Raw genomic sequence first — 132,076 nt, forward strand, 5'->3', positions numbered from 1 at the left:
CATTGCAGCTCAGTCCCTCAGCTGATGTGCAGTCCCTGGTCTGGCCACTACACACAGAATAGCGCTGTCTGCTCCATTCTTTAGGTGTCAGCTGACCAGTGGGTGATGTGAACCTGATTGATTTGGTATCCCTGGCCTGTGCTTAGGATAAAACCCTGATGGTAGGGTCCTCTATAGTGCAGACCCTGAGGAGCTGACAATCTAATGTGTGTGACATCTACACTGCTGTCTGCTATTAAAGGGGCACTCCGGGGCCTCTATACTTATTGCAGATATTACTCGGGTTTACAGTCTGGTAAACCTCTCCCATGTTCACTGCTGATAAACTATGAGGACTGCCTAATTATAATAGTAACTCCATGGGAGCTGAGGGGAGAGGCCAGCCGGGAAACACATGTACAAGTCGAGGGAAATATAGAAATCTTCTCCGAAGAACCCCTTAGAAATGGGGATACCTCTAGTCGTTGCAGTGTGCTCTGTCATACATGGTCTCCAGTGGGGGCAGTGCTTGATACATATTACTGATGAGGTCAGGACGTCCTGTGATGTCACACATGATCTCCTCCAGCATAGCACAGTGCTGGGTACATATTACTTATGAGGCACTCACCAGAGCATACTAAAAAGGCAGTCTTTTGTTGCAAAGATGTCCATAAAAACATTCATATAGACATGAGAGAGAGGAAAATGCATATAAGGCATGCTACGAGTCGTTTCACACTATGCGCTTTTTCTTTCGTCTTAAGATGTTACCAATAAACAAGGAAAAGTCGGTATTACTGTATGTACTCGAGTATAAGCCGAATTTTTCAGCACAGTTTTTGTGCTGAAAAAGCCCCCCTCGGCTTATACTCGAGTCAAGCAAAAAAAAAAAAAAAAAAAATTTTTTTTTTTTTGGGGAGGGGGGGGGGGGGTCTATGACCAGCCGCAATAGTAATGTATAGAATCTCCCATAAAATTGGAAAAAAAGAAGCTTTAAAAAAAATATAATAAAAAAATTAAGTAAATAAAAGTTGTAAATCCCTCCTTTCCCTAGAATACATATAAAAGTAGAAAATGAATGTGAAACAAATACACATTAGGTATCCCTGTGTCTGACAGTGCCCAGTCTACTGAATATAGGGGATCTGCAGTGCTCCTGTTCCATCGTGAAGGGGTTAATAGGAGCACTGCAGATCCCCTATATTCAGCCAGGCTGAATTCCAAGTGGGGAAAAAAAGACAACCAAAACACCCCCTCCCCTTCCCCAGCAACTACTGCGCCCAAAAGCTCTGACCATTTTAATTTTTGAAATTTTCCAATAGCTGCTGCATTTCCCCCCCTAGGCTTATACTCGAGTCAATATGTTTTCCCAGTTTTTTGTGGTAAAATTAGGGGCCTCGGCTTATACTCGAGTATATACAGTATATACAAAATTCCCTCCCAAACTTTCTCCAATCAGGTATCTAGCCTCAAAATTGCTGAGAAGGCACCGGGTAGAGCGACCAATCAAATCTTGGCACTCTCACCAAAAACAGAACCCACCCCCAAAGTTGGAACTGAAAGAGAAATACTTCAACAAGTTCAAAATATTGGGCCATTGTCTGACATGTGCAGAAAGAAGTGGACCAGAAAGAGGACCGCTGTATACTCCTAAGGGCTTGTTCACACGGTGCAAGTTGGCAGCGGATTTTGACTCAAAATCTGCTGCCAAAAATGGCTCCCATTGCCATTTCGCTAGCTTGTAGCGGAAAAAAGAAGCGAGCTGCCCTATCTTGCCATGAATTTCGCAGCTGAATCAGCCGCGGTTCGAGGCTCCGTCTCATTCATTTGGGCCTAATCCATCGCGGAATGCCGCGACCGAATGTGTACACACGGAACTCCGTGTGAACTAGCCCTAATGCACAAGCTCGAACCAGAGGCGTTGCTAGGGGTTGAGCACAGGGCGGACAAATGTGTCCAAGTTAGTTTCCAACTTAAGTATACTGATATTATCACTATACGAGGACTGCATAGAGGTATATATCGGCTCTACACGATTTAGGTGAATACAAGGCAGTAACATTTAGTGACTTATAGGTGACGTCTCGTCTAATCGTTCGCCTTTCCCTTCCATTTCTCTTCCATCTGCACCACCATGGCCACTTCTTCCAGTCTCTGTAAAATTTGCAGCACAGACATCTTTGGCTCCTTACTTTTCCAGGCACCTGACCTACATTGTCCTCAACTGCACCCCATCCTGCTGCTACCCCAATTATAAAATATATAATGAATAATACCCCCAAATGCATCTTTAAATTAATAACTTCCCTGTGTACCCCCTTTAAATACTGCCCCATGTTAATAATGCCCCATGTGTTTCCTAATTATAAAGAAAAAAAAATGATTGGGGTTCTAATATCCGGGTAATATATGTGTAAGCGCCCTGACCACGTCTCTGTTTATACAGTGTCATTCATCTCCTAGCGGCCATGTAAAACCTCTGCAGACTTTCTGTGAAAAGTGCTGCAGGAAAAACTGAGATTCCTTTCCGCTGCGGGTTTTCCTGCTGTGTTTTTTCCTGCAGCCGCTGTGTGGGGCCTTAACCTTTATAAAGTCCAAGTATCACCTTAATTAAATGAATTGCACCCTTATATTATGCCCCTGATTTCCCTTTGACATAAATACTGCACCCCTAATGATTCCTTATATAAATGATCTCTCTGCTCTTGTAATGGCCCTTATATAAATGACCCCCCCCATATTCCTAATACCCCCAAGGGTAAGTTCACACGTAGTTTTTTGGATCGGAACCGATCCAAAAGCCAGGTTGCAGCATCCAGCCGCGCGCTCTGCTCCGGATTAGGCCCAATGAATGGGCCTAGTCCGAAGGAGGGAGTTTCTTCAGGCCGAATCACGAGGCGACTCGGCCTGAAGAATGAGCATCTTCTTCTTTTTTCCAGCAGCCGGAAGAAACGGCTCCCAGAAAAAGCTCCTGAGTGGCTCCCATTGATTTCAATGGGAGCTGTCTTTTTGGTCAGGGTTTTGAGGCGATTACAGCCTCAAAACCCTGACCAAAAAAACTACGTGTGAACTTACCCTCATGAATCCTCCTAAAACACCCACAACTGTGCTAAAAAAAAAAAAAATTATACTCACCTACCTGTGATCTTTTGCTGACTGGAGCCGCCGCCTCCTCTTCTGCTTTATGTGCAGGGTCCACGTATAGGACATCAGCGTCATCGCGCGGGCCTGTGCCAAGGGTAGACGTGTTTTGTCTGTTCGCAGTGTCTTTTAAATTGCAGACGTGTATTGGCTTGTGGTTTACAAGACAAGGATGGATTTTAACTAGATCGGTGTCTGCAGACACCGATCTAGTTAAAAGTAAAACGTTAATGGTGGGCCCCAGGCAGCTGCCGCCCCGCTAGCTACACCTCTGGGATGAACTGAAAAGGAGACTTATACCATACTAGTTTCTGCCCGCGACTTTGTCTGCATGTTGGCGATGAAACGCTTATATTTAGTGAAATGCAGTTGGTGTTGTTCCGCCTGCATCCGCGCCTCGGCTCTGCTACATCTGTGCATATGCACAGAAGAGCCAGCTGTATGTACATCCCTATGGAGAGCAGACCAAGTGGTGTTACATCGCTGCCTCAGCTCTGCTACATCTGGCAATGTGGATTACAGGGGTTGTCTTGTGTGAGTGTCCAAGCAGCTTCTGTGTTAGAAACGGCTGCTGCTGAAATGTGGCACAGTTCTGCACACTCCCCCATGACAGCCCGAACACCACATTCCCCCATGTCCTACGCACACAAACTGTAGACCCGATATACTTGTCTTGCACACACACAGCCTGGATGTTCTGTACACGCCTGACCTTCCATTAGACTCCATTTTCAGTGCCTTGCACACTGTCCCGTTCAATCCTATTTAGCCCCGCCCACACAATAGCGTGATTCTATCAGATAATGGCTCAAGGACCTGTGATGATGTCATTAAAGGTCCTTTAGCAAAGTGTGAACATAAATTTGTGCTTGGCACCCATGAAGCCATGTAATTTACCGGCCTAAAAAGTAGCCTATGTTCTAATTCAGGTTACAAACTGTGGCAAATTTCAAGCAAATCCGTTCAGCCGGTTTGGTGTGATTGAGGAACAAACATCCACACTTTCACATTTATAATATAAGTAGTGTGGTAACCAGGAGAAACACTGTTTAGGCTGGCTGGGTATGTAAGGTGACGTGGCAAAGTATATGCAGCCCTAGTGTGTCTGGTGTCCCACAACCCTAAATTCCTCTGGAATCCCCGGGTGCAATGTGCAGGCAACTGACTTTTGGACACAAGGTTGGAGTAAACCAAGTAACAGTTCTTTACTGAAGGATTGTGCATAAAACAACTGTAATCCAGACAGATGTACAGAGGAAAAGTCACTTCAGATGTAAGTACAGTCGGTGGTGCAGCAATGGAAGATACGTGCAATAGTCTGTTCACACTCTGCTATGGTAACTTCTGCTAGGAGCAGGCAATATACTTGGTTGCTGGGGGTGATGATTTTGAAAGCATACACGGTCCAAGTAACAAGGCTTTTGCCTAGAAAGAGCCTTCACGCCTTGGCCCAGCGTGGAAATGTAGCTACACACATGGATATAGACTGTATATAGTGTCCAGGCTGGCAGAAACATTAAAGGCCCGGAGCAGGCAAAGGGCCCTGGACTTAGGATTATCCCCTCTGGCTGAGAAATAGCTGTAGGAAGATGCTCTTCTGGCCTGGATGACAGGAGAGAAGCTTGTCCAAGTCTTACAAGGAATTACAAAGGACTTCTGTACACAGCAGCAATCCAGCACAGGTTGTCCTGTGATCAGGGGTTAGCAGATTTGGCTAGGCTTGACCTTTGGAAACAACTAGGGTTGAGCTGATCTTGAGATTTCAGGACCGATTTTAAAATCCGATTTCTGATCATCTTCCAGCCGATCGCGATCGTGAAATTTGCTTGATCGCCGATCAGGATCCAATTTATCCCGATCGCTCAACCCTAGTCAATGCTTCTCTATGGGAAAAGTCACTTTTAGGGTTGAGCCAATCTTGGGATTTCAAAATCCGATTTCCGATCATTTTCCAGCCGATCGCTATCGTGACATTTGCTCAATCGTGATCCGATCTTTTCCGAACCCAATCGCTCAACCCTAGATACAACCTCTTTATAAAACACCTCAGCCGGGGCTACTGGAGAAGACTTGGCAGCTGAGCAATGCAGTGGATGTGCAGAGTAGTAGTCTGAGGGGCTCATCTCCTGAGGGGAGACATGATGAGGTGATGAAGTTCTCTCTTAGCACAGGCCCCAACTCACTACTGAAGGGATCGCACACTCTCCTAGGAGGGAGGGTGCAAATCTAGCAGATTCTAGAACCTGCAGAGGCATCAGCAGATGCCATTGGCTGGAAGGATCATGTGACAGACTTTTGGCACGTACCATTACAAGCAAGGAATAAACCAATATTTATGCAGACAGATCAATGTGTCATTTTGGTCATTAGGTGGCAGCAAAACAATAAACCTAATGTGGTATAATGTAATGAGAATAGGAAGCCATTGCACACTATTATATAAGGTGACAGCACTGATTAATATCCCTATGCAGAGCATTGGCCAGTGACACACAAAGGCCCAATGTACACAGAAATAATGGCCATTATGGGACATTACAGTAGGATTTAGAATAAGATGCGCATGCACACCATCAATAAGCAGTAAATGACGAACCTGAAAAGGAATTTAGAAGGTGGGGCTGTTCAAGACAATAGGCCACACCCGTTGTTCCTGATTGGTTTATATAAAAATGTCTTCCTAGACCAAATTCTTTAATAAATTCAAAATAAGGAGTATCTACATTAACTCCTAGATAGTATAGACATGTCATCTATAATAGTGGTACATATATATATATATATATATATATAGCAGTTTTTATTTGTTTTGCCAAGGGACTGAATTTAACCCCTTAGCGACCCTTGACGTAACTGTACGTCATGGGTCGCATGGGGATGTATGGAGCGAGCTCACACGCTGAGCTCGCTCCATACACGGCAGATGCCGGCTGTATAATACAGCCAGGACCTGCCACTAACAGCAGCGGTCGGTGCCCGAGCCGATCGCTGCTGTTAACCCTTTACACACTGCGGTCAAACATGACCGCAGTGTGTAAACGGCGCCGGCGGCATGGGCGCCGCCATGTTTTGCCGATCGCCGCCCTCCTGAACGTCACATGAGGGCGGTGATCGGTTGCTATGACAGCCGGAAGCCTATTGAAGGCTTCCAGGCTTGTCTCTGCACTAGATCTATTAGACGATGCCAGAGGCAGCCTCTAATAGAAGTGCTGGGATTCTGCTATTCACTGCAGTACTGTAGTATTGCAGTGAATAGTATGAGCGATCAGACTTCCTAGGTTTCAAGGTACCTAAGGGGTCTGATCATAAATGTAACAGAAGAAAAAAAAAAGTTTTTAAAAGTATTAAAAAAATAAAAAAAATATAAAAGTTCAAATCACCCCCCTTTCCCTAGATTAGCTATAAAAGTAATTAAAGAACATTAAACATAAACATATTAGGTATCCCTGCGCTCCAAAATGCCTGAACTATTAGAATATTAAAACATTTATCCCGTACTGCGAACGGCGTAGCGGCAAAAAAAATAAAAACAGCCAAAAAGCGTTTTTTTCAACACTTTGCCTCCTATAAAAAATTGAATAAAAAGTGATCAAACCATCGGATCTTTCCCCAAATGGTATCAATAGAAACGTCATCTTGTCCCGCATAAAAAGACACCACAACCAGCTCCATACATGGAAATATGAAAAAGTTACAGGTGTTAGAACATGATGACACAAATTTTTTTTTCTATTTTGCAAAGTTTATCATTTTTTTAAAAGTATCAAAAAATTTCAAATACTATATAAATTTGGTATCACCGCGTTCGTACTGACACGTAGAACACAGGTAACATGTCATTTGTACCAAACAGTGAATGCTGTAAAAATTAAACCCATAAGAAAATGGCGCAAATGCATTTTTTCTCCAATTGCACCTCATTCTGAATTTTTTTCCAGCTTCCCAGTACATTGCACAGCATATTGAATGATGCCATTACAAAGTACAATTTGTCCCGCAAACAATAAGCTATCATGTGACTCTGTGAACTGAAAAATGAAAAAGTTATGGCTCTTGAAATGTGAGGAGGGAAAAACAAAAATGCGAAACCAAAAAATGGCCTGGTCCTTAAGGGGTTAAAAGAAAAATTAAACCTTCCCATGTTTTTTTTGTTTTTCTTCTTTTTCTATTTTGAAGGCCACTGTGCTATATTTTGGAATGTGAGCACCACTAGTTTCCATCATTTCTTCTCTCCTAGTGCCCGACAACATTATTGGCAAGTATATGTCAGAATAAGTTAAGTGTCAAAGCAGTGCCTCCTGTCTTTTTTTGCTTATTACTGATGAGGTCAGGACGTCTTGTGATGTCATACATGGTCTCCTCCAGTAGAGGGCAGTGCTGGGTACATATTACTGAAGAGGTCAAGGTGTCCAGTGGTGGGCAGTGCTGGGTACATGTTATTGATGATGTCATACATGGTCTCCTCCAGTGGGGGGCAGTACTTGGTATATGTTGCTGATGATGTCATACATGGTCTCCAGTGGGGGGCAGTGCTAGGTATATGTTACAGATGATGTCATAGGTCTCTCATATTTTATATTGGGTATCTTCCCCTCAGCTCTGCACATGGGAGGTGTCATGGCGGCCACTCACTGTGGCCGCTCGTATGTGCTGTTATTATTGATTCTCTCTTTGTACATGATGTTGTTCTTACCACTTCCTCTGGGTGTCGCTGTTCACCCCTTCATAATAATCTCATGGAGGTCTTTTATATTACATTTGTCTGAAGAGCTTACACTCTGCATATTCTTATTTGCACGCCACAGGAAATGCTGAAAGGGTTAAACCCATCTTAGAGACCTGCGCAAATTCTACATCCCCATGATCATCCAACATGGCCGCCAGCGAACGGCAGAGAAAGCGCTTGTGATGTGTGGTCCTGAGGAGGGCCGCAGCTGTGAGATGCAGCCTGGGGTCACGGTGAGACCTTGTTTATATGGTAGAGACCTCCCCAGATATTAGTGAGGGTGGGGGGGTAGGTCTCAGCTGTGGAACGAGGCGGCGGGGGGGGGAAGGATTATTAGCCTCGGTTGTACCAGGCTGGGGGCACCTCCACATCATCGCACATCTGTGGGTTTGTCCTAAAAGTAGTGACAGATGTCACAAGCACTTAGGATCCTCGCGGCCCTGCCGTACTGTCCAGTGGTGACTTCCCATTAAAGGGGCTTTTAAGTGTTCCAGACAGAGCCGGTCCCTCCCCATACTTTCATCATCTCTCTCTCTTCTCTTTCCATCTCTGCCCAGCACATCTGAGATCGGTGGTACCCAGGGGACAAGGGCTCATCTGCTGCCTGCGTCCCTCCCCCTCCTCCTCGCTCTCTGTCACTGTCACCACCAGCTCCAAAGCGACCCTTCCTATCTCCATGTCATCTCCCTGCCCCGGACAGCAGGTCACACGCACCGCTCCCCTGGGTCGTGGAGGTCCGAGCCAGCCGTCCGCCCCCCAGCATCACCTCCTCCTCCCTCACTCCCAGGTGAGGCGTCTTCTGTCTGGGGTGACATCCTGCGTCCATCTCTGGATCATGTCTACAAACCTTGAATGACTCTTCTCCAGCTCAGCACCCCAGAATCGGCACCGCGGCTGCCCTGACGCCATCACATTTTCCCTGGAGGTGAGTGAGAGGCGACACTTTACAACCTGTGACCCGCAAGACAATTCTACACACCAGGGTGGGGGAAGATGGGAGGGTACGAGGCCATTACCACACCGAGCAGATGAGTCTAGAGCTGAGAGTGGCAGCAAAGTCAATAATCCATAAAATGTATTGATGGATCTACAGCCAGGAGGCGCCGCCCGTCTGTACCGTGCTCAGGGGCCGTAGCTTATGTCAGGGGAGCAGCACAGCATGGGGTTAAGTGTGTCCAGTGAGGTAGGTTCAGTCAGTGACTAGTGTTTGGAGGAGGTCGGTCGTCAGGTGAGATAATGAGGAGGGCGAAAGACAAAGTTAGTCAGCACCTCAGAACAACTTGGCATCAATGGGCACGTGCAGTGCAAAGACAAACCCAAAAAATCAGCAGTGCCTGCAAGGCTGAGAGGTGTGCGGGCATACACGTATCTGACAGTATGTTTAGTACATGTAGAATGGTGACGTTTACGCCCCATTATGTGCTTATGCAGTCTATGGTCTCCCCGAGAAATGTTGTCATGTTTGTGTCACATCTGACATGAGAGGCAGGACACCACAAGACAAGACCTATGCCAAGAGTCAGGTGGAGGGGTGTAAAGTACAATGCCAAGAGTCAGATGGAGGGCTGTAAAGTAGAATGCCAAGCGTCAGGTGGAGGGGTGTAACGTACAATGCCAAGCGTCAGGTGGAGGGGTGTAACGTACAATGCCAAGCGTCAGGTGGAGGGGTGTAACGTAGAATGCCAAGCGTCAGGTGGAGGGGTGTAAAGTAGAATGCCAAGCATCAGGTGGAGGGGTGTAAAGTACAATGCCAAGAGTCAGGTGGAGGGGTGTAAAGTAGAATGCCAAGCGTCAGGTGGAGGGGTGTAAAGTACAATGCCAAGAGTCAGCTGGAGGGGTGTAAAGTACAATGCCAAGAGTCAGGTGGAGGGGTGTAAAGTAGAATGCCAAGCGTCAGGTGGAGGGGTGTAAAGTAGAATGCCAAGCGTCAGATGGAGGGTTGTAAAGTACAATGCCAAGCGTCAGCTGGAGGGGTGTAAAGTAGAATGCCAAGCGTCAGGTGGAGGGGTGTAAAGTAGAATGCCAAGCGTCAGGTGGAGGGGTGTAAAGTAGAATGCCAAGCATCAGGTGGAGGGGTGTAAAGTACAATGCCAAGCGTCAGATGGAGGGTTGTAAAGTACAATGCCAAGAGTCAGGTGGAGGGGTGTAAAGTAGAATGCCAAGCGTCAGGTGGAGGGGTGTAAAGTACAATGCCAAGAGTCAGCTGGAGGGGTGTAAAGTAGAATGCCAAGCGTCAGGTGGAGGGGTGTAAAGTAGAATGCCAAGCATCAGGTGGAGGGGTGTAAAGTACAATGCCAAGCGTCAGATGGAGGGTTGTAAAGTACAATGCCAAGAGTCAGGTGGAGGGGTGTAAAGTACAATGCCAAGCGTCAGGTGGAGGGGTGTAAAGTACAATGCCAAGTGTCAGGTGGAGGGGGTTAATGAAGAGACAGTAGGTGTAATGAACAGACGGGAGGGTGTTTAGAAGGCGACTGCTGTGCCTGGATGGTAGACAAGGAAACTGCTTGTGCTTGTTGGTGGAAAGTCTGTCAGCTAGGCATGTCTAATAGAGATGAGCGAATATACTCGATCGAATACCTCGGCTGCATAGCTCCCGGTGCAAAAACACTTCTGGGGCATCAAATTTTTACTGCTGCTCCCACCTTCCCTGGTGTCGGGAGATATGCAGTATTCGATTGAGTATATTTGCTCATCTCTAATGTCTAGCAGACACCGAAATCTCTCCAAGAGGCACTCTACCCAAAAGTAACCTTTGGGAGCCTTTGTTATAAGGCAGCGTGGGAAAGCTCTTATAGACCCTCTTTTGGCAAGACCCAGTGTCTGATCAGAGTATACCAGTAATCATTTATATATCTGCCAGACGTGTGAGGCCAGTTTTACAGCAATCCATCATTTCCGTCTTTTGTCAATCAGTGTACTAAACACCATGAGAGAGCATGACAAACAAAAGTTCTTAAGACCTTCACCTCAGGCCGATGGGCATTTTTCCATCAAGTTTCCTAGAGGGTTAATATTAGAGCTAGTGTTTTGTCAAGTACACTAAGAAGGTTGGGACAGAGATGTCCTCGTCATTGTGGAGTTTGGGCTCCGGATGTAGCAGACGCCCCGCTCTATGAGTTTATACTCCATCACTAAGTACATGAGCTCCATAGGAATACATAGCAGCTCCTGCAATATCTACAGATGTTCTCCAACCTCAGTTTGCCACAAAAATTCGACATTGAGGACATGGAGGTCTGACAGAACGAAAGTCAACATTGAGTCTGTTCATTCCTCCACACCATCAAGAAGGTCGTCCATCTCCTTGGAGAAGCTGGGAACGTCATCTGACTAGAGCGTCAGACTTGTGCTGAATATAACGGATCCACCTGGCATGGTCATAACATACCTGAGATTCATGGAAGACTCCCTACAAGAAGGCCCATCCATTGTGACGATGGGACCTAGACCTGTCCTGTGTTTTGTACTGGGCCTTTACAATGTTCTAACCCAGTGTGTAGACCAGACAATCGGTCCTGGTCTAGTCAGGAGCTTCATCCAAGGATATCCTACTGGCTACAGATTCACAGACAGTCACAAACATACGGGGCTCGTGCTTGAAAAAAGATGTTGCTGAAGCCGTGATCAGGGATGTCGAATGCTCTCACCCTCCGCTCATGGTCAGGCACGTTGTGGAGTTATTTATTAATGGGCCAAATAGCACAGACCTGTAAGGCCGAAGAATTATCAGGAGGTCAGAACCAGAGCAGAGGCTGGAGGAGGGTATGTATGGCCCGAGCACCATGGATCAGATCCTACATGCCAGCTATGGATGGAAAGGTTCACAAGTCATCGTAGACCTGGTGCCACTTAAGGGCGCTGACATCACACTGTCTGGTTATAAGGTACACAAGCCCCTCCACTGTTCTGTCTGCGGTAAGGGATAAGGACCCATAAGCCGCCCCTCTTAGATAAGCCGCACCCCCTCATCAGTCTGCCAGACAAAAAACGGAAGAGATCAGGAGGGAGTTCACACCTAGCTGAGCTGTCCGGCAGGTTCTGCTTCTGATCCTGGTATTACAGTATTCCATTGATTCAGGATGAGCTGCAGTACCAGATTTCAGACTGATAAAAACAATCCTGGAACACCCCTTTAATCTGTTACGTCTTTGTACCATCAGATACCTATGTAATATGAGCAGTGCTATGCAAAAGTTCTAGGCAGGGGAAAATGCCTCTTAATAAGAATGCTTCAAGAAATAGAAGGGTCAAGTTTATGAAGGAAAAAGAGAAATGTAAACACCCCCCCCCCCCCCCCCTCAATATTCAGTCTAACCTTTGTCCTCTTCTCGGTACATACAGTTTTTGTCAGGGAGGGAGGTTGTTCTTGTTGCTTCTTGGAGAGCCCAGATCTTCTGTGGATGTAGGCTTGCTCCAATCCTTCTGTCTCCTCTTGTTAAAGCTCCATTTTGGCTGTCGACAAGGCGAGAGAGTCCTCAGTACTCCAAAATATAGTTTCTCAGACACAAGATAGAGATTTTTCTGCTTACCAGTTGTTGCTTTTAGTTTCGGATCTTTTTCATCAATGTCTGTAGATCTTAAGGATATGGCGGTCTTGAGACTGCCGACTATGCTAAAATCTGGTATGCCGCAGCCCAGATGGAGGGAACCAGATAGGACATGCCCCTCGAATCACTTTTCCTAGGCCCAGCTCCTAGGCTGGACACTAGTGAGGGGTTCCCGCTGTACTACCTGATGGTGGTGGTAGTAATTCCCCCGGGGCGCTTCCAGGTGGCGAGGTGACCTCTCTACTCTGAGCTGATGTGATGGTGGTGGTAGTAGTTTCCACCAGGGTGTTTCCAGTTGGGGAGGGGACCGCTCTACTACAGTATGGACCAGTATGATGGTGGTAGTAGTAGTCTTCCCCGGGGAAGACTTCTCTACTCTGAGCTGGTGTGATGGTTTTCTGAAAGACCCTGAGCTAGGCGTCTGGTTACCTCATTTGTTTCCTGGTTCAGCTACAGACAACAGGCCATATTGAGGGGTGGGGGTGCCCCATGTTTTTGGAATAGTTTCATTGTTATAAGACTCAGGAGCCTTGGCTCACTATGTATTGATGGGGGGGGGGGGGGGGGCACCATATTGTAATCTGTATTAACGATGTCCTGTATTTATTCTTGTCATCTTACTTTCTCCCAGGTCTCAGGAGCAGTCAAGATGATGCTCAGTCCAGAGCCGGTGGACTCGGACCAGCCATCGGTGCACTCGGAATCAGACTCAGCGGTCAGTGAGATGAAGGGAGGCAGTGTTTCTGAAACAGAGGGAGGAAGTCGAAGGACTCCATGTCTCCCACCTCAATTAAGTCGCGAGGAGAAGAGAAGGAGAAGACGAGCCACAGCAAAGTATCGCTCTGCTCACGCCACTCGAGAGCGCATCCGTGTGGAAGCCTTCAACGTGGCATTTGCTGAGCTTCGCCGACTTCTGCCGACCCTGCCACCTGATAAGAAGCTGTCAAAGATCGAGATCCTGCGGCTGGCAATCTGCTACATCTCCTACCTCAACCATGTGCTGGACGTCTAGTGGCTGCCAAAGAAGAGCTGCAGGAACGCCACTTGATGCCGTGATGGACATTGTCAGGCAGAGAGTGTGCTAGAAGGACAATGTGCTGGTCAGCCTCACATCCTTGAGGGTTTAGTGAGCGGTGGATGTGAGCGTTGGGGTTGTAGATGTTAACCCCTTGTACACGGAGCGTGGCTCAGTGCCGGTTGTCAGTGAGTAGCCGTAGACGAAAGTACAAGCAATGTGCATTCATTCTATAATAACTAGATTATTGGACCAAAGGTGACTGTGTGTGTGGTAGAGACCTTGTGTGTGTTCTGTGTAGAGTAACGCTGCCCCATGCTGGCCACCGGCTGTATTACATGACTATATTCCTACATGTTCGGTAGTCATACCTCTTATCTGTCAGGCACATTCTTCCTCTGAACTGTTTGCACAGTTTATTACTGGAAAGCACAAGCTTTCTGCCTTATTACCCCAATTGCCCCTAGGTGGGGGCAGATCTACAGGTCCAGGCCACAGCAGCCCACATCCACCTATAAAAGCACAATATTACTCTATAGTATATATATGGGGTGCACAATTCATTGCTAGGAGCCTACACTAAAGTTTGATTCCATTGAAAACCATAATAGCGTCCCCTCAGGGCTCCAGGACGCTGAGATAGGGGTGCTGTTTCCCAGTATCCTCTACTCATCTGCTTCTACTAGAGCGTTTGCAATGGCAACTCTTCAGGGGTTTATGCCACAGAGAGGTCTGTCAGTGACTAGCAGCTACCGAGTCTGAGCATCCTGACAAACGGCACCCAATATCTCAGCTTCATAGACATCCATGAAAGGAGAGCGTGGGTTTAAGCATGATGGTCCCAAAGACCATTGTAGTCCTAAATGGGTACAACTACTATAGACTACTATGACCCGTTGTATCTTTGTTCAGGAATGTGGTCATTAACCCTTATAGAAGCCCTAAAGGCGCACTCCACTCAACCTTGTAGTGGAGAGCTACTTGGAAATCTAACATTGTACCACTAAGTTGAGGTTCTGTACCCCATCCCCCGCAAATGTGTGGGTGCAGACACCCATATTATTATACATTGCACCATATAGCAGTGCCTCATCCCCCCAGATGTGCAAGTTCAGACAACCATGTCATTATACATTGTAGCATATAGCAGAGACAAACTATAGCCATGTCCAGCACTGCAAAGAGCTCAGTAGTCTTATACTACACCAGATTTATCACAGTGACTAATGCTCGATGATAAATTTGTTAGTCTAATTTAATAATCCATTTTCGTGAAGGTCCTGGGCACCAATGTAAAGTATGTAATGGGGCTCTCACTTACCATGTGCTATCTATAATACTGGAGTCATCTTATTTTGTCAGGAGGCCTTAAGGTCCCCTGAAGCTCTATGGCCCGGTAGCAATTGCTACCTCAACACCACCTGTAGCTGTGCCTGTGACCTCTGATTAGTTGACACAACTTGCACTAGAATTGTGGCACATTTTACTTAGTAAAACCCCTGCCGTGTGCCATAATCCACAGGCTGTGTCCCAGGCCTGACTCTGTCTTATGGGGCCTCTCAACGTGTCGGACAAGGTTATGGATTCTGTCTAATCTCTGGTTTAATCTGTACACAGGGGTCACCCCATTTATGGAGGTGATGTGGACTGGCTGTGTTAAGGTCTAGCATTGTGGTGATGTAGTGACCCTCCTCCCCATATCAGACCACCCCTCCCCCCCATAATCCTTTTCTGACACCAGCGACTGGACTGATATATCATATTATGATCCAAAGATTTGTGGGTTTCAGGGTTGGTAAATTTCTACGTACGATGCAATATTTTGTAGTGAATCTGTTTCCCTCCTTTCTACCTGATGCCTTTTATTACCGACCTTCATCTCAAAGACAACAATGTCATCAATAAACCTTTTCTGCAAGTAAGTCTCCTCCAGTCACTGCGTCCTGTGTGTGTCAGGCAATGGAAGAGCTGTGAACAGCTGTCATCTTTAAGAAGCCGCCTGGAAAGATACTGGAGAAAGAGGTTACAGGTTACCTCAGTGTACGGGGATCGGAAGTGCCTCAAAAAATGCTGTGCTGGACCGAGGAACGACGAGGAACAGCCAAAACTCTGCAGATGTAAAAGAGCTCTCCTTACCAAAGACTGAGACAATGATCACAAAGAGGTATAGAACTTATTTGGGAATCTTGGTCAATGTGGGGTCCTTTATAAAGAAGAAGATTAGAACTTGGAAGATGCCCATTACCGTGGGCTGAACCAGATCCCAGTGACGTATAGATACCCAATACCCTTCATCTCAGAGTCGTGTCATCACATCAAGGCAGCTTGTTCTTCTTCTCCAAGTTGGAATTTTACTGGGCTTATAATTTCATTGGATCAAAGAGGGAAGCAATTGGAAATCCCCTTCAATACCCGGACGGACACTACTGTATGAATACCTGGGCATGCCTTTCTGCCCCAGCCATTGTCCTTTGTGCCATATTTAGGGATGTTCTTGATCGCTATGTCCTGTTGTACGTTGACCACATCTTAATCTCAGGATCCAACATTCTCATAACCATTCTGTGCTTTGGATAAATGTTTAAGTGAAAAATTCCCTTACTGGAGTCTTATCATCTCCTCTGAAGAACTTCGTAGGGATCTAGTTCTACTTCTCCAAACAACCACGATCAGTAGATCTCAAGGCTCTCCAAAGATTCCTGGGATTTGGAAACTAACTTATTGACAGTTTAAGTAAATTTATCTCCGCCGGTCTCTCCATTCATTACAGTAGACGTAGTGCACACCCCGTCCGTGTCCATGTTACCAGCACCTTCCTGATTTCATCACAGTCAAATCCATAAAGTTTATAGAAAAGTCCATCACTTTGGAAAAATTTAAATATGTATTATTATATAATTACAATATTAGAGCAATTGGATTAGACAACGCATACTACACATTTCTGACCACTGCGGGCCTTAGTCAGAGCCGTAGTCTCTGTAGTCACTATCCTCACCCTAAGAATACATTCCTAGTGACATCTTCTCTAAGTAGGTCTCTTCTGCCATAAGAAACTATTCCTCTTGCGACTGAAAACCGATGGCAGCGAAACTTGCCATGGACGAATATTGACGTCCTTTAAAAGAGACAAAATATTCCATTACTTCATTGACCACAAAAATTTGGAGTATCTTCAATCTGCGTGGAGACTTAAACCACGCCATGGGCACTCTTCACTTCTGATTGCATCTTGACTTCTGATCCTGCTGCTCTTGTCGGGTCCTTTGATCTGTCCGATTCCCATCATGAGGACGCTGCAGATATTATCCATTCCGGTTGACAACCCCCTCCAGCTGATATCTTTGACTTATCCTTCATGGGACATTCTGGAGTGAGACCTACCATCATACCCAATACTGTTGGTGGCCTGAAGCTGGACAAAAAAAGTTAGTTTGCCGCTTCTTGTTACCGCCTGTGCCGAGTCCCGATCAGTTCATGACCGGCACTATGGGGTCTCCTTCAACTTTTGTCCATTTCAGCTAAACATTGGACCAAGGTTTATATTGACTATATCCTTGTTTGCCATCTGGCTAATGTGGGGTTACTTCTCTAAAATGGCTCTTTTTGTTCTGTTGCCTGAAGTGCAAATTGTTTCCATATTCTTTAAGGCACCATGTAAGGCCTCGAAAATCTCCCTGGACTTTTTCTCAGAACACTATAGTCAGAGTAATGGTCAGATGGATTGGATCAATGAGAACGTCAAGCAATATCCTCAGACAGATGTAAATGTTCCTCGGGATCCTTGGACTGAACGGTTACTGAGCCAGTACTGTTACTGTCAGCTGAGTTTGTCCGCAGCAGCCGAGTCATCTGGCAATTGGCCATTCGAGACATGTACAATTGAAGCCAAAGTATTCTTCTCCAATCCCAGCATCACTGGAGATTGTTACTGTTGTAAAGATTTCTAGAAACGTTCCAGATGTCTTTCACATAAAAACTATTGAGAATCTAGAGAAAAGTTAGAAACTTCACGTTGAAGGTAATCTGGTGGATCTTCGTCAGTGTCTGGAAAGTCCCAATGAAACCTAGAACAAGCTTATAAAATGGAACTTGTTTATGGACAGCCAGACTGTCCCCAGCAGAAACGTAGCGACCTTGTCACCAGTATATCAGCAACCTTTTGCCTATGAATTTTTATAGAGCTTCATCCTCTGCTCTCGAACCCATGGAATCTTGGATTATAAGATTTGTGGAAAACTCTATTGACTGATTGGAAGGCACGGGGACCCGAGGAGAGATCCTGGAGATACAAGGAGGACCTTGAAGAATTGCCTCAAGTCTCTTGGATCCTTCTGGGAGGGAAACTTAACAATCAGGAACTAAATAGCGCCACTCAGAGGCAGTGACGGCTGCTGCACACGCGGGCTCACTGAGCAGTTGACTCCAGTTTCATAGGAGGTTGGACTTTGGAGAGACATCACAAGTTTATCATCTCTGAATTGGGCGGATCCTGTTGTCCAGGGGCGAATCCAGGGCTGGGCGAGTCGGGCTCCACAGCGCTGCCCGGACCCAGCACCGCCAGCCCGGGCGATTTTTTTCTTTCTTTTTCTTTGAACCAGCGCAGGAGAGCTGCCGCTCTCCGTGCGCTGTTTCAGATGTCTATATATCAGTGTAGGCGGCTTCATCACACCACCTGCGCCGATACGTAGATGTCTGCCGAGAGAAGAGGATCGCGGAGGCAGCGGGAGCAGCAGCAGCACAATCGGTAAGTATAAAAATTTTTTTGTTTTATAATAGTCCGCTACGGTAGCGGCCTATTTACCATCCTCCCCGGACCTGATCACTGCCGCCTCCGCTTCCCCTTGTACTATAGGCCGCGGAGGCCGGCAGATCCCAGGCCACGATCCCACTGCTGCTATTATTATACTCGGGGGTCTTTTCAGACCCCCGAGTATAATAATCGGAGCCCCAGGGGAGATGAGGGAACATAATAAACACTGTTACTTACCTTTCCGGGATCTGATGGTAATGCCCAGACGTCACGTGGTCTGGTATATTACCATATAGGCCCAAAGCCTGTTCTAGCAGTAACATATAGGCCCGAAGCCTGCTAGGAAGAAAGAGGACCTTTCATGGGTTTGGGCAAAGGCAGTTCTATACACCACTGAAAAGCACTGTCAGCTTTCCAGCAGTATATAGAACTGCCTTTGCCCAAATCCATGAAAGGTCCTCTTTAACATCGGATCCCGGAGAGGTGAGTAACAGTGTTTATTATGTTCTCTCATCTCCCCTGGGGTTCCGATTATTATACTCTGGGGTCTGAAAAGACCCCTGAGTATAATAATAGAGCTTGAAGGGTTCACTGTGGCCCCTGTAACCTCTATTATGCCCCACAGCGGCCCCCTGCAACCTAGAGGTTGCAGGGGGGCCGCTGTGGGGCATAATAGAGGTTACAGGGGTACAGTGGGTTGGGTGCGTGGAGAAGTGAGGAGTCAAAGATGTCTGTGCTTCAAACTTTACAGAGTCAAATCACAGCTGAAAGAAGTGGTCATGGCGGTCCAAAGGGAAGAGACGGGAAATGTGGGAAGACGTCTCCTGTGAGTATTACTGCATTGTATTTATTGTAATGTCAGAATGTAATGGCAGAAAATATGAATCGCATTTGAAAAATGCATTTTTAGGGCTAATTTTTTCAAAAAATCCTGGGGGGGGGGACCCTTGGGGGGTATTCCAGACCCCACGGTAAGTAGGGCCTTGCCAAAGTCAATTGCCCAGGGCCCCACAAAGCCTGGATCCGCCACTGCTGTTGTCTGCTGAGCGCACTTGTCTTCGGGACCCCTTGCTAGGATCCTGATTTTGCCATAGGTTATTTGCCGGCACACACCCTGCAGGGGGGCAGAATTAGAAGAATCTATAATCCCCCGTGTATTATGTGGTAGAGGATCCTGACGTGTAGCGTGGTATAATTATATGGCTATTAGTGATGTCAGTAACTGACAACCTCTTAGTCTCCCTTCATGTGATATTAGTGCTGACGTGAATGGAGAGTAGTGGGGAGGGGGTCACAGATTGAAAGTTACATAGTGCAGGTTGCATCCAGCAGCACAGAGGACTTCAGGAGATGTGTGTCATATAAAGAGTCATGTCGTGGTCAGTGAGTGAGTGCAGGGGATGCAGGCAGTTATAGGGTGCAGGGTATTATCTCTGTCCTCATTGTCTATGTCATGTTTAGAGGGCTGTGAGACCCCCGCACTCTGCTGCTGACCATCTCCTCCCAGATAATCCTGACTCTATTTATAGTCTTGAAACAACTGTCTCCTAAAAATGGAGAGGGGAGTGTGAGTGTGTCACTATGTAAGGTGGGCGCCCGCACCAGGCTCTGTCACAAAGCCTCAGCCGCTCGCCCTCCTCCATGCAAGCCTTCAGTCTCCTATTGTGGGGGGCTCTTCTCGCCCTTTGTGGGGCAGAAGAGGGGCTCCGCTTCCCCACCTATGATGGAAAGGATCGGGTCCTGGAACTGAATGACAGGAACTACCGGCAGGTGATGAAGAAATATGACGTTTTCTGCGTTTACCTGTGGCAGAGCCCGGCCCCCGGCGACAAGATCGCGCAGAAACAAGCCCACCTGACTGAGATAGTCCTGGAGGTGAGTGCGCCCCCCACCGCTCTGTTTTAGTATGGTGACATTACCACGTTACACTATGCTGAATCTTGCCGCTCCATACTCCATGTGCCGAGCACGACCTGTAGTGGCCAATGTGGACCATTCTGCCGGACGTCCGCTCTGGTGGTCAGGAGGTTCGGGGTCTCTCACTGCAGTTCATTATAATACTTGTTGTCGGGGTATTGACAATCTTCTATGGTATCTATGCTGTCTCCTGCAGAACCTCCTGACAGCGCTGCAGACCATCGCACGGTGTCTATATTAGGGACGGCTCTAATTAGACAAGAGGATCTCCGGTTACTGACGCTGGCCCCATCTTGTGACCAAGTCCATGAAAGTGGTCAGCTCATTATCAGCATACTGCGAGGCTATAGAGTACAGGGGGTGGGGCTGTGACAACCTGTCAGACCTGATATATACATGCTGGTTGTCAGTGATAATAGATGAATAGCTCTACTGTAGTATAAGGTATATGGGTCTCGTCTGATCACATGTCATTATATGATATCAGTGATGTCAGTAACGGGGCGGGGCTGTGACAACTTCAGTTATTTCTACTTGAAGAGGTTGATTAATCTATATGTTATACTTTTATTGTACAAGTTGTGTTGAGCATGGTATAAATTACACAGAGCCTCTATATCGCTGAGAATTGGGAGTTGTTTGGAGTTCTCCTTTAAACCTCATTTGATTATACACATCAAGTACAAACTATTAAACTAAAAGCCTTTAGTTCGGTGACCGTTCTGCATTTTTAGAGGACTCCCTCTCCTCTACCATGTGCCCTATCGGGGTTGTCGCTTTGTTAGGCAGCTCTTGCCCCAGTTTATAGCCATATGTCCTGATACGCCACACACAGACCCTAAAATCAGAGCATGCACTACCTAAACCAACCACTAGGAATCTCCATGATCATGGCAGACAACATACAGTTTACCCCATCTATAATGGCACAGTTTCCATTTCCAGTTACTCACATATTGGTCATGCTGGTTGGAAAGTATTCCTAGGCTCGTGGCCTACATGAAGTCTGATGGGGCTCTGGATGGGGGCCTAATCTGACACCTGCTTCTCAGGGCAGTCTCTGCAGTCTGCGTACTGCTGCCAGCACCTATCAAATCTTCCCAGGAGCAGAGAGAAAGGAAGCCAAAGCCGCGCACAGCACCTTGTAGGCAAACCAGTCATAACAAACCTTAATCCCTGTGATACACACCACAGGCATGTCAATTATCTGACCAGTAGGTGGCGATACACTACAATTACACATTAAATAGCTCAGTACTATCTAGCCTGTTCTATGGGCACACAACCTGTCATGAGACGAAACTAACTTCTGTCTCTAAAAAGGTAATCTACTTTGAGCTACAATATTAAGCGGGTGGTTTTCACCACGTTGCGCACAGATACTGTGAGCAGTATGAAACTGCATCTCACTGGAGATTCTGCACACAGCACACACATATAGTATATAGACAGCAGTGTGAAGCTGCATCTCAGGATACACTGGAGATTCTGCACCGAGCACACACAGATTTTATATAGAGAGCAGTGTTAAGATGCATCTTAAAGGAAACACTGGAGATTCCGCAGACAGTACCCACAGTATGTAGAGAGTGTTTAGTGTGAAGCTGCATCTCATATGTTACACTGGAGATTCTGCTCCCAGAAGGCACAGATCGTATGTAAAGAACAGTGTGAAGCTGCATCTCAAAATACACAGGAGATTCTGCCCCCAGCACACATAAATAGTATGTAGAAAGCAGTGTCAATCTCATAGGACAGAGGACAGCACACATAGATTGTATGTATAGGGTAGTGTGAATCTGCAGCTAAGGATACACTGGAGATTCTGCACCCAGCACACACAGATAGTATGTAGAGGATAGTGTGAAGCTGCATCTCATATGAAACATTGGCGATTCTGCACCCAGCACACACTGATAGTATGTAAAGAGTTGTGTGAAGCTACATCTCAGGATACACTGGAGATTCTGCACCCAGCACACACTGAAAGTATATAGTGGATAGTGTGAAGCTGCATTTCATATGACACATTGGAGATTCTGCACCCAGCACACACTGATAGTATGTAGAGAGTTGTGTGAAGCTACATCTCAGGATACACTGGAGATTCTGCACCCAGCACACACTGATAGCAGTAGGAGTTAGCAGATAATCTTTGAAGGGCCTTACTTGTTCTACCCCTGCACTCCTTCTACTTAGGGGAGCAAAATCTGGGTGGTCAGACTGTGGGTCACATGACACAGGTGCCTGTAATGGATGCGACTTACCATTATATTACTCTTAAGATTCCCCTCAGTTCTCCGCAGGTGAGCTCTCACTTGCTCTCACAAGCTCTCACATTCACACAGTGCAGTTTTGATGCAGTTTTTGATATTACAGATGAGACATGTTCAATAAATGTGTTTCACCTGTAAAATAAAATTTTTAAAAACTGTATCAAAAGCTACAACCAGCTGTGACTGAGGAGATTGTGGAGTTCTCCTTTAAGATCTGCCCACATTGTTTGTTGTATGTACACTGAGTGGCCAAAAGTCCTGGGAAGGTACCGGATGCGCCATTAATAGCAGGTCACCCCTCCGCGAGCCCTGATAACTGCAGCGAGATGACGCGGCCTGGACTTCACGAGGTGTTGGAGGAGTTCTGAAGGGATATTGATCCTCGCAGTCCGCACTGCAGCCCACATTTGGTTGTGTGTAGTTGGCACTGGGTCCATGGAGCGGACACTGGTATCCACAGCATCCCATAAATGCTCTATGGGGTTGAGGTCGGGCGAGCGGGCAGGCCAATCGAGGGTCGTGAGGTCACTGGTGTGTTCATTAAGCCAGTCCCGTGCCACCAACAAGCGATGACGTGTTGCATTGTCCTGTTGGTACACAGCATCCCCATCAGGGAACTCCAACACCAGAAAGGGGTGCAGATGGTCTGCTAAAAGTTACTTGTATCGAGCACCGGTCATTGATCCCTGCACTCGGACAATGGGGCCCAATTGCGACCATGTGAACACGGCCCAGACCATGATGGAACCACCTCCCGCCTGGACACATCTCTGTTGGCATGCAGGATCCATGGCTTCATGGGGCATACGCCACACTCTCACATGCCCATCAGCTCTGTACAACTGGAGCCGTGATTCATCAGACCGTGCCACATGCTGCCACTGTTCCATGGTCCAATGATGATGGTCGTGGACCCATGCCAGTCTTTGAGCTCTGTGTTGTGGCATCAGCAAAGGGACACGGGTCGGGCGTCGACTGTAGAAGCCTATGCGGTGCAGTTCTCAGCGTACAGTCCTGGTGGAAATGGGGACCTGGTGCCCCACATTCAAATTGGCGGCGATATGACCCACAGTAGACCGTCCAGAGTCCCGTATGACTCTGCTGAGGTGACATGACATCCATTCATCGAACACTCGTGCTGGACCGCTGCGCCAGTTTACGCGGCTGCCAACATTGTCTCTGTGATATTGCAGGTCCACCCGAGACACTGTTGACCTCGGAAACCAAAATTCCCGGGTAATCTCCAAAATGCTCTGCCCCATGCACCTTGCAACAATTCATCCCACATTAAGAGTCACTTAACTCGCGACGTGCTGCCATGTTCACGAGAGACCTGTCTGCACCTGACTGCTCAGATATCCTGATATTACTAGCGCTATAGGCTGCATCGCGTCACACTGTTTGAGCATCATATCCAACACAACTGGCACTGGGACACGCCTGCCCGTGACTTTTGGCCAGTGAGTGTATGATCCATGCTCATAGTATATCATTCATGTAGATGTGGGTGTGATGTGCTACAGCAGGGGCCACATGGGGCCCTCCAGGCCAAGCAGTGCCATTCCTCTACTGATAGATGAGCCTTGGCTAATACAGACTATAAAGGCAGTGAAGAGGCACGAGGCACATAATACCTTGGTGGGAACCCGGGAGATCCCAGGAGCTATAAATAGACTGAAAAGTGACAGATGCTGGAGAGAGGACAAGATCGAGTGAGGAGCAAAGGTCAGGTTACCCCAACCCCGATATTGGTTATATGCTGTAGATACACAGACCTGACACACTGAAATCTTAAATCACTACAACCGCCCTCCACTGTGACAATATATAATCTACAACCGCCCTCCACTGTGACAATATATAATCTACAACCGCCCTCCACTGTGACCATATATAATCTACTACCGCCCTCCACTGTGAAAATATAATCTACAACCTCCCTCCACTGTGACATATATAATCTACTACCGCCCTCCACTGTGAAAATATAATCTACAACCACCCTCCACTGTGACAATATATAATCTACTACCGCCCTCCACTGTGACAGCATATAATTTACAGTTCCCTCCACTGTGACCATATATAATCTACTACCGCCCTCCACTGTGACATATATAATCTACTACCGCCCTCCACTGTGACATATATAATCTACTATCGCCCTCCACTGTGACATATATAATCTACTACCGCCCTCCACTGTGACAGCATATAATTTACAACTCCCTCCACTGTGACCATATATAATCTACTACCGCCCTCCACTGTGAAAATATAATCTACAACCTCCCTCCACTGTGACGATTGTGAGAAGGTGACAGGCAAGGTGCTGGAATCATGCTATGTGTGGTCCAGTTCGGATCTTGAGTAGGCCTCTGCCCCAGATGTGGGTCTTTGGCTCATCACTGGGCTGGAAAAGGCTGCAGATCTTGTACTTCAGGGCAGATCCAGAGAGTGAGAGGAGGTGTCTGGGTCTGTCCTGACACTAAGTAAGGAGAGAATATTGTGCTTGTTTTGTTCTTGTAGCTGGTAGTAAGCCACACGTATAGTTAGCTTATTATTCTTGTTTAGTTAGTAGCTCAGACGAATTTTGTTTGTTACTGTTTGGCCGAAGTTAAGGCTGCATTTTGTTTTGCTCATGTTTTTGTGCCTGAAGTTAAGGTTTATTTATTTTGCTGTGTTTTTGTAAATAAATCTGTTTGCTGAAAGATTTGTGTCCCTGTCTCTGACTGGTTGGGTCTGCACCACTGCTCTACCGAGCTACCTCCTCCACACCGTATATAATCTACAACCGCCCTCCTCTGTGATCATATAAAATCTATAACCACCCTCTACTGTGACAATATAAAATCTTCAACTACCTTCCACTATGACAGTATATAATCTACAACCGCCCTCCATTGTGACCATATGTAATCTATAACCGCCCTCCACTGTACCAATATATAAGCACTATATATATATATATATATATATATACTGTAGATACACAGACCTGACACACTGAAATCTTAAATCACTACAACCGCGCTCCACTGTGACAATATAATTTACAACCGCCCTCCACTGTGACAGTATAATCTACATTGCCTTATATCATGCATGACCTCCACTGTGGTCCTATATAATGCACGGCCTCCACTCTGGTCCTATATCATGCAAGACCTCTACTCTGGTCCTATATCATTCACAGCCTCCGCCCTGGTCATATATAATGCACAGCCTCCGCTCTGGTCCTATATCATACATGGCCTCTGCTCTGGTTGTATATCATACATGGCCTCCGCTCTGGTTGTATATAAATCAAGGCTTCTGGTTTATATAATGTTCACCCCCTATAGATATACCCCTTCTATACAGTCCATGCTGACATACAGTCACAGGTATAGGTCAGGAGATCCATTACAGAATGCAGGGTGAGGGTTATATGGCTGCCACCATAAGAGGGGGGGTTGGAGTATATTGTCACATGGACTTGTTTGGGTCCTCCATGAGGCTGCTGAGACTTGTCATGGTGATAAGTCCTCCTGGCTCTCGGTACAGTCTTCACTCCAAGACACTCATTCTCACATTTTCACTTCCTCAGCTGAGGAATTTACAAGTCAGAGCTGGAGATGAGACGGCAGCCAGAGATACTCGAGTGAGGACACACCGGTGTATACTGTATATACAGACACATCACACATACCGTATATATATTATCATTACTATTGTTTATTTCTATAGCACCCTTAATCCCATGGTGCTTTACATTATTATATTAATTCCAATTTATTTTGCTTGCAATGAAAAAACACAAAAGAGAATGAAAAAAAGTCACATCATTGATCATTTTACACAAAACTCCAGAACTGGTCCGGACAGAAGTATTGGCGCCCTCAGCCTAATACTTGGTAGCACAACCTTTAGACACAATAACTGCGCACAACCGCTTCCGCTAACCAGCAATGAGTTTTTTACAAGGCTCTGCTGGAATCTTAGACCCTTCTTCTTTGGCAAACTGCTCGCGGTCCCCCCTGAGATGTGAAGGGGGCCTCCTCCAAACTGCCATCAAGAGATCTCTCCCCTCCCCCACAGGTGTTCTATGGGATTCAGGGCTGGACTCATTGCTGCCACTTTACAAGTCTCCAGGGCTTTCTCTCACCACCATTTTCTAGTGCTGACCTGAAGTGTGTTTTGGGTCCTTGTCCTGCTGGAAGAGCCCTGACCTCTGAGGGAGACCCGGCTTTCTCACACTGGGCCCTACATTATGCTGCACAATGTGTTGGTCGTCTTCAGACTTCATAATGCCATGCACACGGTCAAGCAGTCCAGTGCCAGAGGCAGCAAAGCAACCCCAAAACATCAGGGACCTCCGCCATGTCTGACTGTAGGAGGCGTCTTCTTCTCTTTGAAGGCCTCTTTTTTTCCTGTAAACTCTATGTTGAGGCCTTTTCCTACTTTTGTCTCCTCTGACCAGAGAACATTCTTCCAGAATGGTTTTGGCTTTCTCAGGTAAGTTTTGGCAAACTCCAGCCTGGCTTTTTTCTGTCTCTGGGTAAGAAGTGGGGTCTTCCTGGGTCTCCTCCCATACAGTTCCTTCTCATTCAGACGCTGACACTGGATAGTACGGGGTGACACTGTTGTACCCTCGGACTGCAGAGCAGCTTGGACTTGTTTGGATGTTAGTCGAGGTTCTTTATCCGCCATCCGCACAATCTTGCGTTGAAATCTCTGGTCAATGTTTCTTTTGCGTCCACATCTAGGGAGGTTAGCCACAGTGCCATGGGCTTTACACTTCTTGATGACACTGCGCACGGTAGACACAGGAACATTCAGGTCTTTGGAGATGGACTTGTAGCCTTGAGATTGCTCAGGCTTCCTCACAATTTTGCTTCTCAAGTCCTCAGACAGTTCTTTGGTCTTCTTTCTTTTCTCCATGCTCAATGTGGTCACACAAGGACACAGGACAGAGGCTGAGTCAACTTTAATCCATTTCAACTGGCTGCAAGTGTGATTTAGTTATTGCCACCACCTCTTAGGTGCCTCAGGTAAGTAATAGGTGCTGTTAATTACACAAATTAGAGAAGCATCACATGATTTTTCAAACAGTGCCAACACTTTTGTCCACCCCCTTTTTTATGTTTGGTGTGGAATTATATCCAATTTGGCTTTTTGACAATTCTTTTTGTGGTTTTCCATTGAAGACAAATTAAATGAAGATAAAAATACCAAAGAATTTGTGATTGCAATCATTTTCTGGAAGAATGAGTATTATCTGACAGAATTGCAGGGGTGCCAATACTTTTGGCCAACACTGTATATTAATTTCATTGTCATTTACATTTGGGGGTTACATACAGTACACAAAATCTACAGATAATTATAATACTAACAATGACTGACTGGCACAGTGGGGTAGAGGGCCCTGCCCACAAGGGCTTACAGTCTATGAGGGAAGAGGGATAGAGACAGAAGGTGGGAAGAGACTGTACAGATGTTGGTGAGGTGACAGTAGTGTTATTGGAGGTTGTAGGTCTTCCTGAATAGGTGAGTCTTCAGGGCCTTCTTGAATCCTGTGATTGTGGGGGTCAGTCTTATGTGTCTTGGTAAGAAGTTCCAGAGTATGGGGGATGCACGGGAGAAATCTTGGAGACGGTTGTGTGAGGAGCGGATGAGAGCAGAGCGGAGTAGGAGGTCATTGGAGGATCTGAGGTTACGTGTGGGCAGGTAGTGGGAGATGAGGTCAGAGATATATGGAGGGGACAGGTTGTGGATGGCTTTGTATGTTAGCGTCATCTGCATGAACCCTTTTTCTTCCCCATATTGATGAAACCTGAGGCTGCTTAATAATGTGGAACGACCTTCTTAAGTTGTTTCCTTTAATTGATGTCACCTAGAAAACTAATGATCGCAGGTAATTGAGATTGATACAAAGAGATCCAAAGAGATCCGAGACAAAAAAAAAAACAGCCACGAGGTTGATGGAAAAACATCAAATGACTTTTTTATGACCCTTCAATCCCGTTAGAATAACTTGGAGCGCGGCGTATATAGAAGGTATTATTAGTCTGTATCTGAGACGTAAAGAGCCAAGTGACCCAACTATGTATGAAGGCCTAGAGAAATGACAGCACCGATGGAAGGAGGGCAGAATATTCTCCGAGGGTCACAATGATGGCGGGGGGCCAGGAATGGAGATGGGGATTTGGTCAGGACCAGCAGTGTCCGCAATGCTGAGAAATACAGACAGGCTGAAGTAGAACATCAACCCTCAACATCCAGCCAATGCCGCCATGCAGAAGGAGTCCTGGAGGGGATGATATGGCCCCAAGGATTAAGCCCAGTCTGTCTTGGATGACATGAAAAGACAGACGGATTGGGGCAAGTGTACATTCATGGATCTGTGCTTAGTTCTAGACGATGGCGGTGGGAGCAACTTCCCTCCCAGTCCTGCCAAAAACTGTCTGTAACAAGATGAAGGCAAAGGGCAAAGGTCACACCAAATAATAAGGGGGTTAACATTTGATTAAGCATTAACCCTCCTATTTCTTTAAGCATGCTTACCTTAAAATTTTCCACACCTGCCTAGAACTTTTGCACAGTGCTGTATATAATATACATATATGATATATGCTCACACGTATACACAGCACCTGTCTGAGCGTGTCCTGGCTGTCACACCATGATGTGAAAAGTGACAGCTGCATCCCCCCCTCCCCCGCCGCTGCCACAGAATAGTAACCCAACTCCTGCAGAGTCCTTTCCCTACAAAGACACCTGAGACGCTCACATGAGACCTCCGCGACAACTGCTGACACCTCCAGCCGAGCCCACACAGTCAGGGGAGTCCAATATCTCTATATCTATGGGGACCCCACCGCAGGATCAGCATGGGGGGGTATATACCTCCCACTGTCCGCTCCTATCTCATGTGCAGGCTCTTGTGATGGGGGCTCCAATTATTATGGAGCAGCTCTTATACTGACCTCAGCATGGACCCCCCCCATAGTGACAATCTGATCTCATGATAAAACTGTCCCCCTAGACTGACAACTGGGCGGTATCCATGTAGAGAGAGACCTAGAACCACCTACACATGGGCTCAGCTCAGAAAATCAGGACAGTAGGTACCCGCATCATAGAGACCCTAATATATCCCCAAATATCCCCTATATAATACATGCACAATACTACTACTATTCCTAATATATCCCCTACACCAACCTTATCATCTCCACTATCAGTCCATAATCCCTGACAACCCCATTAGATGGCAGAGATTCCAGGCACTGCCCATAGCATCAGCTTCTCGGGGGCCCCAGATGGCAGCCCAGCCCTCTCCGGGGCCCTGAAGTGGTTGATATAGTTAATCATATCTCCCAACTTTTAAAGGACAGAAGGAAGGACAGAATGTGGGCGGACCATGGCAAATTTAGCTCCACCCACTTCTAAATTGACTACACCCATTCCCATCCATTTCTCATTTGGAACACCCTGCACCCCACATCTCCGCCCCACACAGTACACAATGCGCCCCACATCTCCGTCCCACACAGTACACACTGCGCCCCACATCTCCCCCCACACACAGTACACACTGCACCCCACATCTTCGCCCCACACAGTACACACTGCACCCCACACACAGTACACACTGCACCCCACATCTCCGCCCCACACAGTACACACTGCACCCCACATCTCCCCCCACACAGTACACACTGCACCCCACATCTCTGCCCCACACAGTACACACTGCACCCCACATCTCCGCCCCACACAGTACACACTGCACCCCACATCTCCGCCCCACACAGTACACACTGCACCCCACATCTCCGCCCCACACAGTACACACTGCACCCCACACACAGTACACACTGCACCCCACATCTCCGCCCCACACAGTACACACTGCACCCCACACACAGTACACACTGCACCCCACATCTCCGCCCCACACAGTACACACTGCACCCCACATCTCCGCCCCACACAGTACACACTGCACCCCACATCTCCCCCACACACAGTACACACTGCACCCCACATTTCACCCCCCCACACAGTCAACCTTGCACCCCACATCCCTCCACATTACACCCTGCACCCCCTGTACACCCTGAACCTCACATCTTCCCCTCACACACAGTCCACTCTGCATCTCACATATTCCTCCCCCTTCCCACAAAGTACCTTAGACCACACATCTCTCCATCTCTTGACTGCAGGGGACATAAAGACAGACCCACCTAGTCACATGACATCTGATGTCACACAGGTCCTTCTGATTACAGTAGTGAAGCTTTCCCCCGATCACCACTCGCTCTTATGACAGTTACAACCTTTTAAGATAATCCTTTAATATAAGATAATCAGTGGATGGTGATCGGGGGTATGTTTGTTAACAAGTAAAACACTTCAGGGGCAGAGAGGGACATCTGGTAAGCCGTGTGGGACTGCGGGACACCAGTCTGAAATTGGGAATGTCCCACGAAATGCAGGACGGTTGGGAGATATGTAGTTCAGGAATATGATAAACTGATATTATGATGTTCTGTTTCCTGATCATTAGGGTTGAGCCGATCTTGAGATTTCAGGATCGTTTTTAAAATCCGATTTCCAATCATTTTCCACCCCAATCCCAATTCCGATCCTAATGCAAGTCAATGGGATTTTTTAATAATCAAAAATCGGATTTAAAAACAATCTTATTCTCTATACAGCATGGAGTCCAAAAATTGAATGCTTCAATTTTTGGACTCCACACTGTGTAGTGATTAAAAAATCCACCGGCTACTTAGTCCCCACTCCTGTCCGCTTACCTGCACAGATCCGCTGCCGCTCCCCGGAGCTCCCCATTGTTTTCGGTCCTCTCCTCTGTCATTGACACCCCTGCAGAGCGCCATGCGCGCCCCCCTTGTTGTGGCTAAGGAAATTGTGGGTGGGTACAGGGCACCAGCCCTCCCAGTACCTGCCCACACTCTTCTAAGCCACATGTCCCGTCTAGGCGGGGGCGCGTATGGCGCTTTGTGGGCATTTGAATAAGAGAGGAGAGGACCGAGAACAAAAGGGAGCGGCAACAGTTCTGTGCAGGTAAGTTGTCCGATCGCGATCGTGAAATTTACTCAATTGCCGATCGGGATCCGATCTTTTCCGATCCCGATCACTCAATCCTACTGATCATCCCTCGTACACAATTCTCACGGCTTGAGGCTCATGGTTGTCACTTGTCTTACAGTTGTCAGCACAAGTTCTGGAGAAGAAGAATGTTGGCTTTGGACTTCTTGATTCAAAGAAAACATCAAAAGTTGCAAAGAAACTTGGTAAATTCTGAAAACTACAACTCCCAGCATGTTCCCATATGTTATCATAAGTATAATGTGATTGTATCGCCTCACAGTGTATTGTTCTGTCCATTAGTGGAACTGTCAGTGTGATGATTGTGAATGTTCCCATTGTACAGATGTAATAGTGTATCCTCACAGTGTACTCTCTGTGTGATGGTGATAGTGTATCCTCACGGTGTACTCTCCGTGTGATGGTGATAGTGTATCCTCACGGTGTACTCTCTGTGTGATGTAATACTGTATCCTCACGGTGTACTCTCCGTGTGATGGTGATAGTGTATCCTTACGGTTTACTCTCCGTGTGATGGTGATAGTGTATCCTTACGGTTTACTCTCCGTGTGATGGTGATAGTGTATCCTCATGGTGTACTCTCTGTGTGATGGTGATAGTGTATCCTCACGGTGTACTCTCAGTGTGATGGTGATAGTGTATCCTCACGGTGTACACTCCATGTGATGGTGATAGTGTATCCTCACGGTGTACTCTCAGTGTGATGGTGATAGTGTATCCTCACGGTGTACTCTCCGTGTGATGGTGATAGTGTATCCTCACGGTGTACTCTCAGTGTGATGGTGATAGTGTATCCTCACGGTGTACTCTCCATGTGATGGTGATAGTGTATCCTCACGGTGTACTCTCAGTGTGATTGTGATAGTGTATCCTCACGGCGTACTCTCCGTGTGATGGTGATAGTGTATCCTCACGGTTTACTCTCTGTGTGATGTTTATCATGTATCCTCACGGTGTACTTTCAGTGTGATGGTGATAGTGTATCCTTACGGTTTACTCTCTGTGTGATGGTGATATTGTATCCTCATGGTGTACTCTCCGTGTGATGGTGATAGTGTATCCTCACGGTGTACTCTCCGTGTGATTGTGATAGTGTATCCTTACGGTTTACTCTCTGTGTGATGGTGATAGTGTATCCTCACGGTGTACTCTCCGTGTGATGGTGATAGTGTATCCTCACGGTGTACTCTCAGTGTTATGGTGATAGTGTATCCTCACGGTGTACTCTCAGTGTGATGGTGATAGTGTATCCTCACGGTGTACTCTCCGTGTGATGGTGATAGTGTATCCTCACGGTGTACTCTCTGTGTGATGTTTATCGTGTATCTTCACGGTTTACTCTCTGTGTGATGCTGATAGTGTATCCTCACGGTGTACTCTCCGTGTGATGGTGATAGTGTATCCTCACGGTGTACTCTCCGTGTGATGGTGATAGTGTATCCTCACGGTGTACTCTCAGTGTTATGGTGATAGTGTATCCTCACGGTGTACTCTCAGTGTGATGGTGATAGTGTATCCTCACGGTGTACTCTCCGTGTGATGGTGATAGTGTATCCTCATGGTTTACTCTCTGTGTGATGTTTATCGTGTATCTTCACAGTTTACTCTCTGTGTGATGCTGATAGTGTATCCTCACGGTGTACTCTCCGTGTGATGGTGATAGTGTATCCTCACGGTGTACTCTCCGTGTGATGGTGATAGTGTATCCTCACGGTGTACTCTCCGTGTGATGCTGATAGTGTATCCTCACGGTGTACTCTCCGTGTGATGGTGATAGTGTATCCTCACGGTGTACCCTCTGTGTGATGGTGATAGTGTATCCTCATGGTGTACTCTCTGTGTGATGGTGATAGTGTATCCTCACGGTGTACTCTCAGTGTGATGGTGATAGTGTATCCTCACGGTGTACACTCCATGTGATGGTGATAGTGTATCCTCACGGTGTACTCTCAGTGTGATGGTGATAGTGTATCCTCACGGTGTACTCTCCGTGTGATGGTGATAGTGTATCCTCACGGTGTACTCTCAGTGTGATGGTGATAGTGTATCCTCACGGTGTACTCTCCATGTGATGGTGATAGTGTATCCTCACGGTGTACTCTCAGTGTGATTGTGATAGTGTATCCTCACGGCGTACTCTCCGTGTGATGGTGATAGTGTATCCTCACGGTTTACTCTCTGTGTGATGTTTATCATGTATCCTCACGGTGTACTTTCAGTGTGATGGTGATAGTGTATCCTTACGGTTTACTCTCTGTGTGATGGTGATATTGTATCCTCATGGTGTACTCTCCGTGTGATGGTGATAGTGTATCCTCACGGTGTACTCTCCGTGTGATTGTGATAGTGTATCCTTACGGTTTACTCTCTGTGTGATGGTGATAGTGTATCCTCACGGTGTACTCTCCGTGTGATGGTGATAGTGTATCCTCACGGTGTACTCTCAGTGTTATGGTGATAGTGTATCCTCACGGTGTACTCTCAGTGTGATGGTGATAGTGTATCCTCACGGTGTACTCTCCGTGTGATGGTGATAGTGTATCCTCACGGTGTACTCTCTGTGTGATGTTTATCGTGTATCTTCACGGTTTACTCTCTGTGTGATGCTGATAGTGTATCCTCACGGTGTACTCTCCGTGTGATGGTGATAGTGTATCCTCACGGTGTACTCTCCATGTGATGGTGATAGTGTATCCTCACGGTGTACTCTCAGTGTTATGGTGATAGTGTATCCTCACGGTGTACTCTCAGTGTGATGGTGATAGTGTATCCTCACGGTGTACTCTCCGTGTGATGGTGATAGTGTATCCTCATGGTTTACTCTCTGTGTGATGTTTATCGTGTATCTTCACGGTTTACTCTCTGTGTGATGCTGATAGTGTATCCTCACGGTGTACTCTCCGTGTGATGGTGATAGTGTATCCTCACGGTGTACTCTCCGTGTGATGGTGATAGTGTATCCTCACGGTGTACTCTCCGTGTGATGCTGATAGTGTATCCTCACGGTGTACTCTCCGTGTGATGGTGATAGTGTATCCTCACGGTGTACCCTCTGTGTGATGGTGATAGTGTATCCTCACGGTGTACTCTCTGTGTGATGGTGATAGTGTATCCTCATGGTGTGCTCTCTGTGTGATGGTGATAGTGTATCCTCACGGTGTATTCTCTGTGTGATGGTGATAGTGTATCCTCACAGTGTACTCTCTGTGTGATGGTGATAGTGTATCCTCATGGTGCGCACTCTGTGTGATGGTGATAGTGTATCCTCACGGTGTACTCTCCGTGTGATGGTGATAGTGTATCCTCATGGTGTGCTCTCTGTGTGATGGTGATAGTGTATCCTCACGGTGTACTATCCATGTGATGGTGATATTGTATCCTCACAGTGTGGTAATGATAATGTGTGGTTTTGTACATCCTGCTTTTAAGCTTTATTGTCCACAGGTTGTACCGAGGAAGAAAGCCTGTATGTCTTCAAAGAGGACAATGTCATTGAGTTTGATGGCGAGCTGGCAGCTGACGTGTTAGTGGATTTTCTCTTGGATGTAAGTATATACTGTATATAGAGCTCACTATATATAATAGGATGTAAGTGTATACTGTATATAGAGCTCACTATACATAATAGGATATATGACCCAGCTGATACTCTCTGCTTACCCCCCTCCCCAGTTGATTGAAGACCCTGTAGAGATCATCAATGATAAAGCGGAGCTGAAGGCGCTGGACAGGCTAGAGGAGGAGACCCGGGTGATCGGCTTCTTCAAGGATGAGAATTCAGAACGTGAGTTACAGTAAGAAGAAGGAGGAGTCTATAGAGAGATAGGGCGTCCCGGTGTGACCATGTGTGGGAGGGGTTGAGCGGAGATTAACCTACAACCAATGAGACAATGGACCTTCCCTCACCCAATCCATCACCCAGTGCACCCATTTGTCTCCCACAGGGTACCATAGAGGAACTTGTAATCCAGGCAATTATAAATATTATAAATGTGAAAGTTTGTGGGTTTGTATGTTTGTTACTCAATCACACAAAAACGGCTGAATGGATTTAAATGAAATTTAGCACATGGATAGTTTGTAACCTGGATTTACTACTTTTTATCTCAGTAAATGACATGGCTTCATGACTGTTACGAATTTATGTTCACATACTATATTACACTGCTCTTGGCAACAGCACTATCAGCTAATTGGAGTTTGCCAATAAAGCTGCTCTGTTATCTCTCTCTGTAAACACACAGATAGCACTGAGTCCATTGTGTACAAGCATTTGCATATTATTTGATCTGCTCCAGACAGTGCTGAGACACTGAGATGGGAAAACCCCTTTAATCCAAATTGGCAATTTCCCAATTTTAAACATGCCGGGAAACAGAAAATCTAATCTAAAATCAAAATTCTCAAAAAAAAAGGTAGCCAGAAGTCAACACACCTCTCCTCAAGTGGAGCTGATGAGTATTGAGAAAGCTAGGCACCAAACGGCTCTTAGAGCAGCCAAAAGGCCGGAGTAGGCAGATCATCGACGCCACCAACACACTCATTATATGGTATCCCAGCGAACTACTCAAATGCTGGAACAATCACAGGCACGGCACAATGTGGTATATTCCTTATGTTGTAACGCCCAGCGTCTTGTGATACTATTGTAGATCTTAAGGGAGCGTAGGGATGATAAGTGTGAACTATTGGGAATCTGTCACGTATACAGTTGTTCAGTGCAGAGGATGGAGATCATTTATTGAGGATTTCATCTCCTCTGTCCGGGTTTCATATGTGGGACCTGTAACAATTCTTTTGACTTTCTCAAGTTGAGAAAGTGGTTGGGATTTCTTTGTGGTGGTGAGATGACCATTGCTGTAATGTAGTAAAGTGTTCCTATCTATTGGTTGTGTGTACAAGTCTTTGCATAGTGTACCATCTGGTTTTTTGTGTATTGTTGTGTTAAAAAAGCTAATGTGAGATAGATCGCTGTGCATGGTAAACTGGAGTTAAGATAGGGAGAAGGGAGTCCAACGTGCCACCCCATATGTAAAAGATATCGTCAATGTATCGTTTCCAGGTTCAACTGTGTTGTTGAAAGAGTGAATAAGGATAAATTAATTTCTCTTCATATGATGACCTATAGGCATTTGCATATAGGGGGGTCACATTGGACCCCATGACTGTCCCCTGTGTCTGGATATGAAAAATTTCTCAGTTATTACAAGTTTTAATAAATCCATACAGAAATCAACATACTTGGGTGTTTATAGCACTGTCCAGAAGTTCCCTAACCACCTACGTTCCTTCCTGACTTCTTCATTTTCCCCCTGGCAGATTACAAGGCATTTGAGGAGGCCGCAGAAAATTTCCATCCATACATTAAATTCTTTGCAACTTTCGACAAGTCGGTAAGATGGGGCGCAGAGTAGGGGTGGTCTGTTTTTTCTGGAGTCCATAATGGGACAACATGAGATGATAGTGGTTTGTGATTTCTGTGAAGGACACAACTATAGCCTCAGCTTCACACAGTATATGGGGAGAGATATAGAAGACATTTGGGGTTCTGTACCGAGAAGCCGAAACTTGACATGGACAAATCTATCATTAGGTGGCAAAGACTCTGACCCTGAAGATCAATGAGGTGGACTTCTATGAACCATTCATGGATGAACCCATCACCGTCCCCGAAAAACCCTACACCGAGGACGAGCTGGTGGACTTCATCAACAAGCACAAGAGGTGAAAAGTCCAAGAAGAATCAGCTCGCCAACATCACATATATATTACATAATCTCCACATATATATTATATATTCCTCCCTCATTCATTGTGTTATGTCTCGTGTTTCTTTTAGGGCCACACTGCGGAAGTTGCGTCCTGAAGACATGTACGAGACCTGGGTGAGTGAAAGATGTCCTGACCCAATAACATGGCTATTAATGACTTCTGTTCTGTACACACATAACCAACTGCTTGAAGACTCTCTGCCCAATTTAGGCTTTATAGGCTGTATACAGAGCATTGGAGAGGGGGCGGTATATCACCCTGTATACAGAACAGTGGAGAGGGGGCGGTATATCACCCTATATACAGAACAGTGGAGAGGGGGCGGTATATCACCCTGTATACAGAACAGTGGAGAGGGGGCGGTATATCACCCTGTATACAGAGCATTGGAGAGGAGGCGGTATATCACCCTGTATACAGAGCATTGGAGAGGAGGCGGTATATCACCCTGTATACAGAACAGTGGAGAGGGGGCAGTATATCATCCAGACTAGCCAATCTACACACTGCCCTGTCCCTACCTCTTGGCCCCTTGGACTGACAGCTGGTTATTACCCTGGCATACACCCCATATCTCGCAGCCCTCAGAGTTTATTGTGGGCACAGGACTTGGCGTCGGTTGCTGATCCGTCATGTGTAAACTATGAGCAGTGTTGTCCGGACGCCAGAGGCTCAGATGTCTCGAGAAATCCCTGGACATTGTTGGTTGGGAGATGATTCTGGCTGGGTGTGAAAATGCGGCATCTAGATCAACACATCTAAATACAGTATACACCAGGTATAGGCTCCACCAATATGGCGTCCAGGGCAAGGTATCGCTGAATTTTATACCTGCTGAGAAGTAGAAAATAGATACTATAGATACATGACACCCCGTATAGAAACCTGACCCCTAGAATAGATATCTGACCCCAGTATAGATCATTGATCCCCAGTATGGATATATAGCTCTGGTAGTATCATGGTACCAAGCCTGTTTATAATCTGTGACCCCCCAGTGCTGGTAGTAACATGGTACAGACCTGTTGACTTTCAATTAGTGCTGTATCTGGACATGGCCCTGCCCACACTATAGATACATAAGCCCTCCCACACTATAGATACATAAACCCCTCCCACACTATAGATACATAAACCCCTCCCACACTATAGATACATAAACCCCTCCCACACTATAGATACATAAACCCCTCCCACACTATAGATACATAAACCCCTCCCACACTATAGATACATAAACCCCTCCCACACTATAGATACATAAACCCCTCCCACACTATAGATACATAAACCCCTCCCACACTATAGATACATAAACCCCTCCCATACTATAGATACATAAACCCCTCCCATAAATTGGATACATGATCCTAAGTACACAATAGATATATAACCCCTCCCACACTATTGATACATGACCCCTTCTACCCTGTAAATACATGACTCCGCCCACACTATAGATACACGACCCCTCCCACACTATAAATATATGACCCCTTCCACACTATAGTCACATGACTTGTACCTTCCCTGTCTCTGTGTTATTACAGGAGGATGATCTGGATGGATTTCACATTGTGGCTTTCGCTGAGGAGGAAGATCCAGGTGAGATACCAGAGTGAGGAGGATCAGAGAAGTGGTTGTGCAGAGGATGATAATGATGCTGATGGCCAGGACAGTACAGAACAGGACGGGCAGTGCAGGAGATGATGTCCCGGTGTGGGGTGATAGTAGTGACAGGACAGTATAGAACAGGACGGGCAGTGCAGGAGATGTTGTCCTCCTGTGTAGTGGTGGGTAGTAGCATTGTGAGTCCCTCCAATTCCAAGTCCAAATAACCATCGTGTAGGTGTCTTTGCTGCCAACTATTACACCGCCACTTACTATGGAGCACCAGAACACCCCAATTGCACACGCTGTCCATGTATTGCTCCATTCAGAATGGAACATGAAAGCCCATTCTCCTGATCCATGGGGGTCACAGCGTTCGGACCCCCCACAACACTGCTGATTACCTCCTACCAGTAAGTGTCACAATCACCACCATCCTCCTCCTGGGACCGAGATGATGAGGGACGGGCAGCACACGACAGTTTCATTGCTAAAACTTCCAATGCATAAAATCTGAAGGTTTGCAAAACGTCCAGATCAATCGGGGTCTACAGGGATCAGTTTGCTCATCTGTAATAATTATCAGACAGAGGATGATGGGAGTGATGATCACGGTATAGGTTACACTATAAGAATCTCACACAAATCGGCTCCTGTGTATATAACGTCATTATCTAATGGTCACAGTAATCATTGGCTGCACTGGGTGGTGATAATGGGATGATGGGAGTGATGATAAGTTATGAGATGATGAGAGTGATTGTGTTCTCCCCGGTTATTGTCTCCCATGTGGTCTCGCTCCTCCTGGACCTCAGACGGTTATGAATTTGTCCAGATTCTGAAGGACGTCGCTCGAGAGAACACAGAGAACCCCGATCTGAGCATCGTCTGGATCGATCCTGATGACTTCCCTCTGGTGAGGATCCTGACATGATGATGCAGGGCCGAGCTAATAAAATCTGAGGTCGCCATTCATTGACTCTACTAAACCACAGCGACTTCCTGCAAGTCCTCCATAGCCCTGCACAGTCAGACTGGCAAAGCCTTTCTTTGTGACAATTTTGTAGCAGTCTCTTGGTTTCCTCAAGCCTTCTCCGTCTCTCTCCAGACCCCTCTGTTCACTTTCAGACTTCTATATCCCCCTCCAGACTCCTCTGTGCCCCCCAGACCCCTCTGCCCCCTTCAAACTCCTCTGTCCTCCACCAGACCTCTCTATCCCCCTCTAGACCACTTTGTCCCCCTCCAAACCCCTATATTACCCCCAAACCCTCCTGTCCCCCTCCAGACCTCTCTGTCCCCTTCCAGATTTCTATGCCCCCCTTCAAACTTCTGTCTCCCCCTCCAGTCCCCCTCTAAACCTCTATGTCTCCTTCTGTACGCCTCCAAACCCTTATGTTATCCCAGATCCTTCTGTCCCTCTCCACACTCCTCAGTTCTCCTCCAGACCCTTCTGACCCCTTGCAGACTTCTATGTCCCTTTTCAGACTCCTATGCTTTTCTAAACTCCTTGGTCTCCCTCTCCAGACCCTTCTTTTACCTCCAGACCCCTCTGTCCCCCTCCAGACTTCTATGTCTCCTTCTAGACTCTCCTGCTCCCTTCTAGACTCCTCTGTCCCCCACCAGACTCCCCTGCTCCCTTCCAGACTCTCCTGTGCCCTTCTAGACTCCTCTGTCCCCCACCAGACTCCCCTGTCCCCTTCCAGACTCTCCTGTCCCCTTCTAGACTCCCCTGTCCCCCACCAGACTCCCCTGTCCCCTTCCAGACTCTCCTGTCCCCTTCTAGACTCCCCTGTCCCCTTCCAGACTCTCCTGTGCCCTTCTAGACTCCCCTGTCCCCCACCAGACTCCCCTGTCCCCTTCTAGACTCCCCTGTCCCCCACCAGACTCCCCTGTCCCCTTCTAGACTCCCCTGTCCCCCACCAGACTCCCCTGTCCCCTTCTAGACTCCCCTGTCCCCCACCAGACTCCCCTGTCCCCTTCCAGACTCTCCTGTCCCCTTCTAGACTCCCCTGTCCCCTTCCAGACTCTCCTGTGCCCTTCTAGACTCCCCTGTCCCCCACCAGACTCTCCTGTCCCCTTCTAGACTCCCCTGTCCCCCACCAGACTCCCCTGTCACCTTCTAGACTCCTCTGTCCCCCACCAGACTCCCCTGTCCCCTTCCAGACTCTCCTGTCCCCTTCTAGACTCCTCTGTCCCCCACCAGACTCCCCTGTTCCCTTCCAGACTTCTATGTTCACTTTCAGAATTGTGTCTCCCTCTCTAGACCCTTCTTTCCTCTCCAGAATCCCCTGTCCCCCAGACCCCTCTGTCCACCTCCAGTTCCCTTTATCCTCCTCCAGACCACTGTGATCCTGCAGACCCCTCAGGTGGTGGTGGCATTGGCAGACACGTCCACTGTGGTCTATGTCCCCTGAAAACTCATGGGAATTGGTCATAGTTTATAAAATGATATTTGGGTGAGAGATGGTACCCGAGCTCCAGTTTGTGGGGTGACTACTGAAGCTTTACCTTCCACCAGGAGATCTTTATGATGTCATCAATAACCTGCACTTCTCCCCACAGCTGGTGACCTACTGGGAGAAGACCTTCCATATCGACCTGTTCAGACCACAGATTGGAGTCGTTAATGTAACTGACGTGAGTAGTGTGCCTAACCCAAATACATTCACATTATGTAATATATAACTAACCTCTCCCATTACCCTATATAACTCCTCCCATTACTTTATATAACTCCTCCTATTACTCTATATAACTCCTACTACTACTCTATATAACTCCTCCTACTACTCTATATAACTCCTCCTATTAGTTTGTGTAACTCCTCCCATTACTATATATAACTCCTCCTATTATTCTGTGTAGTTACTCCCATTATTCTATATAACTCCTCCTATTATTTTGTGTAGCTCCTCCCATTACTTTATATAACTCCTCCTATTATTCTGTGTAGTTACTCCCATTATTCTATATAACTCCTCCTATTATTCTGTGTAGCTCCTCCCATTACTTTATATAACCCCTCCCATTTTCTGTATAGCTCCTCTTTTTACTCTATATAACTCCTCCTATTACTCTATATAACTCCTCCCATCACTCTATATAACTCCTCCTATTATTCTGTGTAGCTCCTCCCATTACTTTATATAACTCCTCCCAATACTCTATCCATCTGAAGCACTAAGGTCCAGCAATGGTCCAGGTGACACCTCACGCTATTGACTTCTTTTTGGTTCTTGCAGGCGGACAGCGTGTGGTTGGAAATGGACGATGCTGAGGACCTGCCCTCACCATCTGAGCTGGAACAGTGGATCGAAGATGTGTTATCTGGAAAGGTCAACACTGAAGATGACGACGATGATGATGATGATGACGACGATGATGATGATGACGATGATGATGACGATGATGACGACGACGATGATGATGACGACGATGATGATGACGATGATGATGACGACGACGATGATGATGATGATGACGATGATTAAAACTGAAAACTTCCCTGAAGCCATTGTATAATGTGTGATGGTGGCGTGCCGGTGTTATGAACCTTATATCCAGGTGGTGGTGCCCTACCTTAGTTATTGTGTCAGGACAGTTAGGTATCATTTTGTTACTACTCCAAGAAATGACCATGACTGGACTACAACCCCCGAAGTCTGGAGCCGGAGGCAGGATTCACATTTGATCAGTTCATCTCATTTCTCAGGAAGCAGCTCTCTAAAGATTGTACATGAAATGGTAAAAATATCCAATAAATATTCAGGTGGAAGAGTCTCCACATCATGGATGCATCTTCATCTGTCCCAAGTGTGGAAGAAAAGACCAAACACATTCACATCTGTGATAGTCAAATAAGTCCAGTCAGCAGTGACCTGGTACAGGCAAGCCATGTGTGAGGGCTCTATGCCTTGTGAACCACTACCCCTCACACCTACTTCACACCCCACATGGGAGACTTTTCTGGGACTGGGTTGATATGCTGGTTCTGGGGATACTAACCTATCTACCTGCAGGACTGGGGTGATATGCTGGTTCTGGTGACAGTAACCTATCTATCTGCAGGGCTGGGGTGATATGCTGGTTCTGGAGACACTAACCTATCTATCTGTAGGGCTGGGGTGATATGCTGGTTCTGGTGACAGTAACCTATCTATCTGCAGGGCTGGGGTGATATGCTGGTTCTGGTGACACTAACCTATCTATCTGCAGGGCTGGGGTGATATGCTGGTTCTGGTGTCAGTAACCTATCTATCTGCAGTGCTGGGTTGATATGCTGGTTCTGGGGACACTAACCTATCTATCTGCAGGGCTGGGGTGATATGCTGGTTCTGGTGACACTAACCTATCTATCTGCAGGGCTGGGGTGATATACTGGTTCTGGTGTCACTAACCTATCTATCTGCAGGGCTGGGGTGATATGCTGGTTCTGGTGACACTAACCTATCTATCTGCAGGGCTGGAGTGATATGCTGGTTCTGGTGACACTAACCTATCTATCTGCAGGGCTGGGGTGACATGCTGGTTCTGGTGTCACTAACCTATCTATCTGCAGGGCTGGGGTGATATGCTGGTTCTGGTGACACTAACCTATCTATCTGCAGGGCTGGAGTGATATGCTGGGTCTGGTGACACTAACCTATCTATCTGCAGGGCTGGGGTGATATGCTGGTTCTGGTGACACTAACCTATCTATCTGCAGGGCTGGAGTGATATGCTGGTTCTGGTGACAGTAACCTATCTATCTGCAGGGCTGCGGGGATATGCTGGGTCTGGTGACACTAACCTATCTATCTGCAGGGCTGGGGTGATATACTGGTTCTGGTGACAGTAACCTATCTATCTGCAGGGCTGGGGTGATATGCTGGTTCTGGTGACAGTAACCTATCTATCTGCAGGGCTGGAGTGATATGCTGGTTCTGGTGACAGTAACCTATCTATCTGCAGGGCTGGGGTGATATGCTGCTGGTTCTGGTGACACTAACCTATCTATCTGCAGGGCTGGGGTGATATGCTGGTTCTGGTGACAGTAACCTATCTATCTGCAGGGCTGGGGTGATATGCTGGTTCTGGTGACACTAACCTATCTATCTGCAGGGCTGGAGTGATATGCTGGGTCTGGTGACACTAACCTATCTATCTGCAGGGCTGGGGTGATATGCTGGTTCTGGTGACACTAACCTATCTATCTGCAGGGCTGGAGTGATATGCTGGGTCTGGTGACACTAACCTATGTATCTGCAGGGCTGGGGTGATATGCTGCTGGTTCTGGTGACACTAACCTATCTATCTGCAGGGCTGGGGTGATATGCTGGTTCTGGTGACAGTAACCTATCTATCTGCAGGGCTGCGGGGATATGCTGGTTCTGGTGACAGTAACCTATCTATCTGCAGGGCTGGGTGATATGCTGGTTCTGGTGACAGTAACCTATATATCTGCAGGGCTGGGGTGATATGCTGGTTCTGGTGACAGTAACCTATCTAACTGCAGGACTGGGGTGATATGCTGGTTCTGGTGACACTAACCTATCTATCTGTAGGGCTGGGGTGATATGCTGGTTCTGGTGACACTAACCTATCTATCTGCAGGGCTGGGGTGATATACTGGTTCTGGTGACAGTAACCTATCTATCTGCAGGGCTGGGGTGATATGCTGGTTCTGGTGACACTAACCTATCTGCAGGGCTGGGGTGATATGCTGGTTCTGGTGACACTAACCTATCTATCTGCAGGGCTGGGGTGATATGCTGGTTCTGGTGACACTAACCTATCTATCTGCAGGGCTGGGGTGATATGCTGGTTCTGGTGACACTAACCTATCTATCTGCAGGGCTGGGGTGATATGCTGGGTCTGGTGACACTAACCTATCTATCTGCGGGGCTGGGGTGATATGCTGGTTCTGGTGACACTAACCTATGTATCTGCAGGGCTGGGGTGATATGCTGGGTCTGGTGACACTAACCTATCTATCTGAAGGGCTGGGGTGATATGCTGGGTCTGGTGACACTAACCTATCTATCTGCAGGACTGGGGTGATATGCTGGTTCTGGTGACACTAACCTATCTATCTGCGGGGCTGGGGTGATATGCTGGTTCTGGTGACACTAACCTACCTATCTGCAGGGCTGGGGTGATATACTGGTCTGGTGACACTAACCTATCTATCTGCAGGGCTGGGGTGATATGCTGGTTCTGGTGACAGTAACCTATCTATCTGCAGGGCTGGGGTGATATGCTGGTTCTGGTGACAGTAACCTATCTATCTGCAGGGCTGGGGTGATATGCTGGGTCTGGTGACAGTAACCTATCTATCTGCTGGGCTGGGGTGATATGCTGGTTCTGGTGATAGTAACCTATCTATCTGCAGGACTGGGGTGATATGGTGATTCTGGTGACATCTCTATAAGGTCACTTCATATGGCTGACTTTGGATTAGGAGACCTGGTCCATGTATTGGGCTGCTTTACCAGTCCAGACGCCGCTCAGCTGTGTGAAGCCGCCCTAGAAGTCCCCAAGCGATTTCACTTAAACTTGGCAGGAAAATATAAAATTTCATAGTCTATATTTTGGCTTCCAGATCGTTGATAACTCTTGCCCAAACCTTCTGTGCACCTACAGGTCTACAACTGGCCACCCCCTACCACAGCAGGTCATGCCTAGGGGTTGTACCATCTATGATACCTCAACACGCTGGGTTTATGTGATCATTACGTTGCCCCTGATTTTCTAGTACAGCCATGGCAGGATCTCTGTCTTTTCCAGAGTGACTCCAGAACGTACAGCTTGTGATTTTCTCTGTCGTCTCCATCTCTCGCTTCCTCACACTCTCTCTTATAGTTGGTGTCTCTGCTCCATCCTTAGCTAGTTTGTCTGGTGACCAGTCCTAGCACGATACTAACAAACCTCTCGGCCTCACAACCGTCCCTCAGACTCTGCCGCCTAGTCTGGAGGTTCTGTCCACCATGTACTAGGCCCTGACTTGTCTTCCTTCAGCCGGTGGCCTGGGACCTACTTCTCTGTGTCTCTCCTCATGGGCGTGGGGCCCCAGATAAACAATATCTTTTTTCCAGCTGTCCTGATTTTGCCCCACAAACCTGATGGGATCTTTGCAAACCCCGGGGACATTCTCGGGACACCGTTTAATGGGACAGTGAGGATCTAGGACCATTAATGTTACATCAGCAGGGTTCTAACAACCTGGAGCCTCATCGATCAGCTATTACTCAGGTTAACAGGAGGCTCCTGAAAAAATAGGTGACCTCCTAGTGTCTGGGAAGAGGGTGTCGCACCCAAATGAGGCGGGCTACTCCAGGGGCCTGGCCAGGTCCACTTAGTGGTCGCACGTCTTCTGTAACATCACGGTCATTGGTCGCATGTGATGAACATCCGCTCTACAACGCCTGGCCAAAAGGAGGCCGTCTAAATGCTGCGGCCTCTGAAAGCGCTTGCCGGGTGCCAGAGCCCCAGACTTCGAACCAGAACCCCCCTTTAAAATCCCACTTTCTGCAATATGTTTCAGATGTCTCAGGATGTCATTTGAGCTGGTGTTTCCCATGTCATCATCTCTTAGGTCTTTCCTCCAAGACTGATGGCTGCCACATTCACTTAACTCAACACGTCCTCTCTGTCACTCAGGACAAACACCCTGGGGTGCCCGTTTTGTCAGCCCTGCCACGTGGCAGCTCCACACCTTGGTCCTTAGCCTGGACATCCTGTGCTGGTGTCATCTGCAGATACTCAAAACAATTCCAAAAATGATCTTTAATATTAATAATACTGAGTAAGGTGAAGATGTCACATGACCCCCCCCCCATTATATTAGGACTAAGGGTCATAATACAATCTTCTGTATGCTGGAGGCATTTGGCATATAATAGAAGAGGTGATATATATAATACAGACATGAGATAATACAGGATGATATATACACATTATAGCTCCATAGTGTAGTATATACATGTTATATATATATTAGTCTCTACTGACTATGCTGGAGGTGACTGACATATAGTATAAGGGTATATATAATACAGACATGAGATATTAGCAGATGATATATACACATTATAGCTTCTGGTGTGATATATACATATTAGAGTCGCTGACTACGCTGGAGATATGGTGGAGGCGTCCAGCACCTGAGGATATAATTGCACTAAGAAGCGATGGGAGTTTGCTGGGATGAAGTTCTCGGTGAGGGTCACTCTGGGAATCGCACTCACACTCACCACCAGCTGGGTGTCGGCGCTGCGGAGGCAGAAGGTTTGGTTGGACTTCAGGCTTCGTGTCACTGACTCCTCACTCACTAATGTCCACAGAGCTGGTTGTGCACCAGAGTATTGACATGGAGGCCCCGGGTACAGATACTGCTCCAGAAAAGCCTGGAGATAGAAGAAGGAAGAACATGTCAGCAGGATGGATTCTAGGGTGCACCAAGATATAATATATAACATCACATATCATCATATAATATCTTATAACATCACATAATATCAAATATAATCATGTAACATCACATAATATCATATAACATCACATAGTATAAAATAACTTCATATAATATCTTATAACATCACATAATATTATATAACATCATATAATATCATATGGTATCAAATAACTTCATATAACATCAAATAATATCACATAATATCAAATTACAACAAATAATGTCAAATAACTTCCTATAATATGAAATAACATATAATATTATATAACATTATATAATATCACATACTGTCAAATAGCTTCATGTAATATGACATAATATGAAATAACTTCATAAAATATAAAATAATATCATATAGAATCACATACTATTCTAAAAGAAAATCACTTAACATATAATATCACATCTCATCATATAATATCACCTAACATCACATTATATAATAAAACACATAATATATAATATCTAATAATATTATATAATGTCAATTAACATCATATATTATAATACATACAACACATACATATTACACATCATATATCATAGTACACACATATATATTATTCATCACACATTCTATATCATATGTCACTTATCATACATCACATATCATATAAGAGATATTCTAAATCACATTTCGCATATTACACATCACGTAAATATTATACATCGAATACACAACTCATACATCTTATACATTACATATAGCAACGTGGCCTAGCATGAAGTATCCAGCCTCGGTGTCTAGCGAATTGCCACGTCCGCTCACAAACTCGTGTCACGTGCGCCTGCCCCACATATCACATGTTACACATTAGATATATATATTACATATATTACACATCACATGTTGCAGTCATGTGACCATGTGATACGATCTCATTCTGCAGAACGGCTCCTGTAATTGGTGTTACCTGTGGGGACATGCTGTATGTCAGGCACAGTGTCAGGTGCTGGATGATGGCCTCCATGCTGTACAGGTGAGTCTGATGCGTTGCGCGCAGGTAGCGCTGCAGGCTTTGCGCAATAAGGGGGAAGATGCTCTGCGCGGCCTCTCTGGAGTCAATCGCTTGTCCAGACTTCAGACGATTATCCGAGCACTGAACCTGAGAGAACGACCGGTGTACAGCGACCACCAACCTGCAAAGAGACAAATATATCCGAATCTAGACAATGTATATAACTATTACCATGACAGTATATATCGTACTTATTGGCATGAAATCTAAAATATAATTGTTACCATAAGATCGAGAACAATTCAGACTAAATATTACTGTCATATACTATATATAACTGTCACCACGGACTGTATATAGCTATCACCTTGAAATCTAGAGCATTACAGACAGTATATACCTATTACCATGAAATCTAGAATAGTACAGACTGTATATAAGGGTTAATTTAGTGCAGGACAGTAGTTGGGATCACTTCTGCTGTCACCTGGCACGCCGCCTGCGTATCTTGCGCTCCTGTTCAATATCTGCGTAGTATCTGTCCTTGTAATTGGTTGCTGACAGGATCAGGGCCTGTGATCGGCTGACGGTGCTGTCCTCCATGCCTGGTGAGAAGAAATACAGAGAACTTTTTAAAAGAGATATCTGAGCTCTCTCAGCAGATCCCAGTAACCAACATGGGATCAAAGCAGCCAACAGTAGATCATAGTAACCAGCAGTAGATCCAAGTAACCAGCATTGGATCAAAGAAGCCAGCCGTAGATCATAGTACCCAGCACTGGATCACAGTAACCAGCAGTAGATCTGAGTAATCAGCATTGGATCAAAGCAGCCAACAGTAGATCATAGTAACCAGCAGTAGATCCAAGTAACCAGCATTGGATCAAAGCAGACAGCCGTAGATCATAGTACCCAGCACTGGATCACAGTAACCAGCAGTAGATCTGAGTAATCAGCATTGGATCAAAGAAGCCAGCAGTAGATCATAGTAATCAGCAATAGATCGTGGTAATACGCATTGGCGCACACTAACCAGCAGTAGATCAAAGCAGCCAGCAGTAGATCATAGCAACCAGCACTGGATCACAGTAACCAGCAGCAGATCCAAGTAATTGGATCTGGATCAAAGAAGCCAGCAGTAGATCATAGCAATCAGAACTGGATCATAGTAACCAGCAGTAGATCATAGTATTCAGGATTGGATCACAGATCTGAGCATTGGATCAAATGTGCCAGCAGTAGATCATAGTAATCTGCAGTAGATTGTGGTAATAAGCATTGGATCATAGTAATTATCAGTAGATAATGTAATCAGCATTGGATCATAGTAACCAGCAGTAGATCATAGTAATCATCTTTAGATCATGGTATAAAGCATTGGATCATACTAATCATCATTAGATCATCGTAATCATCAGTAGATCATTGTAATAAGCATTGGATCACAGTAACCAGCAGTAGATCATAGAACCCAGCACTGGATCACAGTAACCAGCAGAAGATCTGAGTAATCAGCATTGGATCACAATAACCAGCAGTAGATCATAGTAATCATCTTTAGATCATGGTAAAAAGCATTGGATCATACTAATCATCATTAGATCATCGTAATCATAAGTAGATCATCGTAATCAGCATTGGATCACAGTAACCAGCAGTAGATCATAGAACCCAGCACTGGATCACAGTAACCAGCAGAAGATCTGAGTAATCAGCATTGGATCACAGAAACCAGCAGCAGATCCCAGTAATAGACGTCGAAACTCTGTAACTAGCAGCAAATTCCAGGCACCAGTAGTGGATTCTAGGAAGTAGCAGCTGATCCCGGCAAACAACAAGACATCTCAGTAACCACAATCTGATCATAGTAACCTGCAATAGCTTTTATAAACTAGCAGCAGATCCCAGTAACAAGCAGTTAATCGTAGTAAATAGCAGGAGATCCCAGTAGCCAGAAGCTCATACCAGATACCAGAATCTACTCCCAGTAACCTGCAGCAGATCCTGATAAATAGAAACAAAATCCATAATCAGTAGCAAACAGTTAATCCCAGTAACCAGCAGCTGAACACAATTATGAGCAGCAGATCACATTAACTAGAAGCTGATCCCATGAAGCAGAAACTGATCTCAGTAACAAGAATCTGGTCCCAGTAACTAACAACAAATCCTATTAACCAGTAGCAGATTCAAGTGACCAGCAGCAGGTCTAGTAATCAGGAGTTCATCCCGGTAGCCAGATACAGATCCTAGTAACCAGCAGCAGATCTGATTAACCAGAATCTGATCCTGGTAACCACCAGCAGGCCCGTATAACCAATAGCTGATCTCAGTTATCAGAAGTGGATCAAAGAAATCAGCAACAGATCCCAGTAAACCAGCAGCAGATCCTGATAAACAGCAACAGAACCCATAAGCAGCAAATGATTCCAGTAACAAGCTATTAATCCTAGAAATCAGCAGTTGATCATAAATACCACAGCAGATCCCATTAACTAGCAGCTGATCCCATTGAGTCAAGCAGATCCCAGTAACCAGCAGCAGATCCTATTAAACAGAATCTGATCCTGGTAGCCACCAGGCAATCCCGGAAACAACAAATTAATCCCAGTAACCAGCAGCAGATCTAAGAAGTTAGCAGGTGATCCCAGTAACCAGCAGCTGATCCCAGTTTTCAGAAGTGGATCAAAGTAATCACCAGCAGATCCCAGTAATCTGCAGTGGATTTCAGTAACCATGAGCAGATACAAGTAACTAGAAGGTGATATCGGTGTCCAGAAGCTGAAGCTATCAATCAGCAGCAGATCCCAGTAATCTACAGTGGATTCCAGTAACCAGTACTTGCAGTCCATATGGCCCTGATTAGTCTCTGGGGGACTATAGAGGGATGATAAAATGAGGGGTTGAGAGGAGACTGTATATACACGTAAGCTGCACTCACCCTCCACAAGAGACCCCGGGCCCTCAAGGCTCTGCTCCTGTTTTCTGGTCTTCCTTATCTGTGATCTTGGGGTCAAGGCCGAAAAATCCTTGTAGTAATGTTCTAATACATACAACGCAGATCTCTGTAAACTGAGCACATGGGTTATACAATGAGAGTATACAGAGCACATGTCATATACTCCAGTAACTAATAACCAGTATATAGAGTACATGTGATATATACTAATAACCAGTATACACCCAGATACATGACCAATAGATGGAAATCCCCTTGGAGAAGGCTACGTACCACGTACTGCTGTAGTATATGGGGCAGTCGTGGTTTGGGTTTGGTCAGGGGTACACATCCATTTGGCAGATGGTGAGTATGTATTACCTTCTGATGGTACGTACCTGACTCTCCCTATAGTGTAGCAGCGGGCCTCCCCGTCACTGCTCCGCACCACCCTGAGGATGTAGAAGGGCTGCAGCTGTCTGATCTCCAGAAGAATTACGGCAAGGTAATGGATGAAGATGAAGGCGTCCACCAGTGACACCGTATACTGGACCACACTCAGGAGGTTCCGCTCCTGCTGCCCCAGAATCCTCACCACATAGAACAGCCAATAGGAGACCAGGAAGAGACTGAGGAGCAGAAGAAGGAGGGCGCGGAACTCCACTAGACGTGGCAGGATGCATCGAGGCCTCCGAAAGAAAACAGCCCAAGACCCCAGGACTATGAATAACAGCTTAAAAGCAACCGAGATGTAAAGCCCCTCACAAATAACCCCGCAGGGCTCCAACTCAGATCCCCACAGAACTTGGGGCAACAAGATGAACAGTGGTGGGGTGAGAACGGTGAGTAACGACAGGACACAGAACATGTAGAAACCCAGCATGGTTCGAGCATCAGGTCTACTGCTCACAGAGTCCTGAGAACCTGCTTTGGGAACCAACTCCTCCAGGGAAGCGCTGCGTTCAGAGGTCACCGCTGTGGTCGTCTCACCCCAGTTATCATCCTAGAAATAGAAAAGGTAGAAGATACAAAGATATTACATAGGTGGATGGATGGATGGATGGATGGATGGATAGATAGATAGATAGGAGATAGATAGATAGATAGATAGATAGATAGATAGATAGATAGACCCCACCTGTTCCTCTTCCTCTTCTCCTCTTCCAGAGTCCTCAGCAGGAAGCATGCTTTTACTTGTTGGTTCCTCGATGGTAACAGACTTGTGGCCTTCATGGTTCTTTTCTCTAGATATAAGTAAAAGGTAAAATTGGAAAGATGAGGATAAGAGTGGAGGGATAGATGGATGGTAGTAAAAGTGGAGAGATAGATGGATTGTGCTAGGAGTGGAGAGATAGATGGATAGTGGTAAGAGTGGATGGATGGATAGATCGATGGTGGTAAGAGCAGATGGATAGAGAGGAGGTAAGAAAGGGCCAACAGATTTAGGACAGGTGAACTGCTCACCTCTCATATCCATACTTGCTGTGCGTGGATCCAGTTTCCATTCCTATAAGAGACAACACAAATCAGACTCAAATCATGAATGGTGGGCCAGCTTATATATGTGTGGGGTAGATAAGGGAACATAACAGCTCCCTCAAAACCTGAAGGGTCACCACATAGGCCATAATGCCAAGAAGGTGCAGAGGGGATGGTGGCATCTCCATGGATCATCAGAAGTCAATATTAACAGGAAGATTTCTAACATTGCAGGCAGATTATGTCAGGTCTCTATGGAGTGCTTCCATCTGTCCCACCTGTACACCCCAACCACCACCTGCCTCTCAGAATTAGAGATGGGCGAACCAATTCATCACACAATTACACGTCAAAGGTTTATTATATCCAGAAGTGAGACGTTCCGTTCTACTAGAGACCTTCATCAGTCATTGCATATATGGAAAGGAAGATAAAATACACAAGCCATGTCTATGGAGGAAAGAAGGGAAATCCGGCCAAACAGGCCCAAAGGAACGCCTGTATTACTTACTGAGTGCCGCATCACGCACATCTACTGTATTTAAATACACATCTGCCATACTTTTACGACGGATGTCGGGATGGGATAAAACATACTTTTACTGACAAAACCTATTGTTAAAAGCTATTTTGGGCAAGAGTTTGCATTTTTTTCATTAAATACATAGCAACTGCTGTTCTAACAGTAAAGCGCTGATTCTGCCTGCGCAAATCTGAAAAAAAATCTCTGTTATTTAAGCATTTTTTAGTTGCTCACTCAATATACAGTCTAGCCTGCGCTAATCTGAAAAAAAAGAAACCTCTTGTTATTTAATGTTTTTTTGTTTTCTACACTGCTCACCAAATATAGTGTGGAGGAGTGTTAATCTGAAAACAATGGTCAAATAATTTAAGCGTTTTTTTTTTTTTTCGGGGGGGGGGGGGGGGGTTTGCAGCACATATATATAGCATTACATCCTCCGCAAATCTAAAAAAAAAGAATCTCCATTACTGAAGCATTTTGTTTGTGTTCAGTTCACGCAATAGTCTATCCGGCGCTAATATGAAAAAATTATTTTATTTAACAATGGCTTTTCCTGAAATAGTTGTTCATAAAAAACACACACACTTGCTGTGTCAGAATTGTTGCCAATAACTAGACAGTAATTAGTCAGTGTGTGCAGTAGGAAAACTGACTGAAACAAAAAACAGGGCAAGGGACAGGCAAAAGGAGGGGAGGAAGAAACACTTGTGCAAGTGCTAACAATAAGAATGTGAGTGGCAACAGCAACACTTCTGGTCTTCACAGCTCCACCAGTAGCCAGAATGTTGTCATACTTAATGAGAAAGCAGTGAACCTCCAATATTGAGTGAGGGCTTTGTGTGTTCCTCCTCAACATGGAATTTACGACGCTGTCTTTCTGTGCTATTGACCGTGTCTTCTCCTTTAACTGCACTGACATCTGAGATCCCATTCTCTAGGAGTCATGTGACCTGCTGAGAGAGATATTTCTCCTAACCCAAGACTTTCTCTTCTTCCTCCTGCCATATACAGTCCTATGAAAAAGTTTGGGCACTCCTATTAATCTTAATCATTTTTAGTTCTAAATATTTTGGTGTTTGCAACAGCCATTTCAGTTTGATATATCTAATAACTGATGGACACAGTAATATTTCAGGATTGAAATGAGGTTTATTGTACTAACAGAAAATGCGCAATATGCATTAAACCAAAATTTGACCGGTGCAAAAGTATGAGCACCCTTATCATTTTATTGATTTGAATACTCCTAACTACTTTTTACTGACTTACTGAAGCACAAAATTGGTTTTGTAACCTCAGTGAGCTTTGAACTTCATAGCCAGGTGTATCCAATCATGAGAAAAGGTATTTAAGGTGGCCAATTGCAAGTTGTTCTACTATTTGAATCTCCTCTGAAGAGTGGCATCATGGGCTACTCAAAACAACTCTCAAATGATCTGAAAACAAAGACTGTTCAACATAGTTGTTCAGGGGAAGGATACAAAAAGTTGTGTCAGAGATTTAACCTGTCAGTTTCCACTGTGAGGAACATAGTAAGGAAATGGAAGACCACAGGGACAGTTCTTGTTAAGCCCAGAAGTGGCAGGCCAAGAAAAATATCAGAAAGGCAGAGAAGAAGAATGGTGAGAACAGTCAAGGACAATCCACAGACACCTCCAAAGAGCTGCAGCATCATCTTGCTGCAGATGGTGTCACTGTGCATCGGTCAACTATACAGCGCACTTTGCACAAATAGAAGCTGTATGGGAGAGTGATGAGAAAGAAGCCGTTTCTGCACGTACGCCACAAATAGAGTTGCCTGAGGTATGAAAAAGCACATTTGGACAAGGCAGCTTCATTTTGGAAACAAAAATTGAGTTGTTTGGTTATAAAAAAAGGCGTTATGCATGGCGTCCAAAAAGAAACAGCATTCCAAGAAAAACACATGCTACCCACTGTAAAATTTGGTGGAGGTTCCATCATGCTTTGGGGCTGTGTGGCCAATGCCGGCATCAGGAATCTTGTTAAAGTTGAGAGTCGCATGGATTCCACTCAGTATCAGCAGATTCTTGAGAATAATGTTCAAGAATCAGTGACGAAGTTGAAGTTACGCCGGGGATGGATATTTCAGCAAGACAATGATCCAAAACACCGCTCCAAATCCTCAGGCATTCATGCAGAGGAACAATTACAATGTTCTAGAATGGCCATCCCAGTCCCCAGACCTGAATATCATTGAACATCTGTGGGATGATTTGAAGCGGGCTGTCCATGCTCGGCGACCATCTAACTTAACTGAACTTGAATTGTTTGTCCAAAATACCTTTATCCAGGATCCAGGAACTGATTAAAAGCTAGAGGAAGCGACTAGAGGCTGTTATCTTTGCAAAAGGAGGATCTACTAAATATTAATGTCACTTTTCTGTTGAGGTGCCCATACTTTTGCACCGGTCAAATTTTGGTTTAATGCATATTGCGCATTTTCTGTTAGTACAATAAACCTCATTTCAATCCTGAAATATTACTGTGTCCAGCAGTTATTAGATATATCAAACTGAAATGGCTGTTATAAACACCAAAATATTTAGAACTAAAAATGATTAAGATTAACAGGGGTGCCCAAACTTTTTCATAGGACTGTATCATTATGGAACAAGTGCAAACACTTGTGGATCAGATACAAGGAATAACCCAGCTGGTTCAAGAGTTGGCAGAGAGGATTCAACAACTGGAGAAATTTCTGTCTCTCAAGTTCCAGTTACTTCTGCTGTTCCCAAGGAACCTAAAATAAATCTACCTGGCCAGTTTTCTGGATATAGAAAATGTTTTGCTATTTTTTTGTACAGGTTGTATTTTCATCTCCGAACCTCCCTTCTGGTGATGAGCAGTAACGTGTGGCCATTATTATTTCGCATCGGCCGGGTGACCAATGCCCAAGCCCCAGAATTGTTTTCTGTGGAGCGTTTTTTTACAGTGCTGGGGTTACTCTACGATGAACCTCACCTTACCGCCGTCACTGAATCAAACCAGATCGCCCTCTGCCAAGGTTGTCATCCAGTGGAAGATTGTTCAGAATTTCATTGGTGGTCGGTTCACTCTCAATAGAATGATCCTGCTCTCTGCTGCCAGTTTCGTCAGGGCCTGTCTGACACCATTAAGGACTTGTTAGTAAATTACCCAACTTGCATCTCTGGATAAGGCCATGACTCTCGCCATTTTAGACAGTTGGGGATCTCTAGGTTTCCACTGGTGATTCCTGTCAATGTTGCCGCTGTGGACGGTACCCCACTGTCTCAGGGCCCGGGTACATATGCCACCGCACACGTCACTCTAGAAATAGACTCTGGGCATTCTGAAGATATTTCTTTTCTGGTTTTTGATAATTTACCTGCTGAATTTGTGTTGGGCTTCTTCCATTTTGCTCCCATAATCCAGTACTTGGTAGAAAGCAGAGCTGGTTATATGGAGCTCTGATGTAATGTGTCTTGTTTTACCTCACCTGTCTCTGCTATATCAGGTCATACCTTATCCTTATCTGAATATATTCCGTATTCTGTACATAATTCTGCTGAGACTTGTAGTACTTCTCTGCCCCTTGAATCTTATAATACGGTCTAATACTCCTAGTTGTAACTCTTCCCTCGCCTGCATAGCGATGAGTTCAGGGGTGGATATGGGGTCTAACAAACTGTATACAGTTTGGGATCAGGACCAGCCGTGCCTGAGAAAGTCTAAGTCTGTTTATAGGGGGAGGAAAACTAATTCTACGGGTAAAACCTGTTGTACTAACATTCAGAAATCTGCTTTGAAAGCTAAGGGTCCGATGGCTCCTCACAAAACTCAGAGTCCTGTCATGCAGTCTCAATTCAGCTTCAACCTGGGTAGACAGACAGTTTCAGAAGTGTCCAGGACTTGTCTAATTCGTAGCTGTGGAGGCCTATATAAGACTCCGCCCTCTTGACAAAGGTAACGACTAATTTAGTTTCTCTCGTTGGCTATGAAACTGATAGTGTATGTATTGGATTGCTTTTCTGTCCCTTGTTCTTCGGATATTCATTCGCCTGCTGATTCTGCCTTTGACGTACCCGTTTGGATTTGACCCTTGGCTTTCTACTGGATATCACTTTTGTCTCCTGATTCGGCCTCTGACGTCTTCTCCTGGATTTGACCCTTTGCCTGGACATTTATTCTCCCATTTCTGATTTTTTCCTCATAACTCAGTTGTGGGTTCTGGTTTGGGTCTCATTTTGCACAGCATTTATTTGTAGAATTACTTTTTGGTGACAATTCAGACCATCAGATTCGACAAAGTCCAACTGGCCTTGCAGACAGCGCTGGTGAAGGTGCCTGGGGGTCTGTCTTTGCTTACAGTGCTGTGCTGATTATAACCCCTTCTCAACACTGCAAAGCGGCAGCCGTAGCTTCGGGGCCTCCGCTGTAATGTACAGAGATAATGGCTGTGATTAGAGATGAGCGAATACTATTTGAAACAGCCGTTTCGAATAGCACGCTCCCATAGAAATGAATGGAAGCGGCCGGCACGCAGACTTTGCCGCTTAACCTCCCGCGTGCCGGCTACGTCCTTTCATTTCTATGAGAGCGTGCTATTCGAAACGTCTGTTTCGAATAGTGTTGGCTCATCTCTAGCTGTGATCAGAGTAAAAATAATATAGAGGCTGGTTCAACCTCAGTAGTAACATAGCGAAACCTCTCATAGACTGCAATATAGTTATATTATAGTCTATAGGACCTGCAATCAAAGATTGCAGGTTCAAGCCCCTTAGAGGTATAAAAAAATAGTGAAGAAATTAAAAAAGTTAAAAAAAAAAAACTTTAAATCCCCCCCCTTTCCCTCAAATACATGTAAAAGTATTAAATACTGTGAAACACATACACATTAGGTATCCCTGTGTCAGAAATCACCCAGTCTACAAATCTATAAAAATATACCTCCGTACGTTACAAACCAAAGCAGAAAGAAAATCAAAAGTGCCAAATTGATATTTTTTTGCTGTTTCACCTTTGATAAAAATGTAAATAAAAAATGATCAAAACAACAGACATTCCCCAAAATGGTAGCACTAAAAAGTACACCAGACCCCCAAAGCATCGGCGTACCCGGAAATATAAAAGTTACAGGTGTCGGGAATATGGAACCTTTGGCATAAAATATTTTTTTTGCAAAGTTTTTGATTTTTGTATAGGGGTTAAAATGGAAATAAAACCATATAAATTTGGTATCACTGGAATCGTACTGAATCAAAGAACCATCATGGAGAACAATTTGCCCCGTACGCAATAACCCCTCATATGGCTCTAAACAGGAAAATAAAAAAGTTATGGGGTTTGGGAAGCGAAGAGTCAAAAACGAAAACTGAAACATGTCTCTGGTGGGAAGGGGTTAAATAGCTTCTTCTACTGCTCGCTGTTATCAGTAAACTTCTTCCTTTGTTGCATCTCAGCCATAACAAGAATTCCATCTGATGTGCAACTCAAACATCCAAAAGACCTGGCAGGGGTAGCGGTAAGATAAGCTCGCTGGTGGCACTGACAGGTACGTCTCCACTGCTGTTGGTTTTGGCGGCAGCAGCTACGTGCGATCATCTCCAGGACGGGAATATGTGTGTATATTACCAAATGGCAAATCGATGGAAGGTGCAAATTGTCCATGGGTGTGCAGGCCCATGTGTAGGAACTAGGTCTCGCCATACTCACACGAAATGGCGTCACCAGAACATTTGGCAAAATAGAATTGGCAATGGCACCAAATGAGCGAGATCATTCTATTCCTTCTCCCCATGATGGTCTTTGTAGGCCACATCCATTCCACACATCATTATCTCATTATTATCATCTCCATCAGAGTATATAATAACACGTCATTCCTTAGGCTCAGGGTCACAGAGTATATAATAACACCTCATTCCTCAGGCTAAGGGTCACACAGTATATAATAACACCTCATTTCTAAGGCTCAGGGTCACATAGTATATAATAACACCTCATTCCTTAGGCTCGGGGTCACATAGTATATAATAACACCTCATTCCTTAGGCTCGGGGTCACAGACTATATAATAACACCTCCTTCCTAAGGCTCGGGGTCACATAGTATATAATAACACCTCATTCCTAAGGCTCAGGGTCACATAGTATATAATAACACCTCAATCCTTAGGCTCGGGGTCACAGAATATATAATAATACCTCATTCCTTAGGCTCGGGGTCACGAAGTATATAATAATACCTCATTCCTTAGGCTCGGGGTCACGAAGTATATAATAATACCTCATTCCTTAGGCTCGGGGTCACAGAGTATATAATAACACCTCATTCCTCAGGCTCAGGGTCACATAGTATATAATAATACCTCATTCCTTAGGGTGCATTCACACTGAGTAAACGCTAGCTTATTTTGTAGAGTAAAATTACACTTGTAAATTTTGCTATCCCATTGACTTCAATGATATTTTTTTACAAGTGTAAAAATACGCCTGTAAAAAATACGCCTGTAAAAATACGCCTGTAAAAATACGCCTGTAAAATGTCATTGAAGTCAATGGGATAGCAAAATTTACAAGTGTAATTTTACTTTACAAAATAAGCTAGCGTTTACTCAGTGTGAATGCACCCTTAGGCTCACAGAGTATATAATAATACCTCATTCCTTAGGCTCGGGGTCACAGAGTATATAATAATACCTCATTCCTTAGGCTCGGGGTCACATAGTATATAATAATACCTCATTCCTTAGGCTCAGGGTCACAGAGTATATAATAACACCTCATTCCTCAGGCTCGGGGTCACATAGTATAAAATAATACCTCATTCCTCAGGCTCGGGGTCACATAGTATATAATAATACCTCATTCCTTAAGCTCGGGGTCACAAAGTATATAATAACTCCTCAATACTTAAGCTCAGGGTCACAGAGTATATTATAATACCTCATTCCTTAGGCTCGGGGTCACATAGTATATAATAATACCTCATTCCTTAGGCTTGGGGGCACAGAGTATATAATAACACCTCATTCCTTAGGCTCAGGGTCACAGAGTATAACACCTCATTCCTCAGGCTGGAGGTCACATGTTATATAATAACACCGCATTCCTTAGGCTGGGGGTCACATAGTATATAATAACACCTCATTCCTTAGGCTCGGGGTCACAGAGTATATAATAATACCTCATTCCTTAGGCTCAGGGTCACAGAGTATATAATAACACCTCCTTCCTTAGGCTCAGGGTCACAATATAATAATACTTCATTCCTTAGGCTCACATAGTATATAATAATACCTCATTCCTTAGGCTCAGGGTCACATAGTATATAATAATACCTCATTCCTTAGGCTCAGGGTCACAAATAATAACACTTCATTCCTCAGGCTCGGGGTCACATAATATATAATAACACCGCATTCCTTAGGCTGGAGGTCACATAGTATATGATAATACCTCATTCCTTCAGCTCGGGGTCACATATTATATAGTAACACCTCCTTCCTTAGGCTCAGGGTCACATAGTATATAATAACATCTCATTCCTTAGACTCAGGGTAACATAGTCCTTCAAGTCAGTACTGTTATAAACAGCAGAGTATATAGATGTATTATTATATAGAGATAAATGTATATCAATATCAGTATTATTATTCAGAGAGGAGTATACAGAACCAATATTATTATTACTGAGAGAGAAGTGTATATAGATATTAGTATTATCATATGGAGATAGGTGTATATAGATATACATAATATATATATATATATATATATATATATATATATATATACACAGATGTAGCAGATTTCATTAGAACTTCTGTATTTGGTAAAACTGCTGCAGCAATGTAATATCTTACAAAGAAGACAACAAAAACCAAGGAAAAGTCATCAGAAAAACATTTCTCTGTGACATCTCACAGTATTGTGTAGTCTGTGAGGATATTACATTGCTGCAGTTCTGTTACATGTGTATATCTGAGTATATGCACGCAGACACATGTAATATGTGTAACCATATAGTATATGGAGCTGTATATTTAGTATATACAGAGCTGTATACATCATCTGTGTGTATATACATATATACACATATCTTCTGGTTCTACAGGTCAGCAACACAGATGACAGGGGTTATATTATATATAGATCCCCCCTCACCCACCTTGGTATATATACATTCTTATACTCTTTACCTTCCTTCTTCCCTACCTGACATTTGCTCACTTCATTCGTTGCGGCCTGAATGCGAAGACCTAACCTGCTGCTTCACCTCACCCAACCTGCTCTGCCACACCTCCAGCTTGAGGTATATCCTCCCCCCTACTGAGGTATGCTCACCCGCCCTCCCCTGTGCTGGCAGCCCCACTCCTCCACCCTGGGCTACATATCTCCCTATAAAATTATTCTGTGTTGGGATATTATATGTCTGCATGGTACATGGCTATGATAATAATATGTTATTACACTATGCCAATATTATATGATATGTCTGTGTATTATTACACTCTGATGATATTATACCATGTATCTGTTTATTATTACACTGTGCAGATATTATATGATGTCTGTATAATACTACACCGTGATTATATTATATATCTGTATATTATTACACTGCACAGATATATGTCTGTATATTACTACACCGTGATTATATTATATATCTGTATATTATTACACTGCACAGATATATGTTTGTATAATATTACACTCTGGTTATATGATACATCTGTATTATTACACTGCACAGATATTATACGTTTGTACTGTATGTTACACTGTGATGATACTATATGACATCTGTATATTATTATACTGCGCAGATATTCTATGTGTTTGTATAATATTACACTGTGATTAGATTATGCTATAACTGTATATTATTACATTGCACAGATATATGTTTGTATAATATCACACTCTGGTTATATGATATATCTGTATATTATTATACTGCGCAGATATTATACGTTTGTATGTTACACTGTGATGATACTATATGATATCTGTATATTATTATACTGCGCAGATATTATATGGTTTTTTTTAATATTACACTGGGATTAGATTATGATATAACGGTATATTATTACATTGCACAGATATTAAATTATTTGTCTGTAGATGATTACACTGTGCTGATATTATATATCTGCATATTATAAGAGATATCTATCTATTATTACACTGTGGTGATACTATATGATATATCAGTATATGATTACACTGTGCTCATATAATACAGTAGATTTATATATCATTACACTGTTCTGATATTATCTTATATATCTGTATATTACTACTGTACTGATTGTAGCATTGATGACCCCCCTGCTCCGGTGTTTTGGCAGCTGTCAAGATGGCCTGCCGCTGAACTCATTCCTTGTGCTGTGCCCATGATTGTACCGGCATCTCAGCTGCTCGCTGGGACACCATATAATGAGCGTGTTTTTGGCGCAGATGATCCCCCTCAGCTCCGCTTGAGGAGAACTCTGTGACTTCTGGCTCCTTCATAGCTGTCGTTGTGTTAGAATTATGCAACAAATTAGATTGTCTTTTTCCCGGCATGTTTAAAAGTAGCAAACTGCCAATTTGGATTAAAAGTGTTTTCCCATCCAGTGTGTCAGCACTGCCTGGAGCAGATCAGATAATATGCAGATGCTTGTACACAATCCAATGTGGGTTAGCTGAGTGTTTACATAGAGAGTTAACAGACCTGGCTTTATCAGACCCTGAGATAAGCTGCTGCAAGAGCTGTGAAATATAGTATGTGAACATAAATTCATAACAGTCGTGAAGCCGTCATTTAACGGGATAAAAAGTAGCCGATGTGTTAATCGAGGTTACAAACTATGTGCCAAATTTCATTTAAATCCATTCAGTGGTTTTTGCGTGATTGAGGAACAAACATCCAAACTTTCACATTTATATTAGTCGGAGGATTATATTAGTCGGAGGATTACACTGTGGTGATACTATATGATATGTCTGTATATGATGACACTGTTCTGATACTATATATGTCTGTATGTTATTACACTATGCTGACATTATGATGCCTGCTTATTACTACACTATGCTGATACTAAACTATATATCTATATATTACCATACTGGGCTAACTTACATACATACATATGTGTATATTATTGTACTGTGCTGTTATAAAAGGTTTCTGCATTATTATTATACTGTGCAGATATCATGCAATATATTTATATAATATTACACTGTTCTAGTATTATATGATGTCAGGATATTAGTCTATCCCTATGTGGTATCAGTTGAAAATCGATCTATTCAATGACAGACTCCCTTTCATACTGTAAGTTACGGCTTCTTCCTCCTGTGATACATATATCAGTTTATTGTGTTTGTCCTCCTGCTAGTAATATAGAAATACATTGTATTATATCAACAAATGTAATCATATACTGACATATCATATAGTATCACCACAGTGTAATTATATAATATGGCTGTATACTATTACACTGTGATAAATGGTAAGGTAGTATATTATTACACTGTGCTGAAATTATACAATATACCTATATATTACTATACCGTGACAATACTATATGATATTTCTGCATGTAATTACACAGTCTATTCAGTAGGACCTTACATACATACACACATCAGACCACCCAAATATATCAAACAGCACACACATATCAGATCAGAGTATAATATGCCGCTAAAAGACACGGATCTGCTGTATAATCTCCACCAAAACTGAGACTGTCCGTCTTATTGCTCTCACATGTCAGAAATCTCTATCACACAGACTGTATCGTATAACTACTACCGCTATGGACGACACCATATAGACAGTACACCTGAACTACCACTTGTATAGACACCTCACAGACCATACCCCATAACTACTACCTCTGTATACACCTCACATACCGTACCCCATAACCACTACCTCTATAGACACCTGACATACTGTACCTCATAACTACTACCTTTATATACTCGAGGTGAGGAAAAGGGGAAAAGGGAAACACAGCCCACTATATCTCTCAGCGACAGAGAAAATCCTGCAATTATATGTATTACACACCCCGCAGTGAAAAGGATTTGCAACGGTCAAAGCTCCACGTCCAGGAGCAGTAAGCACAAAACAGTTCTTCCAAGAAGAGGACCAGCAATCTCCATTGTATGAAAAAAATCACTTCTACTTTATTTATCAAAATACTTCTTTTTTTAAAAAAGTTATATACATGAATGCACATTTTCAAGTTCCAAAGAAATATGCTATGAACAAACAATTAACTCACATGGTGTGGAGGAGCGTTCAGACTGACGCGTTTCGGTACCAAATGTACCTTAGTCGCAGCGATATATATAATATACGTATATATATAGTAAATTTATACATTTGGTACCGAAACGCGTCAGTCTGAACGCTCCTCCACACCATGTGAGTTAATTGTTTGTTCATAGCATATTTCTTTGGAACTTGAAAATGTGCATTCATGTATATAACTTTTTTTTTAAAAAAAGAAGTATTTTGATAAATACAGTAGAAGTGATTTTTTTTCATACAATGGAGATTGCTGGTCCTCTTCTTGGAAGAACTGTTTTGTACCTCTATATACACCTGACATACTGTACCTCATAACTACTACCACTATAGACACCTGACATACTGTGCCCCATAACTACTACCTCTATAGACACCTGACATACTGTACCCCATAACTACTACCACTATAGACACCTGACATACTGTACCTCATAACTACTACCACTATATACACCTGACATACTGTACCCCATAACTACTACCTCTATATACACCTGACATACTGTACCTCATAACTACTACCACTATAGACACCTGACATACTGTGCCCCATAACTACTACCTCTATAGACACCTGACATACTGTACCCCATAACTACTACCACTATAGACACCTGACATACTGTGCCCCATAACTACTACCACTATATACACCTGACATACTGTACCCCATAACTACTACCTCTATATACACCTGACATACTGTACCCCATAACTACTACCACTATAGACACCTGACATACTGTACCCCATAACTACTACCTCTATAGACACCTGACATACTGTACCCCATAACTACTACCACTATAGACACCTGACATACTGTACCCCATAACTACTACCTCTATAGACACCTGACATACTGTACCCCATAACTACTACCACTATAGACACCTGACATACTGTACCCCATAACTACTACCACTATAGACACCTGACATACTGTACCCCATAACTACTACCTCTATAGACACCTGACATACTGTACCCCATAAGTACTACCTCTATAGACACCTGACATACTGTACCCCATAACTACTACCTCTATAGACACCTGACATACTGTACCCCATAACTACTACCACTATAGACACCTGACATACTGTACCCCATAACTACTACCACTATATACACCTGACATACTGTACCCCATAACTACTACCACTATAGACACCTGACATACTGTACCCCATAACTACTACCACTATATACACCTGACATACTGTACCCCATAACTACTACCACTATAGACACCTGACATACTGTACCCCATAACTACTACCTCTATAGACACCTGACATACTGTACCCCATAACTACTACCTCTATAGACACCTGACATACTGTACCCCATAACTACTACCTCTATATACACCTGACATACTGTACCCCATAACTACTACCACTATATACACCTGACATACTGTACCCCATAACTACTACCACTATAGACACCTGACATACTGTACCCCATAACTACTACCACTATATACACCTGACATACTGTACCCCATAACTACTACCACTATAGACACCTGACATACTGTACCCCATAACTACTACCACTATAGACACCTGACATACTGTACCCCATAACTACTACCACTATAGACACCTGACATACTGTACCCCATAACTACTACCTCTATATACACCTGACATACTGTACCCCATAACTACTACCACTATAGACACCTGACATACTGTACCCCATAACTACTACCTCTATAGACACCTGACATACTGTACCCCATAACTACTACCACTATAGACACCTGACATACTGTACCCCATAACTACTACCACTATAGACACCTGACATACTGTACCCCATAACTACTACCTCTATAGACACCTGACGTACTGTACCCCATAACTACTACCTCTATAGACACCTGACATACTGTACCCCATAACTACTACCTCTATATACACCTGACATACTGTACCCCATAACTACTACCACTATATACACCTGACATACTGTACCCCATAACTACTACCTCTATAGACACCTGACATACTGTACCCCATAACTACTACCACTATAGACACCTGACATACTGTACCCCATAACTACTACCTCTATAGACACCTGACATACTGTACCCCATAACTACTACCACTATAGACACCTGACATACTGTACCCCATAACTACTACCACTATAGACACCTGACATACTGTACCCCATAACTACTACCTCTATAGACACCTGACATACTGTACCCCATAACTACTACCTCTATATACACCTGACATACTGTACCCCATAACTACTACCACTATAGACACCTGACATACTGTACCCCATAACTACTACCTCTATAGACACCTGACATACTGTACCCCATAACTACTACCACTATAGACACCTGACATACTGTACCCCATAACTACTACCACTATAGACACCTGACATACTGTACCCCATAACTACTACCTCTATAGACACCTGACATACTGTACCCCATAAGTACTACCTCTATAGACACCTGACATACTGTACCCCATAACTACTACCTCTATAGACACCTAACATACTGTACCCCATAACTACTACCACTATATACACCTGACATACTGTACCCCATAACTACTACCACTATAGACACCTGACATACTGTACCCCATAACTACTACCACTATATACACCTGACATACTGTACCCCATAACTACTACCACTATAGACACCTGACATACTGTGCCCCATAACTACTACCACTATATACACCTGACATACTGTAACCCATAACTACTACCACTATAGACACCTGACATACTGTACCCCATAACTACTACCACTATATACACCTGACATACTGTACCCCATAACTACTACCACTATAGACACCTGACATACTGTACCCCATAACTACTACCACTATAGACACCTGACATACTGTACCCCATAACTACTACCACTATAGACACCTGACATACTGTACCCCATAACTACTACCTCTATAGACACCTGACATACTGTACCCCATAACTACTACCTCTATAGACACCTGACATACTGTACCCCATAACTACTACCACTATAGACACCTGACATACTGTACCCCATAACTACTACCTCTATAGACACCTGACATACTGTACCCCATAACTACTACCACTATATACACCTGACATACTGTACCCCATAACTACTACCACTATAGACACCTGACATACTGTACCCCATAACTACTACCACTATATACACCTGACATACTGTACCCCATAACTACTACCACTATAGACACCTGACATACTGTACCCCATAACTACTACCTCTATAGACACCTGACATACTGTACCCCATAACTACTACCACTATATACACCTGACATACTGTACCCCATAACTACTACCACTATAGACACCTGACATACTGTACCCCATAACTACTACCTCTATACACGCCTCACATCTATATACATACAGCGCGCAGTAGCACGTGATCACTAACCCCCATCACATGACTATGACGTCAGACCTATTACTAGCGTCTCAAGTGGTCAGAGAAGTCTCGTCAGCCATCTTGGTAGAGGATTGTGTGGATTGCCGATGACACGGATGGGGTCAGGCGTTGTTAGTAGATCCCGGAGAGATGAGGCTGCTGTATCTGATGCTGGGGCTCCTGTGCTCGGTGGGAGGAGAGGACGGTGAGGAGGGGTCTGCAGGGTGATAGCCGGGCACTGGTCACCAGTCATGTCTGTGTAATGTCCTGTGTATATATCTATCATACAGTGTGCAGGGGGGAGTGAGGAGGGGTCTGCAGGGTGATAGCTGGCCATGGGTCATGTCTATTTATTGCCCTTTGTGTGTGTGTATATTATATATATTATATATATATATATAGTCACAATCCTACAGTATGAGGGGGAGGACACTGTAATGACACTGACTGATCCTCCTCCAACGCCTCCCATACATGATATAGGATTCCAGGGATACAATATGTGGCAGCAGGAGGCGTCCTGAGTAGTATCGGGGGGTCTTATACTGTTTGGGGGTCACTATACTATACTATACTGTACTTATCTATGGTCTGGTAGATTTCCGTCTGTATTATCTATAATTGCTCCTATTATGGGCTCTCTGTTACAATCCTCCTCTGTTCCACTTCTGTGTAATTTTCTCACACGTTCTCTCCATCCTAGCCGGGCGATGGCTTCCATATGTGAATCGTATCCACAAGAGGGTCCAGAGCTACAAACCATGTGACAATGAGACCTGCTTCAACGGGTACGAAACCCCCCAAACCACCCCCCTCCCCCATTCATTTTAAGTTCTCCCCAGTATTGACCCCCCAGCTCCATCCCTATTCCCTTATATATGGTCTTCCTCCTTTCATGATCTGCCACCTTGCTGTTTTCGGTCTCGCACTAGGCTCATCCACAAGGACTTGGCGCCATTTCAGTCTGGAATTTCTCGCGATCTAATGAAGAATGTTTTCAGCCGGAAACTTGGGACACATTATCAGATCATAAACCATCGCCTGTACCGGGAGGATGACTGTATGTTCCCAGCCCGGTAAGTCACAAGAGCATTAGGAAGTGTCAGGAAAGACTTGAGGATAGCTCAGTGCAAACCCGAAACGGAGAGATTGTCTTCACTACATCTGCTGACATGTCATGGACGTTAGAGATCCAGAAGTTGAGTCTCAAGCAGCGCCTGAACCTGTGTGGTTTATATTATTATATGACTTATAGGTTTGTATTCTGCTGTCAGGTTTACGTTACTATATGACCTGTAGGTGTATGTTCTGCTGTCAGGTTTACGTTACTATATGACCTGTAGGTATGTGTTCTGCTGTCAGACTTGCATTACTATATGACTTATAGGTGTGTGTTCTGCTGTCATACTGACGTTATGCTCTTGTCTCCGGATACAGCTGTAGCGGGGTGGAGCACTTCCTCCTGGAGCTCCTGCCAGATCTACCAGACATGGAAATGGTGATCAATGTTCGGGATTATCCTCAAGTACCTCAGTGGATGAATCCAGTCATCCCCATCTTTTCCTTCAGTAAGGTGAGGTATCCAGGTTGGACGGGCAGGTTCCATAATTCGGACGCCAACATGTAGAGAGCGGGTGATGGGGGAGCAGAGAGCCGCGGTACCAGACTAGGATGACTTACTGGTGAAGTGATTGACTTGCTTCGCTGCTGATTACTATATACTATATATATACTCCAGTGAGTTCTTACTCACATGTTGACCCATACAGGGAACATTATTGAATGAATCAACTTCTTAGAAAAACATGGAAATGTATTAAAGTCTTCATGAAAGCAGATACAGGAGAATCTTCCAGAATAAACAGAAATAACAGTCAATGTCTTATTGGCTTACGTCATGGGAGAAGCTCATAGTTCGGTTTCTTTAAGATGGATGTCTTGCAGTTCCATCTTAGCTCATGGTTGTTCATCTGGGGGATGGTCACGACATCTCTCAAGGTGTCAGAGAAAGACGGAGCCAACCATGTTTGTCTGTCAACCACTTATCTTCATGAGAGTTGGTGTACCCCAGTACTAACTGTACTAAAATCGTGCACCCCAACCTCATCCATGTACCGTAAGATAGAAGAGCGGACTAGAATTAACCCTTACAAGTAATGAATATTGTAATCTAATAATATTTAACATTACTCCAGACGTCAGATTACCAGGACATCATGTATCCAGCCTGGACATTTTGGGAGGGCGGTCCGGCTGTGTGGCCCATTTACCCCACGGGACTGGGACGTTGGGACCTGATGCGAGAGGAGCTGGCACGGTAAGTGTGACACAATGACTGGTGGGGGCCACAGGGGCATCCTAGGCTCTCCACCTGCTGACACTGTCTCCTTGTCTTCTCCTTGTTAGGGCAGCTGATGATTGGCCGTGGGAGAAGAAGATACCGAAGGGGTACTTTAGAGGGTCCCGGTAAGTGGGTGTGTATAGGAAGGAGTCGTCCTGTGTACTCTGACCTCACCAGCAGCATACAGTGACATTGCAGCATCAAGAAGGAAAAGATTTCAAATTTTGGAAATCCAGGATGTATAGACAGGTGATAGCACATGGAGACCCCATACTCAGCACATCCAGACCCTGCACTCACACGCCATAGCATGCTATCCCTGACCAATGAAGCGTAAGATGTGCTCAATGAAAGACCAGCCTGGAAATGCAGCAGCTGGTGGTGATCCAGTGGTGCAGCCGAAATATTATACTTTAATTCTGCCATTATTAACCCATGACCTGTCTGCCTTACATCATCTCTTTAACAAAGGTTATTTCTTTTCTCTGACAATCCCCATAGAACAAGTCCTGAGCGGGACCCCCTGATACTGCTGTCTCGTGAGGACCCCGACCTGGTGGACGCCGAATACACAAAGAACCAAGCCTGGAGGTCTGAGAAGGTAAAGTGCCCACTCAGACGTCACCCAGTGCCCACCCAGAAGTCACCCAGTGTCCCCCCAGATGTCACCCAGTGTCCCCCCAGATGTCTGGTCCTTTTCTGTTATTACTAGATGATACTCACCAGCTTCTCTTCTCTTACAGGACACCCTGGGGCGTGCACCAGCCAAAGAAGTCCCTTTAGTGGATCACTGTGCATTCAAGTATGGCCGCCCTCCTGTCCTGTGCGCCTCCTGCTCCATCTCATTGTCTTCTGTTTGTCCTTCTGTTCCTTTAAATCCTCCATGAGAAGAAGTCACCTCTTACATGTGTGTGACTATTAACCTCTGTGTACCTTCCTCTTACACTGTGTGTAGCACCCCCTCTGCCTCTGTATACCTATACCTCACCCTCTGTGTAGCACCCCCTCCGCCTCCGTATACCTATACCTCACCCTCTGTGTATACCCCCTCCGTATACTGTATACCTATACCTCACCCTCTGTGTATACCCCCTCCGTATACTGTATACCTATACCTCACCCTCTGTGTGGCACCCCCTCTACCTCTGTATACCTATACCTCACCCTCTATGTAGCACCCCCTCCGCCTCTGTATACCTATACCTCACCCTCTGTGTGGCACCCCCTCTACCTCTGTATACCTATACCTCACCCTCTATGTAGCACCCCCTCCGCCTCTGTATACCTATACCTCACCCTCTGTGTGGCACCCCCTCTGCCTCTGTATACCTATACCTCACCCTCTATGTAGCACCCCCTCCGCCTCTGTATACCTATACCTCACCCTCTGTGTAGCACCCCCTCTGCCTCTGTATACCTATACCTCACCCTCTGTGTAGCACCCCCTCTGTATACCTATACCTCACCCTCTGTGTAGCACCCCCTCCTCCTCTGTATACCTATACCTCACCCTCTGTGTAGCACCCCCTCCGCCTCTGTATACCTATACCTCACCCTCTATATAGCACACCCTCCGCCTCTGTATACCTATACCTCACCCTCTGTGTGGCACCCCCTCCTCCTCTGTATACCTATACCTCACCCTCTGTGTAGCACCCCCTCCGCCTCTGTATACCTATACCTCACCCTCTATATAACACACCCTCCGCCTCTGTATACCTATACCTCACCCTCTGTGTAGCACCCCCTCCGCCTCTGTATACCTATACCTCACCCTCTATATAGCACACCCTCCGCCTCTGTATACCTATACCTCACCCCTCTGTGTAGCACCCCCCTCCGCCTCTGTATACTTATACCTCACCCTGTCTTCTCTTCCACCTTTGTATACCGCCCCCTACACCTTAATATGTCGCTGACTGTCAGTCTCCCTCCTTCTCAGGTACCTGTTTAATTTCCGGGGTGTGGCCGCCAGTTTCCGGCTGAAGCATCTCTTCCTGTGCGGGTCGCTGGTGTTTCATGTTGGTGACGAGTGGCAGGAGTTCTTCTACCATCGGCTGGAGCCCTGGGTGCACTACATTCCTGTGAATCAGGACCTGTCTGATGTGCGGTAAGTGCTCTGTGATTACTGCCCCAGTGTACAGTGTCTGGGGGGGGGGCAATGCTGTCCTATCTACCCTCTGTTGCCCCCTCTACTTGTGTGTATACCCTCCATATACCCCTAATTTACTCTTCTCTTGTGTTCTAATTAGAGAGCTGCTGGAGTTTGTGAAGGAGAATGATGATGAGGCTCGGAGGATAGCGGAGAGGTAGGAGCCCCCCATATGTACCCCCGCTGTCAGCCTCACGGGCTGTAATAATAGGACATTCCTCTCTTTATTTAGAGGGCAGCAGTTCATTGTCCAGCACCTGAGGATGGAGGACGTCTCCAAATACTGGCGCACTCTACTCACCCAGTACGCGGATCTGCTCACATACAAGGTGAAGAAGCAAAAGGCCTATCTGGAGGTGACCAGGAAGCCCGGGCACAGTGAACTCTGACCTCTTGTGTGGCAATAAACTGATGATGTCATCCTGCTGCCGGTGGCTGAGGATAACCTTAGCTCCATTGGTCACAGACTATCCCAGTGGCGTCCTGTGAGGATGAGGTGGCCTCAACAATGGCGTGTGATCATTAAATCTGAAGGCAGGCTCCTCCCCCTCCTGCTGGAGGGTGGAGCATATAATAAAGGGGCGGACCCTCTTCATTCCCTACTCGCCATGTATATTGACCGGGCCGCTACTTAGTGCTCCAGCACATTCCAAGTCTCATCTGCTGGAGGAATGGTTTTGTACATTAAAATTTTCATATGAAAAGTCTTAAATTCATCTTGTTTCAGGAGGATCAGATAGGCCCCGCCCCCAAGAGGGCAACAGGCTCAAGGAGGGTGGTCAGACTCCAAGGTGGGTGCTGAGGACAAAGTCATCTGGAGGCTTAAGTGAGGGGCAGCTCAGGACTGCCAGAATGGTGCTGGGCTACTACATGAGGCTGTATCTATAGCTGGAGGCGGAGTCTACCCCCAAAATCTCCAAGGAGGTGGGACTAATGATTTTTTTTTAATGAAGCTCCCACCCACAAGAACAAATCACGCCCCAGGGTTCACTATTACTGTGAGGATTGGTAACGGTAGATTAACACTCACCTGGGGAATTCACTATCACTGGAGCCGCTCACTATTACCAGGGGAATGTCTTCATATCCGGGGATTTCACCAGTACAAGGAGTTATTATAATGTTAGGGGGGGAGAACAGCATGACACTGGGGCAGATGAAGGGGGGAGAACGGCATGACACTGGGGCAGAAGGGGGGGGTACATGAATCTGGGGGCAGAGATGGGGATCTCTGCCCCCAGATTCATGTACCCCCCCCCTTCTGCCCCAGTGTCATGCCGTTCTCCCCCCTTCATCTGCCCCAGTGTCATGCTGTTCTCCCCCCCTCCATCTGCCCCAGTGTCATGCTGTTCCCCCCCCTTCATCTGCCCCAGTGTCATGCTGTTCCCCCCCCCTTTCATCTGCCCCAGTGTCATGCTGTTCTCCCCCCCTTCATCTGCCCCAATGTCATGCCGTTCTCCCCTCCCCCCTTCATCTGCCCCAGTGTCATGCTGTTCTCCCCCCCCTTCATCTGCCCCAGTGTCATGCTGTTCCCCCCCCCTTCATCTGCCCCAGTGTCATGCTGTTCTCCCCCCCCTTCATCTGCCCCAGTGTCATGCTGTTCCCCCCCCCCTTCATCTGCCCCAGTGTCATGCTGTCCCCCCCTTCATCTGCCCCAGTGTCATGCTGTTCTCCCCCCTTCATCTGCCCCAGTGTCATGCTGTTCCCCCCCTTCATCTGCCCCAGTGTCATGCTGTTCCCCCCCCTTCATCTGCCCCAGTGTCATGCTGTTCCCCCCCCCTTCATCTGCCCCAGTGTCATGCTGTTCCCCCCCCTTCATCTGCCCCAGTGTCATGCTGTTCTCCCCCCTTCATCTGCCCCAGTGTCATGCTGTTCTCCCCCCTTCATCTGCCCCAGTGTCATGCTGTTCTCCCCCCCTTCATCTGCCCCAGTGTCATGCTGTTCTCCCCCCCTTCATCTGCCCCAGTGTCATGCTGTTCTCCCCCCCTTCATCTGCCCCAGTGTCATGCCGTTCTCCCCTCCCCCCTTCATCTGCCCCAGTGTCATGCCGTTCTCCCCTCCCCCCTTCATCTGCCCCAGTGTCATGCTGTTCTCCCCCCCTTTCATCTGCCCCAGTGTCATGCTGTTCTCCCCCCTTCATCTGCCCCAATGTCATGCCGTTCTCCCCTCCCCCCTTCATCTGCCCCAGTGTCATGCCGTTCTCCCCTCCCCCCTTCATCTGCCCCAGTGTCATGCCGTTCTCCCCTCCCCCCTTCATCTGCCCCAGTGTCATGCTGTTCTTCCCCCCCTTCATCTGCCCCAATGTCATGCCGTTCTCCCCTCCCCCCTTCATCTGCCCCAGTGTCATGCTGTTCCCCCCCTTCATCTGCCCCAGTGTCATGCCGTTCTCCCCCCCTCCTTCATCTGCCCCAGTGTCATGCCGTTCTCCCCCCCCTCCTTCATCTGCCCCAGTGTCATGCCGTTCTCCCCCCTCCTTCATCTGCCGCAGTGTCATGCCGTTCTCCCCCCCCCTTCATCTGCCCCAGTGTCATGCCGTTCTCCCCCCCCCCTTCATCTGCCCCAGTGTCATGCTGTTCTCCCCCCCTTTCATCTGCCCCAGTGTCATGCCGTTCTCCCCCCTCCTTCATCTGCCGCAGTGTCATGCCGTTCTCCCCCCCCCCTTCATCTGCCCCAGTGTCATGCCGTTCTATCTCCCCTATATTCCCCCAGTTTCATAGGCCCCCTACACTACGTTCCCCTCAATGTTTAACACAAATACTTATACTCACCTTCCAACACTCCCCCTCTCACTCCACTCACATAGTTGTGGGCGTGATGTGACGTCATCACATTGCGCCTACACACGCCGGAGCGCAGCAGTAAGGCAGGAGCTGAGCTGTGACAGCTCCTGCTTTACTCGCATATGTGTTCAACTCATCGGCGTCCTCTGGAGGAGGACGTGTATGAGAGCCGTACACGCCGGCGTTACAGCAGGGCTGCCGAGCACTTCCCATTCACTTCAATGGGAGCGCTCGTAAACGCCGCTGTTACGAGCGCTCCCATTGAAGTGAATGGGAAGTGTTCGGCAGTCTGCCGTAATGCCGGCGTGTACGGCTCTCATACACGCCTGGCGTTACTCAGTGTGCATGCACCCTTACACACAACACGGACAGGACCAGACATCACGGACCGTATACGCACAGCACACATCTGACATTACTATGACTGTCTCCTGTCAGCCGCTAGATGGCAGCCTCTCTCACCTAGCCACACCGTGATTGGTTCCAACGTCATAACACAGTGCAGACGTCCACCAATAGGAGCGCAGGGCCGACTGGCAGAAGCGGAATGTGGTCATGTGACTTGTGAGGGGCCGGTGACGTCAACAAGATGGCGGCGCCCTGCAAATCGTGACCTACTGAAAAGAAGAGGCGAATGGTGAGTGCAAGGGATTAAATTAGTGACCTGGAATAATGTGCAAAATATACAGGAGGAGCTGTATAGAATAGACAGGGGTTATTACACTATAGGAGGAGCTGTATAGAATAGACAGGGGATATTACACTATAGGAGGAGCTGTATAGAATAGGCAGGAGATATTACACTATAGGAGGAGCTGTATAGAATAGAGAGGGGATATTACACTATAGGAGGAGCTGTATAGAATAGACTGGGGATATTACACTACAGGAGGAGCTGTATAGAATAGACTGGGGATATTACACTATAGGAGGAGCTGTATAGAATAGACTGGGGATATTACACTATAGGAGGAGCTGTATAGAATAGACAGGGGATATTACACTATAGGAGGAGCTGTATAGAATAGACTGGGGATATTACACTATAGGAGGAGCTGTATAGAATAGACTGGGGATATTACACTATAGGAGGAGCTGTATAGAATAGACAGGGGATATTACACTATAGGAGGAGCTGTATAGAATAGACAGGGGATATTACACTATAGGAGGAGCTGTATAGAATAGACTGGGGATATTACACTATAGGAGGAGCTGTATAGAATAGACGGGTTATTACACTATAGGAGCTTTGTACACACACTATTGCCTATCCTGAAATGTCACCTGATATCCCGGTTATCCTCCCAGTGTTTCTGGTTTTCGGCAGGCTGGCACACATCTTCTCAGACGTATCTGGTGATGGCCACTGACGCTCCTCCCGGGGCCCAGGACCCCTCAAACTCCTTCCTTGGTGGATTACGGGACCCTGACTCACAGGAGAGCGGCTGGGATCGGGTCAGGGAGATTTATCAACGCAAGTGAGTATGACTTGTGATGTCAGGTCACTGTGGGCGGAGCTCTAAAGTATGACATCATCCCTGAGGGCAGAGTCTCCTCAAACTGCACGTTAATACACAGAGATAGCGCCCCTCACAGGTTGGGGCAACCTCTGTATTAGTAAGTTGTGTTTAGTAACTGTGCCCCTGTTCTTTTGTTACCTCTGTCCTTTGTAACTACCCCTCCATCGTTCCTGTTACCCCTGTCCTTAGTAGGTCCCCTCACTCAACAACTGCCCCCTCCATCCCATCTTTTGTATTTCCCCTGCCATTAGTAACGTCCCATCTTTTTGTTATCCTTGCCTCAGTATTTGCCCCTCCTTCTGTTCTTTTGCCCCTGTCCTCAGTAATTGTTAGTCATGTTCTTGCAGTGAGCGTGGTGAGTACTCGCAAGAGGCGGAGTTTATTCTGAAGAGCGCACTGACCGGAGCGTTGGTTGGCTTTGTATATGGTGGTGTACCCGCTGCTCGCTTCAGTCGGGAGCAGTATATAAAGCGAAGTCAAGCAGAGGTTTACCATCACCGGGTAGAGGCAGTGGTGAGGAGGACACAGTTACATTACTGGCAGTATTGTATTATATTATGGGATGTCTGCTCAGAACATGATAGCATTTCTATGTCTCTCTAGAGGTCAGTCCATAATGCCGCCCTCCGGGGTTTTATCCGCTACGGATTCCGCTGGGGATGGAGAATTGCAGCTTTTGTATCCATTTTTAAGTAAGTAATACTATCCCTCCCCCCCCCCCATTCAACGGATCCTCTAAATGCTTGTCTCTAACACTTTTCCCTTGTCCTACTCCTTGCAGCTGCGTTAGCACTGGACTCTCTGCATATCGGGATAAAGTGGTGATCAGCAACTTCATTGCAGCTGGAGGTGAGTAGTCATGGATGCAGCGGTACCTGTAAGCGGGCAGTCACACGGAGTAAAGTGGTGCTGATTCTGCTACGATAACTCGCAGCAGAATCAACGCTGATAAAAAAGACTCCCATTGACTTCATTGGGTTCTGTTTAACGCGCGGAACGCTTTGAAGTCAATGGGAGGCTTTTTATCAGCGCTGATTCTGCCGCGAGTTATCATGGCAGAATCAGCGCGACTTTACTCCGTGTGAATGCCCCCTAAGCGTTGTGACCTCTGGGTGCGGCGGTACCTGTAAGTGTTGTGACTAGAGATGAGCGAGTATTGTTCGGATCAGCCGATCCGAACAGCACACACGCACGCATTGAAATGAATGGACGTAGCCGGCACGCGGGGAGTTAAGTGGTCGGCCGGTGTCAAAGCGGAAGTACCAGGTGCTTCCATTCATTTCTATGGAGCGTGCTGTTTGGATCAGCTGATCCGAACAGTACTCGCTCATCTCTAGTTGTGACTGCCGGGTGCGGCGGTGCTGTCCGTTTTGTGACTGCCCGGTGTGGTGGTGCATGTAACTGGTGTGACTGTCAGGTTCGGCAGTGCCTGTATGTGGTATGGCTGCCAGAAGCGGCGGTGCCTGTATATGGTATGGCTGCCAGGAGCAGCGGTGCCTGTATGTGGTATGTCTGCCAGGAGCGGCGGTGCCTGTATGTTGTATGGCTGCCAGGAGCGGCGGTACCTGTATGTAGTATGGCTGCCAGGAGTGGTGGTGCCTGTATGTGGTATGGCTGCCAGGAGTGGTGGTGCCTGTATGTGGTATGGCTGCCAGGAGCGGCGGTGCCTGTATGTGGTATGGCTGCCAGGAGCGGCGGTGCCTGTATGTGGTATGGCTGCCAGGAGCAGCGGTGCCTGTATGTGGTATGGCTGCCAGGAGCGGCGGTGCCTGTATGTGGTATGGCTGCCAGGAGCGGTGGTGCCTGTATGTTGTATGGCTGCCAGGAGCGGCGGTGCCTGTATGTGGTATGGCTGCCAGGAGCGGCGGTGCCTGTATGTGGTATGGCTGCCAGGAGCGGCGGTGCCTGTATGTGGTATGGCTGCCAGGAGCGGTGGTGCCTGTATGTTGTATGGCTGCCAGGAGCGGCGGTGCCTGTATGTGGTATGGCTGCCAGGAGCAGCGGTGCCTGTATGTGATTAGGCTGCCAGGAGCGGCGGTGCCTGTATGTGGTATGGCTGCCAGGTGCGGCGGTGCCTGTATGTGGTATGGCTGCCAGGTGCGGCGGTGCCTGTATGTGATTAGGCTGCCAGGAGCGGCGGTGCCTGTATGTGGTATGGCTGCCAGGAGCGGCGGTGCCTGTATGTTGTATGGCTGCCAGGAGCGGCGGTGCCTGTATGTGATTAGGCTGCCCGGAGCGGCGGTGCCTGTATGTGATTAGGCTGCCAGGAGCGGCGGTGCCTGTATGTGGTATGGCTGCCAGGAGCGGTGGTGCCTGTATGTTGTATGGCTGCCAGGAGCGGCGGTGCCTGTATGTGGTATGGCTGCCAGGAGCGGCGGTGCCTGTATGTGGTATGGCTGCCAGGAGCGGCGGTGCCTGTATGTGATTAGGCTGCCAGGAGCAGCGGTGCCTGTATGTTGTATGGCTGCCAGGAGCGGCGGTGCCTGTATGTGATTAGGCTGCCAGGAGCGGCGGTGCCTGTATGTGATTAGGCTGCCAGGTGCGGCGGTGCCTGTATGTGGTATGGCTGCCAGGAGCGGCGGTGCCTGTATGTGGTATGGCTGCCAGGAGCGGCGGTGCCTGTATGTGGTATGGCTGCCAGGTGCGGCGGTGCCTGTATGTGATTAGGCTGCCAGGAGCGGCGGTGCCTGTATGTGGTATGGCTGCCAGGAGCGGTGGTGCCTGTATGTTGTATGGCTGCCAGGAGCGGCGGTGCCTGTATGTGGTATGGCTGCCAGGAGCGGCGGTGCCTGTATGTGGTATGGCTGCCAGGAGCAGCGGTGCCTGTATGTTGTATGGCTGCCAGGTGCGGCGGTGCCTGTTTGTGATTAGGCTGCCAGGAGCGGCGGTGCCTGTATGTGATTAGGCTGCCAGGTGCGGCGGTGCCTGTATGTGGTATGGCTGCCAGGAGCGGCGGTGCCTGTATGTGGTATGGCTGCCAGGAGCAGCGGTGCCTGTATGTGGTATGGCTGCCAGGAGCGGCGGTGCCTGTATGTGGTATGGCTGCCAGGAGCGGCGGTGCCTGTATGTGGTATGGCTGCCAGGAGCGGCGGTGCCTGTATGTGGTATGGCTGCCAGGAGCGGCGGTGCCTGTATGTGGTATGGCTGCCAGGAGTGGTGGTGCCTGTATGTGGTATGGCTGCCAGGAGTGGTGGTGCCTGTATGTGGTATGGCTGCCAGGAGCGGCGGTGCCTGTATGTGGTATGGCTGCCAGGTGCGGCGGTGCCTGTATGTGATTAGGCTGCCAGGAGCGGCGGTGCCTGTATGTGGTATGGCTGCCAGGAGCGGTGGTGCCTGTATGTTGTATGGCTGCCAGGAGCGGCGGTGCCTGTATGTGGTATGGCTGCCAGGAGCGGCGGTGCCTGTATGTGGTATGGCTGCCAGGTGCGGCGGTGCCTGTATGTGATTAGGCTGCCAGGAGCGGCGGTGCCTGTATGTGATTAGGCTGCCAGGAGCGGCGGTGCCTGTATGTGATTAGGCTGCCAGGAGCGGCGGTGCCTGTATGTGGTATGGCTGCCAGGAGCGGCGGTGCCTGTATGTGGTATGGCTGCCAGGAGCGGCGGTGCCTGTATGTGGTATGGCTGCCAGGAGCGGCGGTGCCTGTATGTGGTATGGCTGCCAGGAGCGGCGGTGCCTGTATGTGGTATGGCTGCCAGGAGCGGCGGTACCTGTATGTTGTATGGCTGCCAGGAGCGGCGGTGCCTGTATGTGATTAGGCTGCCAGGAGCGGCGGTGCCTGTATGTGGTATGGCTGCCAGGAGCGGCGGTGCCTGTATGTGGTATGGCTGCCAGGAGCGGCGGTGCCTGTATGTGGTATGGCTGCCAGGAGCGGCGGTGCCTGTATGTGGTATGGCTGCCAGGAGCGGTGGTGCCTGTATGTGGTATGGCTGCCAGGAGCGGTGGTGCCTGTATGTGGTATGGCTGCCAGGAGCAGCGGTGCCTGTATGTGGTATGGCTGCCAGGAGCGGCGGTGCCTGTATGTGGTATGGCTGCCAGGAGCGGCGGTGCCTGTATGTGGTATGGCTGCCAGGAGCGGCGGTGCCTGTATGTGGTATGGCTGCCAGGTGCGGCGGTGCCTGTATGTGGTATGGCTGCCAGGAGCGGCGGTGCCTGTATGTGGTATGGCTGCCAGGAGCGGCGGTGCCTGTATGTGGTATGGCTGCCAGGAGCGGCGGTGCCTGTATGTGGTATGGCTGCCAGGAGCGGCGGTGCCTGTATGTGGTATGGCTGCCAGGAGCGGCGGTGCCTGTATGTGGTATGGCTGCCAGGTGCGGCGGTGCCTGTATGTGGTATGGCTGCCAGGAGCGGCGGTGCCTGTATGTGGTATGGCTGCCAGGTGCGGCGGTGCCTGTATGTGGTATGGCTGCCAGGAGCGGCGGTGCCTGTATGTGATTAGGCTGCCAGGAGCGGCGGTGCCTGTATGTGGTATGGCTGCCAGGAGCGGCGGTGCCTGTATGTGGTATGGCTGCCAGGAGCGGCGGTGCCTGTATGTGGTATGGCTGCCAGGAGCGGCGGTGCCTGTATGTGATTAGGCTGCCAGGAGCGGCGGTGCCTGTATGTGATTAGGCTGCCAGGAGCGGCGGTGCCTGTATGTGGTATGGCTGCCAGGAGCGGCGGTGCCTGTATGTGGTATGGCTGCCAGGAGCGGCGGTGCCTGTATGTGGTATGGCTGCCAGGAGCGGCGGTGCCTGTATGTGATTAGGTTGCCAGGAGCGGCGGTGCCTGTATGTGGTATGGCTGCCAGGAGCGGCGGTGCCTGTATGTGATTAGGCTGCCAGGAGCGGCGGTGCCTGTATGTGGTATGGCTGCCAGGAGCGGCGGTGCCTGTATGTGGTATGGCTGCCAGGAGCGGCGGTGCCTGTATGTGGTATGGCTGCCAGGAGCGGCGGTGCCTGTATGTGGTATGGCTGCCAGGAGCAGCGGTGCCTGTATGTGATTAGGCTGCAATCCTGTAACTCCCTTCTGCTCTTCCTCTTGCAGCGGTGACTGGTGGGTTATTCAGGCTGAGCCTTGGTCTCCGGGGCCTGGTTGGGGGCTCTGTCATTGGAGGACTACTCGGGTGAGTGGCAGGTATATAGCTGCACTCTATGATGCTCTGTCACTTCTTCTTACCTCACTCTCGCTCTTTAGGGTCCCAGCTGGGGCGCTGATCTCGGGATTACAGACTCTTGCTGGACAGGATCTTCGTGAGCACAAGCGTCAGGAACGCCGACAACTCCATGAACGGAAGCTGCAGGAATGGTGCGTATGTGAAGTGTCTGTGTAACACGTGTGTCGTCCTGAGGGGCGCTGTGACCTCACCATGTCTTCTCCATTAGGGCCGAACGAGTGGCACTCACCGACATTGTTGTGGAGGAGATTGAGGCGGCCGCACAGGAATCATCGGAGAAGGAAGTGGAGAAAATTGTCGAGCTGTTACATCTGCCCCGAAATGCAGCTCCAGAGGAATAATGGGGATGATGGATGAAGACTGAGCTTCCATGCTGCATCTGTCCCCATGGCCGAGGGTTCTGCCTAATCTGTGTAAACAGTGTCCCATGTAGCTAAGAGACTATGCAGGAGAAGGCAGCCCTACATGCCCCGGGGTTCTGACCTCACTGACCCTTAGGGCTCTCTATGAGAATGTGCCCCACCGCCCAAAACTAGACAGAGCACTGGGGACAATAAATGTCTAAGACTGTTCACAGCGCCTCCTTGTGGTTACTGAGTGCTTCTGCTTGTCCTATCTACCTGGCGGCTGTTACCTTGTGAGCAGCTTCTCTTTAATGTCTTGCCCATAGTCAGGAGGGGCAGCATTCAGAGGTACAATAGTACAGTGAGGGGGCAGATTTGAGCCCACCATGGGGCATCTTCTACTCCAATAATCACAAGCCGACAATCATCAGAACATCTCCTTTATTAATTCAGGATCAGAGTGTGAACCATGGGGCAAAACCTGCTGTGCCCTTTGGGATCCAGGTTGGTCAGTGTTCCCTCCATTCCCGCTGCACCCTTTGGTCTCCAAGTCGGTCAGTGTTTCTTCTATAACCGCTGCGCCCTCTGGTGTCCAGCTCGGTCAGTGTGTTTTCTATAACCGCTGGGGCCCGTCTCGGTCAGGGCGCCCTCTGGGGTCCGTAGGACAGTGCGTTGTGATCCATTTCTTGGTTTCATGAGGAATCTTAATGATTCAGAGTAATTCACGACCTCGTAGAGGTCAGAGAAGCCGCCTCACCCCACAGGCTCTTTACCCAACCCCCAATCCAAGCATTGTGTATAGGGTAAGTGACATCATCAAACTGAGGCAGACGAGGAAGAAGCTGCCCTTGTGTTCTCTGAACCCGGATCCTGGTAGTCCTGTAAAGAGATCAGGTGTTATTGTGGTAGAGGGTCACTAACTCTGCCCATCCCGGTGATGGTGACGAGTGCCCGTGTCAATGATCCTGCTGCCTCAGTAATGGTGGAGAACACCCCTGTGTCACCCTCGCGGGCAGGGCCCTCTACCCCACTGTGCCAGTCGGTCACTGTTAGTATTATATCTACCTGTATATTCTGTGTACTGTATGTAACCCCCAAATGTAAAGCACCATGGAATTAATGGTGCTATATAAATAAATAATAATAAAGAGAAGCCCATGTCACCCTCTTGTCCCTGGTGTAAACCCCCCACTTACCAGCTGTGTCACTGCACAGGGCTGGGCCCGCCGCCACCACACAGCAGGAGATGGAGCCTCTTTCGGATAGTGGGAGGGTCAGCTGTGCAGATACATTGTAGAGCTGGGTCTGGGGGTCGGGCTCTGCCCAGGTCTCTGTCATGTTCTTGATATTGTAGTGGTCGTAGCTGATATTCCATTCGATATCTGCTCTGGGGTACCCGCCATTGGAGGAGCAAACAGCAGTGGGGCTGCCCATGTCCTCGAAGAAGGAGAGCTGTGGCTTCGAGTAGTCAGCTGCAAGATAAAATGTCAGATACTCAGTATGCGACCCCACCAGGCGCTCTGCAGGATATACACAGAGTATATTACCCCACCGCCCATGTATGTAGGGGCTACGGCCGTGTCATCAGTGACCTTGTACACCTGGGAGCATATAGTAGTTCTGGGGTCTTAGGACAAATAGGAGAGCAAGGCCAAGATGGAGGAAGACACCACAAAGGACAGCCTTCGGCTTTGTTCACCTCTTGTCCTGCAGCCCATCGACTCTCTTTGGAAAGTACATCTGAACTCCTGGCCTGGCATACATATGTCCACCAGGGACCTAATCGCTGGATTAGGGGTCGGCTTTCTATTGCTGTTGTTTTTTTTTTTTTAAAGGGAATCTATCATTAAAATCCTATGTTTTTCTGGGTACCACATTGGAATAGCCTTAAGAAGGGCTATTCTTCTCCTACCTTTAGATGTCACTAAAGAAAATGGCCGCTTACACAGTATTATAAGCGGCCATTCTCCTGTGGCCGGCGGGCATGCGCAGTCAGCTTTGCCCTAAGTCTGAGTCCTAGAAATTTGAAGCCAGCGCCGGAAGAAGACGCGAAGAGAGGCTGTTCCTGAAGAAGATGGAGGCGGCGCTGGAGAGTTCTCTAGCAGCATTGGGGACGCCCCCAGTGCTATTTGAGTGCTGGGGACCGCCCCCAGTGCTGCGAGAGAACTCATTTGCATATCAACGAAAACCGGGATTTATACTGAATGGTGGCCTGGAGATGGCATCTAAAGGAAGGAGAAGAATAGACTTTCTTAAGGTTATTCCGACGTGTGATTGAGAAAAAATTGCATTTTAACCCCTTAGTGACCAGCCTATTTTGGACCTTAATGACCAAGCCAAATTTTGGAAATTTGCCCTGTGTGACTTTATCAGTGAATAATTCTGTAACAGTATAGCGCATCCAAGCGATTCTGATATTGTTTTTTCGTGACATGTTGTACTTTACTGAGAAGGTAAAATTAGACTGATATAACTTGCGTAAATTTATTTAAAAACTCGCAAATGCTGAAAATTTTGAACATTTTTCAATGTTTTCCATTTTTAGCTGCGATATCTCACATATACACAATAATACAGGGCAAAAAAGTTAGTAGTTACATACTTCCAAATGTTCCTTTTGTGTTTCAAGCATATTTGAAATAATTTTAGCATATTTGAGTAACTTAGACAATTTACAAGTTTATCAAGTTTATAAGCAAATTTTGGAAATTTTGAGTTTGTCATTTTTTCCTGTACCAAGCTCTGTTTGCAGACAGGAATTGGTGGAATAATGACAGAACCTCCCATTAAATGACCTAATTTGTAAAACTAGACCCCTTCAGGTATCTTTGAGGGGTACAGTGAGCATTTTGATCAAATAAATATTGTCTTGCAAGAATTATTACAAATGATGAAAAAAATTACATTTTCATTTTCTTCAAATATATGTCATTTTAAAGCCAGTTTTTTTGCACACAACACATCAAAAAGAAGAAACACACCCCAAAATATATCACCCCACTTCTCCCGTGTTAAAATATGTCCATTTTGTGGCCTTAGTCCTATGTACGGGCACACAGGAGGGCCTAAGAGGTAAGGAGGGCCAATTGAATTTCAAAACACAAATTTTGCTTGCAGATATTTTATGTCCATTGCACATTCAAACAAGATTTGAGTTACCAAAGCAATTGAAACCCCCCCCATAAATGACCCCATTTTATAAACTAGACCCCTTAGGGTATTCATTGAGGGGTATAGAGAGTACTTTGACCCTATAAGTTTTGAGAAAATGTGCGTCAAACAAAAAAAAAAATCATATTTTTTACACAAGTGTCATTTTATAAGCAGTTTTTTTGCACATACCACATGAAAATGAAGAAAAACACCCCAAAATAGATGACCCCATTTCTCCTGTGTTCAAAAACGTACACTTTGTGGCCTTAATCCTATGTACGGATGCACGGTAGGGCCCAAAAAGAAGGGAGCACCAACTGGATTTCAAGGCACAATTTTTGCTTCTAAATGTTTCAGGCCCATTGCTCATTTAAACAAGATTTGAGTTACCAAAATAATTGAAAACCCCCATAAATGACACCATTTTATAAACTAGACCCCTTGAGGTATTCATTGAGGGGTATAGTGAGTATTTTGACCCCATAGGTTTTAAAAGAATTTGCGTCAAACAAAAAATTCTCATTTTTTACACAAAAGAGTCAATTTAAAGGCAGTTTTTTTGCACACAAGGCATGAAAATGAAGAAAAACACCCCAAAATAGATGGCCCCATTTCTCCCGTGTTTAAAAATGTACACTTTGTGGCCTTAATCCTATGTACGGACGCGCGGTAGTGCCCAAAAAGAAGGGACCACCAACTGGATTTCAAGACTCAAATTTTGCTTGCAGATATTTCAGGCCCATTGCACATTCAAACAAGATTTGAGTTACCAAAACAATTGAAAACCCCCATAAATGACCCCATTTTATAAACTAGACCCCTTAAGGTATTCATTGAGGGGTATAGTGAGCATTTTGACCCTATAGCCGTTTCACAGATTTTACTAACCTTGGGATGTGTAGGTTAAAAATTACTAAAATGTCCCTTTATCCCCAAAGTTTTCATTTTCACAAGGGGTTAAAAGAGAAAAAGCCCCCCACAGTTTGTTACACAATTTCTCCTGAACACGGCAATACCCCATATGTGGCCATAATCTGCTATATGGGTACATGGTGGGGCTCAGAATGGAAAGAGCGCTATTTGGCTTTTGGAGGGCAGATGTGGCTGGAATAGTTTTCAGGTGCCATGTCGTATCTGCTGAACCCCTAAAGTATCAATACAATGGAAACCCCTCAGATGTGACCCCATTTTAAAAACTACACCCATCAAGGAATGTATCAAGGGGTATTATCATTTTGAGCCTAAAAATGCTTCCCAAAAATTAATGTACAAAATGAAAATTGAAATTTTTAAAGAAATCTGCCATCTCGGTGCCCAATACGTTGCACCCACTTTGTGTTGTCAGAGACCTGCACTCCTAAAACTATTAAGGGGCCATCCCGAGGGGCAGAAAATTATATATGTGGGTGTAAACTGCTGCTTGGGCACACAGCAGGGCGCAGAAGGGAAGGAGCACTGCACTTTTTAGCTATTGGGGTACAGAGTTAGAGGGACTTTTGGGGCGCCATGTTTCTTTTGCAGAGCCCTGAAGGTGCCAGTAAACTGGAATTCACCAAGAAGTGACCCCATTTTGTAGGGGAAATTTTAGGGTCTCGGCAAATATGACATGGTGTCCAAACACCAACAATCTAAGTCTGCACTCCAAAAGCACATAGCGCTCCTTCACATCTGCGCCCTGCTGTGCACCCAAATGGCGGTGTATGCCCACATGTATGACACTGGTGTACCCTGGATAACATACTTAATGCCATGTGTGGGTAGAATCTGCTGTTTGGGCACAGCCGGGCACAGAAGGAAAGGAGCGCTATATTGGTTTTTGGAGCACAGTTTGGTTTTTGGACGTCACTTTTGCAAAGCCCCTGAATTGCCAATAAAGTGGAATCCGCAGACATGTCACGCCATTTTGGACACTAGCCCACAGATGGGATTTATCAAGTGGCGTAGCGAGAATTTTTAACCCTTGAGTGTTGCATTTATTTGGTTTCCAGAAATGAAATTGCGGCTGATAATGAGAAGTTAAAAATGAAGTTTTCCAGAGATTCGCCATTTCAGTATCTGATATGTTGTGCCCGACTTATGTCAGCAGAGATACACACTCCAAACACTGGTAAGCGGGTATCCCGGGCACAACAGCTTTTAGAGCCAGGTGGGCACAACATATTATGCACTGAAATTACGGATTCCTGGAAAAATTGTCATTTTCACCTTTCACAATCATCTGCGTATTCATTTATGGATAATAAGTTATAGCAACATTTGGGGGTTAAAAATGCTTTCTGTACCCCTGGAGAAATCCTTCAGGGGTGTAGTTTCCAAAATAAGGTCACATATCAGGGGATTCCACTTTACTGGTGTTTCAGCTCTGCAAAAGTGTCACGGCATCCAAAAACCAAACCGTCTGTGCTCCAAAAACCCAATAACCCTTCTTCCCTTCTGTGCCCGGCTGTGCCCTAATATCAGTTTATACCCACATATGACATTATGTCCGTTATCCTGGGTACACCAGTGTCATACATGTGTTATACATGTGGCATAATCTGCAGTTTGGGCGCACAGCAGGGCGCAGAAGGGAAGGATCGCAATGCGGCTTTTGGAGCACAGATTCAGATGTTTGGTATCTGGACGCCATGTCATGTTTGTAGAGCCTGTAAGGTACCAGAAAAGTGGATTCCTCAAAGGAGTGACCTCATTTTGAAAACTGCACCCCTCAAAGAATTTCTCAGGGGGTGTAGTGAGTATTAGTATCCCGGACGTGACTGCACAGCGGATGGCGAAGAGGGAATATATAAGCTGTGCGGAGTACATTGGGAACACCACATTCCCTACTATGTCCCAGGAGCTCCTATGATTGGGGGGTCACTCTGGGGGTCACTTTGGGGTCACTTCTGGTGTCTTTTTGCTCATTAGCTGTAAATCTGGGGTGTTCCCTGATATTTGCTCGCACAGATTATATATTCCCTACCTGCCGCAGCCAGTCGTGTTCTAATGATTTGGCGATTTTGGGGTTGTTTGTCTTCACATTACTAGATGCTATATTTTCTTTATTTTTCTGGTGACGTGGCCATATAAGGGCTTGTTGTTTGCGGGATGAGATGCATTTTGTAATGACACCATGTTTGGGTGCCTACAACTTATTGAATACATTTTATTAACTTTTTTTTGCTGGATTTTCTAAAGAAAAATCAATTCTGGCATTGCATTCTACCTTTTAAATTTTTCGCCATGCAGCGTACAGTATAAGTAACATGTGACCTTTATTCTGTGGGTCAGTACGGTTACGGTGATACCTCATTTATATTATTTTTTTTAATGCGATACTAATTCTGTAGAATAAAAACACATTTAGGGTGCATGCACACTACGTAACGCCGGGCGTGTATGAGAGCCGTACACGCCGGCGTTACAGCAGGGCTGCCGAACACTTCCCATTCACTTCAATGGGAGCGCTCGTAAACGCCGCTGTTACGAGCGCTCCCATTGAAGTGAATGGGAAGTGTTCGGCAGTCTGCTGTAACGCCGGCGTGTACGGCTCTCATACACGCCCGGCGTTACGTAGTGTGCATGCACCCTTAGGGACATAAATCAATGTTTTTTGTATCGCCACCTTCTGAGAGGAGTAACATTTTTATTTTTCGGTTGACAGTGTTGGTTGAGGGCTTATTTTTTGCAGGACAATGTGCGCTTTTTATTGGTACTGTTGTGCGGTGATTATGACTTTTTGATCACTTTTTATAGCATGTTTTGTAAGGTGAGATGGCGAAAAATCACTACTTCCGGCGGGTTTTTTCCGTTTTTTTTTTCCGACGTTCACCGTATACATTAAATATTGTTGCAGTTTTATTGTTCAGATTGTTACGGACGCGACGATACCAAATATGTATTGTTTTTATTAACTTTTAGGGGTTTTTTTTTAATATAATTCATTTTCTATAGAAAAAAGGGAATTTTGGGGCTTTATAAGTTTATTCATTTTTATCAGACACTTTTATTTATTTATTTTTCACTTTTTTCTCTTACTTTTTCATGTGTCCCTTTAGGGCACTTGGATTAGTGATGCTTTGATAAAAGCATCACTAATTCTCTATTAGACGCTGCAGGACACAGCTCTCAGTGTCTTGCAGCGTCTGGAGGAAGTCAGATGCAGGGGCTGCCTGCGTCTGACTTCCTCTTCCCCGGGCAGGATCAACCAGGTATTGGGGGTCTCTTTGAGCTTGGGGTCACTGGCCAGACCCCAGGCTCCATGTTAGAGACATCGGCACCCCCCGATCTCGCCGCGGGGAGTGCCGATTCAGCCGGCACCGTCACGGAACCGCTTCAGTTCCGTGATCATGTTTGATCACGGAACTGAAGGGGTTAAAAAACCCCGATCGGAGACCCCTCCGATGGGGGGTTATGGAATGGGGTCTTAGCTGTTAGATACAGCTAAAATCCCATCCAATTATGTCGGCACTTACAGGGAATCCTTCCCTGACTGCCCGACGTAGTTTTCCTATAGGGCAGTCAGGAAGGACCTGCAAGTGCCGACGTAGATTCCCTATGGGCCGGTCGTTAAGGGGTTAATGATAGAATCTCTTTAACTGGACAGTTCCACTCCCAGAGGAGTGTATTGTCTCCGCATATTAACCCCTTAACCACAGAGAACTCCATCTTTGCTTTATAGTTCTCTTTGCCCTGCTATGAATCCCATGCTTCATCATGGCAGCATCACATGGGCAGCTAGAGACTGTACTATGCATACCAGCTGGGGCAGTGACATTCTCCTAGACTATAAGTGTATAGTTATGGGGCTGAGCTGTCAACCCATTATAACTGTGTGTCAGGAAGTTCCTGCTCGTCAGTAGGCGGTGACAGGAAGTGCCTGCTTGTCAGTAGTCAGTGACAGGAAGTGCCTGCCCATCAGTAGGCGATAACAGGAAGTTCCTGCCCATCAGTAGGCGGTGACAGGAAGTGCCTGCCCATCAGTAGGCGATAACAGGAAGTTCCTGCCCATCAGTAGGCGGTGACAGGAAGTGCCTGCCCATCAGTAGGCGATAACAGGAAGTTCCTGCCCATCAGTAGGCGGTGACAGGAAGTTCCTGCTTGTCAGTAGTCAGTGACAGGAAGTGCCTGCCCATCAGTAGGCGATAACAGGAAGTTCCTGCCCATCAGTAGGCGGTGACAGGAAGTGCCTGCCCATCAGTAGGCAGTGACAGGAAGTGCCTGTCCATCAGTAGGCAGTGACAGGAGATTGTGTCCCCTCTTTGGAGTCACATGACCATGAAGAGCAGATCCCAGGGCAGAATGAGATGTACAGTGTGAATAGAAACTATGACTCCTCGCGAGATGTTTCAGGGGTCACAATATTTTGAAAACATTTTTGATGTTTTGTATTTTTAAAGGTATTAAAACCTAAGACCTATAAAACTGACCGGTCCTGCAAAACATAAGCCCTGTGCGAACAGAACTAGGAAACACTTTCACTTGATGTCCACAGTTTTTTTTGTCATTATTTGTGTTTGAAAAGTCAAACTTTATTTAAAAAAAAAAAAGTTTTGGTATTTGGAAAATGGAGAAGAAAAAAAAAGAATTTGAGAATAAAAAATCCCAGTGCTTATGGGGTAAAGATGTGAGTCTCTGCTGCCCTGATGTATGATGTGGTCAGAGTTTCCACGGTAAGGCCTGAGCAATGTCTGACCTCACAAATGATCTTTAACTCCATATTACAGTCTATAGGGGTAGAATGGAAGGGCAGAAAATCATAGCACCCAACTGTCCCGTATTCTGCGGGACAGTCCCGGTTTTAGACTGCTGTCCCGCATGGCTTACCGCATATGGGTGTACTGTGGGGTGCTTGGGTGTACAGTGAGGGGACACGTGGGGTGCAGGGTGAACCCAACGAGAAAGGGATGGGTGGGGTCAATTTAGAAGTGGGAGGGGCTACATTTGCTGTGGTCCGCCCACATGTTATCCCTCTTTCTGTCCTTTACAACTTGGGAGGTATTGGAAAATACATATACCTCTATTGAGGGGCTCCACTGTCACCAGATCATCCCTGTTATGGCCGCACATAACAGACCCCAAACTGTTGATTATAATGGACATGCCCCTCCCACAGGACTCCTCCTCCTAGGTGAGCTCACTACTCTGATTGGCTGGTCTTAGTCTTACCCCAGATGGTCAGTAGAATCTGCCCCGTGTACTCCAGCTCGTATCCGCGGCCTTTTAGCAGGAACACATTGCAGTCATACTCGCCCTCATCGCTGAGACTGACAGGTGACAGGGAAAGCGTCAGGTTGTCTTTAAAGAGGCGGCAACGGTTCTTGTAGTCTCGGTCCTGGTGATCCGGCTGATCTTTACCATTCGAGAACGAAAACGCCACTTTTGGGTTGGAGGAGGGCACACGTTTCTGCAGGAAGAGCCGGACTGTCCCCCACTGGGTGATTGTAGGCACAGGGACTACACATGGCATGTTCACACTGTGTCCCACCTGCGCCCGGAGCCGACGCTGTTGAGCAGCACCTGAAGGAACATCCACAGACATGTAACTCACTCCATAAACATACATGTCACACCAACACACGTGAGAAGTCATTTGTGCCCCCTGTTGTGCTGGATGCCACATGTTCTTTTGTGTAATCTCCCTCTTCTGTCTGGCCAGGACACGACACTTTACATTAATGTACGGCAATTCTGATGGGATGTCCATGCCCTGAGGCCCCATGTTTGAAAAACGCAGCTTTTTTTGTTGCATATATTGCTGCAGTTTTAGAGCCAAAGTCAGGAATGTGAATAGGAATGGGAAATATCACAGTCAGGATGTGAAAAGAAGGAGGGGGGCATACCTCCCAACTTTTGAAGAACTGAAAGAGGGACAAAATGTGCGGTGCACTACGCGCGCCGTGGCAAATTTAGCTCCACCCACTTTTATGTTGACTCCGCCCATTCTCATTAATTTTCCATGTGCCCCACACAGTATAATCCTCCTACAGTCACCCGTAAATTATATGCCCCCCTCCATCTCTCCCCCAGTTTCATATACACCCTTCATCTGCCCCCAGTTTCATGTCGCCTCCATCTCTGTCCCAGATTCATGTCCCCATCTCTACCCCCAGATTCATGCCCCCATCTCTGCCCCAGTTTCATGTCCCCTCATCTCTGCCCCCAGATTCCTGTCCCCTCATCTCTGCCCCCAGATTCATGTCCCCCCATCTCTGCCCCCAGATTCATGTCCCCCCATCTCTGCCCCCAGATTCATGTCCCCTCCATCTCTGCCCCCAGATTCATGTCCCCACATCTCTGCCCCCAGATTCATGTCCCCCCATCTCTGCCCCCAGATTCATGTCCCCTCCATCTCTGCCCTCAGATTCATGTCCCCTCCATCTCTGCCCCAGTTTCATGTCCCCCCATCTCTGCCCCCAGATTCATGTCCCCTCCATCTCTGCCCTCAGATTCATGTCCCCCCATCTCTGCCCCCAGATTCATGTCCCCTCCATCTCTGTCCCAGTTTCATGTCCCCCCATCTCTGCCCCAGTTTCATGTCCCCTCATCTCTGCCCCCAGATTCATGTCCCCTCATCTCTGTCCCAGATTCATGTCCCCTCCATCTCTGCCCCAGTTTCATGTCCCCCATCTCTGCCCCCAGATTCATGTCCCCCCCATCTCTGCCCCCAGATCGTCCCCACATATCTCCCTCCATCCGGGACCGCGGGACACGTCACCGAAATCGTGAATGTCCTGCGGAAATCGGTGATGGTTGGGAGGTATGGGGGGGGGATTCGCTCTGGCAGGGGGTGTGGCCAAGCACAAGATGGATGCTTTAAGAGGCGGGAACTACCCTACAACGTGTGTCACATTAGTGAGCAAGTTCTGTGTGCTGTCCAACTGAGATCCTCCAAGCTCCATGGAGCCAAAAGGACTTGAGGGTATCAGGTTTACTGTGTGTTTCTCCTTTTATATCAGCACCGTTTGCTTGTTTGTCTCTTTTCTATGATTGGGTAATATATTGGTAAATTTAAGGTTACTTTGTGCTGCTTTAGAAACCCATTACCTATTTGAGGTGCGTTTGCCTCTGACTGTTGGAAAGATGTGTGTCTATGTGGGTGACGTTTTTGCTAATCCAAAAGTCAGGGGTGGTGGCAGCAGGGTGTATTTAGGGTCCGTGAGTGCAGTGTCTTTTATGTTTTTAACCCATTCTAAGTCTGTTATTGTTTTATTATTTGTGAGGATCTCAGATACTCACAATGAACCCGCAATATTGTCACCGGAACTTAGAAACCATCAACTGTTACCTGTAGTGAGGACAGTGCAGAGGATCACACACGTGTCCAGAAACACCAGGGCTCGCCATGACTCTGCCCACATCTCTGTTCACTGCAGTCTAAGGCATGTCCTGGGTGGCAGGCTGCAGGAGGAAAGACAGTGGGAGGATTCAATCATAATGGGCAACAACAAGCTGTAAAGTAACGCTATGTGGGGCGTGGCCTAAGAGGCACCACTGTGCACCAGAAATGCCCAAAAATTGCACTGAGAACTTTTAAACCAACTAGAGATGTAAGGATAAGAAAACTAACCATGTGTTCTGTTCTGCAATGTGGGGCCTTGGCCTAAGACCAGGGCCGCACCTCTAATGAGGCGAGGTGAGGCGGCTGTCTCAGGCAGCACTCCGGAGGGGGCGGCAGCCGCGGCAATTTTTATTTATTTATTTTTTCTAAACTAGCACAGGAGAGGGCCACTCTGAAAACAAACCGAGCAGCCCTCTCCTGCGCTGGTTTAGACCTCTGCGTCTCAACGCAGGAGGCGCCATCACGTTGCCTGCGCTGAGACACAGACCTCTTACTGCCGGGTGAAAGGAGGAGGCGGCGGCAGCAGGAGAGGTAGTTAAGTAACATACTTTTGTTTTTTTTATAATAGTCGGAAGAGTAGGAGTATCCCCAGCAGGTAGTGGTCTATTTACCTACCTCCCCGGGCCTGCTCATTGCCGTCCCCACTTCCCCTTCTGCTATAGGACACGGGGGGCAGCTGTGAGCAGGCCCTGATCCCACTACCGCTATTATTATACTCGGGGGTCTTTTCAGGAGAGATGAGGGAACATAATAAACAGTGTTATTCACCTCTCCGGGATCCGATGTTAATCCTAGCAGGCTTCAGGCCTGTATGGTAATGTCCCAGACGTCACAGTGCTAGCAGTAACAGTGTATGGTTGGGATGTGTCATTGTACCTTCCCGATATTACCATAGTTTGTTTAATGGTGCCCCCTAAAATTATCCAAGAGAACTCTTTATTGATTGTCTATAATTTTAGCATTATTTATTAAAAGTTAAGAATCCATACTAGTACGATGGTTGGTGCACGAAAACAGTAAGTCCTGGACTTTTGGACCCAATTGCAATACACCTCCCAGATAAAAAATGTTCAGCACCGAATCCAAATAAATTTTTATAAAATATAACTTTTAATCTTCCAGGAAAAATAAATATATGAGTATATATCTAGATGACTGACACCTACATGAGTATATACAGACATCACTGACACATACATGAGTATATACAGACATCACTGACACCTACATGAGTATATACAGACATCACTGACACATACATGAGTATATACAGACATCACTGACACCTACATGAGTATATACAGACATCACTGACACATACATGAGTATATACAGACATCACTGACACCTACATGAGTATATACAGACATCACTGACACATACATGAGTATATACAGACATCACTGACACCTACATGAGTATATACAGACATCCCTGACACATACATGAGTATATACAGACATCACTGCACATACATGAGTATATACAGACATAACTATCACCTACATGAGTATATACAGACATCACTGACACCTACATGAGTATATACAGACATCACTGATACATACATGAGTATATACAGACATCACTGACACCTACATGAGTATATACAGACATCACTGATACATACATGAGTATATACAAACATCACTGACACATATGAGTATATACATAGATGACTGACACATATATGAGTATATATAGACATCACTGACACATACATGAGTATATACCTAGATGACTGACACGTGCATGAGTATATACAGACATGGACATGACTGTGTTTTCTTATACTCAGGTTTGTTTCCTCTGTCTGTATTGGAACAACACAAAAAAAAAACTGAAAAAAAAGACAAACAAAAAAATTTCACACAAAACTCTAAAAATGTGTCGGACAATTTTCCCAGCTTTCTCAGTTTAACATTTGGTTGCCGACCCTTTGGAAACAATCCCTGAACTCAATGTCTTCCTATAACCAAGCTTTTTACGCCTCTCAGGTAGAATTTGGGGTCCCCTCTTCTTCTGCAGGCAGCTCCAAGTCTCAAATGGCCCCTTCACACGGCGTAAGTGCGCCTCTCATTTAGACACGTATACACGTGTCTGAGTGCGGCTCTTCAAAACAGAGCCCATTGATTTCAATGCCGATATACGCGTGCTTCCCATTGAAATCAATGGGATCTGTTTTGAAGCGTCGCGCTCGGACACGTGTATACGTGTCTAAATGAGCGGCGCGCTTACGCCGTGTGAAGGGGCCCTTATATTTATTGTCCCTCTTCTTCTGCAGACAGCTCCAGGTCTCCTATATTTAGGGGCCCCTCTTCTTCTGCAGATGGCTCCAGGTCTCTTCTATTTGGGGGCGCCTTCTCTTCTTTTCCAGTAATTGTAAGATCTCTCCACAGGTTTCCTATGGGTTTTAGACCAGGACTCTTTGCAGCCACTTCAGGACTCTCCAGCTTTGTTTCTGCCAATTTCTGGGGGCTTTCTAAAGTATATTTGAGGTCGTTGTCCTACCCAGCACCAGAGGCGGGAGAGCAACCCTAAATCCTCACTGCGCCTCCCCCATATGTGACGGTCGGTCCTCTGTTCTTTTCTTTGTAGGCCTGATTCTGTTTTCGGTAACCAGTAAAATGATGGCCTTCACTAAAAAGCTCCGTCTTTGTCTCCTCTGTCCACAAGACGTTTCCCAGGAGATTTTGGCTTCCTCCCATGCATTTTAGCTTTTTTCTGTCTCTGTCCGTAGTGGGGTCCTCTGTGTGCCCCCCGATCCTGCAGGACAGCTTGGATGTCTCTGGCACTTGGTTGAGACTGCTTTTCCACCATCCAGAATATCCTGTTCCACCTTTCATGATTATTTTTTCTCTTCCATCCACATCCAGCAGATTACCTACAGTGCCATGTGTTGTAAAATTCTGGATTATGTTGCGCACCGTGGACAAAGGAACAGCAACTTGAGATGGTTACTATTTATCCACACTTTTGGTTCTCGGGTCCTCAGACTCTTCTTCTCCTCTCTCTGTTCTCCATGCTTAGTGCATCACACACAATGCACAGGCTGAGGCTCTTTGTATCCTTTGTATCTGGTGTCAGGGGGATTTCTATATTGCCCACACCTGTTACTTGCCACAGGGGAGTCTGAACAAGGATCACAGGCTGGAAACAAAGTTATTTCCCCACAATTCTGTCTGGCTCATTTTTGGAGTTTTGTGTGAAATTATTTCCAATTTGGCTATTTTCAGGTGTTTTGTTAACCCTGAGTATAACAAAACATGTGAGATGGTAATAATATTCTGGGGTGCCAACCCTTATGGCCATGACTGTACAAAGATGACTGACAGATACGTGAGTAAATACATTATACAGATATGTACTTCCTGTTCTGGCACACATTTCATTACCTTCCCCGGTATCTATGAAATGCACTCCCTGTCCCAGCAAACAGTTTATAACCTGCCCCGGTATCTGTGACATGCACTCCCTGTCCTAGCATGCGTTTCCTTGCCCCGGTATCAGTGACATGCACTCCCTGTCCTGGCACATGTTTCCTTGCCCCGGTATCAGTGACATGCACTCCCTGTCCTGGCACACGTTTCCTTACCTGCCCCGGTATCTGTGACATGCACTCCCTGTCCTAGCATGCGTTTCCTTGCCCCGGTATCAGTGACATGCACTCCCTGTCCTGGCACACGTTTCCTTGCCCCGGTATCAGTGACATGCACTCCCTGTCCTGGCACACGTTTCCTTACCTGCCCCGGTATCTGTGACATGCACTCCCTGCCCAGGCACATGTATCTGTGTCTTCGTCGTCCTGACTTTTACAACCTTCACTGAGCTAAACTTTACCCAGACCGAGAAGGAGGAAGAGTGGGGAGTCCCAGAGGAAACGAGGGAGGGGAGGGTTCTGCTCCATCACACACGTCATGTACTCACATCTTCAACATACACACCTCCATCTACAGCTCATCATACAGAGCACACCTCACACGTATGTGTCTGCCGCTTACATACGTGTAGTGAGAGCATTCACTTGGGACCCCTTCCTGTTACAGTCGTTTCCATTTGTCCTTACTGCTCCCGGCCTTACAAGATCCCAAAGGCCTCATGAGAGCGAAAAATCGAAGTGTGACGCAAATGATGTTCAATCCACCGCTGCGCCCACGCGATTCTCACTTTTATGTTGTAGGAGGAGGTTTGTGACTAATTTTATGTCCATTGATGTCAGTATTGACACGCTGCCATATTGGGATTATTCCTTTGTCACCGTACTGGGGTTTGTATTTTGCAGGGTGAGTAAATTCTTAAATGACGACTTATATTACACTCATTTACATTATTTTATCTTAACATTATGGGGTATAGAAGGGAAAAAAAAACTATTTTCCCATTTTGCGGGTTTTGATTTTCCATTGCTGACTGTGCGGTAAGGATATACTGTAACCAGGTGAGGTGTCTATACCGTAACAAAATCCAGTAACCAGGTGAAGTGTCTATACTGTAACCAGGGGCGGTGTCTATACTGTAACTATGCCCAGTAACCAGGCACAGTGTTTATACATACCCAGGAGTGGTGTCTATACTGTAACCAGGTGAGGTGTCTATATTGTAACCAAATCCAGTAACCAGGTAAAGTGTCTATACTGTAACCAGGCACAGTAACCTGGCGCGATGTCTATACAGTAACCAGGTACGGTGTTTTACGGTAACCAGGAGTGGTGTCTGTACCAAGTCCAGTAACCAGGTGCGGTGTCTATACTATAACCAGGGGCAGTATCTATACTGTAACCAGGTGCAGTGTCTATACTGTAACCAAGTGCGGTGTCTATACTGTAACCAGGATCGGTATCTATATGGTAACCAGGTGAGGTGTCTATACTGTAACTTAATCCAGTAACCAGGTGAAGTGTCTATACTGTAACCATGCACAGTAACCTGGCGCGATGTCCATACAGTAACCAGGTACAGTGTTTATACGGTAACCAGGAGTGGTGTCTATATTGTAACCAAATCCAGTAACCAGTTGAAGTGTCTATACTGTAACCAGGCACAGTAACCTGGCGCGATGTCCATACAGTAGCCAGGTACGGTGTTTTACGGTAACCAGGAGTGGTGTCTGTACCAAGTTCAGTAACCAGGTGCGGTGTCTATACTATAACCAGGGACAGTATCTATACTTTAACCAGGTGCGGTGTCTATACTGTAACCAAGTGCGGTGTCTTTACTGTAACCAGGATCGGTATCTATATGGTAACCAGGTGAGGTGTCTATACTGTAACTAAATCCAGTAACCAGGTGAAGTGTCTATACTGTAACCAGGCACAGTAACCTGGCGCAATGTCCATACAGTAACCAGGTACGGTGTTTATACGGTAACCAGGAGTGGTGTCTGTGCCAAGTCCAGTAACCAGGCACGGTGTCTATACTGTAAGTAGGTGAGGTGTCTATACTGTAACCAGGTGCGGTGCCTATACGGCAACCAGGTGCGGTATCTATACTGTAACTAAATCCAGTAACCAGGTAAAGTGTCTATACTGTAACCAGGCACAGTAACCTGGCGCGATGTCCATACAGTAACCAGGTACGGTGTTTATATGGTAACCAGGAGTGGTGTCTGTACCAAGTCTAGTAACCAGGTGCGGTGTCTACACTATAACCAGGGACAGTATCTATACTGTAACCAGGTGCAGTGTCTATACTGTAACCAAGTGCGGTGTCTATACTGTAACCAGGATTGGTGTCTATACTGCAACCAGGAGCGGTGTCTATACTGTTACCAAGTGCGGTGTCTATACTGTAACCAGGAGTGGTGTCTATACTGTTACCAAGTGCGGTGTCTATACTGTAACCAGGAGTGGTGTCTATACCAAGTTCAGTAACCAGGTGAAGTGTCTATAATGTAACCAGGCAAGGTGTCTATGCTGTAACCAGCGATGATGTCTATACTGTAAGCAGGCCCTTAATTCCTGTAAGAGGTGTCTACCACGTAGGCTGAGGTGCTTAGGCCCAATCTATTCATGGCCGTCCCCTGGGTGATAGTCACCTCCTTCACTTCCTCATTTCAGCCCCACCACGTAATCTGCAGGACTCTCAAATCGCAGGGAAGAATTTCACTTTTGCGGTTCAGTGGTCCAGAACCTGAACTGACTCAGCAGAAGACATGGCGGTGTTAACCCCTCCATGTCCCCAAGGGTGTGATACAAGAAAATGAATAAATCCGAGAAATCCTGAATATCGGTACATTAGTCCTGATATTAGGGGCTTTGGGGTGTGTTTGATCACATGTGGAAGTGTCTATCAGTTTGTGGGTGTGTCCTTATGTCACAATGTTAGTGTATATAATAAGGAAGTGTCGGGGCCTGTTCACTCTGTATGTTGTATATAGGGGATTAGCTCCTTCCACTGTCCCTCCTGCACAACCTACAGAGATTCCACCTCTTATAAGAGTACTGCCCCCTGTTCATCTGCATGTGACCTAACCAGGCGGTGGTGACCTATCTGGTGTACGTACCTGTGGTCATATAACCTAACCAGGTGGCGGTGACCCATCTGGTGTACGTACCTGTGGTCACATAACCTAACCAGGTGGCGGTGACCCATCTGGTGTACATTAATGTGGTCATGTGACCTAACCAGGCGGCAATGACCCATCTGATGTACGTACCTGTGGTCACATGACCTGACCAGGCGGCGGAGACCTATCTGGTGTACGTACCTGTGGTCACATGACCTAACCAGGCGGCGGTGACCCATCTGGTGTACATTAATGTGGTCATGTGACCTAACCAGGCGGCAATGACCCATCTGATGTACGTACCTGTGGTCACATGACCTGACCAGGCGGCGGAGACCTATCTGGTGTACGTACCTGTGGTCACATGACCTAACCAGGCGGCGGTGACCCATCTGGTGTACGTACCTGTGGTCACATAACCAGGCGGCGGTGACCCATCTGGTGTACGTACCTGTGGTCACATGACCTAACCAGGCGGCGGTGACCCATCTGATGTACGTACCTGTGGTCACATGACCTAACCAGGCGGCGGTGACCCATCTGGTGTACGTACCTGTGGTCACATGACCTAACCAGGCGGCGGTGACCCATCTGGTGTACGTACCTGTGGTCACATGACCTAACCAGGCGGCGGTGACCCATCTGGTGTACATTAATGTGGCAATGTGACCTAACCAGGCGGCGGTGACCCATCTGATGTACGTTCCTGTGGTCACATGACCTAACCAGGCGGCGGTGACCCATCTGGTGTACATTAATGTGGTCACATGACCTAACCAGGCGGCGGTGACCCAACTGATGTACATTAATGTGGTCACGTGACTTAACCAGGCGGCGGTGACCCAACTGATGTACATTCCTGTGGACATATAACCTAACTAGGGCGCAGTAAACCATCTAATGTACATTCATGTGGTCATGTGTTCTATACTTTTCTTTATGATTTTCGGGTCCGGCTGCAGCCCTTCTCCCCCTTTTTGTTTCTATCTTGTGTATTTTTTTTACTGAATCACGTTCCTCCTCTTACTTGCTTTTGGGTAGCGGGTAGCATAATCCACAACCACCAGATTATGCTGGTGACCTCAACCAAGAAGAGATTCTACCAAATCTATTGCAATCCTCTCAAAGGAAGCCTGCAAAAGGAGTTTACGCTCGCTCATTCTGAACATAAAACTCGTTCAGAGTGAGCGGCATAAAAACCAGATCCCATTAACTTGAATGGGTGCCGGCATACGCGCGCTCCCCATTGAAATCAATGGGAGTCTTTTTTACCTATTGCTCCCTAGCGGAGCAGGAATGACTTGTAAGTCTCCGTACACCTATGTAGGCACACACTCTCCCTAATGTGTAGGATTATCCCCTGACCCTGGTCTATAGTCTCTCACTCTGTGAAATCAGTATCCCTGCGCTATGCTGAGGAGGTCCAAAAGACCGAAACAGTGCTGTCCATAGCTGGGAATCTGTTCCTTTTGGAATAGAAATACTAATTTGGCAATTAAATCCGCATCATGATAGTAGGCTCATTAACTGAGTGACGCGTGATGTTAAGGAGGCTGTTCTCCTAATTACATCCTGGAGAATAGATTTGCATATTTTTTTCCTGTCTATGTATAGTAAAATCTTTGCAGGGTGCCATCTTTTGTTTTGTCATAGGCCAAGTGTCCTCCTAGCACATGGGAGTGAGCAATATCCATCACCCTTTGGCAATGTGATTTAGGGACTACAGTTCGTCCACCAACCTCATTGACTCTATGCAACAAGTCATTTTCCAGTTCAAAATGTGTGAATATTTTCTCCGCCCCGGGTTCTTGGGGTACGCCATTTATCTCTTTTACATTTTACGAGCAGGGGTTACTGTAGGGTCCTTGAGTTGAGCAGTCCCAAAGTTATCACTGGAGACTGGCAAGTCAGGGAGACCCATTTCAGGAGTGTCTTCCATTACATCCCCTACAAACACCTCTAGAGGAGAAGTCTCCATCTCACTCAGAGTTACGCTTACGGCTTGTACCTGGTCAGGTTCTCCCGAGGGAACTGGATCAATAACAGATATATTTAACCCTTTCTCCATCATTTCCCACAAATGCCAAAACAAAAGAAAGTCACGTCCTATATGGACACTATGCCCTAAAGTCTTTACAACCCCGACTTCATGAGTAACTTTTCTGCCTGAATTATTAAAAGAAAATATGGCAGTGGGGTAATCTTTTATATCGCCATGTATGCCGATGACTCCCATCTACCTGTGTTAAAAGGAAAATGTTTGTTTTGGTACCGTGTTAGCCAGTGGTTATGAAATATATAAAAAAAAAACAACTTTGCAAGTCTTCAGTAGGTGATACCTTTTTTAATGGCTAACTCATAATGATGACAGAATATGACGTTTTGAAGCTTCCTCTGAACTCCTCTGAAGAAGAAGCTCAGAGGAAGCTTTGAAACGTCATATTCTGTCATCATTATGAGTTAGCCATTAAAAAAGGTATCACCTACTGAAGACTTGCAAAGTTGTTTTGTTTTTTTATATCTGCCTGTGTTGTAATTTTCTGTGAGGCAATTTTTTTTCCGGAGATATTGCTGCCCCCTTGTGGGGCTATTCTCTCTCAGAGATGTGGAGATAAGGTATTGCTGCATTCTTGTGGTTAGTTTTCTCGCCAAATGTCTTCACCTGAAGGAAATGATGACATTGGGAATAAAGAACTACAAGCCATTAGATCGCCATTTTCTGAGCGGGGACGTCTTTTGGAGCGAACTGCTAATCCGGTTACAGTGCTTACTAATCAGAGAAATCTAGAGTGTCTCCGTGGATCGAGAAGACAATCCTCAAGACAAACTAGATGGAGTTGATTTTCAATTTTATACCGTATATACTCGAGTATAAGCCGACCCGAATATAAGCCGAGGCCCCTAATTTTACCATAAAAAACTGTGAAAACTTATTGACTCGAGTATAAGCCGAGGGGGGAAATGCAGCAGCTACTGGAAAATATCAAAAATTAAAATGGTCGGAGTTTTTGGGTGCAGTATATGCTGGAGAAGGGGAGGGGGTGTTTTGGTTGTCTGTCTGCCCCTTCCCTGAGCTTGGGGACTGTTTTTTTCCCCCCACTTGGAATTCAGCCTGGCTGTATATAGGGTATCTGCAGTGCTCCTATTAACCCCTTCCTGACGGAACAGGAGCACTGCAGATCCCCTATATTCAGTAGACTGGGCACTGTCAGACACAGGGATACCTAATGTGTATGTGTGTCACAGTCATTTCCTACTTTTATATGTATTCTATGGAAAGGAGGGATTTGGGGTATGACAGTCCGTGGGGTCTCATCCTCCTCTCAGTTGGTGGCCGCTATATGGGGGTGGGGTGGTTTGGGGTATAACAGTCCGTGGAGTCTCATCTTCCTCTGGTTTGGTGACAGCTGGACACGTATTGGGCAGCGATCTCCACAGTGGCCTCTTCTTCTCCCAGCAGGATGTAGAGTTTCCTCTTCTCGTCTGCAGATATGAAGTCTGGGATGTGGGCAGAGAGTCTTTGGTAGTAGATGGCCCTCACAGCTGAGTATTTGGTGCAGTGTAGCAGGAAGTGGGTCTCGTCTTCCAGGGCCCCTGGTCACAGTGCTGGCACAGTCTGTTCTTCCGTGGCTGCCTGTGTCGTCCCGTCTCCATCTCCAGGTTGTGGGCGCTCAGTCTGTACCGGCTCAGGGTCTGTCTGTGCTTGGGGTGGCGTATTCTCTCCAGGTAGGTGGCCATGGTGTAGTCCCTTTGCAATGACTGGTACACGGTGAGTTTCTTGGAGTTATTTATTGAGCTTCTCCATTCCTTGATGTACCGCTCTTTGTCTCTCTCAGTGGCCCCTTTTATTTGAGCCTTGTTCAGGGCATGTTGGGGGTTTTGGTTTGGCAGACAGTTGATGCTTGGTTGGGGGTTATCGGGTTTGCTCAGGGCTCTGTGGCTCAGCCAGGCTTGGTGGTGGTAAGAGCCAGGGAGAGCCAGCAAGTCAAACTCTAGGATGCCCAGAGGTCATCTTGGAAGATGGGGAGGACTGTCAGGATCCAGCAGTCACTCTTCTCACTGAACTACTGGGAATTCTGGACAATTCCTGAATGCTGGACAGTTTTTTGTTACTCTTGCCATGATTACCTGATTATTTCCACCCTTGGACTTACTATTTTGGCTTTGCCACTTTCTCCTTGCCAGATTATTTTGCTTCAATCCTTTAGTCCGACTACTATTCCTGCCTCACCAAACATCTATTGCCTTACCTGTGTACTGAGCCTTGGATTGTTATGTGACCAGGATTACTCCAGTCATCTGGATTCTCAGCCACTGGAAACCACCGCACCTTCCACACCTAGACAATTCCACATAACAGGTGAGCAATAGTATTACTACCTTAAACCAGGTCTCACATCTTATTCTTATGGTAGAGTTGGAAGGGACCTCAAGGGCCATCGGGTCCAACCCCCTGCGAGTGCAGGTTTTCCTAAATCATCCCAGCTATATGTTTATCCAGATTCCGCTTGAAGATTTCCATTGATGGAGCGCCCACCACCTCCCGTGGCAGCCTATTCCACTCTCTCACTCCCCTCACTGTCAGAAAGTTTTTCCTAATGTCTAATCTGTATCTCTTTCCCTTTAGTTTCATCCCATTGCTTCTTGTACTTCCTTGTGCTAATGAGAATAGGGGAGATCCCTCTGCACTGTGACTACCTTTCAGATATTTGTAGACTGCTATTAAATCTCCCCTCAGCCTTCTCTTCTGCAAACTAAACAATCCCAGTTCTTTTAGCCGCTCCTCATAGGACATGGTTTGCAGACCTTCCACCATTTTGGTTGCTCTTCTCTGGACTTGCTCCAATATATCGATGTCTTTCTTGAATTGAGGCGCCCAGAACTGTACACAGTATTCCGGGTGTGGTCTGACCAGGGAAGAGTACAGCGGAATAATGACCTCTCTTGATCTAGATTCAATGCTTGTCTTAATACATCCCAGAATTTTATTAGCCTTTTTTGCAGCAGCACCGCACTGTTGGCTCATGTTGAATTTGTGATCTACTATTATGCCCAAGTCCTTTTCCCCTATGCTATCACTTAGTTCTATTCCTCCCATACTATATATGTTTTTTACATTTCTGTTACCCAGATGTAGAACTTTGCATTTGTCCCTGTTAAATACCATTTTGTTCGCCTCAGCCCATTGTTCCAGTGTGTCTAAGTCCTTTTGAATACACTCTCTCTCTCCTCTCTAGTGTTGGCTATTCCTCCTATCTTCGTATCATCTGCAAATTTTATGAGTTCCCCAATAATTCCATCGTCCAGATCATTTATAAAGATATTAAAAAGTACTGGGCCCAGAACAGAGCCCTGCGGCACCCCGCTTTTGACTTTCTTCCAGTTCGATGTGTAGCCATTTAGTATTACTCGTTGTGCCCGATCATTAAGCCAGTTGTGAATCCACCTAACTGATTTTTTGTCAAAGCCATACTTAATCATTTTTTCAATAAGAAGGTTATGTGATACTTTATCAAATGCCTTACTGAAGTCAAGATATACTATGTCCACGGCATTCCCTTGGTCCAACCATTCAGTGATTTTGTTGTAGAAGGAAATCAGGTTAGTCTGACAAGATTTATTGGTCATAAAGCCGTGCTGGCTCTGGTTAATTAATGCCTTCCCTTCCAGGTACCGAAGTAAATGTTCCTTGACAATTTGCTCAAAGATTTTTCCTGCTATCGAGGTCAGACTTACCGGCCTGTAATTTCCTGGATCGTCCCTTTTCCCCTTTTTGTAGATGGGGACAACATTTGCCCTTTTCCAATCTAAAGGGACCACTCCTGTTTCCCATGACTTACCGAAGATTATAGCAAGGGGTTCTGTTATTTCCTCTGCTATCTCTTTCAGGATTCTGAGCTGATACATTCCCAATAGCAGCCCTATAGGTATGTGAGGAATCTGGGGGAGATATATACCGACCCTCCAGCACCCTTCCTGTCGCCTTCTCACAAAAGACACATATATACATAGTACAGATAAACAAACTTCTCAAGATTCATATCTTCGATGCCTCAGGTCTCGGAATTATTTTGAGTCGAATAAGATTGTGATTTAAATTAAATTGGCTTAAAACATATTATTTTACACTGTCAGGACTCCTAGGACTATATATCTATAATACATAGTGTATGACACCATCAGGGCTCCTAGGACTATATATCTATAATACATAGTGTATGGCACCGTCAGGGCTCCTAGGACTATATATCTATAATACATAGTGTATGACACCGTCAGAGCTCCTAGGACTATGTATCTATAATACATAGTGTATGACACCGTCAGGGCTCCTAGGACTATGTATCTATAATACATAGTGTATGACACCGTCAGGGCTCCTAGGACTATATATCTATAATACATAGTGTATGACACCGTCAGGGCTCCTAGGACTATATATCTATAATACATAGTGTATGACACCGTCAGGGCTCCTAGGACTATATATCTATAATACATAGTGTATGACACTGTCAGGGCTCCTAGGACTATTTATCTATAATACATAGTGTATGACACTGTCAGGGCTCCTAGGACTATATATCTATAATACATAGTGTATGACACTGTCAGGGCTCCTAGGACTATATATATCTATAATACATAGTGTATGACACTGTCAGGGCTCCTAGTACTATATATCTATAATACATAGTGTATGACACTGTCAGGGCTCCTAGGACTATATATATCTATAATACATAGTGTATGACACTGTCAGGGCTCCTAGGACTATATATATCTATAATACATAGTGTATGACATTGTCAGGAGTCCTAGGACTATATATATCTATAATACATAGTGTATGACACTGTCAGGGCTCCTAGGACTATATATCTATAAAAACAATTCCCACAAAATGAGATGATCATGTCTACATTCTGCCACGAGCATCATCGGAAACATGTCTACTACCACCACCAGTGCCACCACCCACACCCTGAGAGGTTCCCCTAGGTGTGTCCTGGGCAGGCTTTTTTGGATGTGCAATGTTCGGAATTACTATCCTCACTGCCACTACCCTCTTTATCTGATGTCACCTTGTTCCAGTGGCCAGGACCTATCCGCAAAAGAATCATCATCGGCAATGTCTTCATCACCTTCCCCACTTTTTTCCAGAACATCATAATGGCCATGCATACCCTCAGATTTCGCCCTAGCTCCCCTACCAGAATGGCTACTAGTAGTATTAGTAGTACCACACCAGCCACTACTACCTCTACCGCCACCAACACTCATCATGTCTACCTCCTCTGATCGCACACAGTGCTGAACATTCTCAAAAAGACTATACAGACTGCTATGACTAGGAGTAATAGATTGCTCAGGAGGTGCCATATTAATACCAAGGATCTGTCTCAGTGAAGAATGTGAAGGCCCTGCATGAAATGATTATTTAGGAGGAACACACAAAAGCCTGACTCAAGATCACATCACTCTGTCGCGGTATCCACCTGGGACTGAAAGGAGCGAGCTAAATAGTCAAAAACTTCACCTTCAGTCTCAGGAAGTGTAATAATCTCACGGCTACTGGTGGTAACCACCAAAACCATAAGCAGTGTTGCTTTTGCCACCCACATTACTATTGTTAGTACTTGCACCAATGTTTCCTCTTCCCTCTCTTTTTGTCTGTCACCTACTCTGTTTTTGTCTGGCCATTTTACTGCACATTGCTTAGTCTAGGTTCACCTCTTAGTCAGAGACTCCGCTGATTCTGCAGATCGTCAGTGGAGAGAAAAGTCCTGCATGGAAGACTTATAGTGTATATGGTGACATCAGCAGTGTCGGTGGACATCAGACTGTCAGTGACTTACAAGTGATACACATGTCTTTTGTATTTGTACTGCATAATACAGGTGGCACTGGCCATTTTAGATTGTCCGAAACAAATCATCATTTACTCAGTTTGATTACAAACCAAATCATTTGGAATGAATTCATTCTCCCGTCTCTAGTCACACCATGACCCTACACCAGAGACTTTGTAGTCTTTAGAGGAGCAGGTGTACAGTCGGATGTTCGTATGGTTGCTGCAGTACAGTTATAGGGTGTAGTCAGATGTTTCTATGGTTATAGGTGTACAGTCGGATGTTTGTATGGTTGCTGCAGTACAGTTATAGGGTGTAGTCAGATGTTTCTATGGTTATAGGTGTACAGTCGGATGTTTGTATGGTTACTGCAGTACAGTTATAGGTGTACAGCCGGATGTTTCTGCGGTTACTGTAGCACAGTTATAGGTGTACAGTTGGATGTTTCTGAAGTTATAGGTGTACAGCCGGATATTTCTATAGTTACTGAAGTACAATTAGAAGTATTTCACCGTTTTTACAATTTTCTTGACAAATCCATCAATATTTCCAGCATTGACTCTTATTATTTTCCACATATTTATGAAGGGATGGACATTCCATGATTAGGCAGTTGGTTCCAACCACAACATATCATAGAAACATAGGGATTCAAGTGCAACATTTCGGACTGAAAAGTCCTTCCTCAGGTGATATGAAAAAATAAGCGGTATGTCTGCCGAAGAATTGGAAAAATTGGTGTAGAGCCCAGGAGAAGTGGTTCTACTGGGGGAACACAAATAGGTGGAGGAGAGGGAGTATGATCAAGCCTCTGCACCATGACGTGGTCTCCATCATGGTGTAAAGCCTTTTCCATCAATAGTTGTCTTCAGATGTCTGTAGACTTGGGACAAGACTAATGACAGGGTCAGCTTTGCCCTTTTGGACAGTCCTTACAGCCTGAAAGGGGCGCTATCAAGCTGCCTGTACCCCAGCCCTCTGCAATCCTACCCCTGTACCCCTGCACAATGTCTTGGATGGTTTTGGCTTCTCCTTTTTGGTCAGGATTGTGGTTGGATCCTCCTACCGGGTGTTACAGGAAGTGACAGTGAAAAGAGGTTGTGAGAGGGAGAGACAGCTCAAGCTGCCATGAGAGAGACCCTGCGCAACACAGCAGACTGCAGCCATGAAGAGGTATGCCAGGTGAGACACAATGACACACATATATACACACACCAGGTGAGACACAATGACACACATATGTACACACACCAGGTGAGACACAATGACACACATATATACACACACACCAGGTGAGACACAATGACACACATGTATACACACACCAGGTGAGACACAATGACACACATATATACACACAGCAGGTGAGACACAATGACACACATATATACACACAGCAGGTGAGACACAATGACACACATATATACACACACACCAGGTGAGACACAATGACACACATGTATACACACACCAGGTGAGACACAATGACACACATATATACACACAGCAGGTGAGACACAATGACACACATATGTACACACACCAGGTGAGACACAATGACACACATATATACACACACACCAGGTGAGACACAATGACACACATGTATACACACACCAGGTGAGACACAATGACACACATATATACACACACACCAGGTGAGACACAATGACACACATGTATACACACACCAGGTGAGACACAATGACACACATATATACACACACACCAGGTGAGACACAATGACACACATGTATACACACACCAGGTGAGACACAATGACACACATATATACACACAACAGGTGAGACACAATGACACACATATGTACACACACCAGGTGAGACACAATGACACACATATATACACACACACCAGGTGAGACACAATGACACACATGTATACACAAACCAAGTGAGACACAATGACACACATATATACACACAACAGGTGAGACACAATGACACACACACATATACATATACACACACACACACACACACCAGATAAGACACAACGACACACAGAAATATATATACATATACACACATATATACAGCAGGTAGGAAACAATGACACATACACACACACACACACATATATATATATATATATATATATATATACACACACACACACCCACACATCTACACCTATACACACGGTAGATACACGTCAGGGATTACGGCAGTCAGAGGGGGATTTATGGGGCACTGGATCCTGTGCGGGGAGATGTTGGGGATTTCCTGATTTATTTTTTTTTTCTCCCATTTCCACAATACACAGAACTACCGACCAGAGTCACATCTATACACAAAACCGCACAGCCTGTGTATATAGACACAACACTCCTTCTCCTGTCTTGTTTATATATTCACTACACAGTACTACTTCTCCTGTCCTATATGTAAATATACAGTATATGTTATATATATATATATATATATATATATATATATATATATATATATATATAGCACACCGTACTACGTCTCTTGTCCTGTGTGCTTGGTTCCATCAGTATGTAATGTGTGTGAGATATATATATATATATATATATATATGTATATATATATATATATATTATACAGTATTAATTATTACTTCTCCTGTCCTGTATGTATATGTGTGTGTTGTGTGCGCAGGGTTCCATCATTATGTAACGCTCTCCACAAGAGAACATCAGTGAGTCTGTGCAGTAAACGGTTAATGAATGCCGCTCAGGGTCAGGAGGGGGTAGGAAAGCACCAGAATGTGCTAGTGAGCAGAGGCCACAGATAAGACTGCTCTGGTTGTTACACTTCTGCCCGGCTCCTCCTTCTTGTCGCTCTGATTCTCTACTATTTCTTCTTCCTCTTACTAACCTCCCTCTACAATTTGTCCTGTATGTGGCCCCTGGACTCCTCTATCGCTGCGGTACACGGATATCTCTGCCTTGTGTCAGTCTCTGCACTGATGCTCCGTCCACCATAAAATATAGTATAACATCACACTCCCCCATATATTCCCCTATAGCGCTTACCCCCTACATCTTCCACTTCCTCACCACCTACCTCCCAATTGTCCCGAATTCAGCAGGACAGTCCCAGTTTCCGGGTCCTGTCCTTCTGTCACGGTTGGTGGAAGGTATCTCCGGGTATCAACTCATCTGCGTCCCGACACAGATGAGTTTAATACAATGGTGAAGCAGGACCCGTCCATAGACTACCACTACCACTGTACTCCTGTGTAGGGTTGAGCCGATCTTGAGATTTCAGGATTGATTTTAAAATCCGATTTCTGATCATTTTTCAGCCGATCGCTATCGTGAAATTTGCTCGATCGCCGATCAGGATCCAATCTTTTCTGAACCCGATCGCTCAACCCTAATCAATGCTTTTCTATGGGAAAAGTCACTTTTTGGGTTGAGCCGATCTTGAGATTTCAAAATCCGATTTCCGATCATTTTCCAGCCGATCCCAATCATGAAGCTTGCTCGATCGGCGATCGGGATTCAATCTTTTCCGAACCCGATCTGCCCCCAAAGTTTAATGTCCTCCTCATATGCCCCAAACAGTGTAATGTCAGTCTTGAGCTGCAAAAGTTTAATATAAAAAATATTGATACTCGCCTCTCCTCGCTCCCCTGCTGCACAGTCTGCAGTCTCTTGTCCTGGGAGCTGAAGATGTGAGTCTGCTGTCTGTTTCTGCTTCACCACTATATTCAACTCATCTGCGTCCTCTCCAAACGCAGATGAGTTGAATATGGGACATACCTCCGACCGGGACAGCGGGACACAACTTGGAATCTGGGACTGTCCCGCTGAATTCTGAGACGGTTGGAAGGTATGTACATGTGATGTGATGACGTCACTCACATTGCACCTCAATTATCTGAACATCCCACTCATGTCTTATGACTTATATGTCCTTCTATATTATACAGTATAATTGTACTAAACAACTCTGACCTCTCGTGTCCTCTTATCTCCTCATAGATTGTAAGTTCTTGTGAGCAGGGTCCTCACTTCTCTTGAGTCCTCCTCCTATCTTCTCATAGATTGTAAGTTCTTGTGAGAAGGAACCTCACTCCTCTTGTTTGATAGTAAAGCCTGATATTGTCTGTACATGTCGTATGTTAGCGTTATACAAATAAAGTTATTATTATTATTACAGGCTCCTCGCCCTTGTCTTTTGGTGTCTGACATTTGGTGAGTACTTATCAACAATTCCAGCTGCTAAAGTCATTGATGAAAACACTGACAGGCTTCACTAGGTGTACAGAAAATACCCAAGTTATAACAGCCATACAGAACACATCCAGGTTATAACAGCCGTATAAAACACATCCAGGTTATAACAGCCGTACAGAACACACCCAGGTTATAACAGCCGTATAAAACACATCCAGGTTATAACAGCCGTACAGAACACACCCAGGTTATAACAGCCGTACAAAACACACCTAGGTCATTACAGCCATGCAGAACACACCCAGGATATAACAACTGTACAGAACACACCCAGGATATAACAACCGTACAGAACACACCTAGGTTATTACAGCCGTGCAGAACACATCCAGGTTATAACAGCCATACAGAACACACCTAGGTTATTACAGCTGTACAGAACACACCCAGGTTACAACAGCCGTACAGAACACACTCAGGTTATAACAGCCGTACAGAACACACCGAGGTTATAACAGCCATACAGAACACACCCAGGTTATAACAGCCATACAGAACACATTCATGTTATAACAGCCGCACAGAGCACACCCAGGTTATAACAGTGATACAAATATATAACCAATTTATACCAATTGATGCCCATGTTATAGCAGCTGGACATGGATATCCTGTATCATCTTCTTACATGGCATGTGACATGTGTAATGATCTCTGTCAGTTCTCAGGTTGGGCTCGGGCCTGGTGGGTAAGATGCATGGTTCAGTGGAGCTGCCGTGTGTATGCCACCAGCTGCCAGGCCCAATATCGGAGATCAGTGTGTACTGGCAGATGAACGTGACTCCGACACCTCTATTGGTGGCCGCCGTAATAGATGGAAAGGTGAACACGACGTATGTGCATGAGACATTTAGGGGCCGCAGTCAACTCAATCCTGATGGGTTACCAGAGGGAAAATTCAACCTCACACTGAGCAACTTGTCCTTACGTGATAAGGGCACCTACCAATGCATCATAATGTGGAGACCATCCTCTGTCACCATCATCAATAAGACCAGGGTGGAGCTGGAAGTGAAAGGTGAGGAGGACCGTTTATATACACCCTCACTTGTATATACCTTCATCCTCACCTCATGATCAGACCTCTCCTTTACCTTCACCTCATGATCAGACCATACCTATACCTTCACCGTCACTTCATGAGCAGACCATACCTATACCTTCACCGTCACTCCATGAGCAGACCATACCTATACCTTCACCGTCACTTCATGAGCAGACCATACCTATACCTTCACCGTCACTTCATGAGCAGACCATACCTATACCTTCACCGTCACTTCATGAGCAGACCATACCTATACCTTCACCGTCACTTCATGAGCAGACCATACCTATACCTTCACCGTCACTTCATGAGCAGACCATACCTTTACCTTCACCCTCAAATCACGTTCACACCTCTCCTTTACCTTCACCATCACCTCATGATCAGACCTCTCCTTTACCTTCATCCTCACCTCATGATCAGACCTTAACTTTACCTTCACCCTTACATTTCCTCTCACCATCACATCCTCACAACCCACCTTACTTTTACCCTTACCTTCCTCCTCACCTGACCCCATGAGCAGGCCTCACCTTAACTTTACTGTCTGTATCTCCAGCTGACTTTAGTACCCCGGTGGTGGTTAACCCTTCATCAGCAGAGGTGCCATATGGCCAGGAGCAGAACCTGACCTGCACCTCACAGGGAGGACTTGAGGCACCCACGATATTGTGGATAAACGCCAGTGATAACCGCGAGATCCAAGATGGTCGTGTACACCAGGATGTTCACCACGATGGGGAAGTCCTCAGTGTTTCCAGCACAATCACCCTCAACATCACGTCCAAGGCCAACATATTATGTGTCGTAGTTACCAAGAATGGAAATGTGTCTTCTTCAGCATGTGAGTCCATCCACAACTACACAAAGTATTTTATGGACATATGTAGGGGAAATGTGTTATAGAGGAACCTCACACAGCTACTAGTGGGCCCCTGGAGAGAAGGGCCCAGCCAATTATACCTCATCCCTTAGTGTAATAGTTGACGATAACCTGCGCAGGAAACCTTCTCAAGTACGAGAAGTCATGGGGAGGACTTGTGTACAGAAGCAGGAAGATGTTATATGGAGTGGTGGGAGGGCTGATAGCAGGTTGTGGTCTCAGTGTATCAGCAATTCGATTTAGTTTTGGGGCCGCTATACTATCTGTGGTATATATATATATATATATATATATATATATGTACCACAGATAGTATAGTCAGGTGGGGATAGTAGTCTATACTGTACTATATCATATGCTATACTAATACTATGCCACATAATATACTATATCATATCCCATACTAATACTATGTCACCTATTATACTATAGCATATCCCATACTAATACTATGCCACATATTATACTATTTTATACTGTATCATACCATACTAACACTATGCCACATACTAAACTAATACTATGCCATATATTATAATGTACTATACTATATTGTATACTATACCATATTCTATACTAATACTTTGCCACATAATATACTATATCATATACCATACTAATACATATTATTTTATAGTATACTATATCATACCATACTAATACTATACCACATACTAAACTAATACTATGCCATATATTATACTGTACTATACCATATTCTATACTAATACTTTGCCATATACTGCATGATATACTATAACATGTACTGTACTATATTATCCTATACTGTACTATAATATATTATATACAATACCATACTTTTCTATAGCATATTATATACTATGCCATATATTATACTATCACTATAATATATCGTTGTATACTATATCACATACTGTATTATACTGTACTGTGCTATACTATATACAATACTATACACAATAACTTCTATGTCTGATTCTCTCCTTAGACAACCTGGGAAATAAACAAGATATATCGCAGGATGTAAAATCCAATACCCCTGTCCTCATTGGCTGCCTCATCACTGGAGGATTACTGGGAATAGTCCTTCTTGTTATACTAGTGAAATGCCGACATACACGCCGCACCCCGGAATATGGAGGTGAGATACAGATCCAGTGCAGCAGCCATCCAGGGTGATACCTCCCTCTACCCTAAAGAGTCTCAGAGGTTATCACTATACACATAGGAATGACTAAGAAGGACCCAGTATACCAGTGTAATATTACAACATGGGCTTGACTGAAACTATTTATATATCTGTGATATTATACAGGAGAATTGTCTGTAGAACATGTGTGATATTGCATGGGGGAACTGTCTGTATTACAATGATATTATATGGGGGGAGGGGATTATGTGTATTACATGTGTAGTATTACATCTGTGTTTTATTACACCTTTGTTTTACAGGTGTGATGTTGCTCAGCCAATGAGCTGACACTTAAACCATCTGTATAATATCTATATGACATCACATGTGTGATACTACATAGGGCTTGTCTGTATTACATGTGTGATACTACAGGGAGGGTTGTCCATATTACATGCGTATTAATTGCATAGAGGATTTGTCTGTATTACATGCATAATATTACACTGGGAATTGTCTGTAGTACGTGTGATTATTGGGATATTCCACAGGGCAATGGTCTGTATAATATTTCACAAGGGGATTGTCTGTAGTACATGTGTGATATTACACAGCAGGGTTATCTGTATCACATGCATGATTATTACATGGAGGGATTGTCTGTATTACATGCATGATATTACACATGGGATTGTCTGTAACACCTGTGTTATATTACACAGGACTTGTCTGTATTACATGTGTGATACTACACAGGGGGGTGTCTGTAATACATGTGTGATTATTACATAGGGGGATTGTCTTTCCCCCCTACGCCCAACAGCAGCACAAGATGGGGTATCCCTGCCCCTGTGTGCTGTTAGGACAGGTGAAACTTTTAATTAGCTAAGAGTTTTTCCCCCTATAAGAGGCCGAGAGATCTCCTCCCCCCGTGTTAGTCAAAAAGTATAAAAGGCAATATAACAGTACAAACATTACCATAAACAATGGGAGGGAGCCTTGTGCTGCTCTTTGGGCTAAGGGAAAACAGATTATCCTTATAATCTTCCATTCCCCCTATGTCCAACAGCAGCACAAGATGGGGAATTAGCAAGTATAATCCCAACTAGGGCGGGAGATCTTGGCAAGCAGATGCCAAGACAGAATGTCCGAAGGCTGCGGCCTCTGAGCTGCGCCAGTCCAATCTGTAGTGTCTGGCGAACGTCAGATGAGAACTCCAGGAAGCAGCGGAACATATCTGCTCTAAGGAGAGTGAGCTTCTCTCTGCCCAGGAAGTTGGTCCAGCTCTGGTTGCGTGGGCACGCATGAATTCCGGTATTATCCTTATAATCGTCCTATATTACATGTGTGATATTACACAGGAAAATTGTCTGTATCACATGTATAATACTGCTCAGGAGGATTGTCTGTAGTACATGTGTAATATCACACGAGGAGTTGTCTGTATAACATGTGATATTACACTGGGGGGATTGTCCTTATTAGAGGTGTGATATTACATGGAAGGACTGTCCCTATTACATGTATGATATTACAAGAGAGGACTGTCCCTATTACAGGTGTGATATTGCAGAGCCACTGAGCTGCAGCTGGTTTTATCATCATGTCAGGTGGACACCAGTCCTTTGATACTGTATGACCCTCACAGGTACTCCAGGCTTCATCCACCGTTCTTATATAGAGGGTTGGGCAGTAGGGTGAAAATTTGGACAGTGCTTGATGTGGTGCAGAGAAGGTAGGGTCTACCGATTCTTGGCACACAGACATTGGGTTACCTTGTCGTCTGACCGTCCGTACTCTTTGTTTTTCTTTCCTTTCCAGTCCCGACTAATCAAATGTCAGAGCTGGGAAAAAGCTGAAGATCCACAGAAGTGAGTGTCTGACTCCGCGGGGGCGGGATGGAGAACTGCGACACCAAGTCTAACCAGGCTGCAGACAAGAGAAAGCCCAGCCCAGGAGGATGAGGACGAACCTTCTCCTCAGTGACGAGGACACAGAAGAGCAAGCGGGGCTGGTTATATAGACCAAGAGGAGGCGCTATAGGAAGCATGCTGGCATTACATGGACATTGTGTGGAGACTACTGTCAGTGTATAGAAGACGTATATGGGAAGTATGTAGCAGCATTATATGGACATTATGTGCAGTCACTATTTTATTACCATTACACATCTGCTATTTATCAGTGTGTAGCAGTAGTAGTAGAACTATGTGGTGCATTATATGGCATTATGTGGAGTCACTATGTTACTGTCAGTTTTGAAATATTACTTGTATGCACTGATATGCAATAGACACTTTATTATGTGGCATTATATGGAGTGATTTGTGCTGTGTATGACAATACTATATAGACAATGTATGGATATATGTCCTATTTATAGTAGGTACTATATAGACACTGTATGGCGGTATTATTTAGGATTTGTATAGTAGTGCCATATAAATGTTGTATGGATTTATTATTTGGGCTGTGTATGGCAGTACTATATAGACACTAAGGGGGGATTTATTATTTGGACTGTTTATAGCAGTACTATGCAAACAATATGATAGTATTTCTTGTATAAACGCTGTGTGAAGGCATTATTTGGATTGGGTATGGCAGTATTATGTGGACCCAGTATGGAGTTGTTGCATAGATAACATTTTGTGGCTTGACAGTATTAATTTGGCTGTTTATAGAAGTACTGTCTTTTGGCAGTACTATATAGACACTGTATGATGGTATTATTTGGGCTGTGTATGGCAGTACTATATAAACACTGTATGATGGTGTCGTTTGGGCTTTGTATGGCCGTATTATATCGACACTGTATGGCTGAATCGCAGTTTTACTGTCCCAGGAAGTAAAAGCAGGCTTACTAAGTCATGCGATCACACCACTAGGTTCCTGGGAAATGCGGTTCTAACCACAACTCTCTGTAGGGCACCAGTTTATCTGTCTCCTGATGAAATTAGCGATAAATGAAACGCGTTGAGATAACGAGTAGAGATGAGCAAGTAGTGAAATATTCAAGATTCGATATTCGTTTCGAGTAGAGCCTCAATATTCGACTACTCGATCAAATATCGAATCCCATTATAGTCTATGGGAAAAAATGCTCATTTCAGGGGAAACCACTATTCGACTAAAGGAGAGACACCAAGTCCACGAGTAGCAGGAGGAGAGTGTTTAGGAGGAGCGCTGTGCAGTTAGAGCGCATGGACCCCATTATAGTCTATGGGGTCCGTGCGCTTTAACTGCACAGCGCTTGCAGTTGCGCTGATATTCCATTCGGGGGGTCCTCCTGCAGACTCCTTCCAGACGGGAGGCAAGCGCTAATGTGAACTTACTCGTCCTGCAGAACCAGCATTGATTGGCCGAATGCTATACACTGTATAGTATTCGGCAAATCAACGCTGGTTCTACAGCAGGATCATCCTTGCTAGTCGGGAGAGCTGGCAGCTTGTGTTATGCGGGAGATGACTTTTTCTCATAGGAATGCATTGACCAGCGTTGATTGGCCGAATGCTATACAGTGTACAGCATTCGGCCAATCAACACTGGTTCTGCCGGAGGCTTGTCTGTGGTGAGGCGGAGTCTAAGATCGGACTACATTGGAGACTGCTGTGGTCCGATCTTAGACTCCGCCTCTTCACAGACGAGCCTCTGCCAGAACCAGCGTTGATTGGCCAAATGCTGAACACTGTATAGAATTCGGCCAATCAACGCTGGTCAATGCATTCCTGTGAGAAAAAGTCAGCTCCCTCGTAACAGCAAGCTGTCAGCTCTCCAGACTAGCAAGGACGAGCCTGCTGCAGAACCAGTGTTGATTTGCCGAATGCTATACAGTGTATAGCATTCGGCAAATCAACGCTGGTTCTGAATCAAATCTTTACTGCGAATAGCGATAGTATTTGAACTAGTACGAGTATTTTGAATACCTCCTCGATCGAATACTACTTGCTCATCTCTAATAATGAGTCATTAGAAAGGCGGTCTTCTGAATATAGTTACATCGCCTCCCTATATTTAGCTATTGGTGAACCTATCCAATTCACGATCTCCAGTCTGCATGCTGTGGCAAGGGATGCCTTGTAGATGAGAGGGTAGGGTAGGCGAGTAGATTGTGAATAGGAACAACCTCGTCTTCAGAGCCTTAATTTACAGCAACTGTGCAAACCGTAGGAATTTCTGGATGAATGGATCAATCTGTCTAGGGCTTTCAAATAAGAGATTCCTTGAATGGCTAATGCGTTGCGGTAAGCGGTTGACTATCAATGGTGAAGGGAAATTCACTGTATATCACCATTTTGTAATTTTTTAACTATAAGGTTGACGTCTACATTTTAGTAAAATGTATTAAAAGTTATGTTTTAATTCTACGAGGGCCCTCTTTTGGGTCTGGAATCTAAATGACGGTGGTCCTATGTCCCAGGACTGAGTCCATAGCACTGAGGTTAGGAGATGGGCCAGGATAGAATAGACAGGGATCCTAAATGAGCAAAGATCCGGGAGGGGACAGATGGGGCAGATTTCATATATTGGAAGGTTTTTGTACGTTACTATGTAGGGGCAGCTTAGGGCATTGTCGGTAATCACCATATACTACTTCTGATAAACATGTAGCGTATGTATATAGATGTATGTATAATGTGTTGTATATATGTATTGTGTGTATAAGGGATGGTTTGACCTTTGCCTGTACTGGACCATATAACACACAGGCTCACACTCAGAGGGCTCTGTTCACACTGAGGACATTTCCAGTTAAATAAATCTTATTATAAACTTTTGTTCTTTTTGTTAACCCTTTCATCGTCCGGCCACCATATTGACCAATTAGGACCTAAATTAAAATGACAATTTTTTTCGCGATTACAATTAATGAACAATTATTTTAGGCCGCTCCCTCGTTACATACCACACCCCCTATTTATATACCAGACTTTGGCACTGAATTTTGGTTAATGACATCTCAGCGATCCTGACAGGACCACGAGCAGTTATCCTGTAGCCATGGGCAGTGTCAGACGGGATGGGTGCGCAATAAGGGTCTCTGCTTTCAGTCTTCATGCCCGATATACTGGACAGGAGACAGAAACCGTCAGTTTTCAAACCCATTCATTTGAATGGGTTTGCAAAATGTCCGCCCATGAGCGTCTTCTTCCTCTCCATGGCGAAACCGTTTTTTTTAGCTGGACACAAAGTCGTGGTGACCAGATGAAGCTCACGGGCGGACACTGACTGACGGGTTTCCGTCTCCTGTCGTCAGAAGACGGAAACCCACAAAGCGGGGAGCAGATGTGAACCCGCCCTTACTGAAATATTCCATGAATTGTCGCTCACTTCATGAAACGCTCTGTAGACAGTCGTTATCATGTAATATCCATGTAAAGTGGGAGAAAAGCAACAGATAAGTGGAGAAAGGGTTAAGATTTGTGACATTTACACTCCTAGACAGATGCAAGATCTTGTAACCATACTGGCCAAATACAAGGCGCCTCTGCTGAGGAGATGGAGGCTTTCTTGGAGGTGCATCCAATGAAGGTTAAGGGGTCGTTTCTCGGAGGTGGGTCGTTACAGCTTGGTGGTTTAGACCAAGCACATTACAGGAGATGAATAGTCCATGGACCCAACTCTCCAGAACTGGGGTCAGTAGCCCCACAACCCCTCTCCATGGTTATCACTTGTAGAATTGTTGTATGACTGGTTTATGGGGCAGTACAATACTTTCACATGAAGTTTTTCGGAGTGGTGTTTTGTCTTCCTTCCGCCTCCTGAAGATTCACTTAATATTACTATATAAAGATGAGGAACTAACAGTGAAGAGGGGAACTTTCCAGATGACTCAATGAAACTTTCAGGTTCCTCCTTCTGTCCATATATGAGCCCCGGCAGTGATAGTGATGAGTCCGCCGTCCTCCACCCTGGATCTCACCACACACTGTAATAAGGTGGAATAGTCACAGGACTCAAGATCCTCCACCCGAAAGTGGAAACCGCAGAAGAAAGAAGGGAACTGAGGACAGAAAATTCAATCAATAGGGAAAATCCCAACCCCGTGTCTCTGGCCGCACCGCATGACCAGAACATGCTAAAGACCATGTGACTCCAGAGAAGACGTCATCTACTGTCTATAGATAGCGACAAGGTTGATGGTCCAAGAGTTGCACAAGCCAAAAACCAAGAAGGGAAAATCCCTACATGGGAAAAAAAAAAGAGAGAAGCTGACGTAAGAATACAAGTCTGGACTGAGCCCTTCTTCAGGTTGGGTGGAAAAAGGGAGGAAACGTTTCAAGGGTGGTGTTGTAGTGGATCACAAAACATGACACTGATGACCCAGTTTCAGCTATATGATAGACAGAAGAGGATCCTGGCGCCGGCCGTATAATAGACAAAGATGGATCCTGGCGCCGGCCGTATAATAGACAGTAGACGATCCTGGCGCCGGCCGTATAATAGACAGTAGACTATCCTGGCGCCGGCCGTATAATAGACAGTAGACGATCCTGGCGCCGGCCGTATAATAGACAGTAGACGATCCTGGCGCCGGCCGTATAATAGACAGTAGACGATCCTGGCGCCGGACGTATAATAGACAGAAGTGGATCCTGGCTCCAGCAGAATAGAATATTGCAGACGAGGATCCTGGCACCAGCCGTATAATAGACAGAAGTAGATCCTGGCGCCTGCTGAATAGCAGAGAATATAACTATAGGGCCAGAAAAAGAGAATTTCCCCAAACCTATTCATATCGGCTAGAGCTTGGCTTGAAGTCATATATCACAGATCCCTCCAGCTGAGAAAGTCCTTGACACATCTCCAATCTGATACCTGGTCCCAGAGGAAGTAGTCAGCCAAGCCCTGCAAGTATATACAGTGTACTGCTGGTATACAAAGTACTCCCACTGGGAGACTATACACAGTACACTGCTCCCTCCCCTTTACATGACTATACACAGACAACAGAACACAAATTGGTGGAGTAGTCTTTATTGCAGGGTGGGCCTTGTGATCACAGTTGAGCCCCTTGACCCTGGTGACCTCAGGACATGGGGGGGTGCCTTTACTTTCCAGTCAGTTTGACCACAGCAGAGACCATGGCTCCAATCCCATCAAATATTTTGTGCAGTGGGACATGGCCCATGAAGGCCGGGGTGGTGACAACTTTGCAGGTTCTGTCCACATGAATCTCGTGGAAAGAAAGGGTTAAAGAAATTAAACGCATTCACCAGTAAGAGTCATACCCCCGCACCAGCATCCCTAACAAACCTATAGACTCCTGCACATGCACCACTACTCCAGCCTCCCCAACGACCCTATGCACACCCTGCAACAGCCTCCCTAATAATGCTATGTATTGGCCTCCATTATGCACCCCAACACCAGTCTCTATAATGACCCAACGCTGCACCTGCCTCACTGCTGACCTTACATAGTCCCATTGCTCCAAACACCCCACTGACACAAAGACCCTACCACTGCTCCAGATACCCCACTCACCCTACGCAGCCACCAACCGCTGTTCCAGCCTCCACATCTACCAATGACCCTACACACCACCACACTACTGCACCAGTCTCCCCACCTACTAATGACCCTATGGAGCTCCCAATACCGGGCCAGCCTCCTCCACCAACCCTACGAAAACCATCATGACTGCAGCAGACATCCAGCCATCAACACTACCCACCCCTCCACACCAAGCACCGACCTTACACACCCCACAAGGAGAAGGATATGTGCACTTCCTTAGCGCAGTGTTTTGCCCCAAGGGCCTGGATTGCTTTGGCTGTCCCAGCATACGGCCATTTACCACCTTGTTCTTCTTCCTGCCCCACAGTCACTTCCACCCCAGGAATCACCTTGGCAGCCAGAACAGGAGCGATGCAGCACAACCTGTGTGAGATACAAGGGCGATGATACAAGTCATGTGACCACCAGAACCGACCCTGCTAGAAAAGAACCAACAAAAGCCTGGACAAACAAAAGTATACAGCAGAATAGTGAGCGCAGCTCTGGAGTATAATACAGGATAAGTAATGTAATGTATATACACAGTGACTGCACCAGCAGAATAGTGAGTGCAGCTCTGGAGTATAATACAGGATAAGTAATGTAATGTATGTACACAGTGACTGTACCAGCAGAATAGTGAGCGCAGCTCTGGAGTATAATACAGGATAAGTAATGTAATGTATATACACAGTGACTGTACCAGCAGAATAGTGAGCGCAGCTCTGGAGTATAATGCAGGTGGTATATGGACTCACCCAATTGGCTTCTTTGCTGTGCTGAAATCCTTTAGCACCCTCTGAACATCATCGTGGACACAACAGGATTCACCATCTACTGCAAAGGATGAGCTGCAACATGAGGGACCAATAAACATCACCGTCCCATATTTTCCCCGCCCACCACTGGCAGACATCGCTGTCTCCCGACTGATTTAAAGAATGTGATTACGGCTGCCTCAGTACACCATACATATTCGGAGTAGTAGTCTATGGCACAGTATTACCCATGTTGTGACGCTTCAGTGGTGTTTGTACTACACACCCATCTTTGTTGGTGTATTCTACCACCATCCTTAACACCTAAGGAGACGCCTTTGAGTAAGGGTGGTATGGAGGTCATGTGATGTCCTGCAGTATTATCTGACCCCACTACCTACAATGTTATCAGTTAGAGGGGAACAGAGGATTGGGCTGTCTGCGACCATGCTGATCACCTCGCCAGTCTTTCGCATCATGTACCACTCGCACATTTATTTCCCTCCTCCACCAGCGATATATACGATTTATAGGATTCCACCACTCTCCCCATCCTATACATACTCACAGATTCTTGGCTGCCCCAAAGCCTCCTGGGAATATAACAGCGTCATGATCCTGAGCCTTCAGCTGCGACAGGGCTGTGATGTCACCGCGAGCAATCCGGGCCGACTCCACCAAAACATTCCTGCCAAGGAGACACCAGATCACTTCAAAAACACTACACACGGCTCATAGTGGATGCTATGGGGTGGAGCTAACACAATATTGCCGAGGCAGCTTTGGTGGGGAGTGGAGAAAACCACATGAAAGGTAGAGCAGAGTGAAGTATTCAGAGAGTCAGGAGCAGAACTCATGGGGCGCAGCTCTGGGGTCAATAACAAGGCACAAATAAAAGCAGAGCACCGCACAGTGGGAGAGGTCACTGGGGACAAACATGGCGGCTGCCGTACCTGCTCTCCTGCGATGCTTCTCCTTTACTGTGGTCAATGACGTGCATCTGAGGGATGTCCGGAGCAAACATCTTCACCTCTGCCCCAGCGCGACTCAGGTGGACCAGGATCCTACAACAACCAAGAGACACAAATGTGAGAGGGCAGGCAGAGGTGAGTGGTGCAAGCCGTCATGGAGAGGATGGGGGTCATAGTTACATCTGGTTACCATCTCTCAGGATTCCCCCCCCCCCCCGTTCCTGCGTTGTTACCTTCCCTGCTTTCCTAGTCAGCGCTGCAGCCGCTCTATATATATATCACAGTGAGGGGGCGCTACAGTGTACCACCACTCTCAGCAGTATGCAGGCAGAATGGCTGAGGTGAAGGGCGGTCCAGCAAGTGAGCAGGGGGCGGGGAATTCCAGGAACTACTCATGACCGTATCCACGGCGGTTGGGGTGGAGGAGGAGTCCGGACTACACATGACTGTATCCGCAGTGGCTAGGGTGGTGGTAGAGGAGACCGGACTACTCATGACCGTATCCGCAGTGGTTGGAGTGGTGGTGGAGGAGACCGGACTACTCATGACCGTATCTGCGGCGGCTGGAGTGGTGGTGGAGGAGACCGGACTACTTATGACCGTATCCGCGGCGGTTGGAGTGATGGAAGAGGCCGGACTACTTATGACCGTATCTGCAGCAATTGGAGTGATGGAAGAGGCCGGACTACTCATGACTCATATTTCCCGGCGGGTGGAATGGGCGACATATATCCCTGGTGATGGTGAATATGATCAGAGATCAGGTAAGTACACCGGCCCACCCTATAGGATCAGACTTACGCTGACGCCTCGTGGATTTCAGTTCCATCATAGACACCACAACCCGACAGAACCTGCAAAGACACAAACATGAGATGACAAGTCAGAAGCACCACAAATACCAGCATACTAACAAGTGTCATTATAGGACAGTATATGGACAAAACCACAACGGTTCTACATACAGTATACTAACCAATTAACATTACAGTATAATGACATATAGGACAGCATAGAGGGGTACATAAGAGTTTATAGTGATATATAAGATGGAACATGGAGTATATGACAGTATATAGTGCTAGACATAGGGCAGTATAAAGAGGGAAATGACAGTAGTGTGTAATATATTGGGTATACTTTTCTATATTTCAACATAAAATTGACCTGAAACTACATCAGGTCACTATCACCCACAGAGCGCCCCGCCGTCCTGTCGGCCATAACAAAGTGGTGAACATTAGACCTTGGACCGACCCATGGAAAGTTATGGTAGATGCAGCAACAAAGAATAACACAATATAATAAATCTGGTGCAGTATCAGACGCTCTAATCCAGTGTAATAATAGAACAGATTTATCACCAGGCATCACACACTGTGATAAACCTGGTGTAGTATCAAACAGTCTAGCCTAGGGTTATAATAAGGCAGGTTCATCAACCATCAGACATGGTGTAGTATCAGACAGTCTAGTCCACTGTTTCCCAATCTTTTCAGTTTTGAGGCACCCCTAATAACAGTGTGAGGGCCCCCAGGAGCCTCTACATACAGCGTGAGGGCCCCCGGGAGCCCCTACATACAGCGTGAGGGCCCCCGGGAGCCCCTACATACAGCGTGAGGGCCCCCCGGGAGCCTCTACATACAGCGTGAGGGCCCCCCGGGAGCCCCTACATACAGCGTGAGGGCCCCCCGGGAGCCTCTACATACAGCGTGAGGGCCCCCGGGAGCCTCTACATACAGCGTGAGGGCCCCCGGGAGCCTCTACATACAGCGTGAGGGCCCCCGGGAGCCTCTACATACAGCGTCAGGGCCCCCGGGAGCCTCTACATACAGCGTCAGGGCCCCCGGGAGCCCCTACATACAGCGTCAGGGCCCCCGAGAGCCTCTACATACAGCGTCAGGGCCCCCGGGAGCCCCTACATACAGCGTCAGGGCCCCCGGGAGCCCCTACATACAGCGTGAGGGCCCCCGGGAGCCCCTACATACAGCGTGAGGGCCCCCGGGAGCCCCTACATACAGCGTGAGGGCCCCCGGGAGCCCCTACATACAGCGTGAGGGCCCCCGGGAGCCCCTACATACAGCGTGAGGGCCCCCGGGAGCCCCTACATACAGCGTGAGGGCCCCCGGGAGCCCCTACATACAGCGTGAGGGCCCCCGGGAGCCCCTACATACAGCGTGAGGGCCCCCGGGAGCCCCTACATACAGCGTGAGGGCCCCCGGGAGCCCCTACATACAGCGTGAGGGCCCCCGGGAGCCCCTACATACAGCGTGAGGGGCCCCGGGAGCCCCTACATACAGCGTGAGGGGCCCCGGGAGCCTCTACATACAATATAATTATGATGGGAGTCGTAGCCAGAGTTGCCCCCAGGTAGTCATAAAGTTCTTAGAGTAAGTTCACACTGAGACTTTTGCAGGCAGATTTTTTTCCACTTCAGGATTTCTCTTCAGGTGGATTTTGCCTGCAAATAAACTCTGTGTGAATTTACCCTTAGACAGCATTAGTAGCCCCGCCCACTGCCTGCAGCCTCCCCTCCCCCTACTGCTATCACACCCGACTACAGCGCCCCCCACTGTACTACACTCTTGTCACCTCTAGATACGCACCACCGCCACTTTGGCCGCGGGGTTTCCCTGTGTAGTGTGCAGGGCCCGGGCCCCCAGCACTGGCAGGACAAGCCGGACTCCCCGAGCTCCGAGCGCGGCCATGACCGGAGCAGATTCACCTTCACAGTGGCCGGGTCACCAGACTGAGCGTCACTTGAGGCCGCAGTGAGGAGTCACCGCCATTTTATCGGAGACTACACAGCCCTATATGTGTCTACAGAAAGGTCCACATAGAAATGGCGGCGGCAGCAGCCTGTGTAGTAATAAGGATAGCCGGAGCGCCCTCTAGTGACTGGTAGAGGCGGCACCTCAGAGCTCAGGAAGAAAACCGCTGTGACGGGAGTTGTCAGCTATAGATAGAGGCTACAACCGGGAGTTGTCAGGGGTAGATACCGGGAAGAGCTGGGAGATGTCAGGGGTAGATAGCAGGTAGAGCTCGGAGTTGTGGACTTAGGTTTAGTTCACACGCCATTACGCATATGCATATTCCGTCGCTGCACTCCGCTCCGGATTAGGCCAATCAATTCCTCGGAATCCGCCTGAAGAAAGGGCAACTTGTTTCTTTTTTCCACTAGCAGCAACATGCCGCTATCAGAAAAAAGAACGCTAGCGGTCTACATAGATCTCTATTGTGAGGGGGCGGATTATGACTTGGATTCCATGCCAAAATCCGCCCCCTCATGCCCCGTGTAAACGATGCCTTAGGAGTTGTCAGCTGTAGGTAACGGGTAGAGCCGGGAGTTGTCAGTTGTAGGTAACAGGTAGAGCCGAGAGTTGTCAGCTGTAGGTAACAGGTAGAGCCGAGAGTTGTCAGCTGTAGGTAACGGGTAGAGCCGGGAGTTGTCAGCTGTAGGTAGCGGGTAGAGCCGGGAGTTGTCAGTTGTAGGTAACGGGTAGAGCCGAGAGTTGTCAGCTGTAGGTAACGGGTAGAGCCGGGAGTTGTCAGCTGTAGGTAGCGGGTAGAGCCGGGAGTTGTCAGTTGTAGGTAACGGGTAGAGCCGAGAGTTGTCAGCTGTAGGTAATAGGTAGAGCCGAGAGTTGTCAGCTGTAGGTAACGGGTAGAGCCGGGAGTTGTCAGCTGTAGGTAGCGGGTAGAGCCGGGAGTTGTCAGTTGTAGGTAACGGGTAGAGCCGAGAGTTGTCAGCTGTAGGTAACGGGTAGAGCCGGGAGTTGTCAGCTGTAGGTAGCGGGTAGAGCCGGGAGTTGTCAGTTGTAGGTAACGGGTAGAGCCGAGAGTTGTCAGCTGTAGGTAATAGGTAGAGCCGAGAGTTGTCAGCTGTAGGTAACAGGTAGAGCCGAGAGTTGTCAGCTGTAGGTAACAGGTAGAGCCGAGAGTTGTCAGCTGTAGGTAACAGGTAGAGCCGAGAGTTGTCAGCTGTAGGTAACAGGTAGAGCCGAGAGTTGTCAGCTGTAGGTAACAGGTAGAGCCGAGAGTTGTCAGCTGTAGGTAACGGGTAGAGCCGAGAGTTGTCAGCTGTAGGTAACGGGTAGAGCCGAGAGTTGTCAGCTGTAGGTAGCGGGTAGAGCCGGGAGTTGTCAGCTGTAGGTAGCGGGTAGAGCCGAGAGTTGTCAGCTGTAGGTAACGGGTAGAGCCGAGAGTTGTCAGCTGTAGGTAACGGGTAGAGCCGAGAGTTGTCATCTGTAGGTAGCGGGTAGAGCCGAGAGTTGTCAGCTGTAGGTAGCGGGTAGAGCCGAGAGTTGTCAGCTGTAGGTAGCGGGTAGAGCCGGGAGTTGTCAGCTGTAGGTAGCGGGTAGAGCCGGGAGTTGTCAGCTGTAGGTAGCGGGTAGAGCCGAGAGTTGTCAGCTGTAGGTAGCGGGTAGAGCCGGGAGTTGTCAGTTGTAGGTAACAGGTAGAGCCGGGAGTTGTCAGCTGTAGGTAGCGGGTAGAGCCGGGAGTTGTCAGCTGTAGGTAGCGGGTAGAGCCGGGAGTTGTCAGCTGTAGGTAGCGGGTAGAGCCGAGAGTTGTCAGCTGTAGGTAGCGGGTAGAGCCGGGAGTTGTCAGCTGTAGGTAGCGGGTAAAGCCGGGAGTTGTCAGCTGTAGGTAGCGGGTAGAGCCGGGAGTTGTCAGCTGTAGGTAGCGGGTAGAGCCGAGAGTTGTCAGCTGTAGGTAGCTGGTAGAGCCGGGAGTTGTCAGCTGTAGGTAGCGGGTAGAGCCGGGAGTTGTCAGCTGTAGGTAGCGGGTAAAGCCGGGAGTTGTCAGCTGTAGGTAGCTGGTAGAGCCGGGAGTTGTCAGCTGTAGGTAGCGGGTAGAGCCGGGAGTTGTCAGCTGTAAGTAACAGGTAAGCCGAGAGTTGTCAGCTGTAGGTAACAGGTAGAGCCGGGAGTTGTCATCTGTAGGTAGCGGGTAAAGCCGGGAGTTGTCGGGGTAGAGCTGGGAGCGCTGGTCCAGTCCCGATATTGCACCTTTGTTACCTTAGTGGCACTGACCCTCCATCTGCCAGACATAGTAGCGTTGGATGGACGTGTCTGGTTGTCAGGGCGAGTTGCTCCACTGCAGGTTGTCGGTTGGCCGTTACGCAGAATATAAATCAGTCTGTTATTCTTATGCAGATTATCTGAAAATGGAGCGTGTCCTCTCCTACTGCAACGTCACCCTGTGCTCCAGATAACCGCCCATAGCTGCCACTCAGATAATATACTGTCATATAATATACTGTAATTTAATAAAACATACTGTAATGTAATATTATGCAATTTAATATAACATAAAATATATTGTACTATAGTATAACATAATTTATATGATTTAATGTAATGTAATTTGTAATATAAAATATTGTAATGCAATATGTAATGTATATAATGGAATATATAATGCTAGATAATTTAAGATAATGTAATGGAACATAATGTAATGCAATATAACATAATTTGATATAAGTTAATGTGGTATAATATGAAGTAATATAATGCAATATAATGTAATGTTATATAATATACTGTAATATAATGTCAAATAATATAAAGTAATATAATTTAACGTAATATATATTGTAGTATAATGTAATCCTACTAATATTATAAAAAGTTTGTGTGTTTGGATGTTTGGGTGTTTGTTCCTCAATCACAGCCAAACAGCTGAACAGATTTGGCTGAGATTTCGCACATACCTAGACATTCGGCAGGAAGGAAACATAGGCTACTTCACAAGCCGCGCACTCCCTCGACAGCCCAACCACGACCGGCGAAAGGATGCTCTGGCTCTGCTGCAGGACCTGAGATGACGTCATTAGAGATGAGCGAGTACTGTTCGGATCAGACGATCCGAACAGCACGCTCGCATAGAAATGAATGGACGTAGTCGGCACGCAGGGGGTTAAGCAGCCGGCCACCGTCAAAGTGGAAGTACCAGGTGCATCCATTCATTTCTATGGAGCGTGCTGTTCGGATCGGCTGATCCGAACAGTACTCGCTCATCTCTAGACGTCATCACAGGTCTTTCAGTGGGGCTCTGATTAGTTCGCGGCAGGCTGTGGGCGGGTCGGTGGAGAAGCGGCGCAGCCCCATACGTTCACAGCAGTCTGTGGGCGGGCCGATGTGTGTGTCAGACAACATGGCGGCCGATCGCAGCTCCGGAGTGACACAGCCATGCTGCCTGGCTCTGCGGGTCCTGATGAGTCCATCAGCGGCGGAGAGTGTACGCCCTAGCTCAGGGGGCGACAGGGCCACTCGGCGTCACTCTGCAGGGAACAAGTCAATCGGGTGTGCCAGCAGTGTAAGTACACCAGGGGACTATAGGGTGCAGGTACAGCGGGCCAACTGTGGGGCCGCGGCGAGATGTGTAGGGGGCCTGGGGAGCGGGCGGGAGGATGGTGTGCAGGACAGAGTTTAGGGGGTACAAGGGATGTTAATAATAATACTGTCATACACTATATTTTATATATATATAGTCCTAGGAGCCCTGACAGTGTCATACACTATGTATTATAGATGTATAGTCCTAGGAGCCCTGACAGTGTCATACACTATGTATTATAGATATATAGTCCTACGAGCCCTGACAGTGTCATACACTATGTATTATAGATATATAGTCCTACGAGCCCTGACAGTGTCATACACTATGTATTATAGATATATATAGTCCTAGGAGCCCTGACAGTGTCATACACTATGTATTATAGATATATATAGTCCTAGGAGCCCTGACAGTGTCATACACTATGTATTATAGATATACAGTCCTATGAAAAAGTTTGGGCACCCCTATTAATCTTAATCATTTTTAGTTCTAAATATTTTGGTGTTTGCAGCAGCCATTTCAGTTTGATATATCTAATAACTGATGGACACAGTAATATTTCAGGATTGAAATGAGGTTTATTGTACTAACAGAAAATGTGCAATATGCATTAAACCAAAATTTGACCGGTGCAAAAGTATGGGCACCTCAACAGAAAAGTGACATTAATATTTAGTAGATCCTCCTTTTGCAAAGATAACAGCCTCTAGTCGCTTCCTGTAGCTTTTAATCAGTTCCTGGATCCTGGATAAAGGTATTTTGGACAAACAATTCAAGTTCAGTTAAGTTAGATGGTCGCCGAGCATGGACAGCCCGCTTCAAATCATCCCACAGATGTTCAATGATATTCAGGTCTGGGGACTGGGATGGCCATTCCAGAACATTGTAATTGTTCCTCTGCATGAATGCCTGAGGATTTGGAGCGGTGTTTTGGATCATTGTCTTGCTGAAATATCCATCCCCGGCGTAACTTCAACTTCGTCACTGATTCTTGAACATTATTCTCAAGAATCTGCTGATACTGAGTGGAATCCATGCGACCCTCAACTTTAACAAGATTCCCGATGCCGGCATTGGCCACACAGCCCCAAAGCATGATGGAACCTCCACCAAATTTTACAGTGGGT

General features: G+C 46.3%; 8 protein-coding genes across 10 annotated transcripts; 5 read left to right on the forward strand and 3 right to left on the reverse strand.

The window, feature by feature from the left end:
- The first annotated feature begins 7,965 nt into the window (after positions 1-7,965).
- NHLH2 (nescient helix-loop-helix 2) lies at positions 7,966-14,184 on the forward strand. 2 transcript variants are annotated; one of them, XM_075262545.1, is made up of 3 exons: positions 7,966-8,082; positions 8,407-8,774; positions 13,028-14,184. In XM_075262545.1, exon 3 carries the CDS (start codon positions 13,046-13,048, stop codon positions 13,406-13,408), a length of 363 nt encoding a protein of 120 aa, XP_075118646.1. In that variant the 5' UTR covers positions 7,966-8,082; positions 8,407-8,774; positions 13,028-13,045; the 3' UTR covers positions 13,409-14,184. The 2 variants fall into 2 exon arrangements, with proteins under 2 accessions (XP_075118646.1, XP_075118647.1); XM_075262546.1 differs by lacking the exon at positions 7,966-8,082 and having other exon boundaries at positions 8,185-8,774.
- Positions 14,185-19,781: 5,597 nt separating this feature from the next.
- On the forward strand, positions 19,782-42,645 carry CASQ2 (calsequestrin 2). Its single transcript, XM_075263369.1, has 11 exons — positions 19,782-20,039; positions 31,584-31,668; positions 34,928-35,028; positions 35,156-35,267; positions 36,803-36,876; positions 37,077-37,207; positions 37,323-37,368; positions 38,806-38,860; positions 39,682-39,782; positions 41,429-41,503; positions 42,109-42,645. Exons 1-11 carry the CDS (start codon positions 19,806-19,808, stop codon positions 42,355-42,357), a joined length of 1,263 nt encoding a protein of 420 aa, XP_075119470.1. The 5' UTR covers positions 19,782-19,805; the 3' UTR covers positions 42,358-42,645.
- A 4,330-nt stretch (positions 42,646-46,975) lies between these two features.
- Positions 46,976-61,436, reverse strand: LOC142193570 (vang-like protein 1). The gene is made up of 8 exons (XM_075262547.1): positions 61,401-61,436; positions 52,681-52,723; positions 52,355-52,460; positions 51,615-52,219; positions 51,220-51,350; positions 48,766-48,883; positions 48,234-48,459; positions 46,976-47,251 (listed from the first exon to the last, which is right to left on the reverse strand). Exons 2-8 carry the CDS (start codon positions 52,719-52,721, stop codon positions 46,976-46,978), a joined length of 1,503 nt encoding a protein of 500 aa, XP_075118648.1. The 5' UTR covers positions 52,722-52,723; positions 61,401-61,436.
- Positions 61,437-68,052: 6,616 nt separating this feature from the next.
- POGLUT1 (protein O-glucosyltransferase 1) lies at positions 68,053-73,089 on the forward strand. 2 transcript variants are annotated; one of them, XM_075262549.1, is made up of 11 exons: positions 68,053-68,181; positions 68,680-68,764; positions 68,909-69,052; positions 69,414-69,549; positions 70,172-70,293; positions 70,383-70,442; positions 70,819-70,918; positions 71,061-71,119; positions 72,260-72,427; positions 72,570-72,626; positions 72,702-73,089. In XM_075262549.1, exons 1-11 carry the CDS (start codon positions 68,127-68,129, stop codon positions 72,856-72,858), a joined length of 1,143 nt encoding a protein of 380 aa, XP_075118650.1. In that variant the 5' UTR covers positions 68,053-68,126; the 3' UTR covers positions 72,859-73,089. The 2 variants fall into 2 exon arrangements, with proteins under 2 accessions (XP_075118650.1, XP_075118651.1); XM_075262550.1 differs by lacking the exons at positions 68,680-68,764; positions 68,909-69,052 and having other exon boundaries at positions 68,073-68,181.
- Positions 73,090-75,817: 2,728 nt separating this feature from the next.
- On the forward strand, positions 75,818-82,495 carry TIMMDC1 (translocase of inner mitochondrial membrane domain containing 1). Its single transcript, XM_075262551.1, has 8 exons — positions 75,818-75,886; positions 76,580-76,730; positions 77,120-77,285; positions 77,376-77,464; positions 77,554-77,621; positions 81,792-81,870; positions 81,942-82,052; positions 82,130-82,495. Exons 2-8 carry the CDS (start codon positions 76,612-76,614, stop codon positions 82,260-82,262), a joined length of 765 nt encoding a protein of 254 aa, XP_075118652.1. The 5' UTR covers positions 75,818-75,886; positions 76,580-76,611; the 3' UTR covers positions 82,263-82,495.
- A 337-nt stretch (positions 82,496-82,832) lies between these two features.
- CD80 (CD80 molecule) lies at positions 82,833-92,118 on the reverse strand. The gene is made up of 4 exons (XM_075263038.1): positions 91,566-92,118; positions 83,462-83,737; positions 83,039-83,144; positions 82,833-82,950 (listed from the first exon to the last, which is right to left on the reverse strand). The coding sequence occupies exons 1-4, from the start codon at positions 92,116-92,118 to the stop codon at positions 82,833-82,835; spliced, it is 1,053 nt and encodes a 350-aa protein (XP_075119139.1).
- Positions 92,119-109,128: 17,010 nt separating this feature from the next.
- Positions 109,129-117,731, forward strand: LOC142193573 (ICOS ligand-like). Its single transcript, XM_075262552.1, has 6 exons — positions 109,129-109,278; positions 112,251-112,285; positions 112,989-113,345; positions 113,935-114,219; positions 115,229-115,381; positions 117,194-117,731. The coding sequence occupies exons 1-6, from the start codon at positions 109,262-109,264 to the stop codon at positions 117,229-117,231; spliced, it is 885 nt and encodes a 294-aa protein (XP_075118653.1). The 5' UTR covers positions 109,129-109,261; the 3' UTR covers positions 117,232-117,731.
- Positions 117,732-122,320: 4,589 nt separating this feature from the next.
- On the reverse strand, positions 122,321-127,400 carry GATD3 (glutamine amidotransferase class 1 domain containing 3). Its single transcript, XM_075263365.1, has 7 exons — positions 127,208-127,400; positions 125,403-125,455; positions 124,584-124,694; positions 124,199-124,318; positions 123,631-123,723; positions 123,100-123,256; positions 122,321-122,552 (listed from the first exon to the last, which is right to left on the reverse strand). The coding sequence occupies exons 1-7, from the start codon at positions 127,307-127,309 to the stop codon at positions 122,424-122,426; spliced, it is 765 nt and encodes a 254-aa protein (XP_075119466.1). The 5' UTR covers positions 127,310-127,400; the 3' UTR covers positions 122,321-122,423.
- Between the last annotated feature and the right edge of the window lie 4,676 nt (positions 127,401-132,076).

Source organism: Leptodactylus fuscus, chromosome 2 (genome assembly GCF_031893055.1).
Source record: "Leptodactylus fuscus isolate aLepFus1 chromosome 2, aLepFus1.hap2, whole genome shotgun sequence".
Taxonomy (NCBI): Eukaryota; Metazoa; Chordata; class Amphibia; order Anura; family Leptodactylidae; genus Leptodactylus; species Leptodactylus fuscus.

Coding starts and splice junctions, on each gene's coding strand:
- NHLH2 (XM_075262545.1), top strand. CDS start 13,046: ATGATGCTCAGTCCAGAGCCGGTGGACTCGGACCAGCCATCGGTGCAC.
- CASQ2 (XM_075263369.1), top strand. CDS start 19,806: ATGCAAGCCTTCAGTCTCCTATTGTGGGGGGCTCTTCTCGCCCTTTGT. Junction 35,268..36,802: donor CAAGGATGAGAATTCAGAAC/GTGAGTTACAGT, acceptor TCCCCCTGGCAG/ATTACAAGGCATTTGAGGAG. Junction 38,861..39,681: donor CGCTGAGGAGGAAGATCCAG/GTGAGATACCAG, acceptor CCTGGACCTCAG/ACGGTTATGAATTTGTCCAG.
- LOC142193570 (XM_075262547.1), bottom strand. CDS start 52,721: ATGGAAACTGGATCCACGCACAGCAAGTATGGATATGAGAG. Junction 52,220..52,354: donor GAGAAGAGGAAGAGGAACAG/GTGGGGTCTATC, acceptor TTCTATTTCTAG/GATGATAACTGGGGTGAGAC. Junction 47,252..48,233: donor CATACAGCATGTCCCCACAG/GTAACACCAATT, acceptor TTCTATCTCCAG/GCTTTTCTGGAGCAGTATCT.
- POGLUT1 (XM_075262549.1), top strand. CDS start 68,127: ATGAGGCTGCTGTATCTGATGCTGGGGCTCCTGTGCTCGGTGGGAGGA. Junction 68,182..68,679: donor CTCGGTGGGAGGAGAGGACG/GTGAGGAGGGGT, acceptor TCTCCATCCTAG/CCGGGCGATGGCTTCCATAT. Junction 70,294..70,382: donor ATGCGAGAGGAGCTGGCACG/GTAAGTGTGACA, acceptor TCTCCTTGTTAG/GGCAGCTGATGATTGGCCGT.
- TIMMDC1 (XM_075262551.1), top strand. CDS start 76,612: ATGGCCACTGACGCTCCTCCCGGGGCCCAGGACCCCTCAAACTCCTTC. Junction 77,286..77,375: donor ATCACCGGGTAGAGGCAGTG/GTGAGGAGGACA, acceptor ATGTCTCTCTAG/AGGTCAGTCCATAATGCCGC. Junction 81,871..81,941: donor GTCATTGGAGGACTACTCGG/GTGAGTGGCAGG, acceptor CTCGCTCTTTAG/GGTCCCAGCTGGGGCGCTGA.
- CD80 (XM_075263038.1), bottom strand. CDS start 92,118: ATGGGGCCTCAGGGCATGGACATCCCATCAGAATTGCCGTACATTAAT. Junction 83,738..91,565: donor GATTCTACTGACCATCTGGG/GTAAGACTAAGA, acceptor TTTATCTTGCAG/CTGACTACTCGAAGCCACAG. Junction 83,145..83,461: donor CCTGTGCAGTGACACAGCTG/GTAAGTGGGGGG, acceptor ATCTCTTTACAG/GACTACCAGGATCCGGGTTC.
- LOC142193573 (XM_075262552.1), top strand. Junction 114,220..115,228: donor AAATGTGTCTTCTTCAGCAT/GTGAGTCCATCC, acceptor TTCTCTCCTTAG/ACAACCTGGGAAATAAACAA. Junction 115,382..117,193: donor CCGCACCCCGGAATATGGAG/GTGAGATACAGA, acceptor TTTCCTTTCCAG/TCCCGACTAATCAAATGTCA.
- GATD3 (XM_075263365.1), bottom strand. CDS start 127,309: ATGGCCGCGCTCGGAGCTCGGGGAGTCCGGCTTGTCCTGCCAGTGCTG. Junction 123,724..124,198: donor TTTGGGGCAGCCAAGAATCT/GTGAGTATGTAT, acceptor CTCATGTTGCAG/CTCATCCTTTGCAGTAGATG. Junction 122,553..123,099: donor ACTGCGCTAAGGAAGTGCAC/ATATCCTTCTCC, acceptor CTTTCTTTCCAC/GAGATTCATGTGGACAGAAC.